The sequence below is a fragment of the Amphiura filiformis genome, unplaced genomic scaffold (genome assembly GCF_039555335.1).
Source record: "Amphiura filiformis unplaced genomic scaffold, Afil_fr2py scaffold_46, whole genome shotgun sequence".
In the NCBI taxonomy this organism is placed as follows: Eukaryota; Metazoa; Echinodermata; class Ophiuroidea; order Amphilepidida; family Amphiuridae; genus Amphiura; species Amphiura filiformis.
In genome coordinates, this window is record NW_027305510.1 from 770,324 (window position 1) to 885,000 (window position 114,677).

Consider the following 114,677-nt stretch of genomic DNA (forward strand, 5'->3'; position numbering starts at 1 on the left):
TGGCGAGTTCAAAACGCGTGGCCAGCTATGCTTTGCCCTCACTCATATTTTACAAAAGTGCGACCATTTCTGAACATCTAACCTAGCTGTAATTTTAGGTCATGTTAGAGAAACATATTTGCTAGAAGTTTTGGAGAATAAATTAAATATTGGCTGGTTATTTTTCACACGGTGATGTTAACTAGGGAAGTGTCCATTCTTCCAACATACATCATTTGTAGAGGTCACGCGTCAATGGTGAGAGCACTGTGTATTGTGTATAGGAAAACGGACAGTAACTGCAGTATGTCCTTTAATACAACGTTAAATCAAAATACTGGTAGGCCATGGGTCAAATTTCCTTGATCTTGGGTATTGCCGGATCTTGAGTCTGCAAGACTCAAGAACTGAAGCTAACTGAGACCATGAAATGAATTTCATCAGAAAGTCAGCCGATCAAGACCGGCATAGCAATCAAAAGAAAAAATACTTGTAACAATAATAAGGGCATAGGCCTAATTAGGCCTATTGGGTTGTATATGATTTTATATTGTAGGCCTATTTTGATTGATAGCCATGCCATACTGCACTCGGGACTGCACTATAATAGCTTATAATTAATAAATAATCATATTTGATAAAAGAAAAATTTGGTAGGCCCATGGGTCCCGGGATCCCGCGGGATCATGGGGATGGGGATGGGGCCCTTTTTTTCGGAACTTAAATAACACTTGAATTGAAAAGCTCAAGGGCTGATCTGGGCTTTTCCGCGTATAAATAAAATTGAAATGAAATGAAATGATTCAAATGAACGGAAATTTCATCTTCTTGAGTGTTGAAAAGTTGTAAAAATTAAAACAAATCTCTGCTCATCAGCATGTCTCTCCAGAGAAGATGAGAAAAGTCTCACTCATTTTCATTTGTTTAGGTATTTAAAACCATGGAAATAGTAGATTTACTATTTTAATACTATATATTATAGGCCTATTTCCATGTGTAAAAGCTTGTAAACAATGCCGGGAAAACGTGTAGAAAACAAACTGACTTCATGGATTGGGGTTTTCCCGGAAGTCTTTTTACGTGGGCAGTCTCTGTTACGGTACCTAAAGATCCAGCTATTTATGAACTGTTGGGCGTTTGTGTAGTATTTTGGAAGAGACTGTGATATTCAATACGCATGCGTGCCTCTGGATTTCCGGATACGAGATCGAGAAGAAAACATGACAAAATAATGCATGAAAGTGATCTCGTGATACAGTTTACTAAACATTGTTTATTTTGTAGCGCTAAAATATGTAATATTTGGTCCGAAACTCAAAACCAACTAATAAAGTAATATTTCAAGAACAGTTGTGTGTCAAAATCAGAAGTGATTCTGGTAAGTTTAACTGTTTTATTCAGTACTTTAATTGGCACATGATGATTGGTACGATCGTCACTGTAATTTGTAAAGCTGATTGTTGTGGTTATTTTATTATGATCGTGGTAATTGGCATGGATGCATGTGGGGTGGGTGGTAAGCTTAACTTCATTAAAGTTTTATTCAGATTTCCTTTGACAGCTTAACCATCGCGTATACGTGCGCGACGTCAAGCATGTGCATTGGACTTTGTAAATAATACGCGCTGGACCAGTTGTAGTTGTAGGGAATTACAGACCTGTGAGCCTTTATACATCATGTAGGTATCCTAGGTGAATTCAAATTTGCCATCAAATTGCATCGTTTTATATATCAAATTAAAGCCCTTGAGTAAACTAAGCCAAAACTGAAAACCTTTTTTTCATAGCACTTTCCGTAGCAAAGTTACATCTTGTCAAAGATTGACTTTCATCAAAAAGATTCAGCTAGCAAAATTCCCCAAAATGGCATTTCGGGGGTGTTTCTAGATCTTAGTCTCATGGCGATGGCAGCTTTTTTTAATGGAACTGCTATCAAAATCCTCTAAAATTCCATGTGCGACTTGATTATCACCATAAAAAATCATATATTTGGGTCAAGTGAAGTATAGAAAACATATTTATGTAGGTTTCCTTCACCCACCTATTCTCGAAAAAAAATTCAAATTTCTATGTAAATATGCATTGTGTTGGGGCCACGGTCTCGGCGAATTCGCTGACTAGTAAATGTGTTAACTAAGGTAGGTATGTTCATAAAATTTTGAGGTTCAATATTTTTAGCTGAAAGTTCTTTCATTTGAAAGAGAATCAAATTACCCAAACAATAAGGGGTCAATCATGTTTCTAGTGCATATACTTTTGAAGTTACAGACAAAAATAGTGTCACCAAATTGTCCAAAATTTTGTGTGTGAAATTGTGACAGCAGGCACATGTACAATGTACACTACTGTATGTGACCCCAGATGACCTCCTATTCTTTACTGTAAGAAAGCTGTTTTGGATGGTCTTGATTTACACACAAATTGCTTTTGCGCTTTAACAAGCGTCCACTTGGTGGAACATAGATTGCACTATGTGATAGCTTATGAATCCATTATTATGCCAGTACCAACATAAGTCAACATCACTTGAGGTTTTGATTGTCAAAATTAATTTTTAGTAATTTTTTCCATTGCGCCCCACAGTAAAGCCATTTTTGGACCGTACAGGCACATTCCACTTCCCTATGGACGAATAGCGCCACCTATAGTGTGCGATGTGAGCCTGACTAACTAAGGTTTGCCTAGGTTACCTACATCATGTACATCATGTCAGTTCCATGCAAAATTTTGGAGTCTATTGTCAGAGGATCTTGGAGCATGTTGAAGCCAACAAATTATTATCCAACGACCAGCACGGATTTATGAAAGGGCGATCGTGCTTAACTAATCTTCTGGAAACACTTGAAGATGTGACAAGGATGCTTGATGATGGAGGCATTGGAGGGGGAGTTGATATGATCTACCTGGACTACTCAAAAGCATTTGATTCAGTTCCACACATGAGGCTACTGGCAAAGTTACAGGCATATGGAATTCAGGGGAAGGTTCTTGCTTGGATAAGCGACTTCCTGACTGGTAGAAAGCAGAAGGTGGCGGTAGGAGATGCAGAGTCAGACTGGACAGATGTTATCAGTGGTGTACCGCAGGGGTATGCCCAGCGAGGTTAGACATGTCCACATTGCTTATTATAGAGGGCGACATTTAATTCAAAAAGTTGTGTCCACAGTAGCTCACAGTCAATGGCTTAACTGTGTAATCTCCATAGGGAAATACAAAAATTTGAAATTTGGACACCAGAAACTTGGAGACGTAGTCTAAAAAGTGCTGGTACTTTATCCTTGATACAGAAGTCAGCATGCAGTGAAAGTTAGATTTCATAAAATAAAATCGCCTTTGTGTAAAATGGATCATCGTGGTAAAAAATGATGCATTACATGCTTTTTTTGTACAGTAAGGCATTGTAAGGCATTGTCAATGATGGTCGCAGAAAAGTGCAGTTTTTTAAAAACAGACATTTGCCCATAACTTCGCTAATTTTTGACCTACGGCTACAGACATGGTTGACCCCTCATTTTTTAAGTTAAATAATCACCTTTTTAAACAAAATAATTTCCATGTGAAATATCCTACTTGAAAATTTTGTGAACATGCCTAGCGAGGTCACGTCACACTCGGTGTGACGTGCCCTGAACTCCCAATAACTTTCGTAAGCGACAGACAAATTGCAGGAAAGCGTGCCAATTTAAGCTTCCTGTAATATCTATTGCACATAACGCACGAAGTCACAAACTTACAAACTTCAATATGCACTTCAAATACTGCAGACCAGCTGTTAATTATTACCGATCCTGTAGAATAACTTACATAATCTTCAATTTCATGGAATCTCGTTGCTCAGAATTGCAAATGTCATTTTTATCTGTCAAATCCGCTGTGTATGTGCTCAGAGATTTTATGATATGCTCCATAAATCACATCTGTGAAACTGACTTTATACCACTCGCCGCTTTTAAAGATAGCAGAAAAGCGAAGCCTCCGCTACCTCGTGGCATGACGTCACACAAAATTTCCGATGGGCGCCTTTATTTATTTGTAACCCGCTTTGTGATTGGTTGCAAACACCATTCATCGCAATTGTTAGCCAATCAATGAAGGCGACGTCCTTTTACGGTATAAATTAATGTGACCCGCCAGTAAAGTACGCCTAACCTGATTGGTTTACAAAAAGTAATTGGATATTTGCTAAGCCAGTCAGCGTGCTCGATGCTTAACAACCTGGTCGAGAGGGTTTTTTTTTTTTAATAAGCGAATTCACATGGTGATCCAGCGATCGAGTATAAATTCAGCATGACTTCTGCTGTAACAGAGTGCAATAACAATACGTCGACACAATCAGTGACATTTACACAATACAATAATGAATTATTTATGACATGCATGGGCTGGATTTTACGATCGAGGTAAGGTTTTCGGCCTGTCCCTGCGTGAATATCGTGACTTTTCAGCATCAAAGATACTTGCGATGACCACTTTTTTGCGGACACTTTGATAACAGGTAACTTTTATAGGTCATAGGGTAGAAACGATAGTTTTACAATTGTACTGAAAATATACATTTTGTTATAGGCCTACATGTAAAATGTTTACAAAAATATATTGGTCCGTACGTTGTGCATGTATTCAGTTGTTCGACGTATACCGCAGGGGTCCGTCCTGGGACCAATCTTGTTCGTGATCTATATCAACGACCTGCCAGAGAATGTGGAATCAGAAGTCAAAATGTTTGCTGATGACACCAAGGTGTACAGGCATATGGTTGGTGAAGAGGACAGTGACAACATGCAGAAAGACCTAGATGCTCTTCAAACATGGTCTGATACATGGTTACTCAGATTCAATGCGACTAAGTGCAAAAGAATGCACATGGGAAGTACAAACCAAGGCACTGAATATAAGCTTGGCGATGAGGTAATACCACATGGCACAGAAGAAAAAGATCTTGGAGTGATAATTACAGAGGATGGAAAGACGAGTAAGCAGTGTGCAGCAGCAGCGAATAAGGCGATGAACAGCTTACGAGTAATAAAGCGCACCTTTAAGCACTTCGACAAGAAAAGCTTCACAATGTTATACAAAACCTACATCCGTCCTCACCTGGAGTACTCAGTCCAAGCATGGTGTCCATACCTCAAGAAAGATATCATTATGATGGAGAAAGTTCAAAGGAGAGCCACAAAACTCATCCCTAGCATTAGACATCTGAGCTACCTAGAAAGACTACAGGAGATGAAGCTGTACAGTTTGGAGCAAAGGAGATTAAGAGGAGATCTGATTGAAACATTCAAGATCATGAAAGGACCGGAAGGGATTCCTTCAACGAAGCTCTTCACCTTGAATACCCAGAGGCACAGAGGAAGAGGACACAACTACAAGTTGTATAAGTCAGCACTTAAGAAGGGCCTCAACTGCAGGAAGAATTTCTTCTCAGTCCGAGCAATTACAGAGTGGAACAACCTCCCAGAAACAGTAGTAGAAGCCAAGACAACAAACCAATTCAAGACTCAGCTTGGTAAGTTTTGGTGCAAGAGCGAAAATGGATATGGGGTCAAAAAGGCTGATGCCTAAATTATTCCCATCATACCTTAAGTGTAAGTGTAAGTAACTACAAATTTCGAACGTTTGAGGACTTGTTGAACTGCAGTTCAAGTTGTTCTTAAGTTGTAGAAGGCACTGGAAGGTGCCATAGGGTGGCTACTACTGGCTAGAGACGAGTGTTAATTATTTTCATTATAAACTGATAAATGTCGCCAAATGGTAATATTGACAATAATTAATAACCTGTTTCACCTCTCCATGAAAATGATTACAAATGTGTAATTTGCAATCATTTTTGGAGCAACGATTTCTTCGAACCAACGGCAATGTGTGTATGTGAATGCACATTAAACACATACAAACACATACACAGTACCTGTTGGAACTCCCGGTCGGAGCCGGGAGTTTCAATTATTGGAACTGGCGCTGGACGGCTTGCAGTACCGTACGCTTAATTCACTCGGTCGGACATCTGGGAACATTGTCCCCTTCATCCCCTTTGCACAAGCGCGCGCATAGCAACCAGCTCGAGAAAGGGGAACTGCACATGCGCACACTGGTTTTACAAGGCTATTTCCCCTTTGTGACGTCAGCCCGACCAAGAGAATTTGTAAAACTTGTAAATCTGAATAAACCTTTATTATATTAAAAATGCAGCAAACCTTTGACGAGCGCGACTACCGTGATGTTGCAAATTCGGCGCTAACAACGGCAACGCGTACGGCGCACAGTTCATTCATAAATTTCAACTTGGCAACAGCAGATTGCCTCAGCAGCCAATCAGTGTGTAACGCAGTAAATATGCGATGTATACTTACAATACGCGCTCGTCAAAGGTTTACTGCATTTGATTATAGGCATGAATGATCACAAAATTTTCAAGTAGGTTTTTTCACATGTGAAAAAACCTACTTGAAAATTTTGTATGGAAATTAATTTTGTTTAAAATATGTAATATTTGGTCCGAAACTCAAAACCAACTAATAAAGTAATATTTCAAGAACAGTTGTGTGTCAAATTCAGAAGTGAAAACCTGGGTGTGTGAATTACAGATTTGTGTACAAAGTATTATATAGGCCATGTGGGCAAACACTGGGTGTGTAAAGTATAACAAATTTAGATATGTAAAACACTCCCTACAAGCTGGCTGCATAAGCCTGGCTGCCCTTGTGTATAACTTTATCCAGCTTTTAACCCCTTTAGAATTTTTTACTTTTTACGGTTTCATAATGTATTTGGGTACAGCACGCCGCTAGTCCGAATCTGAAATGCACTGCACCAGTCCGACACGCCGCTAGTCTGAATCTAAAATACACTCTGCCAGTCCGACACGCCGCTAGTCCATAAAAGAAAACCACTGCGCTAGTCCGAATCTGAAAAACACTCCTTCAGTCTGACACTGTGCTAGTCCAAATCTTAAAAACACTGCGCTAGTCTGAAACTGAAAAACATTGCGCTTGTCCAAATTTGAAAAACACTGCACTAGTCCGAATCTGAATTGGGGAAACACTGCACTAGTCCGATATTCGGATTCAGATTCTGACTAGCGCCGTGTCGAAATGAAGAAGTGTTTTCCAAATTTGGACTAGCGCAGTGTATTTCGGATTTGGACTAGCGGCGTGTCAGACTGAACAAGTATTTTCAGATTCGGACTAGTGGTGTGTCGGACTGTTGCAGTGGTTTTCATTTTCGGACTAGCGCATGCTTTTTTGCGGACTAGCGCAGTGTTTTTCATTTTCGGACTGACGCACCTCAAGTATAGGGAATTTGTGTTGTCAGACTAGCGGCGTGTCGGACTAGAGGGTGTCGGACTAGCGGCGTGTCAAACTAGAGGGGTGTCTGTTGGACTAACGGTACCCTTGTGCACCCTTGAATTCTCAATATTGCTTCCTTGGGCCTTGTTGGGCTACATACAAACAAATTTGTAACATGTACTTGTTAAGGTTATTAATTATTTTAAACTGTTGTGATTTGGTAGTTCACAGCATCTTACGAATGGTAGTGAGCTTTGGCAAAAACTGCATTGCTCAATTCATAGTGAGTGTGTAGAAGAATTAAAATATCACAGATATACTTTTATAGGTGCTGCGGTTCTTGAGTTACGTTGTAAAGAGGGCTGCAAGTTTGCAAAGTATACGATTTGTAGAACTAACTTTTGCAAAACATCAAGGTGTTAATTTTCAATATTATATTGATCTAGATAATAAAAATCAATTTTTAGGTTGCTTTGACCAACAATACCTCGTCTACCCTTAACATTGCTATTAATGCTTGTTTCTCTGCATGTTGTTATTTATACAGGACACCATGAATAACATGTGCCGTTTACCAGTGCTAATATTAGGTGAGTAATTACATAGAGATCAATGTACCGTAATTAATAAAGATGCACAAAGGTCAAGACACAAGTTGGTAAGGTTTAACCCGCACACATAATAAGTATTCACCTATAGTCAGTGTCCGAAATAAGGAAAATATGGAGGTTGTCCCGAGGACAACTAAAGCATGAATTCTGCTTGTCCTCAAAATATTTTGGTTGTCCCAAAATGTAAATGTCATGTTTTTGAGTGCAAAGAATCCAAATAGTGGTTGTCCAGGGGATAAGTACATAGCTCAATATGGTTGTCCCCAGTGATTTTTGGACAAGAGGATATAAGCACTTATTTCGAACACTGCCTATAGTCTATACCTACCTCGAGTTAGCACAGGCTCTGTGCTGTTTTCTGATACCTATGATGATCCAAGATATGATACAATGCCTTCAAGTTTCCTGAAAATTATGCAATTTTGACCCATTTTTGATGCAAATTTTTATTGCAGTTTTAATTCCTCTGACGTATGGAGCAACAACAACAAGAAATCCATTTGAAGATTGGCTTCATCACAGAGGTAAATTAAGCTGTTCAATTTGATATCTACCACACATTTTCCCTTGTTTATGGGTGGTGATAATCACCATCAGTTTGCTGTGGAGCAGGTGACTACAAGCTTTTTTCAACTGCTGTAATCTTGGGCTAGGGAAGCAATTTTGTTTGGCTGCAGGAGGTGTTATACATACTGCAAGTACAGTGTGCATGCATGGTCATGGGTTTCATATTCCCTTGTGTTGGAATATAAAGGGCATTTTTTCACAAGCTCATTGTCTGTTAGAAGATGTATAAAATACAGGCATGATGAAATACCTTTTTTTCTCACTAATTTCATGCGCTTGTTCAATCTTTTCAGCAGTGCTGTATGGTGCGATCATTTTTGTCGCATTGGTGACTAGATTTTTTCTGATGTGACTAAACCTTCAATCCCTGGCGCCAATGGCGACCAACTACAGGGTGTCCCAAAACAAAGAGGCCCCTCATTGCGCCCTCTTTTTCTCCTATTTTTGAAAAGTTGATTAAATATATTTTGGTATGTAAAGAAACCTTTAATCGTTAGCTTTTATAAACCAAAACAATTATTTCAATCGGTTCACAACTTTTGAAAATATGCCCTTTTGAATAAAAGTACCCGTTTTTCACTCTGTCCACGGATAGCAAACGGAGTGGTTGGGATGGCTCATGCTGTGGAATGGCTGCACGATCACCAGACCTCACACCACTTGATTTTTTTCCTTTGTGGCAAAATCCAAGATCTTCGCAAACGTATTACTGAATGCAGTCTCAAGAATCCAGCGCACAAGGATGGTACGCAACGCAATTGATGCAATGAGGACCAGGGCTGAAACCTGTATTCGCCAAGGAGGCAACCGGGTAGAGGGCAGAGCAGCACAGTAAACTCACTTCAGAAGAACCAAAGACAAACCAAACAGCCTTTTAGGGCTACCTTTTATCCTAAAAAGAGAAATGACTTATGTTGTAAATAAAAAAAGAAAGCAAGAAACAACAAAGTAAGAAAGTAAGAAACATAATAAAACAAAAAGACATAAATAACCAAGAAAAATAAGTAATTGCAAGTAAAGCAAAAGCAGTCCCATTCGGCATCCATTTTGACACTATTAACAAAATCCATTGCCCATAACCTACAGGTAAAGCCCATTCCATAAATAAAGTTATTTTATAAAGTTCTCATTGAGGAATGTTTGATATTCATGCATGGTATGTGTACTAATTTTCAATCTTTGAAGTAGCCAAACCTTCTCCGTGGACAGAGTGAAAAACGGGTACATTTCTCTAAAAGAACATATCTTCAAAAGTGGTGAGCCAATTGATATAATTGTTTTGGTTTATTAAAGCTAACGACTCAATGTTTCTTTACATACCAAAATATATTAGATCAACTCTTCAGAAATAGGAGAAAAAGAGGGCGCAATGTGGGGCCTCTTTTTATTGGGACACCCTGTATTTAAGCTTTTAATCGCCAGCAAATAGTATATCATCGGTCAAAGGTTTTGATTGTTTTTTTAAGTACTCAAGATGGCGTCATAATCAAAAAGAACTTTGAATTTGATGAACTTTTTTGGAACAAGGAGAAGGAGGATGAAACAATAAAATCAGGAATCCAACAGCTATTGATACTATTAATGACAGCAGTACTAATGGTGTTATGTAAGGTCATGGAACTGGAAATGGAAGTAACTTGAACATAGATTTAAACCATTGTGGCAGAATGACTTCGAGCAGTTGGTGCCTCTTACTTGGGAGCAAAATTTGGGCGCCTAAATTTATAACGTTAGGAGCCATTGGCTTGTCAATCAGTTTTAGCACTGTACAGCACTGCTTTTCAGGTTTTTTCATGGATGATCATTCTTATGCCTGATATAACAAGAAATTTGAGTTGGTGGGAATATCTTGACTCTGGCAACCATTGGGGTGGTGTTGGTCAGATTGTAGATTGTTTCATTTGGAATCTGATCCATACGCTTGATGTTTTACCCGACTCTGCATCTCTGTACCAAGCTGTTGATGGATAAAAATGGTTGGATCTGGAATGGCTAAAACTGTTGGAATTCCAAAATTCCAAAATATTCCTCAAAGGGGGTGTGGTTTTCAAGTGGAATAGCTCATTGGGCTATTCTATTTGAAATCCATACATCCTCTATGGAAAACATCACTTTAAGCTCCCACACAGGGGGTGTGAATTTCAAATGGAGTTACCTAAATAGGTGACTCCATGTGGAGTCCTCACCTATGGTCATGTCTTCCATTGGGAGTTTATGGAGTAAGAATAAATAACCTATCTGTTCAATCATGATCAGGGTTTTATGAATGATCAATGTAAGGCAACAGATCCAAATTTGTTTGATCTTTGGATCGACCATCGATGCTGCTACGATACTTGTAATTAATGAACTATCAACTAATTAATCAGAATTACTGATAAATTGATCAATTACATTTTAAATAGATTCATATGTAATCACAATTAACAATAATATTGATTTCATAAATAATAAGGATCAAAATTGATTTCATAAATAATAAGGATTGACCAAGCATATATGGTCGATTGAAAGATCAAACTAATTTGTTTGTACTGCCTAAATGATCCTTTTTATGCACATTTCCATGAAATTCATCATTTCCCCAAGGACTGCAACTGGTTAGTAACACTCTTACTTCCACATCTATTTTTCTAAGTGATGCCTTTAACTAATACATACATTGTTATTTACCCCAAACAGAAATAATTGTATGTGACAGGATGAGTGATAAATGTCCGTATGGAGAAGTATGTGTAGCTTTCTATAACGGGGGAACCCGATGTGAACCCATTGCTAATCATGCTATTTACCCAAGGACTACAACTGGTTAGCAGGGGTGGAATTTCGGCGGGAGTTCGAGAGTCGACTCTCGCAGAGACTCCCGTAAAAGTCCTATTGCGAGAGTCCATGTGGACTCTCGCTGGAAATGGATCTGGAAATGATCGGCTCAGCGAACTTACGTTAAGTTCAACATGCCTTAAAACTCAAAGCCTGCAATTGCAAAATATAAAGGAAAAGTCGCCAAAGATGCTATTACATATATGGAAGTGAGAGTATGATGACACATATATTAAAAACTTAACTTTGTTAGTTTATTTGTTAGTTTGTTTGTTTGAATGCATTTTACGTAGGCCTACATATAATTACCTTTTGGACTCCCGCAAGATTGTACAACGAGAATCCATCTTGCGCGAGAATCCACTTGGACTCCTGTGGCACTTTACGAAATTCCACCCCTGGGTTAGTAACACTCTCCCTTCCACATCTATTTTTCTAAGTGATGCCTTTAACTAACACATACATTGTTATTTACCCCAAACAGAAACATGTGACACAATGGGACATGAATGTCAGTATGGAGCAGAATGTGTAGATGACTATCTCAGGGGACCCCGATGTGAATGTGACACAGGGTGTCCAATTACCCTGGACCCTATATGTGACACAGAGGGTAATACTCACATCAATCTATGCGAGCTAAGAAGCTTCAGTTGTCAACTGCAAAAGATTGTATCTATTGCATACTATGGAGAATGTAAAGGTACGTAATGATGAATCTGCGTGCTAGCCATGCGCTTTAATGGAAAAAGTTCAAGTTTTGAATTATTTTCTCAAAATATCAAGAGCTATCTTAAGAACTACTGAATCAATACTAGGCTTGTTTGTACTCATTTTCATGCATTTTTCATGCTGATTCAAAATATGGTCATGAAAATTTACATTTCTGAAATTTTTGAATTTTTAAATTTTTTTTGAAACTTGTTGTCTGCAGTCGACACCCGCGTGCAGAGAGTTAAAACCAATCAAGGGATCACAGACTCCAGGCCTCTTTTTGGCCTTTCCTGTGATTCCTTCACTCTCACTTGTATGATGATTTTTTTATGTATTCTATGTTTTTTGCTATTTGAAAAGTGAAAAATAAATAAATGAATAAATGAAAATGAATAAATAAGGCCTCAAAGAATAAAAACCTGTTCTATGGGCCCAACTGACCTAGATTTTTTGTTTCGGTTTGTGGATTTTTTTAAAGCAGTAAAAAATTAATTAAGACAGTTGTTTTTTGGCTCAAGTGGATTGAAATATTTTGGAAAAAATTCAGAAAGTTTTCAAAATGTATTTGCAAACAATTAAAAAAAAAATGTTCAGATTTTGGTCTGATTTTTAGAGTCATTTAGCCTGTAGCAGAAAACAAAATGGCAACCACCAAGCAAGTATGTAGAACAGGGTGTTTTTTTTATCACCAAAAGTACTGAAGACATGTTTCTAAAATAACATTGAGGTAAAAATTAGGTTGCCCAAGAAATAACTAGAAACTTACTCTGCATAATAAAACCATGCCTCTCAATTATTTTCAATGTGTCTTAAATGCAAGTTACCAAAATTCGGTAATAAGCAAAACGTTTAGCAGACAAACAAAAAATATATGCCTACCTGTAGCAGGTCTTCTCAACTAGTTTATTTGAAGAGCCATTTGGAAAATGGTTGTGATCATAAAGTGCCAACATGTCAAAGGAGGACTTTGCAAGGTAGCGTGTGTGCATAGCAGGTAAGGTGAAGTGGTGCTTTATCGGGGGTCCACAGGGCAGCAGGGGTAGCGCTAAAACAAAACACTCCAGAGTCCCCTGGGACCCCGGAACTTGCAGAAAATAAAAAGGTAGGGGGGTAAATAGGTAGCAGGATAAATAGTATATCTGCGGTAGTACTGGGGGTCTGCAGGGACCCCTGAACTTGCAGAAAAGTTAAAAATAGGGGGTCCGAACTGTATTTTTGGTGAGTCCGGGACCCCAGAATGCAGCCTAGCGCTACCCCTTACGGGGCAGCGCCCCAGAAGCTCCTGTATTTGAAGGTTTTTTAAAGGCCAAGATTGGGTATTTTTCACCCCTTTTTGGTTCTGGTCTAGATTTATGTGAAAAAATTATTAAAACTACCGTGTGTCACTTTGACTGACTTTGCACATGCGCCGCCAGTTGAGAGGGCCTGGTGTATAGTGTGTGAGTCAGTTTACTAATTTACTTATTCTTCTTTCCATGCATACAGAACTGACCTGTGAAGGATACTGCTATAATGGTGCCACATGTGAATATCTTTTAGGTACACCATTTTGTACTTGTACCAACGGTTACGTAGGCATCAGATGTGACACTGACTGTAAGTTATTATTGGGCTAACGTAAAACATCGTCTACAAGCATTATAGTGTTTTTGATGAAAGCTTAGTTAATACGAAGCAAGCGTAATATACCAATACAATAGGTTGGTCGTACAATAGTACTTGTTTGTATATGCTTGGATCTGTAATTTATTTGCTCAAACTTCATAATGTCACCTGGAATAATTTAGCTTTCATCAGAAGAATTCTATATGCTTGTAGATGAGGTTTTACGTTATTCCAGCTGAAATACATACACAGCTATACACCCCATATGGAAGACATAACCTTAATCTCACATACAGGGAGTGTAGATTTCAAATGGAGTTGCCCATTTAGAAAATTCACACTTCCTGTCAAAGGTCAAAAATTATGCGTCGCAGATAAATGTATTGACTTTTGTGATTCTAACATCCATCTCAATGAATTGATATACTTTTCAAGATGAATTAAATGATTTGTCAACAATATTCCCCATGTAAAATTAATTTTTTTGGTCAAAACTGGTTAAAAATTACTGAAAAATTACACTTCTGAACATTTTGATAAATGATTTGGCCATTTGAAACATCTGTCCAACAACGTGAAAATGTCATGGTGATGGCCCCTATACTGACTGTGTGGACAAAGAGGAATACATTGAAGTGGTGTGAAACAAGATTTTTGGGCATTTTTGAAATGTCACCCCTGTATTGTGGCCCTCTAACATGAGAATTTGATAACCTTTCACCAAAGTTAAATTGGATTATAAAATGTGACAAGGTCTGGTCCATGGGGGCCAAAGGCGACAAATTTGAAATTGAGATAGGCAAAAATAGGGAGTAAAAAACAATAAAATAAGAAAATACATATCACAAAACTTCAGAAAATTAGAACCAAATAATATGCTTGTGTTTTCAGTATATGATATGTTTGTAGGTAATAATTATAGTGACTCAATTTTCAAAAATACAAGGGTCAGTCAGTATGTAATCAGGCATGAGAATTTTTCTGCTTTTGCAGGATTTTGTGCTTCTTTGTTGTCAAAATTTCTGCACTTTCTTTTAATTTCAGCCTGTTTTTGGCCTTTTTAGCCACATTTCACAGGCTTTTTCAAACTTATCAGGTTTTTTGATGGATGATCATTCTCATGCCTGTGTAATGAAAGTTGACCTTTGACCCCATATATGTTCAGATGGAATTTCTTTTAAACCACAGCTGCAATTGGTGGGCCACAAGCCGTTTTTTTTTGCAATATTCCTGTGGGATTTTGTAACATTTCAGATCGATTGAGGGGGGGGGCATCAGGCCTCCAAAAACCGCGGGAACGCGGGAACGGCGTTCCCAGAAAGGTCACAGAGGTCACAGAAAAAAAATTGCCTAAGTTTTCGGCGACCTGAGCCCTGGATGTGATTATACCCGGTATCAATCATATACTATATGTACTATGACTTACGACAAAAAAAAAATGACAACATTGTTGGAAATTTGTGAGTTTTTACAGTAATACTTTGAAATTTTAAGTTGTGTTTTTTTGTGAAAAAGGATGTAAATTTTTATAGAAAACTGTTCCAAAATAAGGCTCAGATTGCACGAGAGAGCATCTAAACCCTGAGAGCTTCCAGGGCCCTTAAGCGGGCCCTGGACCCCGGCCGTTAGGACTTCGTGCTCGTGATGTCCGCTACGCGCACATAGGCCTATTTCAGTTATTTCACAGAAAATTTCCAGCACTTGTCATTAAGTTCCCAGACAGCAGAAAATTTTCTGGAGGCCTGGGGGGCATTTGCCATTCACACCCCACCCCTGTGCCCTTATGATGCTAGGCCACTGCAGTGAATCATGCAGCTAGGCTACATTTAGGCAATATACTTTATTTATATAAGTTTATAAGGCAAGAGCAAAATGTGTGTGCACTCCAGCAGGGCCGCCCACTCTGGATGCAGTGGAGCCAGGCAAGGCCAACTCAAGGTTGGCCCTGCTATGTGTAATTGGCTGTTTGTTGTAATCACCTACCTTGCAACCCATATCCAAGACCCAGTGAATTAGAATAGGCTTATTGTGCAAATAGTAAATAGCCCAGAGATACCACATCTGTATTACAGCAAATACATACATGCAAACATTATTTACTCAAGCAGATATAATGTGACCTAACACCAAATGTCCCCACTCTGGCTGCAGCCCACAGAATTAGAGAAGGAGAACCGGGACTCCATATATCACAAAGTACAATCGCGCCGTCAGCTATGGGAAGAATTAGAAAATTGGGGTTATTTGGTTCCTTGCCGACGGTGCGCGGAGATGAACAAAAACAATTCTGCGTCTCATCTGAAGCGTCTTGATACTCGCGTGCAGGTCGCACCAAGTGCGTCTCTTAAATGCGCCCTTCATCTATGTCACTAAGTGCATTCCGAGAGAAACTGAATACCCCAAGTTTTTGCTCCATGCCTGTATCAATATGGCGGGTGAGTCCCGATTCTCTGTCTTTAATTCTGTGCTGCAGCCTTCAAAATACATTGACCACCCATGTTGCAGCAAGACCACCGCACCCAGACAGTGCACCCAGAATTAAAAAGGGTAGCAGGGCAAAAGTGGAGCCACCCAGCTAGAGTGTAGCCTATTTGTGTTCCCGTACCTAAGACAAGCATACTTAATTTATTGCAGTGAATTTTGATGCATGGCCAATTCCAACTTTACCACCAATCTTTGATAATTTTGATGACCACAACTGGCAGGTGGACGTTGACAATGACAACGTAGGACCACAAGAGTTTGTAGAGGATGCAGGCACTATGTGGGTGGCAATGTCTGTAGCCATTGGTGTCATAGTGTTAGGTATGATGTTTGGTATGCTGCTTTATGTGGTGAAGCAGAGAAGAAGGAGACGTGTGGTAGTGGTACGCACAGTACAAGGTAAGCATATACTGTAATGTCTGGAGTATAAGCTGCATAGCATAGCTGTACTATGTGGGTGGGTATGTCTGTAGTCATTGGTATCATAGTGTTAGGTATGATGTTTGGTATGCTGCTTTATGTGGTGAAGCAGAGAAGAAGGAGGCGTGTGGTAGTGGTACGCACAGTACAAGGTAAGCATTATACTGTAATATCTAGTGAATGAGCTGCATGGCATAGCTGTACTATGTGGGTGGCTATGTCTGTAGCTAGGCATTGGTATTATAGTGTTAGGTATGATGTTTGGTATGCTGCTTTATGTGGTGAAGCAGAGAAGAAGGAGACATGTGGTGGTGGTACGCACAGTACAAGGTAAGCATTATACTGTAATATCTAGTGAATGAGCTGCATGGCATATAAGCTGCAGGATGTAGTTGGTTGTAGCAATTGGTATAAGTGTTCCCAGGATTATCATTTACAGAGGTTGGCCTTTTGGTGAGAAAGAAAATGATGAAAGAAAATACCACTTTTAGTTACAGGCATTTTTGGTGACAGGAATTCCAGTTGAATGAACACAGCTTTCAACAGCTGTACTCGATCCAATCGCGATCATAATATTGCGTATTTCAAACCACAACACAAACGCACGACCTTGGATACAATGCTAATGAATCAAGAGTGCGTTGCCATGGTTGGCTTCACTTCCACGTTATTCACGCACAATCGCACACGCTGGCGTACATCGCGCAATGTATGCACAAAATTGTCATGCTATTGAAGGCTGCGTTCATTCAATTGGACTTCCCACTGTAAGTATTGATTATAACCACTGGCTCCAAATCAGTAGTGAACAATATTGAGCTTCAGTACACCAGAATGTGCGAATAAGGCGGGCTGGGTCTTACCGGGCTGGTCAGCTCCCTCTACCAGGCTGAAATCAACCATATTGCCCTGGGAATCTTCTTTTTAGCTTGGTAAACACCAAATGTTGTCTTGACTTTGGGCTACTGACATCTACTCCCAATTCAAATCCAAAGATCTCATGATTTTATCCATGTTGACATATTTTTTGTTCCAGTACCGCCACAACAAAGATTACGAGGCTTCCCTGGGCTACCACGCAACCCAATCCAGTTCCTGGCGCCGCGGGTACATCAAGGTATTGCTATACCAGCCCAACATGAACGTGACGATGCACCGCTGCTCTCTGCTGAGCCAGCTCCATTGTTACCAACAGACTCTTCTACAGTGCCTTCAGTGATCACTACAGGGGCACCACCTCCCTATGCAGAAGTGGCACCTCAGGATGGCGGGCAGAGTGTGGATGAGCCGCCACCGCCATACCCAGGGCCTTGATGGTGATTGGTTGTTAGTTATTATTTAAGGGATACTTTGCCCCATGGGTACTACTGCCTTCCTTACAGTGTCTCTGATTGGTTAATTACATGATATACTCATCTGAGTAACCAATCAAAATAGAGCTCATATCTTACCAATTTAACTTAATCCTCTTCAACCCTTCTTACCATATCTCTGATTGGCTCAATACATGATATAGCCCTCTTTGTAACCAATCAAAATAGCTCTTAGATGCCAATAATTTGGCTGGTAGTGCTCATGGGGTTAGAGATTTATTATTTTTATATTCTGGAATAAATGTAATATATTTAAACAACTGCAAAATATTTGTATTTCCCCAGATGCCAAGGCTAACAAATTTCCAACAATTTCTTATGCATAATTTCTTACATAGGGAAACAAAATTTCTATTAAAATTACAAAATTACCCTTCAAATGCCAAAATGTCTTTGTAATTAGTTTCGTGGATTCCAGAGCTCTAAGCATAATACTGAATATCAGGGCAGCATCATTTTGATTGATTTCTTTGGTTTTGAACAATTATTAGTTTGCAGATCCCTTCAGCCAAAACAATGCTTTAATGTTTCTTTTGTAAATAATTAAGGTTTTTGTTTTTTTATCCTGTAAGAAAAGCATACTTTGAAAATTTGCAAAATAAACTTGTTCCATTCTGCAATATTTACTGTGTCAAAACCGACGTCTTGCATGATTTGAAAATGTGTTTTGGCTGTCATGATGGCCAAAACATATTTCCAGATCTTTGGATTTCTTTTAAACAAATACATTGGCACTTTTTGGCAGTAAAGGAATCACAAGCTATTCTGTACCCTTCATCATCATATCAACTACAGAGGGTGCTGATATTGACATTTTGACATTTATCTTAATATTAATTCAGCTTGCGATATAGGTGAACATTGTTTTTGTCAGTGTGTGTGTCAATGAAGTTCCAATCATTGCATCAATACTTCAGTCACCGAATAAGTCTTGGTGCTGCACCCAATTGTTTATGGAGTGATTTTGGGCCACAGTCATTGACAATCTGTAAAGTGTGTTGAGGCCTATGTGATTAGCACATACCACACTCTAAACCACAACTTGCGTTGTTTGGGTTTGTTTTGTATTGATGACTTCAAAGAATACAATGAATACAACTCGATCATTTGACAGCATGTCTTAAATTCTGGGTAAATCTCTTTTGTGTGTACGTAAGGTGCAGTGTCATTGTCAATCACAACTTCAGAATGATTCCACACCACCAGTGCCATCGCATCATTTTTAATGCACTCAGTGTTTCTGAATGTTTTCATCTGCAAGCCATGCATACTATTTGTGGTGCTCAGTGATTTTCTAAGGAAAATATGTGCAAATTGAACATGCAAATTCTAATATGTGACACGATCAAGGGAAATGAGTTGGATGTCGCTAATATTGATTTTGAAATATTGGCAAAGAAAGTGTTAAAATTCTTTTGTTTTGTATTGTTTTCAGTGATTGATAAATTGACGTAACTTCACAAAGAAAAGTCGATCAACATGGGGTTTTCAGTTTCTGAAAGCTCTAAATATCCTCTTTAGAAACGTGTGTACAGCTCATTTTCGACCAGGACCGACATGTGACTCATTCCCTTTGATCATGTCACATATGTATTGCAGTCATTATGTCTGGACTAATATCTAGGAACTTTATTTTGCAAATCCCCACTAGTGGTGTGCAGGGTATAATTTAGTGTCAGAATTTTGCATAGCAAAATTGTGACAAAGTTTTATTTATATAGCAATAATTATGTATACCGATGACATATGTTTGTGTGATTGCATAGCAATTTGGCTAGATTGTGTAGCAAATACGATGCGTTACCGGTTATTATGCCCTGGTGGTGTGGAAGATAATCTCGCCGATTAACTCTGCGTCGACTCGGAGCATTTCGATGGCTCTCCTGCGGCTTGCAGTTTCAAGACGCAGTACGCCGACGAATTAATATGGTGTAGCCATATCCCTGGTTGCGAAATCGCGAGCAGTTATGGGCAACAAGTTTGCAACATCTTGCCATCTTCTTGTTCTGCAGTTTGTCATTCATTATTCGAAACCTTTATATTAATGTTTATTGTAGTACCTACTTGAGTTTACTCCACGTAAGCAGTTTGCGGATCAGTCGATATAATCCGGCAAAGAATCAACGCACTCAAGGACACTAATTTGTAAGGCTATTGTCAAGTGTTATAAGTCGGTTGCGAGAAATGCAGGAGTTGGGCGATCAAGCTGATGAACGGGTGACTGAACATGGTTTTTCATCGAGCAGACACACATTTTGTTAGTGCATATCGCAACAGTATTTTATTTCTCAGCATATGTGCATCGGCGTGGGTCTGCGGCTTAGGTTCGGGCACGCCAAGAGTTAATCGGCGAGATTGAGCACCCAGGCCTAACTGTACAATTGATTTTGTAATAAAAAGATTATGTATATTTTTGATTAATAACACTTAAACATCAAAATACAACTCCTAAATGTTACCATTCCTTGTATTTCTTAGTGTTGCCAACAATGGGCTAATCCAGTTAAAATCCATATACCCAATGGGAGATATGAGCATAAAATTTCCCATAAAAGGGGTGTAGATTTCAAATGGAGCCACCCATTCAGGTAATCCAATTTGAAATTCATACTCCCTGTGTGGAAGATTAAGGTCATGTCTTCCATAGGGGGTGTATGGATTTTAACTGGAATAGCCAAATACTTATATGCTGGCTTACCGATATTCTTTCAAGTTATGTACATAGTAAAAAGCAGCTCTATTATATACTTAAGTCTAAATAAAAAAGTACTAACTTGCTAATATTATAATTTAAGGGTTGCAGAATAGTCTGCAGGTGCTTTGTTGATATACGCTTTCACAGGGTCTAGCTCTGACCAACATATTAAAGAAAAAAGCCACACCCTCCAACTATACTTATAGTGTATATTGAGTTCATATGTGAAAACTGATAATCCGCTTTTGTCAATTTGAGAATTTTAAGGTTTAAACCTGAATTCAGGTTTTTTGCTAAAATTTACACATTCTTATTATTTTTGTTCAGGCCATTTTGGGGTGTTTTTACTTTATTCCACACATTGTTTCAGGTTTTTTTGGGTCAGTTCCTGTTTTTTCTGATCTGATGCCTGATTAGAGAATACATGACATGCCAGCATGTCAGTGAAATAAAGATATAGGAAGTTAATTTTTTTTAAGGAATTCTATGAAAACTGTAAAGGGTTCAGTTTACCGTAGACATAGCTGTTGGATTTCAATTCATATCATAGTATGTAATGCCACTGAGGATGTAATATTACCGAGTTCGCTTGTTATTTTCCCTCTTGAGACAATATCCTTCCTAACGGTTGTTAAAAATAACAAATTGAGGGATTTTCTGTCAAAATGTTCCTGACCTTGTATGAAAGACAAATTTTGATGTCAAAGTCTTTGTGCATGAAAAGGATGTTTGAAAAATCACCCAGTTAAAATCCTATTCAGTGATCCGATAAAAGTGTAAAAAAAAAATTAAACGAAGTATAAATTGCCTAAAAGTGAAGGATAAGTCATTAAACTTGTCATCATGTATTTTTGAAATGAAAAATTTGGCAAAAAAGAGGAAATACATGTAGCTAATTTCTGCACTTATGTAGCAAAATTACAGATTCATGTAAAATGTCTCATTTTGTCGTTAATACACAGCTTTATATGACACTAACAAAGGTGCTAAAATTTGAATTTTCATGATTTTTGTAGCAGGAACTGTCTTGGAATTTGCAGGAGAGCATTAAAAAGCTCTTCTAGAGCCTTCAAGTAGAGCTGTTTAGAGCATTTTCAATAGAATGTAAGGAGAGAATGGTCAACTAGAGAAAGCTAAAATCACTCTCCCACATCAGATTTCAGGAGAGCAGTATAGAGCGATTGCTCTCGCTCTCCTCAAAAGGCAGTCCCTGTTGTAGTCCTCCGAATGAGCAAAACACTGAATAGGCTTGTAAGTTTTGAGGGAGGCTTGTAAGTTTTGAGAGAGGGGTGAAAGGAGGGGAAAGAAAGTGGTAACTTCCTTGGCAGAAATATATTTAGTAAGTCCCTGCCTAGTGTATAATGTTCTTTTCTCTGCAAAGCATTTTGTTCATATCCTGTAGTTGATAGCGTGTAGAATGTACAGTAGCTATAGCAATGTGACAAATTCTGCTAATATCTGACACTACATAGCTCCTTAAGGTGGTTACACCCCCTGATAAATTTTGTGACTAATTTTGCATTTTTCTCAAAAAATAACTACACACTGATAACAAAGGTTATGTATATTATAGGGGCAAGGAATCCAATTACTACACTGGAATTTCAGTGACCCAAGACAAGCGGTTCGTTATTTATGATAAGAAATAAGGTATCGCTAGAATGTATCTCATTTCCTGTCATATATACTGAACCGCTCGTCTTGAATCATTGAAATTTCAGTGAGGTATTTGGATTCCTTGCCCCAATAATATACATAACTTTTGTTACTAGTGTGCTATTTTTTTTGTGGAGAAAAATGCAAAAATAGTCACAAATTTACCACAGGGGTGTAGTACCCCCTTAAAGTTATTGGTTTAGAGCTTTCTTTCACTTATTTTACCCTGAAATACTCTGCTCTAAACAGTAATGCAGCAGTAGCATTTAAGAATAGATAAATCAAAGTGTCTATATAAGGCGACAAAATAAAAAAAACTGTTCTACAAGCCCAAAGGACCCAAATTTTGCATCTTGGGGATTTTTTTTAGCTGCAATTTAAAACAGCAGATTTTTTGCCAAAGTTGATTAATTTTGACTAATTTTGTTTTAGCTTACTAATATTTAAAAAAAAACAAATGTCCCAACTGACCGACCCTACTTGGCAAGTCCATCACCTGTTGAACAGGATTGTTTGTTTCTGTCGCCTAGGCCTAAAGCTTGACATTATAATTCAGGATTGAATTGCAGACAGTCCCATGTAATAAAAATGTACAATGTTAGAATTGTGTTGGGTTGTGCTGGATTGCGCATGACATCTCTTGGCATTGTTAGCTTCATTGGCCGGCACAATTTGCCCAGTCACTGATATTTCTTTCCCAGTCAACTTTTCTAAAGGAACCTCATAGTCAGAGGTAAAGTTCATTATTGATTGCAGGTCTTGTCAGATGCAAACATGGTGACACATCTTTCTGGCAGAACCATGGCTTGTCCTCAAATTATTTTTTTTTTCTGTTTCTTATGAGTATGTTGACTGGTTTATAAGCTGAGTGGCTGTTCCACGCATATCTTTGTTTTTTAAGCAAGATGGCATAAATGTTTTGTAAAAACATGCTTGTCTTGGAGGTATGATACAATTTTCATAATTTCAATAGAGACCATAGTTCTGAAAATTTCCTAAGTTCAAATTTTGTTTTGGAGATTTTTTTTCTGTTTTCTAATGTTTTTCAATTAAAAATCGACATTGTATTTTCTATAGACAAATATTTCAGTGAAATTTTTAAGGTCAAATTAGAGATTGTATTATTTACAGGTAAATCAGGTAATTCTTGGCCAAGTTTGAACTCTTGGAATGCTATTGGCTCTGCTGCTAGAAACATACATGCACATAGTGCGATACAGAAGAAAGCATGCATGCGCCTTACATTGCGTACACGCTTAGTATGCTACATGGACGCAACAGGTATGTTCAAACTTGGCCAAGAATTACTTCATTTACCTATAAATACCTTGCCAAAGTCTTCATATTAATTTAAGAATGAATATTTCTGGAAACTTGAACATGGAATTCCATTTTTTATTAAAATACTTAGAAAAATGGTACACAATGGTCTATACATAAAAAATATGTGGTGTTGTAGCTTCCTTTTTTTGCTGTTTATGAGTACTCATAAACTTTGGTTAAGTAGATTCAAAATTTTTTTTTTCATTATAGAAAATGGTGGTACTTAAGTTTGGCCAAACACAAGTACTTTGTCTCCAGGCCCAGGGCTCATAAATATTCCAGTTGAAATCCATACATCCCCTATGGAAGACATAATCTTAATCTCCCACTCAGGGAGTGGAAATTTCAAATGGCATAACCAATTCAGGTAACCCCATTTTAAAAACCACCCCCAGTTTTTGATATAGGTCATGACTTCTATAGGGGATGTATATATTTCAACTCTATATATATTTCAACTGGAATTGCCCAATTGGCCATCCAGCTATTCACAAAAGAAACTTATTTCCAAATTTTCAGTTGATTCCGATCTTGCGTTTGCGAGCAATGCATATTATGTGTATTACACTGCTCCATAGGCCACTGTGTGTAATTTCGTTCTGGTAATTATGATATTTTTGCTAAACAAATTTATCTTTTTTGTACATAAACATAATGTAGCCAGAGCTTTCCTGTGGTATAAAAATCTGAACTTTTTTGAGAAAAGTGGAGATGAGGCTGTGGATCACAACATGCCCCTTTAAGAGCTTCTTTAACTTGTGTTTGGTCTGAAAAAGTTTATTTATTGTTTCCTTTCTAAAAGTAGTATTTCTTTTAGTGTGGTTCTTTCATGAAAGTCATTTTGACATTAAAAGTAGCATGGAGAAATATGGCTTGTTGAATTATTGGGCTATTCCACTTGAAATCCATACACCCCCTATGGAAGACATGACCTTAATCTTCTACACAGGGATTTCAAATGTTGTACCTAGCTGAATGGGTGACTCCATTTGAAATTCATACTCACTGTGTAGTAGATTAAGGGATCTAGAATAAGCGTTTAGACAGTATTTTTTGTGGGACATGAGAGCACATCAGACATATCAATTGCATTCTGAATCTGAAGAATGTCTTTCTGATATCAAATAATTTTCATTTTTGAAAATCACGATATAATACAAATTTTATGACAAATTATTAAAACTTGATATTTTTCAAATTTTTGATATTTAACAGTCCTCAAAGTAAATTTTATAAATCTAATGATTTATACTTAAAGTGTATGTAGGTGGGATGAAAAGCCGACGATCAATTGAAAATTTTGACCTTTCGTATTGAAGATATGGATTTTTTTCCCCAAAAGACCTAATTTTTTTGGTGTTTTGGGAAAAACATCCATATCTTCAATACGAAAGGTCAAAATTTTCAATTGATCGTCGGCTTTCCATCCCACCTACATACACTTTTAAGTATAAATCATCAGATTTATAAAGTTTACTTCGAGTACTGTTAAATATCAAAAATATCAATTTTTAATCATTTGCCATAAAATGTGTATTACATTGCAAATTTCAAAAAATCAAAATTATTTGACATCAGAAGGACATTCTTCGTATTCAGAATGCAATTCGATATGTCTGATGTGCTCTAATGTCCCACAATAAATACTGTCCAAATCGTTCATACCCCACCCTGAAGGTCATATTTTCCATAAGGGGTGTATGGGTTTCAACTGGAATAGCCCATTGTAAAATATAATGAGGGGTGATGCAAGAAAGCCGTATCTGCAAATTGGGCTGTTCCACTTGAAAACTACACCCCACTGTGAAGATTTTGGAATTCCATCCAAATTCAACGGTTTAAATTATTGAAGATCCAACTATATAAAGTGCATAAGTTGTGGAAGCTTTTGGAATTCCAAGCAAATTTCTTATCAAATTGGGCTAAATTCAACTGAATTTGATCAATTTCAACAGTTTTCAGCTGGAATTTTATTTAAAACTAGCCCAGATTCCCAGCTGGATTGACCAGAAGGTGCAACTGGAATTATGATGGCGCTGAAATCTTCCACAGGGGGTGTGTGGATTTTAATTGGAATTGCCCAATAGCTGCCTTATAGAAATTTGACAATTTCTGGCAGCTATTGTGGGTAGGGTTTTTTTGCAGTTAAACCTCTCACTAAAACAACCTGCTGTATACATGTATTATTTAAAGAAAAGAACTGAAATATATTGAAGATATTTTATACATAAAATCTTGACTCAAATTGTGTGTTCTGTGTGTGAGTAGAAATGGCAGTTATTTACAAACAAAAGCAGATTCTTCACTGAATATAATTTTTTTGTGTTAGGGTTAAGAGGTATGGTTTAGTTTGTAAGTATAGGAGTTACGGAGTTGGAGTTGAACAGTAGGGTATAAGGCCTTGTGCATTGGCCTGAATGAACCGCTCTCCTACCAAATGCTCTTCAAGGCATGTTTAATAAATTAATATTTTGGGTTTAAACAGGTTCATTCTGCTCACTGCCCTATGCTGAAATACATTTTAATTGGCTATTGTTGAAATTACATGAAGCCCTCAGGTCTTTTTAATCACAGTATATTGTCTTATATCGATCGACTCTCACGAAGGTGGATCCTGAGGGGGCTAAAGGGGGTCCAGCCCCCTCTTGACAGCTAAATCATGCAAATTCAGCACACTCTTTTTTACCAATTTAGACACTTGGCCCTTCTTTTTAGAAATCCTGGATCTTCCCCTGTCTCATACTTTCAGAAACTAAAGACAAAGGTAACAATAATGAGTAATGAGGTACCGAACTGTTGAGAAAATAGTACCATGTGAATTATATAGATACAAACACCCATATACTACCAAGGCATGTACAGACCACAGATTCGTGCTGTGACACTTCTTTCGTGTGCGGTCAAGTTGATTGTAACTATTTACACTGGGTGAATTTTTCTGGATCACTTACCATGGCTATTGTCTAGTGTCTATGGACCACAATTGCCTCATCCCAATGCCATAGTTCAATAACTTCAATTTAACAATCACAGAGCAAAATTTGACCTCACGTTGCAGAGTATGAGTTTGTGTACCCAAATTTTCAAAGGTCATTCAATGAATGTGCAAATGTATTGGGGTTAAAGAACTGTGTCCTGATAGATGCACATGTTGTGGATCCTAGTGGGTGTCTATTGTCTTGTTGAAGGAATACTGGAAATACACCATATCGGCAATAGCTGCCCTATAGACATTTGACAATTATTGGATTCTATACTTGTATGCATCTAAAGATATGACACCTGGCAGCTATTACAGATATGGTGTTCTTGAACAACTTTGATTTGCTGAGATAACCTCAGTGACTGTGTGGTACAAGGGCTATTCCAGATGAAATACATACGCCCTATGGAACACATGACCTTAATCTCCCACACCTAGGGAGTAGAGATTTCAAATGGGGTTACCTGAATGGATGACTTCATTTGAAATCTACCCCCTGTGTGGGAGATTAAGGTCATGTCTTCCATAGGGTGTATGGATTCCAACTGGAATAGCCCATTTAATACTACTACTACGCCTGTTTACAGTCTGCTTTATAATTCAGTGGACTTCTTATTCTAACTATGGATATTATTGAACTATTGCTACTTGAATCAGTGACATAATTTTTTCAAAGAATAATAAAACTCATCACCAATCAAGGTAAGAGTATTTCAATATTAATATTTATCTAATAAATGTGTGTTATTTGACTTTTAACTTAGACCTACAGCTGTAAATTCCATGACCTACAACAATTTGACACACTAATACACACTGTTGGTTTCTTATACCCTTAAAAATGATGCTAGATGTTCGTTCAGAAAATGGTTTTTTTCACTGGTGTTGTGCTTATATTGCAGTTTTTAAAACGCGTTTCTTGAAAACAAAATATGAGTAAATATAAACTGATTAAACTCGCATTGTCGAAGTACAACATAAGATCATTATGTGTATTGTTTCAATCAGATTTAAAGATGCTTTTTTAATTTACTGAATAATACAAGGGGGACGTAAACTTAAACTGAACTGAACTGATGTAAGGTGTTTGTTGGGGGTTACGTGTTTGTAGATTTGTATACAAAACTTTTTTTTAAAAGTTAGTTGTATAAATTACTTGGGATTTCCCTTAAAACCCAAGATTAAGCAAATATTGTTGGTAGAGAACGTGCCTATACTATAGATAAAGCAGTGACCCATTACATTTATTGGTTAGCTACGCTCAACTTTAGAGGGTGTTTCCAAACAAAGTATATCAAAACAATTGAACGTACGTATGTAATGCTGTATAATTGTACTATTCGTTTTCGCGGTTTTCAGAGTAAATTTAATGCTATAATGGGTCAAAGTTAAGACAATTAGGACATGAACCGGGCTAATAATGATAAACAAATTAAATTGATAAAACGCCTTATTTTAAATGCACAATACACCCAAAATCGCTGAACAAGATTAATACAAGGCATGAGAATTTTCAATTTTCAGGTTTAAGCCTGAATTCAGGCTTTAGTGGGTCCAAAGTTTCCGCACTTTGTTTTAATTTCAGCCCGGTTTTGACCTTTTTAGCCTAATTGCACGCGCTTTTTCTGGCTTTTCAAACTCTTCAGGTTTTTTCGGTACGCAGCTAGCTGGAGTCTGGACAGTAGTAATTTACACTTTAATCCTCTAATATTTAATATTTCAAAGACGATCATTTCTAAAAATATTGCCCCATTGAAGCATACAAAAAAAAAAGAAGATTTATTTGCCTGAATAACTAGAGTATAAAAATTGCATTCATATAGCTTACGTGTTGTTATCATTTTGCACACTCAACGTGTAGGCACTTTATGAACGGGATAAATTTGCCCTCTTTTGCAATCTTTTGCATTTCGGGACAATCTTGAACGTCAAATTTATGTTTGTTTTAATTGCATTTCAGAACTAATCTATAATCAATAGATCAATTAATAAGCGTTTTCAAGATGCATTACGAAGACAGAAGGACGACATACCACTCATCATCGAGGGAACCCTTATGTCATACGTGGAATTGCTTTATCGGCACAACAGGTGCATTACAAGTCATCATTGGTATCGTGTCTATTATATTCGGTACTGTTGTAGTATTAGAGGAGTATGGCACGGATAAGTCACCTATCGGGATGCCCATATGGGCTGGCGCTCTGGTAAGTTGCATTAAGAACAACAAATAAACAAAACAACAACAACAACAACCAACAAATAACCCAATGAAAAAAAACCCGAACACACAAAGAAAACAACAACAAACAAACAAAAGAAGAACAACAGCAACACAATTCAGTTATCTATATTTTTGGTATACTGCTCAAGCATTTTAAATGTAAAAGTAAGCGATGGTGTACCCATAAGCGCGGGCGTCAATCCTAGGGGGCACGATATGCCCCCTCACACGCACACCCACTTTTGGGCCAAATGACCCATTTTTTATTTTTTTCTTCAGCAACTTTTTGACAATTTAAGCAAGATACTGTAGAGCAGTTTGGCAACTATATAGAAGAGTATTATTATAGTTTAAAAAAAATACAAAACCGCAGGGGCAAAAGATTTTTAAACAAAAACCCAATTGTCATATTTTGGCTCCTATACACCTTTTTCGTAATTGACCACTTCGTTGCCGTTGGCGGCGTGTCTCTGCTAACTCCAATTAGGCCGATCAAAAAACTGAAAGCGAGGCCAAAGATGTAATTACATACTCCCAATTATGCAAAGTTAATTTGCTAAGTATCTATAAGGACTATGTAGCTGAGACATGGTACTTTATGTAGTACAAGTAAAATAGAAGTATATTACGTTAAGCATTTTGCTAATTTTAATCTGCATAGTTAATTAGAGGCTATTCGAGTTCATTTGATTTTTTCAAGAAATTAACCGTATTATTTCTTTTTTATAATAAAGAGGCATTTTTTAACCTGTCATCATGTGTTTTTTGTCTTCCAGTTCCTGTTGACTGGTTTAGTAGGACTAGCAAACTTATGTATCCGAAAACGAGCAATGGTACGTATTGTAGCATTATTGTTTCTAAAACTTCTGGTTATATACCATACCGTGTCTTCCCAGCATAATAGTGTTATGATTGCAGACCAGATCTGCTCTAGTTTTTAATCCCTTGATTTTTGGTTTATGAACAAAAGAGAAACCAAAACTAAAGATTTGAAATGAGGGAATGTAGTTTTACCACTTCTTGCAATACCATTGTATATAACTCTGTCAAACAATGTAGTTTTACCACATCTTACAATACCATTGTATATAACTCTGTCAAACAATGTAGTTTTACCACTTCTTGCAATACCATTGTATATAACTCTGCCAAACAATGTAGTTTTACCACTTCTTGCAATACCATTATATATAACTCTGTCAAACAATGTAGTTTTACCACTTCTTGCAATATTATTACATATGCCAAACTATGTAGTTTTACCACTTCCTGCAATACCATTGTATATAACTCTGCCAAACAATATAGTTTTACCACTTCTTGCAATGCCATTATATCATCATCATCATCGGCTGCCCATCGAGTTCGATGAAGGCACAGTTGTCGAAGCTGATGGGTGTCTCTTTCTCCATCCTTCAAGGTACTTCTCCTTTCGCTTCCGCTCCACTGTTTTCCCAGCATCGTGGATCTTCTTCCTCCAATTGACCCGGTCACTAGCTTTCGTCTCCCATGTATCAACATCCATGTCAGCTGTCTTCAGATGACGCTTCACAACATCAATTATATATAACTCTGCCAAACAATGTAGTTTTACCACTTCTTGCAATGCCATTATATATAACTCTGCCAAACAATGTAGTTTTACCACTTCTTGCAATACCATTGTATATAACTCTGCCAAACAATGTAGTTTTACCACTTCTTGCTATACCATTATAACTCTGTCAAACAATGTAGTTTTGCCACTTCTTGCAATATTATTACATATAACTCTGCCAAACAATGTAGTTTTACCACTTCTTGCAATACCATTGTATATAACTCTGCCAAACAATGTAGTTTTATCAATACCATTATATATAACTCTGTCAAACAATGTAGTTTTACCACTTCTTGCAATATTATTACATATAACTCTGCCAAACTATGTAGTTTTACCACTTCTTGCAATACCATTGTATATAACTCTGCCAAACAATGTAGTTTTACCACTTCTTGCAATGCCATTATATATAACTCTGTCAAGCAATGTAGTTTTACCACTTCTTGCAATGCCATTATATAGAACTCTGTCAAACAATGTAGTTTTTTACAACTTCTTGCAATGCCATTATATATAACTCTGCCAAACAATGTAGTTTTACCACTTCTTGCAATGCCATTATATAACTCTGTCAAACAATGTAGTTTTACCACTTCTTGCAATGCCATTGTATATCACTCTGCCAAACAATGTAGTTTTACCACTTCTTGCAATACCATTATATATAACTCTGTCAAACAATGTAGTTTTACCACTTCTTGCAATACCGTTGTATATAACTCTGTCAAGCAATGTAGTTTTACCACTTCTTGCAATACCATTGTATATAACTCTGCCAAACAATGTAGTTTTGCCACTTCTTGCAATGCCATATATAACTCTGCCAAACAATGTCATTTTACCACTTTTTGCAATACCGTTGTATATAACTCTGTCAAGCAATGTAGTTTTACCACTTCTTGCAATACCATTGTATATAACTCTGCCAAACAATGTAGTTTTGCCACTTCTTGCAATGCCATATATAACTCTGCCAAACAATGTAGTTTTACCACTTCTTGCAATGCCATTATATATAACTCTGCCAAACAATGTCGTTTTACCACTTCTTGCAATACCGTTGTATATAACTCTGCCAAACAATGTAGTTTTACCACTTCTTGCAATTCCATTGTATATAACGCTGCCAAACAATGTAGTTTTACCACTTCTTGCAATACCATTATATATAACTCTGTCAAACAATGTAGTTTTACTACTTCTTGCAATACCATTATATATAACTCTGTCAAACAATGTAGTTTTACCACTTCTTGGAATGCCATTATATATAACTCTGCCAAACAATGTAGTTTTACTACTTCTTGCAAAGCCGTTGTATATAACTCTGCCAAACAATGTAGTTTTATTACTTCTTGCAATGCCATTATATATAACTCTGTCAAACAATGTAGTTTTACTACTTCTTGCAAAGCTGTTGTATATAACTCTGCCAAACAATGTAGTTTTACCACTTCTTGCAATGCCATTATATATAACTCTGCCAAACAATGTAGTTTTACTACTTCTTGCAAAACCGTTGTATATAACTCTGCCAAACAATGTAGTTTTATTACTTCTTGCAATGCCATTATATATAACTCTGTCAAACAATGTAGTTTTACTACTTCTTGCAAAGCCGTTGTATATAACTCTGCCAAACAATGTAGTTTTACCACTTCTTGCAATGCCATTATATATAACTCTGCCAAACAATGTAGTTTTACTACTTCTTGCAAAGCCGTTGTATATAACTCTGCCAAACAATGCAGTTTTATTACTTCTTGCAATGCCATTATATATAACTCTGTCAAACAATGTAGTTTTACTACTTCTTGCAAAGCCGTTGTATATAACTCTGCCAAACAATGTAGTTTTACCACTTCTTGCAATGCCATTATATCATCATCATCATCGGCTGCCCATCGAGTTCGATGAAGGCACAGTTGTCGAAGCTGATGGGTGTCTCTTTCTCCATCCTTCAAGGTACTTCTCATTTCGCTTCCGCTCCACTGTTTTCCCAGCATCGTGGATCTTCTTCCTCCAATTGACCCGGTCACTAGCTTTCGTCTCCCATGTATCAACATCCATGTCAGCTGTCTTCAGATGACGCTTCACAACATCAATTATATATAACTCTGCCAAACAATGTAGTTTTACCACTTCTTGCAATGCCATTATATATAACTCTGCCAGACAATGTAGTTTTACCACTTCTTGCAATACCATTGTATATAACTCTGCCAAACAATGTAGTTTTACCACTTCTTGCAATACCATTATATATAACTCTGTCAAACAATGTAGTTTTGCCACTTCTTGCAATATTATTACATATAACTCTGCCAAACAATGTCGTTTTACCACTTCTTGCAATACTGTTGTATATAACTCTGCCAAACAATGTAGTTTTACCACTTCCTGCAATGCCATTTTATATATATAACTCTGTCAAACAATGTAGTTTTACCACTTCTTGCAATGCCATTTTATATAACTCTGCCACACAATGTAGTTTTACCACTTCTTGCAATGCCATTGTATATAACTCTGCCAAACAATGTGGTTTTACCACTTCCTGCAATGCCATTGTATATATATAACTCTGTCAAACAATGTAGTTTTACCACTTCTTGCAAGCCATTGTATACAACTCTGTCAAACAATGTAGTTTTACCACTTCTTGCAATGCCATTATATATAACTCTGCCAAACAATCTAGTTTTACCACTTCTTGCAATGCCATTATATATAACTCTGTCAAACAATGTAGTTTTACAACTTCGTGCAATACCACTTGATATAACTCTGCCAAACAATGTAGTTTTACCACTTCTTGCAATACCATTGTATAATAAGTCTGCCAAACAATGTAGTTTTACCACTTCTTGCAATGCCATTATATATAACTCTGCCAAACAATGTAGTTTTACCACTTCTTGCAATGCCATTATATATAACTCTGCCAAACAATGTAGTTTTACCACTTCTTGCAATGCCATCGTATATAACTCTTCCAAACAATGTAGTTTTACCACTTCTTGCAATACCACTTGATATAACTCTGCCAAACAATGTAGTTTTACCACTTCTTGCAATGCCATTATATATAACTCTGCCAAACAATGTAGTTTTACCACTTCATGCAATGCCATTATATATAACTCTGCCAAACAATGTAGTTTTACCACTTCATGCAATGCCATTTTATATAACTCTGCCAAACAATGTAGTTTTACCACTTCTCGCATTACTAGTATTATAGTTTTACCACTTCTAGGAATACCATCGGATATAGCTCTGCCAACCGATGTGGTCTTACCACCTCATCCATTACCAATGTGTATAACTCTGGATATTACCTTAATGGTACATTATTAAACGTTGTTTTTGGACAGAAAACGAATCTATCTACTACGTTACCGTTTGTCTTTTGTTATACAGATCACGACGTACATGATAATGTGCATTCTGGCTTGCATACTAGCAGTAGTTCAGATCATATGGGAGAGCATAGCAGCGTCTTACCATCAAGATGAGTATGAAACCTGTAGCTATCCCTATGATGGAAGCTCCTGGGATTGCTTTGATGTAAGTGTACCTAGTATAATTAGGTGTAGTTCAGATCGTATGGGAGAATAGGCTATAGCAGCGTCTTACCATCAAGATGAGTATGAAACCTGTACCTATTCCTATGATGGAAGCTCGTGGGATTGCTTCGATGTAAGTGTACCTAGTATAATTAGGTGTAGTTCAGATCGTATGGGAGAATAGGCTATAGCAGCGGCTTACCATCAAGATGAGTATATGAAACCTGTACCTATCCCTATGATGGAAGCTCGTGGGATTGCTTTGATGTAAGTGTACCTAGTATAATTAGGTGTAGTTCAGATCGTATGGGAGAATAGGCTATAGCAGCGTCTTACCATCAAGATGAGTATGAAACCTGTACCTATTCCTATGATGGAAGCTCGTGGGATTGCTTCGATGTAAGTGTACCTAGTATAATTAGGTGTAGTTCAGATCGTATGGGAGAATAGGCTATAGCAGCGGCTTACCATCAAGATGAGTATATGAAACCTGTACCTATCCCTATGATAGAAGCTCGTGGGATTGCTTTGATGTAAGTGTAGGCCTACCGAGGGTGCTTTGCTTAAATGGAATGAAAGTTTTGTAGAACGATATTATAAAAGCACTGTAGGCCTACCTGATGGAAAAAGTGATATAATTAAGATAATGTAATTTTTTCTTAAGATAACAAAAATGTTTGCTTAATTGTTAATTGTGGCGCAAAAACCTCAGTACTCATATCAAGATTATTGCTTTGCAGCAGGAAGGCCTGATCTCTGTAAAAAGCTAAACTGTGATGAAAATAAATAAGCATCTTCAACATTCGAGTGAATGTTCATACGTGTTGGTAGTTAAAACAGCAATGGTTTAAACAGTCTCAATTTTTGTGTGTGTTGAATGACTGTTTAAACCTTATTTGCCATTTTCAACATCAATAACGCACTTTTTGTTAACATGGCTTTTACTTGCCGATGTTAAAGTGCCGTTTGAAATTGTGATCAGTGCAAGCAAATCGGTGATACGTGAATGATCATATATCATTATGGCTTATCTCTCTTATCATTAAGAAGTCTTGGATCCAGTTTTTGTGTCTCTTATAGTCTTTTTTATTTGTTTTAATTTTCAGTCCCATAAAGAGGATGATTAATGCTGGCCTATTGGCCTTACGACCAGTCCTTCCATAATCGTTTCGTTTAATATTTCTTTATAGCAAAGCAATATATTTTATATATATTTTGTTTTTTCTCACTCTGTTTCAGAGGCTTGCCGAATTCATGCACATAGCCGCTGCTGTGATAGCGGGTGTTGAGATCATCGTAGCTACGTGTGGTTGGATCTTTGCAATGCGTCGTAGTGGATGTGATTGTTTCCCACAACAAGAACAAGTTGTAGTGGTAAGTCTTAGTTAACCTTCTCCAAATTCACAAATTTCAGAATTCAGAATTTGCATTACCAATACCATATTTGGAATCAGCATGAAAAATGGATTCTTAATCACTTGAGAAAGTTCCTGCAATCTTATTGGTTCCAAGCCGTGTGATAATACCTTTCAGCATGTAATTCTGCCTTGTGTCTTGCATCATTTCTCGCACCGTCTGCTTTTGCACTCTTACATACGTAGCGTAGTTGTTTGAACCAATCGCAGGCGCATAGCAATAACGGGACTGATCGATTCTAAGCCATTGGTAATTCCTTGTAAAATGATTTAATTTGATAACAAATTGGTATTGATGACATTTTATGTTTGAATTGAAGTGTTTAATGCTCTGCGTGCTAGCCATGCGCTTCAACGGAAAAAGTTGAAGTTTTGAAATATTTTCTCAAAATATCAAAAGCTATCTTAAGAACTACTGAACCAATACTAGGCTTGCTTGTACTCATTTTAATGCATTTTTCATGCTGATTCCAAATATGGTCATAAAAATTTACATTTCTGAAATTTTTGAATTAAAAAAAAAAATTTGAAACATGTCGTCTGCAGTCGACACCCGCATGAAGAGAATTAAGAATGAGAACAAATGTGTTATTTTTAGCCGCTATCGTGCATAGGTCTACTTTCGTCTCTTCTTGTACCACCCCTTCCATTTCTAGTACCGCCCGGGGAGGGTCTTGCCCCAAAGCGCCCCCTAAAATATACTCGCATGATACCATTTTGGTGATTCCCGAAATCCTTTGCCAATTTGACCGAGAATACGTCATCGTTGATGCGGACGCACATCGTCACTATGACGTAATATTGGTTAAATTTACAACATTTTCGGGATAGGTTAAACAGAAAAGTGTATTTCTGCCTTGTGTCTTGCATCATTTCTCGCACCGTCTGCTTTTGCACTCTTTATTTTCTCGTCCTCAATTGATCTGGAAAAGCCATAACCGATAGGAATAGAATTACAGATAAACGTTACTTTATACGAGCGTAATGATTAAAATGACCAATTACCTGATACTTTTGTTTTGTTTGTGTGTGTGTTTGTTTTAGGTTCATCAGCGTCGTCATCGTCATCTTCATCGTCATAATCATCGGCCACCACCACCCAGGCCTGACTACTATGTTGATACCAGTAAAATCTTCATTCCATAGCAAACAAAGTCATACGGTTTAAGTTATTAGAATTATTAGAATGCATACGGTATATTAAGTTATTTTTTAACCAGAGGGTATAGAATGATAAAGGGCACATAAAATAAAAATTCGTTTCACGCCCCCACCTTTTTGGAAAAGTAAGGAGGGAGGGAGGTGGTTTTGGTTTTGATTTTTGCTATAGTTGATCAAATAGGACCTACAGCATACAGTTTGCACATAGAACTGACATTGCTAGCAGTTTTCAGCATCTGCCAGGAACACGACAAGGCTCTTTCAGGGGTTACACCCGTTAGAGTTCCACAAAAAACACTTGCAAGTGATTAATGCTGACCAATAAACTTTTTTATTAGAATTAACGTTTTACAGTTTTATGTATTAAAAACTTGAAAATAATTTGAAAATTAAAAACTTGAAAATAATTTGAAAATTCAAAAGAAGAAGAAGAAAAAGATGGACTGATGCCAGAAAATGAGGAAGGAGGTGGACGCGAAACGATTTAAAAAAAATGTGCTATAGTTATAGTTAAATCCGATATCCATGGACCCCTTATGGAAGGCAAGTCCTTACTCTTTTAACTTTGCACAGGGAGTGTGAATGTCAAATAGGGCTACCTGTATAGGTTATTCCATTTGAGATCTACACTCCCTGTGTGGGAGATTATAATGTCTTATTGGATTTCAACTGGATTAGCTGAATGTGAAGCTCAATGATTGCGTTAATGTTAAAGAAACACATAGGCTTGGGAACCGGGGGCTGGGGCCTGGGGGTCTCAGGTATAATGATCATGACCATGTCATTCACTGTATTTATATGATCACCTAAATTGAAATTATTCGTGTATTCAGTCAGCACTTTGTAATGTAATCATATGTTATATATATTCTAGTGTATTATACATGTACAAAATGCAACGATATCTTTATTTTATTTTTTTATTATAGACCCCAACTCGTCTATTTTTGACAAACTTAAAACCAAATTTATCGAAGTAAAATGCCGCTAATTTAGAGTTTAACAATAATTTCCTGATTTAAAACTAATGTGTAGGTGTATAAAATGTACATTATTTTATATAAATATCAAAGCAAGGGCATTGCGACTTAAGTTGCATGGAATTTCGCTAGGTTTAAATACGCATATTACTAAGAGAGTATGTTATAACATTGTATAATGGTGAAAGAGGGGTAAAATCATATAATTGCAAAATATGTAAATCAATTATGAAACAATTATTGCTGAAATGAGTATTAAAACTAGAAGCCGACAAATCTTTGACAGTTGTAGTGATTCTTTTTCCTAATTTGTGATGTGGAATCAGAATAAAGGACATTCCGCTCTCTATCCCATTCAATTTCTGTATTTACATAACTGGTAGCAAATCGACGACAATAACAAGTTTAATAATACTACAATGACAGGTTACTTCGGGTGGTAATATAACTTAGGGAACTTCCCTTTTGGTATATTCGTATCATGTGCATTAATTTCCGTCAAATTTTGATTTTGTTATTCTTATTCCATACTCATGATAATGCTGAAATAATATTAGTAATATCACAGAATTTCACAAACTCCTTCCAAGAATGGAGTGTCCATATTACAAACAACACCCAAAATACAATTTTAATTTTTTCCTTTTCTTGTTTACAAAAAATTAAATCACAAAATGTGTTTTATTGATTTTTCCTAAATGGGTGTTTTTACACCAAATCTGTGTTCATAGTTAGATTCCGTGACTAATTTCCTTTCCAAACATATACTTTTACATATTATATACATTTTGTGTTTGCCCAGTCTTAAGTAAAGTTGTTCATGTTCAATGTTATGACTGGTGACCCATATCACATGTCACCTCTCAAGTTTACTCATTGTACAGTAAATCGTGTTATATATATAACTGCTCATTTGTCATAATTGCAATCATTGGGGCGGACAAACGAAAATAATTATCCGTGGCAGCTTTTTTTTGACTTAGTGATATTGTCTGCCTTGAAAAAAAGCAAGTTGACCAGTGTGTTCCTTACCCTACTAGATTCAACTGTTTAAAACATATTCACAGTATTTTCTCCCTTTTTCTAATTTCGTAATTTCAAGATTCTACAGTGATCAAAGACAGTTATAGAATCATATATTTTCAGTTCATCTGACAAGCTAATAGACCCTGTCCCCCTCCCGGTGCAGGACTTCCAAAAATAATGTAGACTTTTGAAATAAAAAGTGCGCATGTGCAGCTTTGTTTTTGTAAAAACTAGACTATCCCCACCCTTAAAGTCGGGCCCCTTTTCAGACTTTTTTTATCACCAATATCACCAAAAGTGGACTTTTTGTCAATTTTCATTTTCTACCATTTTTGATTGGGGGAGGGGTTAGCAAAGAGTGGACATTTTGGACCTAATGAGCAATTTGCATTTTTATGACAAAAATTTAATCTTTTAATACTTGTTGTTTTGCGGACTTCGTAATGGCTGCCCTGTGCAAAATACACAAGGAAGTAGGTGTGCTTAATGAGCCGTGGGTAACAGGTGACATCAATAATGGCTGCCGCAACTAAGACCTGTTCTAGTGTGTCGGCTCTTATCTTTATATTTGCAGTTTTTACTCTTAACAGTAAGTATAGTTCAATTTAATTATTATTTATTGGCTCAATTTCATGTCTTCAATAAACGATTATCATAGAGATCATTGTAGAATTGCACTTTGGTATGCTACCAACATACAATATTGTGCAGTTATGATGGTTTCGGTAAATATATAGCAAAGGGGTTTTCCATGTTAAGTATGTACCTTAATATCTGGGTATTTGTGTCTAAATAATTAATTTTGTTGCGCAAAATTATGTGTTTACCACCACTTTTACAAACCTAAATGAAGAAATTGGAAAACTTTGGAATGAACAGACCTTGATAAACATTATCATTGTGCATTGGAATATTTAACACTGCGATGGGAGACCGAGGGGTTGACTTGATACTGAGAAAATGCTTGACAATAGAAAATAGCAGTGGGCAAACATGTCACATATTGATTGTGTTTTGCTTGGTCGTCAATGTTTCTTTTTAAGCTACTACATAAGCTTTGTTTCAATAAATTCGGTGGTCTACGAGCGATGACATGACAAATTGTGTAAAATGGTCCTAAAACAGATGAAAATCATGAACCATCTGGTCGGTGCTCTAAGATGGTTAATTTTCAACAATGGAACATTTGAAATGGTATTTCAATTTACAAATTTGAAATAAATATCGAATTATTTATTTGCTAATGTCAATTAAGTGAAAGAAAAACATAAAAACCTTTGCTTTTGTTCTGAATCATTGACGGTAAACATGAAAATTCGGTTGATACATGCGAACATGTCAAAAAGTGGCCCAACTCGGGTGATTAAGTAAAATAGGGCATATCGTTTGAACCTGTACAAGGAACTAAACCAAGTTAAAGCCTTCTGATTCTACTGCATCAATTTTACGCAATGCAAGCTAATTTATAATAAATGTTTTCTGGACGTTTTAGTTAATTGAGCATGGCGTTTGAGCCCAAACTAGTAAAGAAACCCAAGTAAAGGTTTTCTGTTAGCCAAGATGTTACTGATTCCACTGCATAGGCTTATAACATTGTTGCCACGATCTCTTCTATTTTTATTTATCATGTAATTTTGCTTGCATAAAGTTGCAGCAGCAGTGCCAATGCTGGGATTTTCGTCAACACAGATAACTGGAGTTGAAGGCGGCCAACTTGTACTAGATATTGTACGTATCGGTGATGTGCAATTTACCAGCAGTGTTGGTACGTATTATTGGTCGAGATATTACGATGATTTGTGGGCCGAGATATTACAATGATTAGGCAAAAACATTTAATATTTTTTGTATAATATCCAATGTAGGCTCTATAGCCTAATGCAACTTCTATTTTAAAATACTTTTTGTGCGTGTTTAGGTTCAGAAAAACGAAGCGGCGGCTATAACACGATATACTACTAGCGTAATAATAATTGTTATTAGAGAGATTGCGATGTTCCATACGCAGCACGTGGACCGTTTTTACGTACGTTAATACGGTATTAAATATTGCTAGTCTCGGTTCCAAACTGGATTGTGCTCATTCGTCACGAAGGAGAACACGGCGCCTGGAACAAAGACTATAGCTACTATAATATCTGATCTAGGTCAATAGAGGGCATAGTGATTGAAAAAATAATGGTGAGCTCAGGCTACCGAGCCTCTGCCTAATTCAAACAGCACGCTTTTGATTTTACCTAAAAACCAAGGTTAACATGCTGCTTAAACTTAATAGTATTTTTGTGCTCCCCAAATATTATAGTTGCCCAAAAACATATATTTTGGTAGATTAAGGATCATTACATCCATACATCATGACTTTACTTTCAAAATGAGACTTTATCGTCCTGAAAATTGGGCGCGTTGCATGAACTTCGACATGAGGTAAAATCAGCATATTTCAACGTAGCATTTCCGGCGGACCATAGCCCTAACCACCAAGAAATTGATGTTCCCTCCCCTCCAGGGCGTAGGCCCCCAACGTTCATATAATTTGTATTGACTTTTTTTTAAATTAATTGTGTTAAAATCATAATCATTCCAGTAAGTGCGGACTTGAAGAAGAAAATATACCGTATATCATAAATCACAATATTATCTTCATTTTACAGAAATTCAAACTGTCGAAAACACGGCTGTGGAATTCGAGGACTTTACTATTTCATCGAATCAAATCAGTTTTGCGTCAGGTTCAACTACTGGTACACAAGTAGTTGTGAGGTTATTGGATGATAACCGTCATGAGCAGAGGGAGGAGTTTACTATTCAGCTAGTTAATCCGATTGGAGCCACTATAACAAGTGGTACCGCTATGGTGACGATTAAAGATAATGATGGTATGCACCCCTCACTACGAAATAAAGGTTCTAAAAAGGTTGTAAAGTTGTCCTCTCAGGAGAACCCTTGGAGGTTCTCTAAGAACCAAAAATGGTCCCAAACCATCGAAAATGGCCCAAAATGTGACAGCAACGTTTTCGGTTCTTTAGAGAACCTTTAAGAGAACCTTTAAGGGGTTCTCCAAAATTAAAGAACCTTAGCTTTTTTAGAGGTTCAAGAGGGAGGGTTCTCCTGAGAGGACAAAAAGGTTCTATTTAGAACCTTTATTTCTTAGAGTGCATTGCTACAGTGGAAGCATTTTAATAACGCCAAATTAATTAGTGGAGAGCGTGGCAAAGTGGTTAGGGTAGTCCTACTCGACTCTGGTACATGAGGTCCCCGGTTCAATTCCTGGTATAAGACCCGCTTGCGCCATGAGGTATTGACCGATGGTGGGAAAAATCTGAGTTTAAATTTAATTTATAGCATTATATGTCTATAGATTAAACTCCGAATTCACCACTGTCCCCGTTGAACATTTAGAATTGGATAAATGCCCCCCCCCCCCCCTTGAACCATAAAGTTCTCCGTCCTTCGGAGAGGACGTTAAGCTGTCGGTCCCTTGTACAGAGAACCACACATGTACATTACATGTCCCAATTTGTCCCAGGAGTGATTGGAAATCACAATTTAGTGCTGAAATGCTAATGTAGGTAAGATGAAAATGCTGATGGAAGCGACATCGGCAGCATTTCACAAAGACCCTCAATAGAAATAAACTTCGCAGAAGTTTTCTTGTGTTGTTTAGGACCATAAGGTCTGAAAAAAAACCCAATACTTTATTGACATCAAAGGTGAACATACAGATTCTGAGATTTGACTAATTTCATGATGCACAAATTGTATCCATATCCTCGATCTAGGGATGCATAAATGAGGGGACTTTCATAATTGAAATATGCTTTTAAGCATATTTAAAAATGTTCCCGAAGTTAGGTTCCTATTTTAAAACTTTACGTCAAGATCTTGTTGTTTTCTTATTGGTTACAGAGTTATACGGTTTTGAGAAAAATGAATATGAGTTCAACGAGAAGTCTGGCGTCGGTGAAGTGTTCATTACGAGAGAAGGAGAACTGACGAAGAGTGCCAGAGGTCGTAAGTACTATATATACATCTTGCCCCTGAGAAAGACTGGCCGCTGTGATATTTAAAATGTCCTTTTCGTCAAATTTGTAAGCCCTATCCCCTTCCCACTGTCTAAAATTTAAATTTACGTCATCGTCGTCATTGTTGTCATCGTCGTCGTCATCATCATACACTCTTAAAACACACGTAGTAGTCAACTTTGCACCTTACCCTTAAATTGTTGCCCAATTTTAACCACAAAAAGGGTCAAAATTTGACCACAATTTATGGGTAAGGTGCATAGTTAACTTCTAAGTGGTCAATTTTTACCACGTTATTATTAAGTGTAAACTCTTAGAAAAACGGGTTCTTGGCTGTCCTGTATGTAAACCCCGCAAAAGAGAAAATGTTCTTGAAAAAGAAAAATGAAAATACCCCAAAATGGCATTTCCAGAACCTTTAACAGGTCTAAAGATTTCTTTCTTTCCAGAACTCTTTTCTGTTCTTTGTAAGTATTTTTAAAAGGTTCCACATACAGGAGAGCTCAAGAACCATTTAGGTTCTACGTAGAACCCGTTTTTCTAAGAGTGTAATAATGATTAATTTCTAAGCATTCATAATCATTTCAGTTTTAATTGTGGAAGATGAAACAGCGAAAGGTGGCTCAGATTTTCAATACACAAATACATTCCCAGAGTATAATTTCCAACCGCTAAGTGGGCGCGCTTCTGTGATGTTTGCCCTTATTGATGATGGTATAGCAGAAGGGACGGAGACCTTTAAACTAACCCTAACTGCACCAACAGATACTGGAACCATTGATGATGGCAGGAGATACGCAACTGTTAGAATTAGAGATGACGAATACATAAGTATGTACAGATTCCATTTTGTAGCACAAGTAAATAATAATAATTTGTCGGCATTTTATAGCACCTTTCCAACTTGTTCCAAGCACTTTACAACAATTTATTATGCTGCCACTGAAACATATACCCGAATAATTTTGTTTCTACAAGGGCACAATTGGAGTGCAGCACCTCTCAGCACTTTGATTGTAATAATCCCTTAGCAGCTTCCCATTACACCTGGGTGACGTGAGGCAAATGATGTAAAGCGCCTTGCTCAAGTGCCCAACACGATGGCACCGCCGGGGTTCGAACTCGCAATCCGCCGATTATGAGTCGGAGCCCGTCCAACTGCTCCACCGTGCATGCCCCTAATAAAGGATGGGAGACCTCTCTATAGGCAAAAAGAGAGGAAGAGAAGGAAGAGAACTCATGGCTCTTGTTTGAAAAAATATTATTGTAACTATACTATGTCATAATACAATTGTTTGACCGGCAAATTTCAGATAGACCATTACGTTTTAAATAATTACATTTCTTTTGTGATAGCACAATTTCCGACGACTGTTACCATAGTTACCACAACTGAGTCCGCAAATGCTACGATTTGTAATGGAGACGATAACAACTGCCATGGTAGGTCACGTGTCTTGAAATATGCACCTACCTATAAGTAATTACCCCCCCACACACACACACACGCCCACCCCCACATACTATGAAAGGCCATTATTCCAAAACAGTTGATTGTATGCCAAATTTGGGACATACATTCGAAGCAGAATTATTTCTGCGCATTATGACACAAAAAAGGATACATGCAATTAGAGTTGAAAAGATTTCCTTCAATGGATACTGAATACAAGGCAATATGATTTTACTGCAACCTTCAAATCTTGGGTTACGTTCATTCAAATGTATGCTGCGGCATCAATATCGGGAACATTGCAGCAAACGAGGTATAAGCAGAAATAAATTCTGCTTCGAATGCATATCCCAAATTTGGTATACGATTAACCGTTTTGGAATGATGGTAATTCCTGAAGGGGGTAATTACTTGGTAGGTGTTTACATTCTTATAATGCTTAAATACTTCAGTGTTATTTTTGGTTGAATAAACGCATCAAGATCGGTACAGTAAACTCAGTAAACAATATTTATGTTTTTAGCTGAACCATGCAGTACTTGCAGTTACCTAGTGCAATTTGACACTGGCAACTGCCACTAATACATACATCTAGATTTGCCATTTGGGTTTTTCTTCTTGTAATTTTCTTGATACTGTTGCAGAAACTCATCGTAAAGCAGAAAGTGAGAAAGTTGATACTGTCCTTCATCTCTGTTCATGGCGGAACCTCTTCCTTAAGTATTTCTATATTTTTATATAGACTCATTTAACGTTGTTTTATTTATTTTTGATAGCAGATAAGGAATCTCATGAAAGTTTGGATTTGACCACCACCATCATCATCATCGTTAGCGCTAGTGTAGCCGGTATCATCATTCTTATAGTTCTTATTGGTTGCATTTATAAGAGGCGCAAGATGAAACAAAACCACCGATCGTCATCTGCTGCTTACATCGTAAATAACAATGACTATCACCAAACGGGAGACATAGAAATCCAAGACCTAGAACTAGAGGCAAGTATGATCTTTTACTGGATCGTAGACAAATTTGATAAATCCTTTGATAATAATAAAATTAAAAAACAACGAAGGCTTCTATTTTCTGTCATGTGTTGCATACGCCTATAAGAGCAGATTTTCCTAATAAAAAATAGCGATTCTAAGCCCTAGGTAATTCCTTGTAAGATGTAGGATTTAATTTGATTAAAATTTGATATACTTTAATAATATATTTATTTTAATTGAAGTGTTTCAGAATGAGAATAAAGGTATTGTTTTTAGCCGCTGTCGTGCATCTATCATCTCATATAACACGCGACATAAATACTTTTTTGGTGTAAAGCAACTCGGCTTCGCCTTGTTGTTTTACTCAGAAATGATGTCGTCCGTATCATATGAGACGATAGATGCACGACAGCGGCTAAAAACAACACCTTTATTCTCTAACTATCAAATGGTTTGTTTTCTGTTCTTTTTCTTAAGGAGCCACCACGGCCGTCAATGTTAGTGTCAATAGAAGAGAAGTCCTTATGTGAGTTAGATCGATCTAGTATCGCATTACATGACGTCATCGGCAGAGGGGCGTTCTCTCAGGTGTATTTGGCCACTGCTTCTGGTATCGAAACAGGTCAACAGTCTGTTCAAGTGGCTGTCAAAGTTCTGAAAGGTACACCATCTATAATAAATTTCTGCTTCTTTGCGGTTCTAAATTGTTTTTGCCATTGTTATGTCGTTGTCAGCGCTCGACGAATCATAGCACAGGGCATGTTTTAGGTTTTTGAAGTTGTAGCAATCACGATGATGAAGCTGGTTTGAGGCATTTTAACCCTGGTTACAGACTTGTACCCGAGTCCAGCTTGTCCGAGTCCGAGCCGAGCCGAGTCCATTTGTATCCGAGTCCGAGCCAAGTCTGAGTCCTTTTGTGTCCGAGTCCGGACTCGAGTCCAATTCCAGGGGTGCCGAGTCCGCGCCAAGTCCGAGCCCAACAAAAATAAGACCTGAGTCCGGACTCGAGTCCGGCTCGAGTCCGGACTCGGGGTGAGAGTCCATGCCCATTGGTGGTGGTGGGGGGGTTCATTCAACTTTAATGTGACAGGTATCTACCTATTGGCATTGCTTAGTTTGGGTATAACAAAATGAAAAAGGGGTAATTGGGTACAAAATTTTGAAAGAAGGGGTCATTTGGTACAACATTTTATTTCTTATTTGAAAAATTTTCAATACAAATTTGCTGAAAAAGGTCAATTTTAAAGTTTCTGCATAATTTTATGGCATTTTGATGATAAAATTGTAGAAATGTGATGAGAAGGTCAATCACTGCATCACACCACACACCATTCTACCAAACCCCACCCAACACTGTTGACTCAACCAACCAACCGTATACACTTTCTTCAAAAGCCATGTCCATCAGGTTACTCCTGAAGGTAAAAACTACATGTATATCAGACCACCTAGTACCTGTATCAGACAGCAGGCATGTGGGGGTATTTTGTGTGTGTGTGTAGCACACTACATGTAAACTCACAGGTAACTTAATTGCGCCTAGGGACAAGGCTGTAGGTATGCCAGGTGAATTCAAATTTGCCATCAAACTGCATCATTTTATATATCAAATTAAAGCCCTTGAGTAAAGGAAGTCAAAACTGAAAACCGTTTTGTCATGGCACTTTCCGTAGCAAAGTTACATCTTATTTTGTCAAAGATTGACTTTCATCAAAAAGATTCAGCTAACAAAACAGCATTTCGGTCATAGACATACCACATACATGTAGACCTATGACTGCCCATCCCTTACCACAGCGTGAGGTGAAGCCCCGTATCCAAGGTGATATTGACGGATTGACGGGTTACTAGGCGCGAGATAATCGCGTACATTCTGGCGCTCTCGGTTGCGTGGTTACTGCGCCATTATCACCCGCGTCAAATACAACATGTTCTGTAGACGCGAACATTATATCTGCTTGCTTGCGTCCGGGTATGCGTCCTTGTTCAATTCGTTGCTAAGCAGTGTCGGCTTCACTACGCGAGTCAAGTCACTGGTCTAGGTACTAGTTTGTCTGGGATTTCGGTGGTGTTTCTAGATCTTAGTCTCATGATGATAGCAGCGATAGCAGCTTTTCTATGTGGAACTGCTATCAAAATCCCTCTAAAATTCCATGTGCGAGTGTCTCATCGCCATAAAAAATCATATATTTGGGTCAAGTGAAGTATAGACAACATATTTATGTAGGTTTCCTTGACCTACATGTTCTTTTAAATTTCTATGTAAATGTGTATTGTGTTCTAGGCTGACTAGCAGATAGGTTTGCCTGGCATACCTATAGGCTGTGTGCAGTATTACATGTAAATGAATTGCAATATATTCAAATACATTATAGAAAATTAACATCATCATCATTATAATAATAATAATACTAACAGAAATTCACCTTTATAATTCTAAACATATTTTCAAAATTGGCCCACACAAATGTCATGTGTACTCACTTCCTGAGCAGATGCAAACTAGTATAGCCCTACTGAGTGGGAGCTGAGATGTATGGTCCAGTGTGCATGTTTCTCTTTCAAGAGCTTAATGGATTGGAAAGTTCCATGAAAGAAGTCTTACATTGTAGAAATTTTTATATAGTCCAAATATTTAATAAAATTATGCATTTGATTAATTATCAATTATTACATTTTAAATGATAACAAAAATATGATTCTGCTAAGTGACAGATAAATCTAAATAATTTGGTGGATGTAGGATAATAACAGGTCACAGATTTGACAGCCCCAATTAATTTGGAAAATGGCCAAATAAGTAAAGTCAACAAATTTGAGATCTATTTTTACATTTTCAGATAATCATTTCACATTTTACATAGATTTGGACATTGGACTGGACTCGGACCGGACTCGCCTTCGAGTCCGAGTCCTTTATTGTCCGAGTCCGAGCCGAGCCGAGTCTTTTTGTGTCCGAGTCCGAGCCAAGTCCGAGTCCAACAAAAAGTGGACTCGAGTCCGGACTCGAGTCCGAGTCCGGACTCGAACGATACATCTCTGCCTGGTTATATAGGCACCGTTTGTAGCAATCTGATATTCATAATTATGCAGAAATCAGGACGATAGTTATGTTATCTCAGACATAGTTTCGAAATGCTAAATAACATTAATAAAAAGACAGTACTTTAATGCGATGGATAGAAACAAATTTCCTGATGCATGGATGTCAAATAAAAGTTGTGATAAAAATGTTGTGCGTCTTAATTTTGAGTTGCAATGAAGACGATAGATAGTTTATACTGTATACCATACACATTTGAAGCTCTCAATGTCGTTTCATGAACAATACATTACATTAACGGTGGTTTGATGGCATATAAAACTGAGTCATTTGAAAGAAAAGTTCAGCAATTATGGCGCTATTTTTCTTAAATCTTGTTTGCATATTTTCAAGGGGTAGACACTTGTAAGAGGGTAATAGAACATCAGCAAATAGACTAACAAATGACAAGAGAATTTTCAAAACTTTTTATCATGAAATGTAAGGTACCGTATAACTCATATCATTTAGCTAATTTAAATATAAAATGTATGTAAATAGCGCCCTCAGTTTCCACACAAAAGTACAATTTACAGAATAAAAATTACCACAAAAAAGGAGAAAAAGATGAATAATCTGATATAGAAACTAAAATATATGATAAAAGTTGCTGCAAAATAGATGTTGGTATTAGCTTTTGGTATTATTCAGATCTAGAATTGAAAATTATATGTTTTGTTAAAAAATCAATGAATGATCACATCAAACAACCGTGCATTTGCTTGTCGCTATACCTGCCCGTGCCATTTGTATACATGTATAATCTTTCATTATATTCAAATATCTTGTTTCAGATTTCGAAGTCAAAACGGTTGAGTTCATGAAAGAGCTGAGCTTCCTACAAGCTTTAGATCCACACCCGAATATAATCAGATTCATAGGATGCTGTACGTTGGAAGGTAAGAGCAGTAGCGTAGCCGGGGGCTATCCGTCTTGATCAGCAGGGAGGGAGCATTCGGCATGAATTGTTAAAAAGTGACTGAAAAGAATAAAATATGGGTTATTTTGCCATAATATGGGTAGACATGTCCCCTATGACCCCTAGAATCGATGCTCATAATGATCTTACCAAATTAATCAAAATCATGATCATTGATGCTATCAGTGGCTTTGGGAGATTTCAGGTTTGCTAAAAACTTTAGCAAACCTGAAAATATTTAGCAAAAAATAGGTAAAAGCGGTCATAAGTTTTGCTCGGTATAATTATGATCAGAGTTTATTTACCTGAATTATTTGGGGGCTGAAGGATTTTAGAGCCACCCTACACAAACCCAAATGGTGGGGGGAGGGGGACTAGCCCCAGTAAATACTCATAGTTGTAGCTTGTTTCTATCGTTTTATAGAGCCATTCTATTTAGTGTTTGAATACGCACCAGAAGGAAATCTACGAGAATACCTTCACTTGGTTAGACAGGAGGGAGATGACAAGGTGTTGAAACCGGCACAGCTTGTCAAATTTGCCCTGGATGTTTCGAAAGGAATGGAATTCATCTCATCCAAGAATGTAAGTTGTTCAAGATTGCGCCAGAGATAGTGTCTCTTTTTTGAACAGTCCAAATATGGGGGGAGGGGGGGTTAATATCTTTTCAGTATCATAGTTTTCCGGTCAACTCCACCTTGTCCGACTGATGAGACAAGCTTCAGTCCAGTTGGTCCGGGTATTTCTGTCCATTTTAGAGAGTTTTTTTGAGTCATGCAGTTAGGACCCTATCCTTAAACACGTAATATTATAGTAAGACGAGGGCAATGGCGCCGATCATATTCTTAATCTATGAGGCCTTTGATCATGTTGATAGCGTACCGTATCTTTTTTCACAGTGCGTTCATCGAGACTTAGCGATAAGAAATGTCTTGCTCGGGGAAGGCAAACTGTGTAAACTGAGTGATTTTGGGTTAGCAAGAGACATGGAACAATACCACCAATACTTCTCTCAATCAAGTGTAAGTAAAATATAATATTTTAGGTTAGCAAGAGACATGCAACAATACTTATCTAAATCAAGTGTAAGATAAATAAGTGATTTCGGGTTAGCAAGAGGCATGGAACAATACCACACATTTTTCTCAATCAAGTATAAGTGATTTTGGGTTAGCAAGAGACATGGAACAATACCACCAATACTTCTCTTAATCAAGTGTATATGTGACATGATCTGATCCATGGGGGGCCAAAGGAGGCATTTTTAAAAATTTAGTTACTGTAATTATTACATTATACATGTACATACAATGCGCTATCATTTACTGAAAACACCAAAGGTCTAGCTTACTTGGTTCTAAAATTATGAAGTTTTTTGATGTCTATTTTCTTATGTATTTTATTGTTTTTTGCTCCATATTTTGACCTTTATCTCAGTTTCAAATTTGCCGCCTTTGGCCCCCATGGGCCAGATCGTGTCACATATAAGTAAACTGAGTGATTTTGGGTTAGTAAGAGACATGAAACAAATTATCACCAACACTTCTCAAAATCAAGTGCAAGACTAGTAAACTGAGTGATTTTGGGTTAGCAAGAGACATGGAACAATGCCACCAATACTTCTCTAAATCAAGTGCAAGTAAACTGTGTGATTTGGGGTTAGCAATTGTAAGTAAATGTATCTTTTGAAATTGGAATTATTTTGTTTCTAGACTAAGCTCCCAGTACGATGGATGGCTCCGGAGGCGATAGAATACAATATGTTTACTATCAAGACAGATGTCTGGTCCTTTGGAATAGTTCTATGGGAACTAGTAACTATGGGTGAGTTTAGAATTTAAAATGCTACGGGAAATAATGTCCTTAAATTTGTGTACACCAGTGTTCTAACAGTGTTTAAGACATAAGGTCTGATTTCTCACAGCTTGGCTAATGGTCAGGCTTCCCAGCAAACACAAAAACGTTTTAAAAATGTTTTAAGTAAGTTATATTTTGGCTTTTGGTTTAGGTAAAAACGTTTTAATAACATTAAAATGTCGGGTTATATAAAGGCTATGATAACGTTTTAAAACGTTTTGTATGAAAACACACTACAACAATATTTTTAAATGTTTTCAAAAATATTATTGTAAACTATTTTTGCAAACATTTTGGCCAAATATTGTGTCAATACTTAAATAACATTATGTTAAAATATTTCAACCCAGTAAACACAGAAATGTTCTTGAAATGTTTTTTAATAACATTTAAATGTCGGGTTATATAAAGGTCATTAAAACGTTTTTAAAACGTGATTGAAAATATTTTGGGCAAACATTTTTCGCAAAATATTTTTTCAACCCCAAAATAACATTTTGTTTAGAATGTTTTGTATCAAGTTTTCAAGAATGTTTTTGGAATGTTATTAAAACGTTTTTATACCCCTATAATGTTATTTAAACGTTTTCTGTTTGGTTTGCTGAGCAGTAGATTATCAAAAAATGTTTTTTAAGGTTATGAAAACGTTTTATACTCATAATATACCCATTATATAACCCGACATTTAAACGTTTTCTGACAACCTTTTATAACCTTTTGCGAATGATGTCGAAAACGTTTTGTGTTGCTGGGGCTTCCTAATCCAGCAGCCTCTCACTATCAATATGGATGGATCCATTTTACTAATTTATCTTTGTAAGCACGTGTATATAGAACCAATTGGATTTCATCCTGATGGCTTAGGAAGCATGAACCAGTAGCGTAGCCAGCAGGGGGGGCAAGGGGGCAGAGTGCCCCCTGACAAAAAAATGAAAGAAAAGTGCCCTCTGACAAAAAAAATGAAAGAGAAAATCAGGAGGGCAAAGGAAAAGAAAAGGGCAAGGACCCTTTTCTAGCAAAATTCAGGGCCAAAATAGTGTAAATGCAACATTTTTCAGCGCTACGCGCGCACATTGTAACAATAAAGCCCTTTTTAAGCCGGATAATGGGCGAAAATAGTGTAAAATACCATTTTTTTCGCGCTACGCGCGCACATCATCCCAATAAGGCCCTTTTCGGGAAGCTCGAAGACATACAGTCTCTATAATGTATTGTATGATGCAACTGCAATTTTTTTCGTCTGTGCCCCCAAAATTTTATTTTGCCACCCCTGACCAAGAAAGCTGGCTACGCCCCTGGCATGAACACTATCCATGATTCGATAAACCAGCCCAAAAGACTTCATCGTGATTATAATAGCCAGAAACAATTCATACCACACCAAAAATTTATATATTTCACATTAGATGGCTCCATGTCGCGGTATTTTCATAATATAATATTCTGAAGCATCATAAATTAAGACCACAAACCTAAATGCAACACCTTAGTATTATTTATTACCTTTACACACGGTACATGCCCGATCGAATCATAGGCAGGCTAGCAAAATCAGGGTTTGTCCGTATCCATCATATGATTAGTTGTACCTTAATTAGTTATTGTTGTTGGGCAGAATGGACTCTTTCAGTTGAATTCCATACACCCTCTATATGGAAGACATGACCATAATCTTCCACACAGGGAGTATAATATAAATTGTAAATGGATTCACCCATTCAGGAAAACCCATCTGAAAGTCCCACTCCCGATGTCAACGGTTAAGGTCATGTTTTCCAAAGGCGAGTGTATGGATTTCAACTGGAACAGCCCAAATCATGACAACGTTCAGGACTTGATTTCAGGATCCACGAGAAATGACTACAGCTTAATGAATGCAATTAATGATTATACGACATTATCTCTTGTTATTATTGTACGCATTATAAACAGGTGCCCACCCATATGCTGGACTTAATGGAGTAGAGGTGAAAAAAATGCTGCAGGATGGAGAACGCCTTGAGAAACCTCGGCATTGCAGTGATGACATGTAAGGAAATGGCTGCATACGTAATACACTCTTAGATTGTAAGATGAACCAATCAGTGCAAACGTTAGAACAATGCCAGGAGCATGATATTGTTTTCATAGTTTTTCTCGTATACATTAAAAGTTTCGGTTTGGATGACATTATCTTTTTGATGCTCTTCATGGTAGCTTCAATATAAAAAGTCTCAAGTTTTGTGATGTTTTATCAAAATCGATAAGAGCTATCTTAAGAGCCACTGAACAAATACTAGGCTTCTTTGTACTCATTTTAATGCATTTTTCATGCTGATTCCAGATATGGTCATTAAAATATTCAATTCTGAAATTTTTTTGATTAAGAAAAATTCAAACTTTCGGTCGTCTGGAGTCTACACCCACGTGGAGAGGGCCAAGTTACCCTGAATTGTAGTATGAGCTGCCTCGTTTGATTATAAGGTAGCGAACATATAATATCATGGATTGATGATGAAGTCAGAATTGAGTCGGTCTTGCTGACTTTGGTGACAAAATGTCAGCCCGTTCCATGTTAGAGTATATCAGTACTTTCATCATGTTCATAGTCTTTGCTCCAATGGCCTATCTTCAAGCATGTCGAGGATGGGTCTTTTGAAACCAGTATGCGCGCATACAATGCATGCATATTGCCGGGCAAAGATCACGAACTGCCGAGTATTAAAATGAGTTAGTATGACATAGCATCTCACCTCACGTTGCTCAACATAATTAGTAATGCACATAATGATACCAAGAGTTGAGAGCAACATAATATTTTAAACTAAAGCCATTTTCAACGATTTTATTAACAGGTATCAATTTATGTTGAAATGTTGGGATGACAACCCAAAGAACAGACCAGCCTTTGATGACATATGCAAACAACTTGAAATCATGTTAGCAGATGCTAAGGTGAGAGATTATTGTAAAGAATACAGGCGGCGTAAGGGGACGCGGGAGTCAGGACCCCCAAACTTTGCATCTTTCTTTTTGCGCGCAAAATAAGTCCCGGTAAAACCGAACAGCATATTGCTCGTCCCTCGACCTCCCTTAAAATTTAATGATTCCCACCGGCACTGTAAAAGTAAAGAATATCTAGCCTATACCTATAATAAATATACCCATGAATACTATAAACGAATTAAAGACTTGAAACACCAAACTTAACAAAATATAATTGCAACTATTAAATGTTCTACATATATACATGACATAAAAATGTTGGGAACTCTTTTTCCTCAAACTTTCATTTCGATAATATTATTGGCCTCAACTCAAGAACAGCAAGACCTATGGAAATCCGATTATTGGCTTCCTTGACTTATTTCCTAATTTCCTATGAGGTCATTGTATTAATATTAAAGGTTTTTAGTTAAATGTCTAGAACTTGAAAAAAAGGCCCCTGCCATCCCACTCACCCTATAATGTTTACGCTTTTCTTAATGCACAGGGATACGTCAGAATGGGCGATTTCCACAATGAGAATTACGTATATTTGGAGCGCAAAGCATGGGCCAAGAGCACCATGGATACATTGCAAATCAACCAAAGAAAGAAGAAAGGACCACGACCGAAACCAAAGCCGAAGAACAAATCACAAGAGCAGTCCCACTAATATATTGAGGCTGAAACGCAGAAACAGACAACGAAGGAACCAGAACACTGACAGTTTGATTAAACAAACCCCAAATGTTCATAATACTTACTTTAAAAACTGCATGTGTTGTTGTAATGAAGTTCCCCCATAGTAGAATGCCGGTGATTGGGGGATACCGATGATAACCTGAAAGTGGACCTTCACTACCAAATGTCCACGTACCCATTGCTGTACCAAATGTGATGCATGATGCAGTCATGTCTACAGTAGAATTCACCACGACCTTTGCAGGACTTAAACCCATTAAAAGCTATTAAACCAAGATAACACTCATTGAAAACAGCTCAACTATGTTAAATCAAATCTTCTCTGGTTAAATCCACACTACACATGTTTCTATTAGAGGTCACGCGTCAATGGTGAGAGCACTGTGTATTGTGTATAGGAAAACGGACAGTAACTGCAGTATGGTGATCAAGTAAAATCAGTCGGAAGTTGGATATGTTGAATTTCAGATATAGCCAACTAAAGATAATAATTCCTTTTGCATATTGTTTTGGAAATATTTTACCTATTCATATTTTTTGAACTAAATGTTCAATTTCAATAGGGTTTTCTGCAAAATGTAAGTTTGCAAATGCTTCATACAATCATGTAAGAAATGAAAATTGAACAACTCCGACTTCAGACTGATTTTGTTTTGATCACACCACAAATATCTCACACGGTTCTTAAAATATTATACTGCTCACAAAAATTATACTACACACAAAAATATCCGTTCACTTAAGGGGGTACTACACTCCTGCCCAATTTTTTTGCCTATTTATGCATTTTTCTCAAAAATTATAGCGCATTGGTGACAAGTAAGATATGTATATTATAGGGGCAAGGACTACAACTACTGCGCTGGAAACTTTATTTTAGCACAGACAACAGTTGTGGAGTTACAGTCAAAAATGAGGGAAACCAATATTTGATCAATAAATCAATAACTACTTGTCTTGAGTTACTGAATTTTCAGTGCAGTAATGCTAGTCCTTGCCCCTATATTATCCATATCTTACTTGTCACCAATGCGCTATAATTTTTGAGAAAAAATGCAAAAATAGGCACAAAATTGGTCAGGGGTGTAGTACCCCCTTAAAACAAAAGCAATACAAAAGCAATATCGTAAAGACACTAAAGTTGTTTTCTTTAAACTTCCGTGGTCCGGGTTCGCGCTGGTGAATTGCGATCGCGTAGAAGTGACAAGGTCGCCTACTACGCGCCGCGCCGAAGACCAATGGGTCAGCCGGCTTGTTGTCAAGTGCATTGATCAGCCAATCAGCGTGATTGTTTATTGCTTTTGTGTTTACGCTCGTGTACGCGATAGGCACAGGCACGACCACGGAAGTTTAAAGAAAACAACTTTAAACCTTAAGTACAAAATAATGTAATCAATATAATGGATAATTTTGTCGTGCGTATTTGACACCTCACTAGACACGAAGCGACTTTATACCCTCAAGTTATACCAATTGGAATGGACAAAGAAAGCATTTCAAAAGAGAAATATTTGGGATATTTCGTCCTTAAGCTGGTACTACACCCCTTGATAAATTTGTGACTATTTTTGCATTTTTCTCAAAAAATAATAACACACTGGTAACAAAAGTTATGTATATTACAGGGGCAAGGAATCCAGTTACTACACTGGAATTTTAGTGACTCAAGACAAGCGGTACTTTATTTATTATAAGAAAAGAGGTACCGCTAGAATGTACCCCATTTCTTGACATATATAATGAACCACTTGTCTTGAATCAGAAGTTATTGGATTCTTTGCCCCTATAATATACATAACTTTTGTTACCAGTGTGTAGTTATTTTTGAGAAAATTTAAGTGTAGTACCACCTTAATGACGATTCCACTCTCTTTTGTAACGGGCTCATTGCAGCGTTACAGACCAACACTGCCTAGTTATGCGGTTTCAAGAGAAATCGTTGTCACTTTTGATATGCTCTCTTTTTTCATACTAATTTGCATAAGCATGATAAGCTAAGTTGCAGCGTGCTGAATGACGTATCCAAATAGGCAGAACAAGAATCCACATTTATATTAACTACTTCATTTGGTAATTTACTTTAAATGTCTTTAAGATATTGCTCAAGCTATTGTTTTAAGTTTACGGACACCTTTTGTGCGCATTATACAAACGAGTATTTTATTCAGCATATAAACGTTTAACATTTGATGTAGGTTTAAACAAAAGAAATGCTTTAGTATACCCAGAGTCCTAAGTATAAGGCATAACAAACACAGACTGTCTGTTTTGTGTTTATTAAGCGAGAATTGCAATACTTTTATAACATTTATCTTAACTCATGTTATCGTGCAGAAATCCAAGTAAAAAGTGAATAATCATATTTCTCTAGAGTTAATGGTATGGCTAGTTGTATTATAATATGTACATGTTAGTAGATTCATATTATTTATTAATACTTTTCAACCATAATTGTGTGTTCTGCTTGGTTTCGTTTTACTTAGTGCCCATTATCATGATTATGTTCGTGCTCTGAAATTACTGGTCACATTATTGCTATATACCAGCTGGGACATACTTTATAAATTGGTCATGAAAAGATTTTTCTATCATCTTGTTTGCATCGTCGAGCTGTTTTTGGAATGCTAGGCTTTGATGGTCTCCATCAGCTGACGTGCATTTTACTACGTCCGTCGCATCTGCGTCATGTCCGAGCTCTTTCTTCAGGGCGACTTTTGCCAATAACAAATTGGCCACGTCTCGTCGTAGGTCTTGTATTATGTCATTCTGAATAGAGGTTATGTTTGTTAAGTGGCGATTGGTTTCTTCCAATTGACGATTGGTCGCGAGAGTCTGGTTGATGATTTCGTCTTTGGCCTGGACGATGCATTTGTATTCGCCTTGGATGTTTTCGTACAAGTGCGTCTTTCTTTACAATTCTGCGACGTAAGCCTTGCTGTGGGGATCGATGGACAATAGCGTATCTTCGACAGTTTTTATTTTCTTATCGGTCGTTCTTGTCGTTCGATCCGAAAGTTTCAAATTCCTAACAATCGACTCCTTCCTAGTTGGCTCTATCGACGATTCGGTGGTGCTGGAAAGCGATCCTGGGAAGCAGGCATCGACGAATCTGGCGACTCCTCCGGCAAGACTTTCTTCCTCGATTAGCTCGTGTGGACAGTCGTTTTTGACGGTGACTTTCATCTTGGTCACTTTAGTTGGGGGTGGTATTTTGAGAGACGTACGTATTCTCAACGGCTGCCACGCTTCCGCAACTTTCCACGTACCAAGTTGGAATGACAACGTACGACCGAAATTCTTGGACGGGAAAGCCACCTTACAGTCCGTCCGACCTAACAAGATCGGCAGTTGGCATTCTTCCTCGAAGAACGTTCTCAGTTGTTCGTCGAGGTCTTCGACGGTTACGCTGTCTTGCACCGACCCGAAACTGACCGACATCACGTAAGGGAAAAGTTGCACCTTGATATAGTCGTCGGGTCCCTCACCACACAGCTTCACCGCTTCTTCTTCGTTGATCTCATCCATACCAAATGGAATAGGTACCGCCATCTGAATCTCGTACGTGTAGCTATCTGCCTTGTTCTTTGGAATGGGTACTTTCGTACGGAGATAATCAGGTACGGTCCTGGTTTTAGATTTCTTGCTCGGTCTTGTCTTCTCTGTTAAGGATATGTCCAAAGGTTTTGGATATTGGGTCAGGGCTTTCATGTCGCAGACGACGGATGAGAATTTGGCGCTGGGTTGCGACGGTAAGAACAGTTTGTCGACTCTTCCTGTCGACCTGAGGCGTTGACACGCTTGTTCGTCGCTTAAACGTTGCATCACGCTGTTTTCCAAATGAGTTTGAAGTAGAGTGCGAGCCTCCTTCGGGTTACACGCCACGGCTTTCAACGCTCCTTCCTCGCCTTCGACGAACATTAGATGCGGTATTTTGTCGAAAGACCTGCTTGTCTTCCCTTTCAACGAGCTTAAGATTTGTGGCAGGAACAGTACGTTGTAACCTTCAACCGTTACTTCTGGCTGCGGTCCGATGAGCTGTTTCGCCAATAAATCTACGTCGACTTCTTCGTCGTGCGGAATCTCATTGCTGAAAAAATTATTTATGCAATCATCGACAATCGGGCCAAGCATGTTAGCATCTATCATCTGGGCCATATTCTCAAAGTAGTACTCGTCCTGTTCCTCCAGATTATTCTCGCTGTTCAGTATGCTGTTGATATCGTACAACTCGGCCATTGTGTTCTGTTCGTTGATACTAGCCATCTCGACGGTCGATGCAAAATGAAATGACGAACACCGATGTGCCGCATTTATACTAACGAGCGTCGATGCGAATGGCTGTTTGAACGTGACGTCGTCGAAAGAAGTTATCGTAACGTCACATAATGAACATTACTCGACGACAATCGATCAGATCGCAACGCCACGTTGAACTCGTTCATTGTATGTGTGACGTCACGTTTATCTCGATATCGTGACGTCACGTTATCTCGATGTTGTGACGTCACGTTGCTCACTTTTTACCTATAAATGGCGAGCTTAGTGTTACAGTCTGACATTATCGTGTCCGTAATCGTACACTCAACATACTCGCAAGAATGGAAGATTTGCCGCATACTCCTTCACAGTTCGAGATGGAGGAACAACGAGCGAAACAGCTCCTGAATTCCTTAATGGACGACTATCTTCTCAAGGACAAAGCGATCAGCGAACGCATGATACAAGTTATGCAGGAGTCTGCGAAGGAATTCACAAGACATCACGACGTTCTTCGGGTCATACACGAGAAAGGGCTAGAGGACATCGCGTCCATTTTTGAGGTAGGCATACGTGTTTAACATTTAGGATAAGGACTATATGAAAAACAACGTCACGAAAACGTCGTCATTTTACGTGTAATTTTGACTAAACACTAATCGAATAAACATATTGAATTGCAGGAACGGAGACAAGGAAAGACAGAGAGTGGCGGAGCTTCGGCAGAGCAGTACGGTGGCAGACAGAGAAGATATCCTAAGCAGTTGTACGTCGTGGTACTGACGTGTTTGCGTAAAGATCACCGCAGGGACCAGGTGGAAACCGATTTCAAGAAACTGATGTCTTTGTTCGATAACAACAGTTACGGCATCTTGATGGTGGGAGCGACGATGTTTTACGGGTGCGTCGGATACGTCGACGAACCTCTGGCCTTACCGCTGGACGTCGTATTTCAAATGGGAAACCCCGTGGTTTGGTGTATGCACGATTTTGTCGACGAATTGAAGAGCTGCAGACGGAGATATCACAACACCCTCTATCATGTCGACCGCGATATACTAGATATTATGGTCTACAAGAACCCAAGAACAAAAATGAGCAACAGATCCTGTAACAATTTCTGCTTGAAGAACATCGTCACAGAAGAAGAAATAGAACGCAGCCGGCTCAACGACGAAATCCAACAATACTGCAAAGACGACCAGATGGAAGATTGAACGTGTCGACGGTCAGCGAAGTGAATTGTATAATATTTGTCAAATAATGATGATGAGAACTGTTACGTTACGGAGACACAAATCGATTGCCAAAGAAACTTTAGAATTGAATTAATTTAAATTGAAAATAAAACTAATATCTTTGAATGAAGTAACTGACTACGATGTTCGATGTTGATTTATTTGAGGGTCTGTTAACGCTAGCTAGAATTTAAACGTGAGTAAATCGAGCGTCGTTTTTGTTTTACATTCAAAATGGTTTATGTTTCACTAGTCCCCAAGTTGAAACAAGATGGTAATCATTTTGAACAGATGCTTGATGTTAGTTAGAAATCGTGGTTGATAAAAAGGGTTCAAAAGCAAAACAAAGTAAGAGATCAGAGAGCCTGAATTCGAGTCTCGATGGAGGACGGCAGCATTGTATCGGCTGAAATGGAATTAGGAATACTGAGGAACGACATTAACCTCTTGAAAGAGAGGCAAGCCCACTTTGAAGCCCTTCTCGCGTCTATCGATCGACGGTTACGATTGATTGCTGAAGATCTACTCGATATCGAAAGATTAACAGTTCAATTGCAGAGTGTTCTACATATGGAAACGTAAAACAGCATTTATTAATTTTGATGAGAACTTTATTAAACTAAAATAATCATCTAAACAGACACTCGTTCTTTAACTTGACCCCCGGGATCTAACAGATTGAATCACTGCCTTCATCGCCTTAACTTGCGACTTCAATCGTGAAATTTCATCATCTTCATTTAAAAACTCCTGCAGGCAACTGGAGTCGTAAAAGACATTTTCTACTTCTTTTGATTTGTCTTCCAGGTTTTGTTCCAGGACCCTAATTTTAGATTTCTGTTCAAGAAAATCTGTCCTGAGTTTGATTACCAAAGCTTCTCTTTGGGCGTTTTGGTTTTGCCATCTAGAGTTGTACTCAATTATCCTTTTCACTTGATCTAAAAGTCTTGAATTGTCTCTTTCCAGTGTTAAATTTTGTCTTTCCAGGATTCGAACTTTTTCTTCCGGCTTCAAATTATTTGACAAACGTGCTTTCTGTCGAACGACTTCCGTTAGATTCGCTTCTTGACTTGTTGCCTCGTCGTTGGATGTCATTGTGACAGAAGATAGTCGTTCTAATAAATCTTCAATCTCAATGGTTAGTGTCTCGCATGTAGCTTCTGTAGTTTCTTTATTTTTATTGAGTTGTTTCACTTTTTCAGTAAGTCTTGCAATTGTTTGATCCTTATCGTTATCTGAAGCTTTCATGCATTCATTTAGTTCAAATATTTCTTTGTTTTGTGCCCTACGCTGTTCGGTAATTTTCTGAATAATCCTTTCTAATTTGAATATCCTGTCTAACTGATTTTTTTTTGGTTCCGCGAAAGCCTCTTTCACCTCGGTTTCCAGTGCCAGTCTTAGTCTTAAGTTCTTTGATACCAACCTATACAAATACTCTTTATCGAGACCCGGCATATCATGTAATCGACTTTGAAGGTTTTCCACGGCCATATCTCTTTTCAGGCTTGCCGTCATATGCGAGAAGTTGATAACGTCGATGCATCTTGAGCTGTCACCGTCGTCACTCATCGTTGCTCAATTATATATATGCAAGCAACGATTAAATCGGTCACTATTTATCCTTTCATCGTACATTTATACGGAGGCTAAATGCCTTTGCCCACGATGTGTACTATAACCCCGTGCGAGTTCGTTAAACGGATGACAGATTTCGTCCTTCTGGATTGTCAGCCTTTTTGGTCATATAACAAAAGGCATATACTGAATGCTATCCACGTTAATTGCACAAGCGTTATTGTCCGTCGACGTATGATGTCTGGACAATTATCCTTGGCTCATTTGATACACGACGAAAAGGTAAAGCGTCGATGACCCGTCAAGAAAAACGCTTTGTCATTTACGATGAGCATGGGCTGGATGTCCAGGGTCTTCCCGAAGATCATCCTACAGTTTTGGTGTTCAAATCTGTGCATCCTGAAGGCTCGGACACGGAGGCATGGATCTTGAGAGGCGGAATCGGGGAATTTGAAAAACTTTTCCCCGATCTATGCACGAATGGCCCAACTTGTTGTTACAATAAGCGTTAAGAAAAGTTAATAAACAAATAAAATTTAAAATAAATACACCCTGTTCCTCTTAGTATTTGATTCTCCTCGACTACAAAGCAACGTCTAGGTTTTGTAACAAGCCGGAAAACACGTCCGCAATTTCTACCAACTTCAGACGAGAATCCAGTTTGGAAAAAAGTATCAGCAGGTTACCTACTGCCTGTCTCAGTTGCATGTCACGTGTATTGGCCATCGCGGATCCGTAACAGAGGTGCGATGGTCTGCAGCATCTGCAGTGATCTTTTTGGATGAAAAGTTCGCATCTTGTCGGATGATGACGAACGACGTGCCTTTCCATTCCATCACCGCCGTGGGAAAATAAATCCCTGGTTCCTAAACCATCGTACTTCCACGTTGCCACTGTTCTGTAGGTCGTTAGACGTGGGGATAACCAACATCCGCTTTGTCGAAACAACGTACATTCGTGAAATATTTCAGACATTTTCCTTACCAGAGCGCGAGCGTTGTCTTGGCTCCGTCTCGACACGGCAGCCACGTCGATGAAATCCGACTGCCAGTCGTAGTGCTCGTGTCCGAAATGATGATAGAGCTCGTGAGCGAGCTGCTCGGAATAGCTCAGGGCATCGATGTCCATCTCGATCGAATAAGATCGTGAATTGAAACGCGTGACATTTGCTTCAGGTTTGACTTCGCTATCTTCGTCATCATCTTGATAATGATTCCGAACACCATCGAGTAATTCGCGTTTCGTTCTGGTATCCAAAACGGAAGAGACAAGATAAATATTGAAAATTCGCCATACCTCTCTGTTCTTCTTAACGCCTATCATTCGCACTAATCCATCGTACATAGCGGCCGCTTTGCCGAATGTGACGTGGTTGTATCGACGGGTTTCGTCGAAAACTTTTGAATTCGGTTTCCAATCGAGTTGGAGACGAAACCTATAATCCGACGTTTTAACCCTCACAGCGTACACGACAACCGGTTTCGTTTTTCCGGATAGACCGGCGAACGTGTCACCGATGCCTCGTCCTTTTTTGGCGTATAAAAATCTTGGCAACTCGTTGCTGGTCAGCAGATCGGATTTTTTATCATCTTCGATAGGAGTACTATAATTTTTCGTAGATTGGACACGGTGGGTCTCAGTGTGCTCATCGTTAACCTCGTCGTCGTTTTTCTGAGTTTGAACGTCGACAACGGTTTTGTTTAAACGATTCGTCCGAGTCTTCGAAGAACGTCGACGGCTGCTGTTGTTGATTTTGGGTTTAGCGCAACGAAACGCGTGTCTCTTAGTAGGGGGTGACATGACTACCGTTGTGTATCGATTTTCGTGCGAACGAGAAGAGCGCTTGGCGAGTAACGTTTGGACGTACCACGACGTCAAACAGAGAATAGCGGAAGATTGTAAACTTCGCAAAGATAGAACACGACTGATTCTCAAATTTGACGACGACGTCGAGTCGACGCCAATAGATGACGACCGTGTGCAGAAAAATCGTCGACTTGTAGTTCAACGACTGCCAGTTCTTAGCGACGACGCGACCAGCTCCCAGAACGGTTCTTGCGAAAGATTTCCTTCTGCTAGAATGTCGAGCATCAAGACGACTGGACAACCTACTCCATCGCTTCGTAGAGATAACGCCTCTCTAGAGGCATGTCGTAGACGACAGTCTTACGATACATTGAGGAAATGGAACCAAATTCGAATAAAGTTGTCAAAATGTCGTCGAGTTTTCCACGAATCTCGCGACCCTTGCAGAAGCTCGTTGAGCAATAAGGTCACGGTGCTCGATTTTCTACGCCAAATCCGGACGAATCTCAACCGCTACCCGTCAGTAGCCTTGGATGACTTCGATGACTTTCGAGCTGCCTATAAAGGTACGGTATATTTTGCGAGATACTGCGGTCGACGAGGCGAACATATGATTGCGTTAGAGCGTATTTTTTACGGATTATTCGAACAAGATTTTGCGAATTAATGATCGAAATGTCAATATATCAAAGTAGCTTGAAAGCCCTAGAGAAAAACGTTTCCGTCACAGCTATGGAGAAAGACCGGGCGGTGGAATTTGACATTTCGCGGTTGAAAGAACACTTATGGATGCAGTTTGTCAAAGTGTTTTACGAATCGATAGAGTTAACTAACGGGATATTTCGCGACTTCATCGTGATAGGGGGTGGACAATTTACGGAGACGCTCGTCGTCTTCTTACGCGACGACCAAAAACTCAACGACACGATGACGTGCAGCTGGTTTCACGCATTAAATGGTCTCTCTTTCGGAAACGACCCTGAAAAACAAGCATGCGTGGACTTTTTAAAAACTCGCAACGTGGATCTGTGCCGTCAATTGCTCAATTGTAATCTGATAGATTCCAAAAGTAATTTTCTCACTTTCTGTCAACTGTAACGAATGACTTTTGTTGTACTATGTAAAACATAAATGTATTGTATTGAAAATAAACAACGAATGACCATGACGACATTTCTGTTTCTTTGTGATTTTTATTTATTCTTGCTCATCACGCTTTCACCTTCACGTCAAAGTAAACGTAATCGTCCACCGGACATAATAGTTTAACCAATGAAGTATCTGACAATTCAGATTTTTTGATCGTAAATAACCTGTCTTGGAAAAACGGAGGGCTTGCGTCGTTAACGCTCATCGATGCATTTTGCGCTTGAGTTTCGTCGACGATCACATGTTCCGAAATTTCGGCGCTTTTAGAGTTGTCGTTGATCACTTCGGAAGAGAGAGACGGCGCTTCGTTCGCCATGACGTGGGCCAAAGATTCTGTCGATGCACGTCGACAGGTACAAATCGGTTACTTTATGCGAAATAGATGTTTTGTTGCTCCTGGTAAAGAGGATTTCTTTAATACGTTCATCTTGCAAAGTTGGTACGACTCGAAGCAGATCGTGCAATGTCCATCGATCCCATTCGTACAGAACGACGGTCGTGCGTCGATGCGTCAATAATCCCATGGCGGTCAATGCATCCGACGTTGCGTGTGAGGTGATCATCTCGGCACATTTCTTTTGAACTTTGTCGAGAGCCTGTTGGTCGTTGCATAGGACCAGGCAAGATTCGGACAAGTTGTGTCGACCACGCAAAAATACGTTCCAATCGTCGATGAGAAAAAATCGATTCCACGATTTGATAGCTTTTAAGATTTTAGATAACTCAGATGCGAGCATCGGTGTTGTCAACCAGCATCTGGAGTCACTGTCACTTCCACGCTCGACTGGTTCGACGCATCGGTGTTCTTCGAGTAAACTGAGAGACGAAACGTTCGCGTCTCTTTTCAAGAATGCCAGCACGAACGCTCCCTCGTCTCTCAACTTGGTACTGGACATGTGCTTTTCGGTTTCTTTCAAATCCAAAAAATCTCTTAGAGCCTTTTTCTCTACGCCAGTGCGAGGTTTCACAACCCCGGACAACACAGATTGAAAGTTGAAAGGTCCCGATATTATGTCAATCAAATCAGGATTCCAATTCAGGTCAGAACTTTTCTTCGCGTATCGCCCCATATCTTTAGTTGGACAACGTTCAAGAATCAATCTCAACTTGTTGGTCGTCTCGGATTTCATCTGACGCAAAAGCGTTTTCGTTATACATTTTGCTCGTCGGTCGCTACTTTGGACTTGGTCTACCAACTTGCAAAATATGACAATGTGATCGATCGTGATTGTTTTTTCCCACTTCAACTCTATCGAAGCAAGTAGTTGAACATACTTGGTGACGAATTTACGAAACTCGTTGACATTCATGGGAACGTGTTTGAATAATTTCAGTCCATGTTCCAAGAATTCCACGTCGATTTTGTCAGGTATGATTATATCTTTTACGAACTTAACGTTCGATCCCGGGTCATTTTCGACGACGTAATAAACAAATGCTAAAGGACCGGGAACGTTGTCGACCACGACCGAAATGGATAGATTATCGGTGCATCGAAGCCTCGCCGCTTGACCCTCTTCGCGGTCGACAAAGTTTTCGAATCGAAAGTATCCCATGGTAAGCTATAAAAGTCCTTCCACCGTTAGGGTACCCAAACACTTGTCATCGCAGCGTGTGGAACAAGTTAAGTAAGGATGGCCGCTTGTATTCTTTATCGTTACGAAGACAGTTTCAACGAGGCTCTCAGAGCCGAACTTCTGAATAAACTAGCGTTCGACGATATACCGACGGAAGTTCTTCAAAGTATCTTATATAGCGAGGACGATGACGACGACGACTACGTGGATTTGCAGGACGAAGAAGAGTTAGTTGAGCTCATGTCGGCCAAGAATGAGAAAGGGGATGAAGAATCACGATGGTGGAATGAAAACAAAATCGAACAACTCACCGTCGATCGGTTCATGAAGTACTTTGTTCGTTCCAAACTGTTTCAACGAACCGTAAAAAGACTCTTGGATCCGGTATTTGCTCCTTCGAAGATGGAAACTCTGCAACTTGCCGATAACGGAGAAGATTTGCTGAGTTGCATCGAAGAAGGCGACGCTGCCGACCACCACGACATACTTAAACTTCGAAAGGTAGATTTGATCAAGGTCGATAAAGATGTCCCTGGTTCGAGCATATCGGCAAAATACACGGCTAGTTTTGAATTTGAGACGGGAGCCAATTCAAAACGCAAACGTTACGTCAACACGTTTTTCAACACTGGCTCTCTTTTTCTGCTGTTTGCATCTCTCGGCGAACTCGGTAATACCGGTGACACGAACAACACGACGCAAAACGACATTCGGTTAGCAGATGCCAGCTACGAAATAGGCGTGAACGGCGATCTGCTTACGTGGGGAAGCAAATTGCGTTTCTTAAAGAACGAGCTCGTGTCCGTCATCCTCGATGCCAAGTACCTGTGGAAGTGCATGGTGGCAGAACCGGATCACCCATTTTTCAAAGAATGCCATCCTGCCCGAAACGGAGGGAGTCTGCAGACCAAGCTGTTTCTAAAGCGATACGCTTATCGATTTGCGATGCGTCATTCTTGCGAGATGACCGAAAAACAGATGCTTCCCAAGATACGATATTCGAAGAACAGTGGGAAGCACTACATGAAATTCACAATGTCGGTCCTGCGAAAGATGGGCGCCAAGGAAAAACGAAAAAACTTCGACGACAAAAACAACATCACGGATTCATCACTGCGAAGCACTTTGCAGGAAGAACTTCGAATCTCATCTCAGAAGATCTACCGCTACTTCCACGTCTACCTTCACAGTCTACTGGGAAGAAAGAAACTCAATCATAACCGACGTGAGAAGTTAGGTTACGGCGATCTGATTAGATTCTGCGTGTCTGCAACGTGCTACTGCGATTCTCAAAAGAACGTGTTTACCGTGTTGCACTCGCCGCGAGGGACCGCCGAGGTGCTCCTGCACGGAATGTATCTGCGCAACGCCGAAGGAGCGGAAATGTCCAAACCAAAAGTAGATGCGCGACTTCAGCAGATTGCGTTGAAAAACATGATGAAGATCGAAGATGACGATGACGATATCGGCGAACTCTTCTCTACGACGGAAGCGCTACCTTTCACTCAGATGAAGGAGTTGAAGTACGGAGAGTCGGACGACGTGTCCGATGCAACGGAACAGGACGACGACGACGACGTCCAAGGGTCCAGTTCCAAAAAAATGCGGCGCTCGATTACCAACGAGCCGTTTCAGTACAAGTCCGTGTAAACGAAGCAAGAAAGAGATGACAAACACGTTTCCAAACATACACTTTGTTTTAATAAATAAAACGAACATGAGATAATGTAATTGCTTGAACTAAATAAAATCAATTATACCATAGTTCCGTGAAAGCGTCAAAATAGTCGTTATCGAGTTGTTCTACATCCGTTATTAAAAATTCCGATTTTGATATTTTATCGTCGTGATTTGCATCCGCGTCGAGTAACAGATCGACGAAATCTTCGAACGTGCCTGAAGATTTTTGCCATTCCTCGAGAGTGATCTCGCCGTCGCTGTTGTCGTCGATGGTGTTAAAAACTGCGAGGCTATTTCGATTATCCTGTTCATCAATGGCTCTCTTGAAAACCCTAAGCGATTTCAGCAATCTCGTGGAATTCACTCGGAGAATCTTGTCTTTACCATCGTAGGTTACGAAGGACGAGCTTCCGACATTTCGTTAGCTGTCATCAGGACGAAACCTGTCACGTACAAAATGATGGCAAAATTCATCTTGTCTTTACCGCTGCTGAAATTCTTCACGTAGGCTAAAAATCGAGGTACGTTAATATAAAGACTATTTACCTGGTTACTCGAGATGAAATCAACAAAATGTCTTCACGATTTGCAACTACGATCGATAAAGAAGAGCAGCGGCGAATAGAACACGACACGCGGGAGCAGAGAAATTGCCCAAAATGGTTCGAGCACAGACGAGGTCGAATAACGGCTTCTACTTTCGGAAAGGTCTTGAAATTTAAAAAAGAGGAGACAAAGTTAAACTTTGCGGATAGGCTCTTCGACGTCGACAACGATCGTGCGTTTCTAGCCGACGCCGTCCAGTACGGCATAGTTCACGAGAAGGAAGCCATAGATAAATACCTATCGCTCGATCGTTGTCAAAACATCACCTATTTCAAACGAGGTCTTTGGGTTCCCACCTGGAAGGATTGCGCCTGGTTAGGAGCTAGCGTCGATGGCGAGATAGTAGAAGAAAGTCCGCCGGGCATTCGTAGAAGCGGCATTGTCGAAATCAAAACGGTCTTCGATCTCGTTGCCGGTTCCATCGACGAAATTGCACGAAAGAGAAAGAGTCGATTTTATTTAACTCGACTACTCGATGGACATTTTCAACTGAAGAAGGAAAGTCATCACTTCTGCCAGATTCAGGGTCAGATGGCGATATGTCAAGTTAATTTTTGCGACTTTGTCGTCTATCATCCAAGCTCGGGAGATATATTTGTCGAACGTGTCCAATTTGACGATGAGTTTTGGAAAAATCGACTGTTTCCTAAATTGAAATTGTTTTATACGAAATACGTACTTCCTCTGACAAAGGTGTACACTTATTAGTTTTATGTATTTATGCGACCTACGAGAATAAATACTCGTTAAACAATTTTGATTAAACTATCATCTTCATAGCTTTATTTCAAATACCAAACAATATGCAAAGAATATATAGCAATATAATTTTAGTCAATATCGATTTATTTCGTTCGTGAGGTAATCAATTTGCATCTTATACTAGAGTTGAAGCTTTCGTTTTAGGTTTGACAACATCCCATTCGCAGCAGTGATCCTGTCCTTCTTCTCCGAACAGGAAATTGTCTCCCAATTCGGCTACAAAGCGTTGCATGTTCTTTTCGTTCCACTTTTCCTTGATACCCTGTTTAATTATTGCAGTCGTTGCCTCTTCTCTCAAATTCAGCAGTTCCAGTTCGTTGTTCACCTCGAGGTATTCAAGGGCACGTTTTCGCCAATCGAATTTATCGCGGGTTTTGCTAGCCATGGTGATCATTTTGTCGCTACTGCTTTTGGCACGAGTTGAAGCTACCATGTCCGACAACGCCCGGAATACCTTGCTCGCGGTGTAGATCCCCGTGTTGATACATGCTGTTTCCATCAACCCCGAACGTACTTTGAAGCCCATCGTTTTCTGCGTTGGTTTCGCAAGTTTTCCACCTTCCGATACGTCCTCCACGTCACGGCCATCGAAATACACCACAACTCCTTCAACTCTTGTATAATTTTGCTTTAGGTAATTGCAAATTTCTACCAAAGTGTCTTCGGTGAAAATGGGTCTGAATTGTCTACAATTATTCTTATTATTACAACTAAAAAAAGGCTCGGAACCCCGTCCGGCAAATCAGGCATCCTGTACACCTTCTTGGGATCAGACGTATCGGTCGTGTCCACCCAAATTTCAAAGGCATAAAATCGGTTCAGTTTGTCCTCCTCCGCGTAGACGTTGGCTTTGGCAGCTTTGTTCAACTTGCTACCGGCGTTGGGATGCAGAAATTCGACGTAAATTCTGACGTATTCATTGGCGGAAATTTCACCAGATTCCAACCACTCTCCGTGCCGTTTGATTTCAGCCAGAGCCAAATCTTTGAAATTCGAGCAGCCCTGATATTGAGAAGAACCAACGAGGAAATCGTCCACGACCCACAGCAGTTGTTGCCCGCTGTGACTGAAAACACCGTCCGAGACCCATCCGTACATATCTAAATTCTTATAGTCGAAATAAACTTGAGTTCCGTCCAATTTTTCGGTGATGTGACAATGACGGCCGTAATATAATTCTAAATTATCAGATTCGAGCAGATCCCATACGTTTTCGTCCGATGTACGTTTTCTGTACGGTGAAGAGCAACTGAATAGTTTGGTGCAGGCCATAATGACCTGAAAATATTTAGACTGGATTGACAAAGAGCTTGGTTGAATAATGAACTCGATATTTACAAACCCTCTTTTTATAGACAATGGCAGACACATCGAACGGTGTCGATTCTTAACACGAACGGCATCTTGTTTAGTTAACTTTAGTTAATCTTTATTAAAGTCAGACTTTACACATTTACCAAACAAAGCTGCGTTCTAGTAGCTTCGACGACGATGTTATATTACGAAATAACGAAGCGTGTTCATTTTGTTAAACTCTACACGAGCCCAAGTTCAACTGCCCCTGATTTAATATACGGAATGCACTCCATCAGAAAGCGATTAAAAGTTTGCATACGTTGGCTACTACCCTTTAAGAGATGACAAACGTTGTTCATCTCCTCTAGAACTGCCCTATTGTATGCGCGATCGTTATCGTAGCTAAAATCAAAAGAGGCTAGCCTTCGACGACATTCCTGGTCACCAAGATGAGTGCCTACTGGTCGTTCGTGAAAAGCGGTGTTCGTGTTCTGTATAACGCTATTGAAAGCAAAAACAAATTCTACCGATTTCTTATCTAAGTCCCCGAAGACCGTATAATCAAACGTCACGCGACCATAATTGCCGTTCTTGTACGATACGATGTGAACGGTAGGACTGACGGTATCGTATAACAAATGGAGTAAATCCTCATCGTAGTCTGGTATCTCTGCAGTGGCCATGGCTCGGTAGATTCATGTGTTCACCGACGGTGTCTGTGGGTTCTATAGTTGTCGAGTTATTCTTCAATTTGACTACAGCTCTAGACGAGACGAAGTTCAGCTGACCGAGATCTAATATGAGGAATGCATTCAATCAGAAAGCGAATGAAGGTTCGTATACGTTTGTTACGCCCCTTTAAGAGATGCAGAACATTGCTCAATTCATCTAGAATTTCCCTATTATAGGCGCGATCGTTATCTCTGCTTAAGAATAAAGCGTCAAGGAATACAGCGTGTTGGGTGATTACTGGTCGTCCCTCAAAAATGGCTTGTATGATCTGTAGAACGCTGATGAAAACTTGAGAAAAGAGAACCGGGTTCTCGTCGATGTCGTGGAATACTGTATGATCAAACGTCACGACACCGCAGTTGTGAGACGACGATACAATGTCGACGGTAACAGTGACTGTATCGTATAACCGTTGGAGTAAAAATTTATCGTAGTCTGGTACCCTTAGGGCGCCCATTATTAATCGGTGATGAAGAATGAATGACGATAAATTGGTTGAAGCGAGTACACTGCTCGGGTCGAGCATAAAATTATATAGCACCGACGTTGACGTTTAAATTGGGACCCTCACAAGCGAGTAAACAAGAACGACATCGAACACGCATTTATAATACTTATAGTAGTAAATAATTTGACACAATTGTTTTTATTGTACATGTTTAGTATTGTTTTCATCAAGATGTGAGTAGTTATCCTTTACTTTATTTTTTCAGATCATTTATCCATTTTGCTGCCTTAAAGCCATTCGAAGCCGTTCCAATTTAAATTTGCAAATTTAAACATAAATTTGGGTATAAGTAATAAATCATCGTCGAATTGACATTCATCGAATACGATGTGATCGAGCTTGCTGCAACCTAACGACAACTTCTTGATGAGTTCGTAATCCTTCATCTTCACGGACAAGGTGCGTAATGTAAGTTTGACCAGATTGGGGCACAAATGCGTCACGTTATCTAAAGCGTCGATCTCCAAACGATAGTGAAATACTACATGGTTTACTTCGGACCACGGTTGGCCAAGCTTCGCGAGTCTATACCACACTTTACACACTCGCGAGCATACCAGCTTGTCGTTGACTTCTAGAAAAGAGAAACTTGCTTTAGAACCACGATAGGTAAAAGAGTCCACGGTATAGTTGGCTCGTCGCGTCTCATTTCGGATATACTGCAACGATCGTGTCATCCATTATTTGAACGAAGCTTATTGCACAATAATAATCACCGTCGTTGGACATCCGGGGGCCAGAAAAACCACGCTGCTCATCTATCTAAAGCGATCTAAATGATTCTAGTCTTCAACGATGGTCTCTATAGCTTTCAACTTATTCTCCAACAACTTGATCCAATTTGATGTGATTTACTTTAGATTTGTTTTTTGTTTTTTTAGATCATCTATCCATCTTGCTGGCGGCGGAGGGAGGCAACTCGCTTCGGGTGAGCTTGTGTGTACCTTCGATCCAGCGTAGTGAGATTTTGGGACGACCGAACGCTTTTTTCGTCGCCTTTTTCCCCTTTCCATTACAGAGAGTTTATATATACCGTTTCCTCGATCGATTGATACTTGAAATCGTTATGTCACAATATATATGTAGAATAGTGACGTCACAGAAACCTCAAATAGCGTCTTCACGTCGATTGACTCTGAACGGGCGAGAATCGTAACGTCACGTTTGATCAAATATTTCGTGTGGCTACGACACGATTTATCGTTTACACCAATACCCGCGCGTGACGTCACGTTTTCAGCAACAGAAAGGGTATAAATAACGGAGCAGAGTACGCTGAGATTCATTATTACTTTGATAGACCACCTATATCTATCATCATGAAGACGATCAGCTTACCCACCGACGATGCTCTGCAAACTTTATTGCCTGTTAGTGAATTTGACGAATTTCTCACATTTCTTGGCGTTGTGCATCGAAATGGACAAACCGAGATAAGATGGTTCGTGCAGTCTCCGAATGAAGACGTCGGCAATTCAAAGGGACACAATTTGGTCACTCACATAGACCATTATCAACGATTTCGATGTCACAGAGAATCGGTGATTACGGCCGTTGCCGGACTGAAGAGACGTCACGTCGTGATAATAGATGGAAATCGGCATCAAAAACTGATAGTCATCCACGACGCACGTCAACTGGCTCATGAAATCGCCGATACGGAACAAGCCCGTGACTTCAAGTTGTGCTTATTTTCCGCCTTGGAGTCTTGGATGAAAAAGAACCACGGAATCTACGACAACCTGGAACTGAGACCCTTCGTTACGATGTTGCAGAATATCCTGTTCCCCTACTACGTCCACAGAAGGATGGTGAACACGTTTGGACATGATCACGCTTCGGCACCTCTTCAATCGGCCTTCAGCATCTACCATCAAGGCAGCTGGTACCCCAGGGATGACAATCAAATGCGTCAGCAACGCAATGGTCTGGGTTTAAACGAATTTTTCGTACAGTGGTGAACAGAACTTTGCAAAAGCCGTTCGACAAAGAACATATTGACTATGGACAAATCCAGATTTTGGACTTTAATGCCATTAATTATATCGCAATAATTTCATTATAGACTATTTGTGAACGATGGAGGATGAATTATAAGCCTGTTGGATATTGGCAAATCTAAATGTAGCTGCGAAATAGACGTCATAATTTTAATAAAATGTTAATAATATTATTTTACTAGTGTGTACTATGTAGTATTATTATAGTTACGATATTTTTGTTTTTTTATCTCTAGTGAAAATATATTTGTTGAAGAGAAAAGAGAAAAAAAAAAAAAAAAGCTCTCTTGATCCCGACGTGATTCGAACACGTAACCTTCTGATCTGGAGTCAGACGCGCTACCATTGCGCCACGGGGTCAGCTTGTAAATTGAGTGGAAAAGTAAAATATATATCATTGTAATTTTGGTTTTCACATTGACTTGTCGCAAAATAAATTTAACGAGGCATACTAGCACAACTATTTACGTGAGGAGCTTTATTATTCAAAATATGATCGAGTGAATTTTCAAATACATTTGCATCACGATGAGCGGCGTTGTCGTCCGAGCGATAGACAGGTCGTGGGATTTTTCACCGTTTGAACTCGTCAGATACTTTTCATATTTCACCGCGTTCGTCGACGATCTCGAAGAAGATCAAAATGAAATCGATCTACCTCATCAAGTTCACCCGGAAATATTCGACATTTTACAAACGTGCATCGTAACGAAATCTACGGAGCGAATCACCAAGTCGAATTTTCCGGCTGTGCTCGAAGCGATACCGGTTCTGATGGCGTGCGAAGGATTAGATGAAATTCTTGCGGATGCGGTCGATCGTGGAACGATCTTCTTTCTCTCGTCCAGACGGGAAATCAAAATTAGCAAGAAAGAAGGGGAATTATTCGCCGAAAGCGCTAACATCTTGTGGAAATACAATAGTTACTTTTCCAGTTTGAGATGCGCCTTTAAAAACTTATTGATATGGATATCTTCCCGTGCTGTACACACTAGATGGTTTGCTAAATTACCCTACAAGATGATCGTTGATCTATCTTCGTTCTCTCAAAGATCCGTGGGATTGGAAGGCGATCTTAGTCTCATCGTATTGCACAGGTTGGTGTCGATGCTCGACGCCGATAACGATATGGATCGAGAGAGTGATTTCACCACTTTCACCATGAGATCTTTAATGGGTATAGTTTCCTCTCTTCGAAGCGAAAGGCGCGAATTTCCTTCCGATACGTTTCGATGTTATCAAAATATCGCAACGCGATGGTCCAGTCGTTGCGGCGTCGATGGACTGGAGGTCGTCAACGTTCTGAAGAGAGCCGCAGCTGCTGTTTTTGGCGATGAAGCGGATGACGAAGAACTGCTTTTCACGGAGACGTCCATGGATTGCGGTAGAAACTTTTTGGAAGAAATGCAAAAGCATCTTCGATTTACCTGTGCAAGGAGTTTGTGCACCAAACACCTACGATGTCAAGGTACCCCAAGTCTAATTTGATATGTCACGACGACGTCCTTTGGGAATATAATTCCTACGCGAGATCGTATCGACTGCTATGCTTGCCACCTACGGACGTAATTTGCGACGGCGCGAAACAGAAGATCGCGATGGTGAAACCCAACGAACCGTTAGCTCTGACTTTTCTCAGAACCCTTCTGAAAGGGAACTATATTGCATGAACGTTTGGTGGTTAGATTTTACCGTTTTCCATACCGGATCTACGAATTACAAGTGGAGAAAAGTTGACACCGTTGAAAATACCACCGACGAAGTTGTATTTCCAAGAACCGCGCACGAGAAGTCGTCTTCGTCGACGATCTTCTTCTACAAACGAACTTGTGTAGGCAGTTCTCATTGGTGGCTTCACGCAGTAGAAACATCCAAGTCGGTCAAGTTTGACACGAATGACACGACGTGTCAAATGTGTGAAACGTTCTCCGCTGCATTGCATCCGATCACGTCGTCGGAGCTTTACGAACCAGACACCACCGAAGACACTTCTATCGCGATGTATTTCGTCGGGCGCGCATATGGTGAACCGATCGTACGCGATTACGTGGTGCATTTCGACAACATCTTAACGGGCAAGGATATCGAAGTTGCATTTTTCGACTATCCGCCTTGCCCCAAAGAGTTTGTTGACGCGAGCGGCGATCAATATGAGCATAATATTTCCGTGTTTTACGACGTACTTAATCGAGCACCGCTCCTCGTCTCGAGTACGGCGGTTCGCAAAGACGGAGTGTTTGACTTACTGATACTGAGACGTCGCCGTAGCCCTGATCAGTATTGGGAAACGATCACGGTTCCGGTTACCGTAAGTAGCGACGTTTCTAGCTCGATGACGGGTGGTCGATTCGGTGGTGAATATCAGGGAAGAGTAAGTAACAACGAACTCATTCTTTGGGATGCTTCTGTCGTACCAAAGTTCGATATTTTTCAAGGTCGTATATTGCGCGTGAATCTTTCAACCAAATCGAGCTATTGGAAGACGTGGGGTGTGAACAGACTTTCCAAGCAAAGACTGAATTTGGAGGAGATGCAGCAGTTACTGACGAGAAAGGTTCCCGTTGTTGTCGATACGTTACCCGCACCTCAGAATAGAAAACGACGAACGCGTTTGATTTACGACCAAGCATTTATTCCTAGCACTCGCGAAAGGTTTTGGGTGCCAAACGCTACGCGTGACGAAGGCGATACAAAATGCGAAATCGATAGGCTGGAAAATGTCAGGTGGGACACGGATTATCAGATTTCAGTTAACGAGAAGATGTAAATTGTCATTTCAAATCTTTATTAGCTTTGAGCATGCCGATCAAATACGGTACTAGAGCCTTTCTCGCTGTTTTTGCATCGCCGCATCTTCGACGACGGCAAATGCATCCAAGACTGCGAATTTTATTCTTGATGCGAGCAGTTACGGTGCACTTGTACAGATATTTTATCGTACCTTTTTCGTACAGACAGAAAACGGGAATTTTATTGACGACAACGCCTAAAACTTTAAAATTTAGATTGTCACGCTCGTGCGACATGTCTGCAGTCGAATTACTCATAACGAATTATTATTATCATATATATATTTCTGTATCGTTATTATACCGAGGTTTCCACCGCTACCCGAAAAAAACTTAACTTATTTAGATTTTTAAATTTTATATCGCTCTTTGGGAAATAAAATGTCTCTTCCGTAATCTGCTGCAGTATTTTCTGCTTTCTTCGACGAAGTTTGTCCTCGTAATAAAATAGAAAATGAAGGTAGTTTGCTCCTAGATAAACGCAACGTCCTTCGCTGGTTGCAAACAGAGCTTCTTCCACGTTCACGGCGTGCGACTCCATGATGTATGCGGTAATTACGACATCTGCTAAACGCTCGTTCCGATCCCCCAGAACAAGGAGTCGTTCACCCCGATTCAAACAATCTCCGATAAAGGATACGCATATTTCTATCAACGATTCCAAATCGAAGGAAACGTTCTGGTATGGCCCGACCCTCGTTACTTTAATTCCTTCTTGGCTATATCTAACATCGTCGTCGTTGTCGTCTCTTCCACTTAAATCCAAGATATGCGAGATGTGATTTTGGCAATTTGCACCACGTCGGATGCTACGTCGTACGATCCAACGAATAAGTTGAATATGATCATGCGAGCATCGTTCACGTAACGAACGGGTCGGCGTGGACCGTTGACAAAATTCAAAACTTTCATCAATCTTTTGCTCTCGTCGATAAAAATGTAATCGTTCTTGTCTCGTCTTCTCAGAGTTTCGTCGCTCAGACGTATCAGCTGTTGCAAAAAGAAATCGTTCGGTTTAACGAGACGTTTCATAGCGACGACGAGCGACGCCCGTTCCACCGATAAACGATATGTTTCGACAAAATACGCTATCAGCGCTGCCGGTGCTTGATTTACGCCCAGCAAGGAGTATATCAAAAGTTTTCCACCGCTCGATAAAGCTGTTCTGACGAACCCTGACGTTAGACGAAACAGAGATAGACAATCGCTCTTTCGGTGTTTAACATCTTTGAAAGAAACGTGGGCGAGAATAATGCCAGACGAGTTAAACTTTTCACGATTGGTATGCTTCAGATCATTGCATAGGTTCAGTGCATGGGTAACTCCCAGTTGCTTTAGTTTCCAGATATCGTTTGCAAAATCTCTCGTACCGACGATAACGTTTGGACATATAGGTTCGAAACTTGACCCCACGGTATGAGCATTCGAAGGAGTAAGAAAAGAATCGAACACTTCGTTTAATTGTAACACGCGTTTATCTAGAGCAGGCATTATTGACTCGAATGTGGGTGACAAAATCACAATATGGACTCGTTCATTTCTTTTTTCTCTTTTATTAGATCACTCGAATGTTTAATTACTGCTAATAATATCTTCTCTACGTTTAAAAGGTCACGTCTGCTGTAGGAGGAACTTGGCTCGTCCGATATTGGTTACTGTGTAGTAAGTCTCCTTTGATTCCCTTCACGTTGAGTTTTTTCACGCCCACGAAACTCTTCGGACTCTGCAATGTCCCAACAAGTCGGACGGCGAGGCAAGCTGTGTCCCTCTGATGGTTGACAGCGGAAGTCTGGAACATCTCCGTAGTCCATTTTCTAGTGTTTTCATTACCAAAACGAAGCGTGCCACCCTCGATCGCCAGTCCTGATTTCCTGGCTCCGCAATCTACTTCGTCGCATCCGCACCTTCTCTCTTTTAGATTCAAGTTTTGCAGTAACGGTTCCACGTCACGACTCGAAATCTTGCACTGATCTGGTACGCGGTAATTTTGAACGAAATAAGCGGTTACGTTGTTCTCTACGAACGAGTCTTCACACACGCCAAAGATCACTTTTATCAATCCCATGTTTTCAGTCGAGACTTGTTTGAAAGCCGGGATATTGGGAATCCAAGATCGTTGTTGAAACGGTCGTTGCCGTTGTCCGGTAGACGCATCTTCTGTACTGCACGTAACGAAACAGATGACATCTCCGTTGTTCGGAAATCGGTCTATCTGCAGCACTTGATCCATCATGATGAATAGACCCAGATCATGTCCGTCGATCGATACTTTTGCGCAAGGAAGCAATCCCGCCGAGTTGTTTTGGATGCGTTTGGAAAACAGACAGATCGAATAACATTCGACATCGTTCATGATTGTCAACTTTTTGTTCTCGATATTTTTGAGTTTGCCATCTTCTCCAACGATCCGCAGACCGAATTCAAAATGTCCGTCGCTACATAACAGCTCGGTAACGTCGCAAGAAGAGGCCATTTCGTTCACGTTTTCTCAACAGAGCTATTCGATTAAATAAATGATGTCCATACATCGCAGGCTATATAAATACTTAGGAAATGACGACGCACTCGACGAACCGAAGTTCGACACTTTCGCGAGGTTGTAAACGCGTGCGCAGGTAACATCGAAGCAGAGTTAGGGATTCTAGATGGTTTAGTTTCTTCATAATACTACAGCCGTCGCGATGACTCACAAATGCATTTTCAAAAATTAAACGACGAACGTCTTGTAGATATTCCACGTTGATCGGAGCCCAACGTCGTTGCAGCTCGTCCGACCTCGTCTCGACTCTGACTGTCAGATCGAGAAGGCCTTTTGGAAAGTTGCAAAAATCAACCTCCGTTTCGAAGTTTTGCAACGCTATGTCAAGTTTGATCAGGTTAACGTAACGATTATGCATCAACCAACCGATCGCAGCGACGTCGATGCATTTGGGTAGACGTAAGATTCGGGTAGCTTCTCCACCGAATTGAAAAAGTTTCATCTGACGACGCCACGAACAGAAGCATTTTTCATTATCGTGTCGCTCGCACTTGGAATCGTGACGACGTTTCCTAACGCCGCGTAAAAAGTTAGTCGAAGTAGTAAAGTCGAGATTGCGGCGCAAAACGTTGAGTTGAAGTAGTCGTGTCCATCGCCTGCAAACACTACGTGCGGTAATTCTATCTGTAATAGGCAAGTGCTGGAAGATAGATAAGAGAGCGACGTCCGAAATACTTTGCATCGTCTCGGATACAAACACGCTGTTGAAGAATCGACCGCTCGCTTCGACTGCCAGAGAAGGAATGACGACGCACGTTCCGAGTTTAGCTATCGCCGAACTAACTAGTTCGTCGTCGAACGTCTGTCATTGGTTGTGATACACGCGCGATCATCAGTAACTAACTCGTGATTGCGCCCTCAGGCCAACGCCTTTGAGATCACGAGTGAAGACGAAGACAATTGAACCATAAACGATCGTCAAAGTAGCGTTAAACTGTCATCAACCAGTGAATATTAATTTACGTTTTCAAAAAAGCACACCCCCCCCCCACACACACACACACTCGTCAATGAGAACATTTAACTCCATCACTCTTTGATTAACTTTCCGTTTCTTTATTGTGTTGCATAAAATCGTAAGACCGCCAAACTACCAAGAAGTGCTCCAGTGACGAGTAACGAGTTGAACGCTACTTTTTCCTTCCAGTCCTTGGCTTTGTAGTTCTCGTTAAAATCCTCCTGTTATACAATAAAAAAAAACTTTTCCGTCTGTTAAGGTAATCACGACGCAATAATGTTATCATCGACATGGTCATAGTTATTTTAGTCAAATGTTAACCTTTTTTTTTTACTTACCCAACCTCCCTGCTTTTGAATCCAATTTGTTAACCGCTCAGCTACATATTTTCCAGATATCGAAACAATGTTATCAACATACTCAGATTTGTGATGATCTTCGCAATATTTTGCCAAACGTGCTGCAAACACGTACACCATAACTATCCTTCCCCAGTTACACGGTCCTTTCTCAAATAAGCTGTTTAAGGTTTCAACGAAAGCTTCCTCGCCTCCATTTTCCGGATCAAATTTGAGACTCGTTATCAATCCGTTCAGACTGATTTCGTATCTTTTGTCGACTTCTTTTCCAACCCTTCGGAGTGTCTCGCTTCTCTGCTTGGTGGTGGTGCAGAACATTTTCCCAGATTGTAGCGAATGAAATCATCGCCGAGTACACGAGCAACATTTCCAATTTCTGTAATTGTTGTTGCATTGGTTAAGTCCACATTACCCTCGATATCGGTGTTCGTAGGACTTGGTATAGGATTGGATGACTTTTGTTGTTCCATATCGGCGGTGCAGTGATACTTCCTCTTTCCGTGGGGATGTTGGGACTTTGTTAGCTATACTGCGTGACGCTGATGTTTTTTATTACATAATATTTATACTGACACACGAATAAACAATATATTGGATTCCAGACGTCGCGATCGATATATAAATACTCGAGTACTTGATCGCATGTCCAGTTATCGTCGAACCCTAAAAATGACGTGTGGTGAAACGACGACGGATTATTTACGGGCACTTAACGAACTTCGAAAAGATGGTAGACTGCATGATGTAACGATACACGTCGACGGAAAAGTTTTCCCGGCCAACAAGATCGTCCTAGCGTCTCGCAGTTCCTTTTTCAGAAACATTTTCACGACCGGGAATTGCTGCAGCCACGTTGTGTCGCTGTTCGACTTAAATTCGAACATTTTCGAACTTTTCTGGAGTACGCTTACGCTCAAGACGTCAAGATTACTACGACGAGAGACGCCAGAGATCTACTGATTCTTGCTGACGCTCTCGGCGTACCCCATTTGATGGATGTGTGTCGTCAACACATCATCGACAACCTCTCCTATACCGATGCTATCGAGATATGGCGTTTTGGCAAAAATACGTCCATCGTCGAACTAGAGAAACGTGGGTTTGATTTGATACTGGGATATTTCCAGGATATAGTTGGCAACGCTTCGACCGAAACTCCACACCGTTTCCTAAATTTAACCATCGACGAGTTGATTAAAATTATCGAAAAGAGGACCCTGCACGTCGATAAAGAAGAAAAAGTTTTCGAAGCGGCGTGCAAATGGATAAGTCACGACGAGGAAAATAGAAACGAGTTCATGTTTCGAATTCTTTCCAACATTTACGTCAGAGCGATAGATCCGAATTACTTCGCGAGGAACGTCGAATGCAACAAGTACGTTCAAGGTGACGAAGAATGCAAATCGATAATTAATCAAACTATCCTCTTCTACAGAGAAGTTTTCTTCTTGGACTGGCCGCCAATTGCAACATGAACTATGCTATATAGATGAATAGTTTTGAATTATTTTATGTTATCGCCGATATCTCACTTAGTAAAATAAAATGAGAGAAAAAAATGTGTTTTAAAAGGGATTGCGTGTTTATTTCTTAAACTGCAGTTGTATATAAAAGACCAAGTGTCACCGAGTCCACAGTAAATACCAAAATGGCTGAACTTTGCGATTTCTTCCGTTACGACGACAGTGAGGAGTCGAAAGATAGGTATCTCGATTACCTAACATTCAGCGACTTACCCAAAGATCGTCTCGTAAAGATCCTGAATTCAGAATGTCTACGGGGGGATACCGAAACTCTGTTTTTGAGTGACCAGAAACTCGAAAACCTGCCGATTGAAGGACACCGGAAGACTTTTTAAATTTTTCGTGTCGACCGACCTGTTTGCCAACACCGTACGACCTCTTCTTGCGCCGATATTTCGATCGGACGCGCCAACACCGGAGGCGTACCCGTTGGAGAAAAATGTCGCCAAAATCTTCGAGAACATGGAAGCCAAAACTAAATTCGACAAATACAACGTCCTGAGAGTCCAGCGAATAATTCTCAAGAAGCGACAAGACGAGCAACGACCGGATCACATCAAGTCAGATCAGACAGCGCGTTACCGCGGCACCTACGAATTTCGTCAAGAGGACGGTGAACGGGGAAAGACCGTAAAGGAATTTTTCCGCACCGGTTGGGTTTTTGTGAAATTTGCCAGCTTGAGCGAATTGGGCACGTTTGAAGAAGGTCATAACTCCAAATCACGGCATCCCGTCGCGTTGAACACGGCTGGATACGTGATAGCCGTGACAGACCAGGCGCCTACATGGGGTGCCAAGTTGCGCTCCGTCAAGATGTTTTTAATCAAGATCCTTTTCGACATCACCTACATGTGGTATACTTGCGTACGTGAAAAAGATCACATTTTGTTCGAACAATGTCGATCGAGCGACGGCGGATTGGATCGTCAAAAGTTCGTCAGCGTTTTTGGGTCCTACTTTGTAGACCGTTATCACTACGACGCCGAGGGTCCGGTGCAACCAAAGATACGACGATCAGAGGCTTCCGACTCCTACTGGACCAAGTATTCATCGCCCCTAACGATCGCTCAAGACAGTGAAATAGAGGACGACCAATCCCTTAATGGAGCACTGCCGTCACGGACCACGAGTAGAGCCCTGAAAAACACCGTAGCGAGTTGAAACATCGTTTGTACCGCGCTCTGCCCGTTATACTAGACAAATATGCATCGGACATACCCATCCCCGAAACAAGTCGACGAACCATTGGCTGGGGAGATTACGTCTACTTCAAAGTTACGAGCGACTGCTATAGCGACAACGTGAAGAAGCCTTTTCGGTGTTTCACTCGATCGACATTAACTACGGTGTGCAGGTGTACAGAAGAAGCATGTTTGAAGATCTCGACTTTAATGACACGCCAGTCACCCAGGACGACAGTTTGAAGGATTTACTGGCATCAAATTTGGTGAAATATTATAAAATTGAAGGAAGCGACGGTGACTTTGAAAGCACCCTTCTGAAGACGTACAAACGAGCGGCTATCGAATCATCGCCGACAGATTCTAGTCCCCCCAAGAAAGGTGTCGTGTGGGTTTGGGAAAACGCTAAATAGCGTCGTGTAGTATTAAAGAGTTTGATCTTTCACTTAGGAAAGGAAAATAAAATGAGAGAGAAGAATTGTAATTTAAAAGAGGTTTAATTTAAACTGTAGTTATACAACTCAACAGCATAGCGTGCAATATATTTACAACATACGACACGTTAAGATATACGTTTTCATTTCCTTCGTTTTATTGTCACTGGCAATGGCGGAAAATAAATTATTCATTTCAGGCCATACAACAAGTATTGATTGGTGAACATCAAACGATATCAAACATCGTAATCGTCGCATTGTGTCTCATTCGGGCCTCCGTCGATTTCAACATCACTGGGCAATTCGGTCAAATCATCGCCATAATAGTAAGGTTGTCGTGTTTCTCTTACCTTTTAACAGGAAAAACAAGAAAAAGCGAACATTAGATCATTTAAAATGCTGAATAAAACAATTTTATATTTAATTTCCCGATGTAATGTCGTTACGTAATATTAACGTTTTGATAATTTAATTCTATGTACAACTTTACCTGTTCCTCGTGAGCTCTTAAATCGTTCTCTACCTGCGTCAGACGGTCTTTTAATCGTATATTTTCATCGTGGCATCTTTCTCTGTCCTTTCTCTCCTGTTTAAAATCTTCCACGCAGACATCAATCTGCTCTCCCAACAACAAAACCTTTTCCTCTTCTTTCTCTCGTCGGGTGTCTCTACCATTCTCCAGTTCGGCAATCCTGTCTTTCAACTGAGCAACATGATCCGTAAGGGCGGCTATCTCGTCTTCTTTTCTCAGCAACAACGATTCAAGATGCCCAGTCTTTCTTTGACGATTTTTGGATTCTTCATTCTCAACTTGAAGACTCTCAAATGCCAATTCTGAAAAAACTTTCAACTGGGCAATATGATCCGTAAGGGCGGCTATCTCGTCTTCTTTTCTCAGCAACAACGATTCAAGATGCCCCGTCTTTCTTTGACGATTTTTGGATTCTTCATCCTCAACTTGAAGACTCTCAAATCCCAATTCTGATAAGTTGGGGCGTTCCCTTTTCGCTTCAAGATCTTTGTCGAACTCTGAGATTTGGCCCTGAAGATCGGCTACTTTATCCCGCAGTTCTCGGTTGGTTTTCGTGAGCTTCAAAACGTATTCCTCTCTCTGTGCGTCGTACCGTTGCCAATGTGTGTTCATTCTAATAACTTCTTTCAGTTGATCCACCAATCTCGTGTTTTCTCTTTCAAGTTGATCTAACTGTGAGTTCGTAATTCGAAGTTGTTCCACTTGATCGATGCCACTTTCATGATTAGATTTGGACATTGTCTGAGTAACACGACCAAAGTCCACTTGTATCACTTTTGTTTTCCTGCCGGCTCTGTGTCTTTTATATACGTCGACACCCAAGCTATCCCTTCGAGCAATATATCCTCGTGCGTTCCTCGCTGACGGTGTCTTTATAGCAACACTACTTGCGTTTTTACCAACTAGCAATCGCGTTGAGAAGAAATTAAAACGAAAACAAAAAAAAATATACATTGATTTGATCAATTCTTTAATAGCTCATTAGATAATATAACTAATAGATACAAATTCTTGGAATAGCCTATAATTGCGACAAGAGGTATTCTAACTAAATGTTATATTTGTTTGTAATAGTGTTTTACCTAGTTACAATTGCGGATCACCAAACGTCTGTCATCGAATATAACGTTCAGAGTTAAACTCTAAACACTATCCGAACATGTTCAAAGTTTTGAGCGTAAATGAGAGCCAAGCAAGCTTCGTTGTTTGAAACCAGTGTCTTCCAAAATTCGTCCGTCTTGTTTAGATATATTTCAAGTCGATCGCATCTGTTTCTGACGTCGCAAAGTTGTGTTTGCATAAGCGCGTAGCCGGACAAGCATGTCGATGTAGACGGTTTGCATTCTCGTTGTTCAGGCTGACGTTCGCGAATCGACATGTTCGAAATATTCATCGTGTTGTTATCCGCGTCGTTCGTCGATTCTTGTTGAAAACTCGCTTCACCTAGAGTCGTAAGGTTACATTCGTCTTGATTCATCGGGTGTGTTTGCGAAATTACACTTGGTTTTCTGAGTTTATCCCACAACTTTTTTGCTCGACGCCTATTTCTTGCTTTTTCGTTGATCGTCTTTTGTTGTTCATCGGTCATTTGTTTTCTCCACTCTCGCATATAGAGCGTATGTTTTACTCTTCTTGCCTCTTCTTTGCATTCTCGTTGTTCAGGCTGACGTTCACGAATCGACATGTTCGAAGTATTCATCATGTTGTTATCCGCGTCGTTCGTCGATTCTGGTTGAAAACTCGCTTCACCTAGAGTCGTAAGGTTACATTCGTCTTGATTCATCGGGTGTGTTTGCGAAATTACACTTGGTTTTCTGAGTTTATATAGAGTTATAGAGCGCATGTTTTACTCTTCTTGCCTCTTCTTTGCATTCTCGTTGTTCAGGCTGACGTTCGCCAATCGACATGTTCGAGGTATTCATCACGCTGTCATCTGCGTCGTTTGTCGATTCTTGTTGAAAACTCGCTTCACCTATGGCCGTAACGTTGCATTCTTCTCGATTCATCGGACGTTTTTGCGAACTTACACTTGGTTTTCCTAGTTTATCCTCCAGCCTTTTGGCACGACGCCTGTTTCTTGATTTTTCGTTGATCGTCTGTCTTTGTTCATCCGTCATTTGTTTTCTCTTCTCTCGCTTTCGGAATGCGTCTTGTACTTTTCTCGCCTTTTTGCGTTGCTCGTCCGTTTCGTAAAAGGTACGAGGTCTTGGCATGTATCCCCTAGCTTGGTATTTTAGTTGAAGTTGCTTTTTCTTTCTCAATTTGACCTGTTCTTTTTCAATTCGTTTTTGCTCTTGCGTCATTGTTTCACGCCGCCAATCTCTGCACCGTTGCGCATTCTTGTCCCTTAGTTCTTCGAACTTCTCAGGGTCCGTTTCTTTAGTTTTTTGCCAAAAACTCTCTTTCTTCTTCTGTTTTCTAGTGACATCACTTCGACTGCCGTTCTTACGAGCAGGACTACCAATTCCTTGTTCTTTCGACTCGGACGGCTGAATTGTGTTTCTATTTGTAAGATACATGTCTTTGTTTGTTTCTTATAAAGGAATAATTTAAACTGTAAAACCGTTTTATATATATATTTATAAACAGCAGAATGTCTATCTTCGACGTCAAACCTTGGAAATTTATAACGTGAATGAATGTAACATATTATTTTGGTATTTTATTTTATGTCTTATCCTGGATGTGCTTTCTCTGAGAATCTGGTCACTTCGTGATGCGTGACGTTATAGTATTTTTTCTATTCTTTACTGTGTCGTTTTGAATGGACACCTCGTCGTCAATTTGCTCTATAGAGTTATTGCAAACGAGGTGTCCATTTCTTTGCCGTGCATATTATTTTTCTTATTCTTTTTTGTGCCGTTTTGAATGGACACCTCGTAATCAATTGCTCCATAGAGCTTTTCCAAACGAGGTGTCCATTTCTTTGCTATGTATATTATTTTTCCTATTCTTTACAATGGACACTTCGTAACCAATTGCTTTATACAATGTCTCGAAATTAATCCCCTTTAACAAATAATAAAGCGACAAACCACAACGTATATTTTCACGTGTTATATGTTTATTAAAAAATAATTTACATTTACAATTTAAGATAAAAATTTAAATCCCTTGCTTGGTCGTCAGATCATTCGCGATTTCATCTTAGGGATTTTTTTGGTGAAGATACCCACAGATAATCAATTTGATAATTTAAAGTCAGTTAATCGCCCTCGCTTTCCTTCAACCACTCGTGTCGTAAGATTTCTTCCAGCCGGGGCCTCTTTTCGGGGTCGACGGACAGCATGGATCCAACGAGATCTCGAAACGAAGTAGAAAGACCATCCGGAAAACGTAGTTCACCGCTACAGATTTCTTCTTTATTTTGGAACGGAATGTCTTCGGAAGCAATTGAGAACAGAGTGATGCCGAGCGTCCACACGGTTGCAGGTACAGCGTGATAATTGCCGTATTTGTGCCATTCTGGAGGAGCGTACACAGGAGTAGCGAGGAACTCCGTGTATTCCCCGTCTCGTAACAGCGCTCCTCCGCCGAAATCTATAAGCTTGATTGTATTGTCTTTCAAGTCTACCAACATGTTTTCTTCTTTTAAGTCTCCGTGTAGAACTTTGGCTTTGTGGCACGCCATCGTCGCTACCACCATCTGACGAAAATACACGCGACTTTCGTCTTCGCTCAGTGTGCCTTTGGCTTGTACTAGATTGAACAGGTCGATATATTTTTCCGGACGTTCCATGATGTAATAGCATGTGTGAGTGTCCTCCAGAAAATCCAACAGCTGAATGCACCCAGGGATGCCAATTACCTGACGCAGCAAGACCAACTCCATTATCCTCGCAATACTTTTTTGAACCACCTTGATCACGACCTGCGTATGGTGAGAGAGAAAAGACGGAGAAAGATATTAGAACGACTTCGTGTTGAATCAACACTCTTTGTATGTTTTTGACCGTGTGCCTATTCTCTTCTGTATTCCCCTTGTACACTCACCGGTAATCCGTCACACCGACGCTTTCCTTCCCAAACTACACCACATCCTCCGTTACATATGTGCTTACCAAACTTGTATTTCAATATAATCCCGTGCGACATTTTCGTCAAAATGTTGCGAGTGGAACGTATCGCGGTGCTTAAATAGGAAGCTCTTAGTTATTTCGTGACGTAACGTATATTTAACGTGACGTCACGCGTACTATTACAAACCCAATCGATGTGACGTAAAGCTTTGTTTTTCTTTCGCTCGAATTAACGGTGACGTCACGATTTGATATTGAGGCATCGTTGATGCGTGACGTCACAGTTCTCGTATTATTCTGTAATAAATAGAGCGTGTTTGCCCTCCGGTCATTCATTCGCCGTTTTAGCTACAGGATACATCGAAACACATCAGACATGGAGTGCATAGACGTAGATGCCCCTCCGGTTAAGAAGAGAAGAGTAGAAGTAGGCGCCTCTCCGGCGAAAAAGAGACAGTTATTAGAAGATTATCATTCCACGGTTGACTTGGATCCACTGACAGACCTGATGAGAAGCAAACCAAACTCAACGTACAAGTATATCAGGGATTTTCCGAATCACACCAGACGATCCAAAGACCGTCCAGTCGTCGGTTTGGCAACGGATACGATAACAAATGAAAAGGTGAATATTACGAAGCTCGTCGTTACACATTGAAAGACGCGAAGACTTTTTGACAAATTCAAGTAATGACGTTGGAAAATTTATTTTAACACTTTCTCTTTTTCTCGTCTCTCTTTTTTTTTTCATCCTTGCAGGTGATTCTGAAGCGACATTCCCTCGTTTGGGCTCCGATGGCGTCACCGAGCATCGAGGTCGATTGCCTGAAGCGGTTGAGGGGCATGGGATGCGTTATCGAGCTGCTGGATTACTACAAAGAGAACGACGAACTCGTGATTGTGTTGGAATACCCTTCCCGGTGCTGTACTCTTTACGAATGCCTGAAGAATCATCGTCATCTTCCGGCGGAGATGACGTGGCAATCAATCATCGCTATGATAGCGAACGCTCTGCTAGTCTGTAAAGATAAATACATAGTGTATCGCGGATTGGAACCAAAGAACGTGCTGCTCTGCGCCAACGGCGGTGAATTTTCCGTCAAACTGTTGGACTTTGAAGATTGTATCGACATTCAATCGACATTCTTCGACGTTCAGAACGGTGGACCCTGCGAGAGAAGATTCGTCTATCCGAGGATTACCGTTCGCCGGAACAGGACATCGATGAAGGGGACTACGACCAGGAGGCCGCGCAAGTGTACGCTCTAGGTCGCATATTGCACGACATGGTAACGAATGGACTCGTTAGAGACTGCTCCGCAGCCAGGATAATGTCGGCCCGCATGACAGCAACGAATCCGGAACGCAGACCGACGTTGGAAAGTGTAGTAGCCAACAAATGGTTGAACGGGGAATTCTAAAGGGTTCAATTATTTTGATCGTAATGTGAACTTTGTACATTTTTTATGTTGAAAGTCAAATAAATATATATAATACTTTGACAGCAAACTAGATTGCGCCTTTATTCTTATGACTGGTACAAATGTTTTTAAAAAAGCGACGTGTTTGTAGTAAGATACCAAGGAATCGTACAACAGAATGATGACCACCGACTTTGAAGAAGCAGCCTCCTTCGTATTGACTTGCTCGATATGTTTCGAGTATTACTCCGATCAGAACCTGCCAAAACAACTGTTCTGTCAGCACGTTTGCTGCGAAACTTGTCTCGGTAAACTGCAAACGCTGGGACCTCCAAATGCACCGATCACTTGCCCCATGCGATGCGCAGAAAACACGGTCGTTCCGCCGGGTGGTGTAGCGGATTTGAAGACCAACATTTACTTGTTAACGCTTGCCGAACAGCTTCCGAATAAGGTAGGAGGATCACCGTCGAAGGAGCCTCTCGATGAAGGCGTTCATTGTCTGCGAGGTGCGTTGAATCGATATGAATCGTCCAAGGCTGAACTCGAAGCTGAGATTCGAGAACTGGAAAATGCTGAAAGTGTTATTCGAGAAAGCACGAGCACCTCGCAGGAACGCGTACGTCGTAGCGTGCAACTTTACGTAGACGTTGTGAGAAGAGAAGAAGCAGAGTTACTCGATTTCGTCTCGTTAGAAGGCGCCAAAAAATTGCAAAAGGTTCGCGAGAAACTTGCAGAGGCCGAGAAACGTCTCGCAAAGTTCATCGATATCGAAAACGTTTCCTCGACGGTCGATAACGTTGATTCTGCCAATTATCTGGCCAGCAACACAACGGTTATACCGCTGCTACAAAAACTTAATCGAGCCACTCAAGAGCTGATAGAGGAACCGTGCCGATTTTCGACAATCGTATTCGACCCTCGCCGAATCGACAAACCTCCAAACCTTGGACGATTTGTGTCCTCCGTGCAACTGGAGCCATGCGAGGAAAAGACTTTAACGGACTTCGTATCGGCCAAACACATCCACTTGGCTCGCAAGTGCAAAGGGTTACCAGGAAGCGACGGTGCGAACGATGCGTTGTGCGTGTGCGATCATTTTCGGGGAACACTGACCGTCTTTCAGAAAATAAATGGCAATTACGAAGAAGTTAAACGTCTCGCAAACGTGTCCCACCTTCAGGATGCCATCATCAACGACGATGCGTCACTCTGGGTAGCTAAATGGTCGTCCATCGTTCGTTACGAATCATTGGCGGTGGATCGGTTTGATGTGATTCAGTCTAACGATAAGCGATTGACGGGTTACAATTGTCTGTCACGAGGCGAACACGGTGACGTGTTTGCGGGAGATTACATAGAATGCAGCGTAGGAAGATACGACAGAAGAGGTGTTCTTACAAAAGTGTACCAAACTGCCGTTAAACCTAACTTCGTTCACGTCGTCAAAAATTCCCATTTAGTATTAAGCGACTGGAAAGCGTGTAAGGTTAGCGTGATGGATCTGTCGAACGGTAAAGAAATGTTGGCGATCGACGTGACGTCGAGGGTACAAGGAATGTGTTACCATGAGAAATCCGACTGTTTGCTCGTCGCGAGCTCAGATTCAGGAAACGGCGTGATAGAACAGTATTGTTTTCAAAGTGGTACGTTCGTAGCCCGTATCGCGCAAAGACTGTTACGTCCCATGAGCATCACGATGGATTCAGACGACACGTTGATCATTGCCAATGGCAAAAATGTACAATTCATGAAAGTATTGTGATATACTCTAAATATAATTTATAATTATACATCGTGTTTACGTTGTACACATATAAATGTTACTTCGTTGACAATTTGGCAGACAGCTGTGTTGGTCAAAATGGTGCTCGTTAGATGCGAAGAAATCGTTGTCAATGATAATCAGACTTTGAAGCAATGGTTAATCGGCACCAGAGAGGTATCGATCGATAAGGTTCCTTTCGTGGATCTGGAAAGAAAGGCAATGTTGAAAATTAAAGACGAAAGTGGAAAGGAAATCTCGTTCGGGCCTTCGTCTTTATCCGCTACGACGCTGAGAAGACTTGGATGCAAAACAGTGGAAGATGCCGTCGACGTCTTCGACCTCTGTCGCGTTACTATTTCGTCCGATAAACTTGAATTGGCGTTCGATTTTGTTAATAGAAAAGATTTAGAAATCGAATTGAAGATCGACCACTTCCCGAAGGAAGTAGTCGTCGCTAAGAACGTCAGTGCCTCATCGGAAGCTATTTTTGGCTCGGCAAAAGAGGCGCTTGATGACGTGGACGAAACGGATGCAATGGATTCCGTCTACTCTCACATACCCATCAAAATAGGCAATTGCACGAAATACGTAGATTTAAGAGAAGTCGGTCGTGAATTTTGTAATGATATCGACGTACTTTGCCAACTTGATTTGGAGACGTACTATCGAAGTTTAACATTTTGGTTCGAAGGAGTTTTGCCATTTCGACGTGAAAACGACACCACCTTGTTGTTACCCGTTCCACCCACGACGAAAGTTTCGTTCAAGGAATTTCGTTTTACAGACCAAGATCTTCACGGGGGTGATGCCATCCGACCCAGCACACAGTACGGCGATTGGAAACAGGACGTCGACAATGGTTTTAATTATTGTATGGCTCACAAAGGACAACCGTTCGTTTACGATAGTTTGCAGAGGAGAATCAGACGTTTAGTTTTGTGGCAAGATCTGAAAAAAGAAGCTGTCGACAGACTTGTGCAAGAATGCGGTTGGCCCGTGCACAAAACGACGTCGTTTACGAAATCATTCGAAGCTAAATTTCGTAACACGAGATGTATGTTTTCTTACAATAAAGACAAAGGGTTTGGACGGCGACCGTTCCTGAAGTAATGGGTGGAACGATCGATCATTAAACACGGACAGATATGTACGCGCCAATAGTTTAATAATAGAAAATTGGACGAATATGTTTTTGAAGAGAGTCAACAAATGAGTCAGTAAACAAACCAATTGTGTATTTTGTGTTTTTTTTATTATTATTATTGCGGATGGCACCGTAAAACGGCGTTATGTTGTTTGACGCATCATTTAAACCCTGCAAGGTAAAACATTTTTCGGTTGACGAATGAAGCGAAGAATCTCATCTTGTTTTTAGTCGTGCTGAATCCCACTGCAGATGTTTAGTTTGTGGTCTTGACATCGCTTTTGACAGTTGGTTCCAACGAAGCGTGAATGGCACCGGCAAGTGTAAAATCCGTTTCCATGACTAGTACATGTCCCACCATTTTGACACGGGCTGGGAGAGCACGGGTTAGAACGTTGCATGGTTGAGGTTTTCAAAATAGAACGAGCGTGTGTCAGCGTTGACAAAGACAATGCTGCGAGACAGAAAGTAATAAGATAATATGAGATGCAGGAGAACTTCATAATTGATCTTTTATCGAACAGATTTGGAGAAAATGATGAATATGTAGGCCTACTTATGTGTTTCAAACAACGCTTGCGTTATCGGCATTACGACGCTATATATATAAATTATACATTTAAACTACCGACAGACTTCATTGTCTGACGATGGCGACCGTCGATGACTCCACCACGTTCGACAAGAGATTGGAGTTGATTTCTCGAGGTCAAACCGATATTCTGGGTGGCAACGATAAACTCGTACAACTTTTGAACAGCGGAAAGGAGATTTCCGTGTTGTGGGGAACGGCTACCACAGGGAGCCTCACGTGGCCTACTTCGTGCTTGCCACTAAGATCGCCGATCTCCTTCGTGCAGGATGTAGAGTTGTCGTGCTGTTTGCCGATCTTCACGCTTTTCTGGACGAGGCCGAATTAGAATGGGAAGGACGTCTTACGTATCGACTAGAGTATTACGAAAACGTCATCAAAACTCTCCTCCAACAATTTGACGCGCCGCAACAAAAACTGGAGTTCGTTCACGGAAGGGACTATCAGCTGACCGACTCCTACATTACCGACTTGTACGTACTTTCCAAATCCGTAACGCAACGTAACGCTAAAAAAGCCGGGTCCGAAGTAGTAAAGAAAAATACCAGTCCGACGTTAGCCGGACTTCTTTATCCGTGTCTTCAAGCCCTCGACGAAAAACATCTCGGCGTCGATTGCCACTTGGGAGGCGTAGATCAGACAAAAGCGTTCACGTTTGCTGAAAAATATCTTCCCAAGATAGGATGCCCAAAGAAAATCCATCTGATGACTCCGATGGTGCAGGGACTGACGGGGAAGAAGATGAGTTCTTCCGCGGAAGCGACAAAGATAAACTTGCTCGATGATCGAGCCACGGTGTTCAAAAAGATCAACGATGCCTTTTGCCACCCCGGCAACGTAGATCTAAACGGGTGCTAGGGATAGCCGAACACATCATCTTTCCGAACCTTCAGGATGGGCGTTTCGTCGTTGAGAAATCTGGCGGAGATTGCGTCACGTTCGTCGATTTTCGATCTCTAGAATCTGCGTTCAAGAATCTAGACTTGCATCCACAAGATTTGAAAACGGCAGTTTCCGTCGAACTCGATCGTCTCTTAGATCCGATCAGGAAGCGATTGGATACGCCAAAAATGCGAAACCTCGCACAATGTGCATATTCTACGGTTGTCTGAATTTCAATAAATGTATAAAAAAACAAAACGTTTTGACTACGGTTTGCTTCGTCCAATATCATCGCTCGTTGAGCACAAATATGCTATAAAAGATGGCTTATTAACCCGAACAACGTACATTCTTCCTCCTCAGTTACCATGAGCGTCATTACAGCTAGCTCGTGCGACCTTGGCTCTTTAGGGACATTAGTTCGAATGAAAACTCCGAAAGAGTCATTAACCAAGGAATGGCCTCTTCCTATCTTTATCGTGGACAAGAGCGGTAGTATGGGGCACTGGGTCAGACGACTGGTCCAGCAGATTATTCCAAATGCCCTGGAGAGAGTGGGATACCCAAAAGACGGACGAGTTCGCCTCCTCGCATTCGACGAAAGCGTTATATCTCGGACAACTACAATTAATGATCTGCGATCGACCACCGACATCAAAGCCGGCGGGAAAACGAAAATAACTGACGCTATCAGATTACTGAATACATCTTGTTTCACCGATGGACTTCACTCGTCCTTCGTCGTATACGCCATCAGCGATGGAAAAATTGACGACAAGGAAAAATTGAAAGCGTTGAGTGCGATAGATCAAGAACGTCAACGTCAACGTGACAACAGAATCCGTACCGGTTACTGCAGGTTAAAAACATCCGAATTCGACAATCCAGACACGAAAGTTTTGGCCAGTTTATCCGCGTTCAATACTTTCGGCAGTCCCGTCGGGACGACCATCGAGGTTAAGGATAGTGGTACTGAAAATGCAACGCTTGTAGAGAATACGATATTCGACGCACTTTCGCAGATTCTAGTTCCCACCGGAATCGTTCTGGAAAGTGAAAACGAAGTCCTGAGGCATATGCCCCACGGCAAACCTAAGTCCAAGCTATCTCTTCCGATCGACAGGAAGTCAATTTTTCCTGTCCAATTCCAGCGAGATCGTCAAATGCGAAACGAAGGTAGTGCGTTTGACGAACGAAGATATCTTGTCGGATTCGACCGGAGTAGAACTTCTACTACGAGACATCAATACGAGGATTAGACATCTGCGAGTCGGTGGTTCCACAAACATGCACGAAGAAGCGGATCAACTTCTTAAGTGCGTCGACGTCATCGATTCGCTATTGATGTTTAAACTTGGTCCATTTGTAAGGATGAAAGTTTTAGAACGTTTGAAATTGATGAAGCATTCCCTCTTTCGTCAATACAAGGATTCTATCCGTTGCATCAGAGAATTGGGTAACGATCGAAAAGTGAGTGATCTGAACGATAAGCAACAAGCCGCATATCTGACGGCAAAACCGATCTCCAAAAGTTTAGCCAAACGTGCCAATAAGATAGATCCTACTTTGGACTACGACGGACTTTGTCAAAAGGCCCTTCGGCGCTTGAAAATGACCGAAGAAAACATCCAAGATCTACGCTCTCCAGGGACAGCTGTCAGATCTGTTTACAATTTCGATACCTTCCAGGAGATAATCGAAGTGGCGTACAAATTGGCTCGTGATACAACCAATTATTCTGTGTACCAACTTATGCCCGTAGTAGGCGGCTTGGGTGTAGCATTTCGATCGAACCATAAAGATCCGGATCTTACCGATCCATGGCAACTTAAAGTGACGCAAGTGTACTGCGGCACTAGTTACGTTCCGAATGCGATCTTCAATCGGCCAGAGCTATCAAGAAAAATATCGTTTATCCCGGTTTCGGATCGGAAGCTATTATGACGGGCGTCGTGCCTCTTATCACGTTGGACGAAACCTCTTACAAGATCTACATGCACGAACTCAAAGAGATATCCGAGTTTCACGCCAGTCTGTCTCTTCGTGGAATATTCGCGCGAATTCCTGGCGATGTAGCGGCACGGATCGCCGGGGTCTTGGTCGCTCTCTGCAGACAAATCGGTCCCGACGGCAAAACGACGGAGCCCCAGAGAGATATTTTACGGGGATTACGCGAAACGGCGCAAGCATGGTGCGAAGATAACCCGACAAAGTATTCCTTGGTCATCGAAGCGTTGCTCAAGATTCATCCGGAAAACTGGTTATCTGGAGACGACGGTTACAACGTCACTTCCAGTCTGAAACCCTTATTTCTGTTTCTCGCGTCACCGCTGTGTGAGAAAGTACGCAACGACGTTCAGAGACGCCAGGGGGTTATGAGAGCCCTTTACACGCTTCACATCTACTGCGAATGCAAGGGACGTTACCGCAGCGATGTGAAAGGCAGATGGAGAGACATACGTAAACTTTTGGGAATCGATCTGAGGAATAACGGAGTGCCAGTCGGTGAATATTTCGACAAAGATGCCGAGTACGAATTGACATCCACCCTGGATTACTCCGAAGCTTTCGAAATATTAAACGCTCAATTCTCGTGGTGCCAGGACCCTCTGGAGTTCGCTTCCATTCTTCGATGTTTGAACGTCGACGAAACCGTCGACGTACCCGGTGCTTACGGAATCGACGATGGAAACTTGTTGAGATTGATGGCCGCGATCGACGCCCTGCGCTGCTCGACGGAAAACATGCGCGTCGACAAGAATGACCATTCCTTTAACGGACCCGATTACGAAAATCTCTCTCAATGTCGTAAACATCTGGAAGGCATTTACGAGTTGCAGTTCAGAGAAGATTACGACAAAAGACTGGAGAAAAAGAAGCTACACGAACGAGAGTGCGAGGACCAAAAGGACATCAAGAACGATGTAGATTGCACGAGTCTAGTGGAATTCGTAGACCGTCTCATTAACAGAACCGTTACCGTCGCCAAATCGAAGTATAACGATACCGCGAAATTCATCTTGCCTTTCTACAACGATCGCAGCTCTCCAAATTACCGCGAGCTGCTAAGACGCGTGCTCGAAAACAAAGATGTTCCGCTCAGACGCGAGAAGCTTTGGGTGATGATCACGGGATTTTATCCGTATCTCCCAGCTTCTCAGGTCAGGGTGTTGGCCTGGGCAAAGGGTAATTCGTCGCGGCAGGATCTGAGCAAATTGGAACGACGAAATAGGGAGTCCAGAGGTGAAACATTGGACGGTAAATTCTGGCGGTCGATTCGCAGCTTTGTCGACGACAATACGCACTCTTACAGAAAGGACCTTCCAAACCGTCACGGGCACAGCGACAGCAAGCCGTCATTCTGGTCATTGGGCTACTCGAGTGTATCGGACATGGAATGCAAGATCGGTGTCGAAGATTTCGAAAGGTACAGGAAAGAACACAAGGCATGCTGCGGTTTCTAATTGACGAAGGTATCGACATTCATCGAAACGCCGTGTTTGAAATCAAAATAATCTTATAATAATTTGATACGATTAATTTGTATTTATGAATATTATCAATACTGATACGATTAACATATTAAAGTTGAAATATACGCAAGTTTATTAAAATGAATCCTGAAAGTAACAATTTGACGTATCGTGTGATTTGTTCGAACGACGGACGTACCTTTACCTACACGGAGGAAGAATGGTCAAAGTTATGTAAAAGAATATATTACTTTGGTGCATTTCAAGAGTTTGTAACGGATGGCGGTGGATCGTCTTTCATCGACGATTCGAAAAGAAGGACGGTTCGGTTAGCCGACGTCGACTCCAACGTTTACGAACGCATCGATACCTATGGCAGGAATGGCACTTTTGCCGACACCGTTACGGCCGACATTTTCTCCGACTACTGGAAGCAATCGATTACTTTCAGATCGACGGCACGGACGAGGACCTGGCACGTGCCATCGACGAAAGGTGTGTATTTTACTCTGAGGCGAATCAAACATTACCCAATTCGTCGTCGATTGACGATCTTTACGTACAATGTACCGAAGTACTCTTTGAATCGGACCGGTTTCTGTCGTCGCAATTTACCCAAATCAAACGCTCGTTGGCCGATCTGTGTTTGTTCATCGACGGACGTCCCGATCTGTACAGACGTGTTCCAAAAGAGCTCGTCGATCACATTCTGCAATGCGACCGAAGGAAATTTGGACTCGAAAGAGACGTGTTTGCAGTAGCGTTGATTCGTTGCGAAAGTCGAGGCAGTCTCGGCGATCTGCTACGTTTGATACGAAACTTTCGAATCGACTGGCCTTCCGACGTTTCGCCTTGGATATTCGGTGATTCCACCAGAGCAAAAATATCGCGAGTGTATCGTCGATTGGTTGACGTTTGGCTTACCGATACGACAAACAGTCATTCCTTCATCAAGATGGAGAACGCTATTATGCTTCGAAACATGATGATGGGAGTGGACAACGTCGACGTCGAAGACCCGGATTTGACCGAGAATTTCAAATCCGTGTACGATTCGCTTTCGACTTTAGTTTATCGGGGCTTCATGAACAAAGATGCCCTAAAGCGTAAATTGTACGAGGACGAAACGAGAGTTTTACAACTTCCAAGATACGAGCGTTCGACGCTGTTGGTAGACGACGAATTCAGGTTGTACGAGTATCATCCGTACGTGCGACGATTCCGTCTCGTAGCCCTGCCCCCGACTCGATTCGAAACGGAGCTAAATAAGTTTCCGGACTCGTTTACCGTGGTGCCGCACAGGTCGTCGGGCGTTTGGATGATCGCTGACAGTCCGACAGCATTCACTCTCGCCGACAAAAGGAACTTGTTAAGAACGTGGCATCAGTGGCGTTTAAGAAACGATCCCTTTTGCTGGTCTGGTTCATCGACTTCAACCGAGACTTCGAACGATGGCACGATCGCAGCAACGGTGGTACTTTCGAAGAGAGAAGCGACACGTTCGAACATTACGAATGGAGACCCATCCCGCATTGCACCTTACCCGTTGATAAAACCAACGCCAACAGACGTTGGGCCGATATGAAGATGGTCGTATCGAGCGGGCACGTCGACGACGTGCCGTTGGTGTTCGTCGGATATTTTCCGGAGAATTCCAGGGAATTGAAATGGACCGGCTATTTTCTTGAACGCGGTCATATGGGAGGGTACGTCGATCTACCTAACGATCGTATCATCGACATTCGAGCCAGCCATCACAGTCCGAACGAACAATACACCCACCTGTACGTCATGCGACAAAAAAGCTTTGTGAGGGGACTGGATATAGCCATTTACCTTATTGACAAAAGCGAATGGGCCGAAAGGAGAAGATATCAGTTCGTTACGCTCAGCGTACTCCAACATGAGATGACGTTGAGGAAAGTCGTCGATCATTCTGCGGTGCCTGTAGATATGTTCCATCATCAAGGTCGCATAGCGTGCATGCCTTCCGGTCGGCCTTTTTTCATCACGCACGCACCTTCTTGGGCGTACGATCCGATCTCGGAGACCAACGTCATTTCTTTGAATTGCGCGACCTTAACGGAAGAGTATGTCTGGGATAGCTTTTCGTTACGGATTCCAGATCCCAATTCGACGATTCCACCGTACGCCTTCGGCAGTACGCTTTACTTGTACGGCGTAACGACGACCGACGAGAACGTGATCATCAGCGATGGAATGAAAAGTTTGACGTTATTAAAGGGACGTCATATTATCGTCGACGTCGAAAATCGTAAAGCGTGGTTGCAAGATTTTGTAGCGACCGATGATGGGAAGTCGTCGTTGTTCCAGAAGAAATCGGACGATGAGATAAGAAGCGCTTGGAGAAAACACAGCCCGTTCGTAACGTCCCAGCTTCCCCCCAACGCTCAATACGTAACTCATCGCTCGTTCGTGCCGAGCAGCCGAAGTGGGTTTTGGTCCGATCTCGAAGGAGATCGCAGAGATAACAGCGATCCGTACGACGTGGTTAATTGGGAAACCGTCAATCGCAGGGGTATTTTAGGTCGCGTTAAAAGAAACTGATGAAACGACACACGTAAGGTTTCAAGTACGAACTTACATGTACATGAATTATAGCAATAGATTCAAAATAAAATGACAAATAAGACAAATATCACAGTATTTAGTTCAGTCTATATTTTAATTGAATGCTCTCTTTTTTGTTTGAAGTCGCTAACTGTAAACACTTTGATGTCCAGGGTCGAAGATCAACGCTGTCGACCTCTTCTAACGACTAACTCGATCGCTCGCTGTCTTGTCTTCTGTCAAGTCAATTACAGTTGGTTCCATTTCATTACATTTTATATATTTCAAGACAACAAATGCGACCTTCGTTTTCCATCCACATATTCAGATCTAAATCCAAGTCTGAAATTTTTAATAAGTCTTCAGTTGCCGGTGATCGTTGTGTTGCTGGTATGTTCAGAGTATAATGGTGTGGTAAAGTGTAAATAATAATTGGTACCTCGACAAGACACCTTCCGTCCGAGACAAATTGTTGCATTCCCATGTACATTAAGGTTATTTTAATAGTTTCAGTCAGAGCTCCCGGTGGTATAGTTAATGATATATCATGGTCCTGGAGAAGTAATGATCCACCAGTGGGTCCAATATTTGCTGAAATCGTAGGACAATTATCTCTCCGACAAGGAACCAAATGCCTTTGAAAATCATCTATGCTTGACAATGGCCATGTAACTTGACATTTTTCACACGTAGTGAATGCCTCGATGTTTTGCGGTCCATCGTCAGTGCTGTCCATTTTCAGTATAATTGGGGTTTGACTCGGTGAAGCGGTTTAAAATATAGAATTGCTCGACTATAATAAAGCATGAGAAACAGAAAGATGAATGGCGAGTACCCTACTGGAAACGGGAACATTTATACACAATAAATTAGGTCGCATTAAAAGAAATTGATGAAACGACACATGAGTCCAAACGTTTATTTTTTAGTTACCTCCATTAGATGCAATTAACGTCACCCGTTTAAATGAGTTGCCCAACATGTTAATGTATTCATGCAGATTTACTTACTTGTACATGAATAATTACAACAGATTCAAAATAAAATGACATTTAACACAAATTACAGTATTTGGTTCAGTCAATATCAATTTAATACTCTCTTTTGTTTCAATTCCATCTCATCAAGAAAGAAAAAGGGATTATGACATTAAAGTTAAGTTTAAGATCTCAATAGGGTTCTATTTTTGTGCCTTTTCCTTCTTCATTTCAACGCAAAACGAGTCGTCTTCAAGCTTTCTCTTCCTTAATGGAAATAGTTTGTTTAATTGCTCGTATGCCTTCTCAAATTCTCTGAATTTGTCATTCATGACTCTGAAGTTCTTCTCAAGTTGGTCACATTTCTCAGTGACTGTACGCAGTTGATTTCTCAAACTGGCATTCTCTGTAGCCAAGTCTTCCTTTTCTGCTTCCGATGTTTGAACAACTTGCATTGGTACTGAAACCTCCTCTTTGAGGTCAAGATCCTTTTTCAGTTCGTCGTTTTCCGATTTTACTTCTGAACATATTTGGGCAATCTCCACTAACACAGATGTACTTTCCCCGACAGCTTTTTCCGGTGTAATGGCCAGGGGGTTGTCTCCAAACATATCTGGAAACATCGAGTCGATGAATCTAGACAAGCCTCCTGCCAAACTTGCATCGCATAGTATACTATGTTCCCGTTCTACCTTTATGATGTTGGTCACTTCGTTCACCGGATGAAGTGTTGCAAGGCAAACTGCGAATGGACTGAAGATTTCAGTCTTTGCCCACGCGTTTAGAAGGAAAGTGGTGCTACGGAGGCTTTCACCTGGAAAAGCAATGGTGCAATTTGCATCATCCACGTGAAACGGCAGCTGACATTCTTGAAGCGCCTTTGTTAGTTCCAGTCTTGGTTTCCCAATTGTTATTGGTTCATGGCTAAATTTAATTCTCATCAGATAAGGGAATAGCTTCACGTTAACCGATTCACCCGTTTCTTGGCTAATTAAGTTAATGGATTCGTGATTGTTTGCTTCATCGGGATAAGCAACCGGTATTGCCATCTGGACTTCGTACGTGAAAAATTTCAAAGGAACAGAACTTTTTTTCCTGGATTTGTCGCATTCCTTTACATATACATCAATGTGTGGTTCTGGAAGCTCGCCCAGTGCTTTCAAGTTGCACACAACCGAGGTGTACCTGTTGTTATGCTGAACTGGTGTGGCATATCTCGTCTTACGTCCGGTAGCGTCCAATCTCCGTTGTGCTTCTTCATCTGTGAGATGTCTCATTACACTGTAAAAGATAAAGAAATGTTTTATCAAACCGACTGATCTTTTTTAAAAGTTACATAGACATGATCTTCACACCTCATAAACTATTACACTCTTACCGGTCAATGGTTTAGAATTACAAGACATCATACATGTACATAATTTTTTTTATGAAGTTCAACATTACCTGTTTTCTAGAGAAAGCTGAAGCAGTTCTCGGGCTTCTTTCTGGTTACATGACACTGCAGAAAGTGATCCATCTGTACTTTTGACAAACATCAGATGAGGTATACTATTGAAACTGCGTGGTGAATTGCTTTTCAACATATTAATCATGGACTGCACATGCATGGCTCGATAGCTTTGTACTGGTAAGTTAGGAGGCAAAAGAAGAGTGTTCACCAGATCATCTATTAAATGAGGCAAAGTAGGTTCACCCGTGCTAGTTTCCTCCCAAAAAACTTCTGGAGTCGAATCGACATTGTTGTTATTTAAATTGTCAAAGTTGATGGTCCACAATTCTTCTGTTGGGTTAACCCAGGTTTTGTTGGTTTGTTCGTCCATATCGAACAACCTGATATTTTTATGAGACGTTAGATTCAGAGTCTTCTTTTAAATGTCTCTGGCAATCGAGTGGCGATGAGTTCTGGAATCATCATCTTTTATACCCCCATTGACTCCGCCCCTTCAACGTAATGCTTGCATTTGATTGGTTATGCTCGTGTGGAACGTATGACAGGGCCTCTGATTGGCCGAATGATTAACGCGTCGCGCAGATCATTCGATCGGGTGACGTTGATTACATCAGGAAACGCGTGCGCTAATGGAGGTAACTCGCGTATAAATCCAGATCAACTTGTACATGAATTATAAGCAATAGATTCAAAATAAAGTGACAAATAAGACAAATTACAGTATTTAGTTCAGTCTATATCAATTTAATGCTCTCTCTTTTGTTTGGGCATCCTGTTTCTTATGTCATGATTATTTAGAACTACATTTAATGATCACTCTCTTTTGTTTGAAATCGCAAACTGTAAGCATTTTGATGTCCAGGGTCTAAGATTATGACCTCTTCTAACGATTAACTCGATCGCTCGCTGTCTTCTGCCAAGTCAATTACAACTGGTTCTAATTCTTCTGTCAAATCGATAAGAAATACTGTGTCTCGGTGCCTTTCTCTGGTATGATCGATTACGATTGGTTCCATCTGTATCTCATCAGTCAGATCAATTCCACTATGTTGCGATTCGTTTTCTTCTGTCAGGTCGATCAGAGCTGGTTCCGTTTCGTCCGTCAAATCGATAACAAGTACTGGTACTCTTCCCGCCTTTTTGTGTCGCTCGTCCGTTACGTAGAAGGTGACACCACGTGCATCACGGGCAAGATTACCAATTCCTTGTTCATTTGACTCGGAAGGCTGCATCATGTTGCTATTTGTAAGAGAATTAATTTATAAAGAAATACTTTTTACAGTAATATCACGATACATTTTTTATGGAAATTGGCCTACCTTTTTTGTACAGTCACCTCGATCACTTACCGTGCACTCGTTTGATAATCGTCCCCACTCAACATCGGATCATACACGCTGACGGCCTCTTTGAACAATAAAAAGTAAAAATTAAACAGTAAAATCACGATACAACGCTATGAAAATGTGTCAATCGTAAAACAAGATCGCCGAATGTGTATCATCTATGCTGTTATTTCCGAGCGAGCAGGATCGTCGCAAATTCACCTTGTTTGTTCGTAGAAGTTTTGTATTGTTGTCGTAGTTTTCAAGAATCAGAATGTGAACAACTACAAATGATTGACAACTCTCTCTCTGACGCTCTCACGGGTGCCCTTAAACGGCTGGGGACGGCAGTTCTACCTTACAAATGTATTAAGAGACTACCTTGCGGACCGAAGGTGTTTCAGCTGCAGGAGCTGATTACCAGGAGGTCCTCGGAAAGTCTCAAGGCAGGGCCACTCCCGTTTAAGTTACGTCACGAATTTCGAGTTGTCAATAATTTGCAGTTGTTCACACTATGGTTCTTGAAAATAAACGACAAAAATAAACTTTACGGCAAACAAGGGAATTTGCGACGATCGTGCTCGCTCAAAGATAACGGGACTTTTGAATCCCGGCGTTGACGATACACACTGACGACTTCTTTCAATGATTTACTCGATCGCTGATCGTGAACACCTCGATGTCCAGTATCAATCAGACACACGCAAATTTACCATGTTTGTCGTAGAAGTTTTGTGTTGTTGTCGTAACGTGGTTTTCAAGCATCAGAGTGTAAACAGCTACAAATTACTAACAACTCTCTTTTGACGCTCTTTGTATCACGGGTGCCCTTAAACGGCTGGGGACGGCAGTTCTACCTTACAAATGTATTAAGAGACTACCTTGCGGACCGAAGGTGTTTCAGCTGCAGGAGCTGATTACCAGGAGGTCCTCGGAAAGTCTCAAGGCGGGGCCACTCCCGTGATATTGTGCGATATGCACATATAGAACGTCGAAACAGAGTTGTCAGTAATTTGCAGTTGTTCGCACTATGATTCTTGCCACGTTCTGAAGTTGAGAATCATTTGTGCACCTCGTTGTTGGCATATGTGGTTATTAATTTCTTTTCTTTGTAAGCGTGCTGCTTTTTGGAGTGTTCCAATTTCGCCGTCGATAAAGTACCTTGGTTTAGTATGTAATATGTCTTGTATGGTGATTTTGCTGGTGCTTAGTTGAATTGCATCGTCTAGGTATTCTATTTCTCCTTTCGTCATTCCTTCTCTTGCTTCTTCTCTCATTTTGACTCGTTCTTCACGTTTGCGTTTTGTTTCTAGACCTCTTTGTTTTTGGTTTTTACACCACGTTCCCCTGCTTGATAGCTCGCTGCTGTATGTATTTGTATAATATGTTGTCCCTTCCATCGGTTGGAGAGGAGTTACAATTGGTAGATTCCGTAATAGTTTTTCAACAGAAGAGAATCTGCGGATATAAAGTAATAGACAGTGTTATTTGCAACTGCAAAGTTCGGCACGTACATGTAGCGGCTATAGTATTTTAGTAAAAGATGTAAATTTTTATTTATATAGTTTAAATACTTTCGTTTATACCAAACACTAAATGCCAAATTTTAAATAACATAGCATACTTAACAGTTCAGAGCATCTATTTTGTACTATTACTCTAAAGGGCCTATTTTGTCATAATTTATAATTTTTATGTCTTAGTATATTTTATCTTATTACTATTAACAAGTGTGTCATTTAGTTACCTCTTTCTTTTGCTGAATTTAATCATGCCTTCACATTTCTCGTTGTAGTACATAAATTCAATGGATTTCTTATCCAAGTCTAGTTGCTCTAGGTGTGGAAAACTGATAGAAATAGAACGCTCTACGTTGGTCTACTCTCCGGTGTTGTTTGATTGATGTCGTCATGGTGATACCTGATGGTGTTATGATGATACAAATTAAGACTATGCTGGTTACAATTTCGGTCGCCTATGGGGCGACCGAATTACGAATGGGGATGAATTATACCAGAATCCCCATATGGTAAATTACTACAAAAGTACTGATATCTATTTTCATACCAGTGAATTACGGACGGGGATCAATTATACCAGAATCCCCATATGGTAAATTACTAGAAAAGTACTGGTATCTATTTTCATACCAGTGAATTACGGACGGGGATCAATTATACCAGAATCCCCATATGGTAAATTATTAGAAAAGTACTGGTATCTATTTTCATACCAGTGAATTACGGACGGGGATGAATTATACCAGAATCCCCATATGGTAAATTACTAGAAAAGTACTGGTATCTATTTTCATACCAGTGAATTACGGACGGGGATGAATTATACCAGAATCCCCATATGGTAAATTACTAAAAAGTACTGGTATCTATTTTCATACCAGTGAATTACGGACGGGGATGAATTATACCAGAATCCCCATATGGTAAATTACTAGAAAAGTACTGGTATCTATTTTCATACCAGTGAATTACGGACGGGGATGAATTATACCAGAATCCCCATATGGTAAATTACTAGAAAAGTACTGGTATCTATTTTCATACCAGTGAATTACGGACGGGGATGAATTATACCAGAATCCCCATATGGTAAATTACTAGAAAAGTACTGGTATCTATTTTCATACGAGTGAATTACGGACGAGAATGAATTATACCAGAATCCCCATATGGTAAATTACTAGAAAAGTACTGATATCTATTTTCATACCAGTGAATTACGGACGAGAATGAATTATACCAGAATCCCCATATGGTAAATTACTAGAAAAGTACTGATATCTATTTTCATACCAGTGAATTACGGACGGGGATGAATTATACCAGAATCCCCATATGGTAAATTACTAGAAAAGTACTGGTATCTATTTTCATACGAGTGAATTACGGACGGGGATGAATTATACCAGAATCCCCATATGGTAAATTACTAGAAAAGTACTGATATCTATTTTCATACCAGTGAATTACGGACGGGGATCAATTATACCAGAATCCCCATATGGTAAATTACTAGAAAAGTACTGATATCTATTTTCATACCAGTGAATTACGGACGGGGATGAATTATACCAGAATCCCCATATGGTAAATTACTAGAAAAGTACTGATATCTATTTTCATACCAGTGAATTACGGACGGCGATGAATTATACCAGAATCCCCATATGGTAAATTACTAGAAAAGTACTGATATCTATTTTCATACCAGTGAATTACGGACGGCGATGAATTATACCAGAATCCCCATATGGTAAATTACTAGAAAAGTACTGATATCTATTTTCATACCAGTGAATTACGGACGGGGATGAATTATACCAGAATCCCCATATGGTAAATTACTAGAAAAGTACTGATATCTATTTTCATACCAGTGAATTACGGACGGGGATGAATTATACCAGAATCCCCATATGGTAAATTACTAGAAAAGTAGGCCTACTGGTATCTATTTTCATACCAGCGAATTACGGACGGGGATGAATTATACCAGAATCCCCATATGGTAAATTACTAGAAAAGTAGGCCTACTGGTATCTATTTTCATACCAGCGAATTACGGACGGGGATGAATTATACCAGAATCCCCATATGGTAAATTACTAGAAAAGTAGGCCTACTGGTATCTATTTTCATACCAGCGAATTACGGACGGGGATGAATTATACCAGAATCCCCATATGGTAAATTACTAGAAAAGTAGGCCTACTGGTATCTATTTTCATACCAGCGAATTACGGACGGGGATGAATTATACCAGAATCCACATATGGTAAATTACTAGAAAAGTACTGGTATCTATTTTCATACCAGTGAATTACGGACGGGATGAATTATACCAGAATCCCCATATGGTAAATTACTAGAAAAGTACTGGTATCTATTTTCATACCAGTGAATTACGGACGGGGATGAATTATACCAGAATCCCCATATGGTAAATTACTAGAAAAGTAGGCCTACTGGTATCTATTTTCATACCAGTGAATTACGGACGGGGATGAATTATACCAGAATCCCCATATGGTAAATTACTAGAAAAGTACTGATATCTATTTTCATACCAGCGAATTACGGACGGGGATGAATTATACCAGAATCCCCATATGGTAAATTACTAGAAAAGTAGGCCTACTGGTATCTATTTTCATACCAGCGAATTACGGACGGGGATGAATTATACCAGAATCCCCATATGGTAAATTATTAGAAAAGTACTGATATCTATTTTCATACCAGTGAATTACGGACGGGGATGAATTATACCAGAATCCCCATATGGTAAATTACTAGAAAAGTAGGCCTACTGGTATCTATTTTCATACCAGCGAATTACGGACGGGGATGAATTATACCAGAATCCCCATATGGTAAATTACTAGAAAAGTAGGCCTACTGGTATCTATTTTCATACCAGTGAATTACGGACGGGGATGAATTATACCAGAATCCCCATATGGTAAATTACTAGAAAAGTAGGCCTACTGGTATCTATTTTCATACCAGCGAATTACGGACGGGGATGAATTTACCAGAATCCCCATAGTAAATTACTAGAAAAGTACTGCGTACTTGTCTATGTAAATCCCCCATGTATTACACTGGTGGTGTATGACGTGCAGTCCCTAAATTCAGTAAATTTTCATCGTCAACCGTGTAATTGAATGGGATTATTTTGAAATTTTAAAACGCTTGAAATATCACAAACAAATAGGCCTATGTTGATAAATAATATAAATACAAGCTAAAACCGTTGGGGTTCGATAATGAACCCCACAAAACTTACCGAGTATATTGAAAATGCCATACGGCCGGGCTGTTTCACGGGTTACCGGCTCGATCATGTCATCCGCCGCCTGCACAGGGATTTACATAGAGTCATAGACAAGTACGTCTATGTAAGATTCGCATCAGTCAGGCGAACTTCACGGCGCGGCGCCCAGCGCCGAAATGGTAGCGAAATTTGGTTGTGCTTGCCTTTTTTACAACTGGAAGTCGTGACGTAACGAATTCACGCACGGCTATTGGTGAAGAATATACAGTAAGTGCTTCTGAAGAACTTAAATCGATAGAACTTGCCCCTACTAGTCATGACGAAGAACTCTCACCTACTGATCTTGCTCCGCCTACATGTCCTGATAAAGAGGATCATGTTCTGGCTGTTGCAACTCCTCAAGTTGCAAACACAGTCCTGCCTGCTCCTGTAAGGAAGCCCATTCACAATGCTAATAACTCTGATGATTCATGTTCGTGTACCCAAGCCGTTCATGACGAAGAACTCTCATCTACTGATCTTGCTCCGCCTAGGCCTACATGTCCTGATAAAGAGGATCATGTTCTGGCTGTTGCAACTCCTCAAGTCCTGCCTGCTCCTGTAAGGAAGTCCATTCATAATGCTAATAACTCTGATGATTCATGTTCGTGTATCCAAGCCGTTCATGACGAAGAACTCTCATCTACTGATCTTGCTCCGCCTACATGTCCTGATAAAGAGGATCATGTTCTGGCTGTTGCTCCTCCTGCATACCCTGATAAAGAGGATCATGTTCTGGCTGTTGCAACTCCTCAAGTTGCAACTCCTCAAGTTGCAAACGTAGTCCTGCCTGCTCCTGTAAGGAAGCCCATTCATAATGCTAATAACTCTGATGATTCATGTTCGTGCATCCAAGCCGTTCGTGATTTGGAAGGTAATCTGGTAGATAAACTGTGCGGTGTAATGAAAGAGAATTACGACCTGAAAGTCCAAATATTACAAGGTAACCTTGATTTGTCAAAGCAAGAGTGTTCTCGTTTGTCCAAGGAAAACAAGGAACTGACAAAGGAGGTAGCTGCATGTCAAATCCAAATCAAGAAGCAAGACTCGGAGTCCTCATCTGGTTTCAAGGTAGGCCTTCACAAACTACGCACAGACATAGAACAGTTAATGAAAGCCAGACATCAGCAATGGGAAGTTGAAAAAACAGAAATGAAACGTTCACTTTCTTTAAGCCAACATGATCAAGAACGCTATGAGAGCATTATCATTGGAAAAGATAAACAAATTTCTGCATTACAAGAACAGCTGATCAAATCAAACGCAGAAATCATCAAAGCAAAGGATGATGCGTACGAATCCCGCCGCACCCAAACATCCGTCTGCACTAAGGATTTCATCCCAGTCGGACGGCAAGGCATCATCAACTCATCACAGTCTTCTACGTCTGTACATACAATGACATCAACTGAGCCGATAACCAAAGAAGCTCCAAGCTATGCCTCAGTTGTCTGTAGCGGTGGCAACACCTCATCAACCACACCAAGACCAAGAACATCAGTGATGAGAACACCAAGACAACTGGATTTGTCGCATCCGAAGCAGCAAGATATTAGTAGACCAAAGACCACGAGTGCTTCTACACCAACGTCACCAATGAAGATAGATAAGACACGCGGTTCATCGGCGAAACAGCATGCCACTAGTAAAATCAACCAAAATCTCCCGCATCCGCGACAATCATATCTTCCGCGCTCGCGACAATCAAATCTTCCGCGTCCGCGACGATCAAATGTCAATCACACAGTTCCCGGAGCAAACAGTGCTAACAGCACGAGATCATTTCATCGTAGACATGATCACCCGGCCTCTACTAAACCAACAGTGGTAGTAATCGGCAACTCCACCTCGCACCAGTGGAAGCCAATCGGTTGGTTCCAGACGCACAGGTGATATTGCTCAAGGCCTACACAATTGTTGAAGCAGCCGATCAACTTGAACATCTGTCATTTGCACCCGATTGCATAGTTATTCATGAGATAACAAATGACATAAAATATGCACCAAGTCCAAATGAGTGCGCCCAGTACCTTCATTCTGTAGTAGATCATTACAGTTCAAAATACCCGCAGACTAAATTCATCACATCACTTGGAATATCAAGAACTGACAACCAAGAATTAAACACCGCCACCGAGATAGTTAACGCGATCCTGAAGGGTCTCATTAATTCAACTGGGAACGATAATACTACATTCTGTGACCACGGTAACTTCTCCAGAAATGGTATCCCTCATCGTCACTTATTTGGTACTGATGGATATCACCTTTCAAATGAAGGTACAAAAATGTTCTCAAGCAACCTAAGGTGTAAGATACAAAAGGTATTAAACCTCCACTCAAGATATTGGAGTAAAACACAGATACAAGGGTAATTTAAAATTAAGATTTCATCATGTCTCTATTTTCTAGATCGTCGCTCAAAATAGGTGCATGGAACATCGACGGTCTTTTTCAAGGATCGCTAATGTTCGCACATCTAAGTTAGGTTTCAATCCAGTTCGAAGATTACTTGAAAGTTTAGATATTTTTTGCTTAACTGAGACACACTGCGAGATTTCTGACATAATTGATCTTGATGGATATCACATCGAACAAAATCATAGGCCTCGTTCATTAAAAGCCCCTCATGCTTTTGGGGGCCTTGCTGTCGGTGTCCGTCTCAGTTTAGTTAAAGGAATTAAATTCCTCAAACCTTCTCATTCAGAGTTTATGTGGTTTAAATTATGTAAGAAATTTTTTTTTTTTTTTTATGATATTTATATTTGCAACATCTACATTAGTTCTACGGGTTCACGTTATCTTCTACGTAGTGATGACATTTTCACATTAATTGAAAAAGACATCACTAATTTTTCTAAACATGGCAATTGCGTTCTAATGGGTGACTTTAACGCTAGAACTAGTGTTGAACCTGATTTTGTAGAAAATGATACTTGTAAATATTTAAACGTTCATTCCGATTATACGATCGATACACCTATCTGTAGAAGAAATTTGGATACCAAAATGATCGACACACTTGCTAAACTTCTTTTAGACATGTGTAAAGGTAGTGGTCTCCGAATTGTAAATGGTCGTAAACTCGGAGATTTATGTGGCAACTATACATGTTATAATCACTGGGGTAACCCTAGCTTAATTGATTACTTGTTATGCCATACTGATCTTTTCAACGATATTGAATATTTCAAAGTCCATGAACTGATTCCTTATTCCATCCATTGCATGATCTCATGCACCTTAAAAACAGGCTGGTGCGAGTATAAAACCATTTTTGCTAATGATGACACTTGCATACTTAATGATCCCCTGATCACTTTATCTGGTCTATTACATCAGGTAAACAATGGCGCTGGGCTTTGAAACAGCCTGATATAAAGTCAAAAATTGACCGTTTTTATTTGGAACAATCATCCAACACGGAAAACGGGACGGAAAACTCAGTTGAGAATTGTATTGATGATTTTTATGATTTACTTGAGTGTGTCGGAACTAAAGCGGGTTTAAAGAAGAAGAGTAGGCCTACTACCCGCAAAAAACGTTCCAAAAATAAGTGGTATGATCAAGATTGTAAATCTATGTATCGTAAAATCAAATCGATATCTCGCTCTATTAAACGTCAGCCACATAATCTTTTTTTAGTGCATGATTACCGTAAATTATGTAAACAATATAAGAAACTTTTGAACTCTAAAAAGACGCTTTTTAGAGATAACATTTTCGGACGCTTGACAAATTAGAAACCAATGATCCGCAGGGATTTTGGAAAGTTTATGAAGGTTTATGCACTACCAAAAGTCTTCATCCCAGAATCCTATCACACCTAAACAGTGGTGGGAACACTTTCTGACTCTCATGAATAGAAATGTTTCTCATAATGATACACTATTTGAAGATTATATAAATAATTTTGTGTCAAATTTTAATGAAAATGATGTAAATAATATTGATTCTATTATTACTAATGATGTAAATAACATTAATGCTATTATTACCATCAACGAAGTCAAAGAAGCAATCTCAACTCTAAAAAAAGGAAAGGCAGTTGGAGTTGACGGTATTTATAACGAAATGTTAAAAGAGGGTATATCAGTTCTTGCACCATCTTTAACCTGTCTTTTTAATTCAATTTTTAGGCAGGGAATTATTCCCTCTTCCTGGAGACTTAGCACAGTAACAGTACTTCACAAAAAAGGCGACAAAAATCAGCCAAAAAATTACAGAGGAATCGCTGTATCGAGTAATTTATGTAAATTATTTTGTTTAGTGTTATATAACCGTTTAAATGTCTTTTGTGATAAGGAAACTATAATTCCACATAATCAAATTGGTTTCAGAAAGGGCTCTCGAACCAGTGACCACATTTTAGTTCTCAAAACACTTATTAATAAATATATTCATCGTGCTAGTAAATCTTATTTATATGTATGTTTTATTGATTTTTCTGCCGCCTTTGATACCATCTGGCGAAATGCTCTTTTATATAAATTAAGCCAAACGGGTATTGGCGGCAACTTTTTTCAAATAATTAAGAACATGTATACATCTGTTTCTTTCGCTGTAAAATGTGACAACAAACTTACTGATGCGTTTAACACCACAGTCGGCGTGAAACAAGGCTGTGTCCTTAGCCCAATTTTCTTCAATATTTTTCTTAGCGATCTTCCAAAAATATTTGATGCTAATTGCGCTCCAGTGAGTCTTAACAACTCACCTCTCAGTTGTCTCATGTATGCTGATGATCTAATCATTTTATCTGAAAGTGCAAATGGCCTTCAACATGCCCTTGATAAATTGCACAATTATTGCAGAAAGTGGAAACTGTTAGTTAACATTGACAAATCAAATGTCATGATATTCAATAAAGGTGGTCATGTTTTGAAAGGTTGTAAATTTAATTATGGTAATTGTAACATCAACATAACTAATGAATATTGCTATTTGGGTATCATTTTTGTACCATCTGGTTCATTTACAAAAGCAATGATTAGACTTAAAGACAAAGCAATGAAAGCATATTATAAAATTAGGGATAATTTTATAAGTGACTCCTACAAATGTAGCATGAAATTATTTCAGACCCTCATCCAACCAATCCTTAGCTATGGATGTGAGGTTTGGGCACCATATTTGTTAAACAAACTGAACGACTCAAACTTTCTTACAACATGTGATAAACTTCCAAGTGAATCTATTCACATTAAGGTTTGCAAAATTATACTCGGAGTTCATAAAAATCCACTAACAATGCAGTAAGAGGCGAATTAGGTAGTTTTCCACTGCTCACAACTATGCTTTCTTTATCTGTAAAATACTGGTGGAAAATAAAAAAAAAATGTATGAATGGTAATGATTCTCTTGTAATTCAAGCACTTGTAGATAACAGAAAGTTAGTGTGTACTAATAATTTCACATGGTAGAAAGGTAAAAAAAATATATTTAGCCTTATCAATAGGATTGACATTTGGGATAAACCAAATACGATCACCGCTTCCAATTTTAATGAAATTATTGTATCTAAACTTCAAATCGTCTATAACAATCTTTGGGTTAATCATATTAATAATTTTAGTCCTAAACTCAGAACATATTGTACATTCAAAAATTCTTTCAGTACAGAAAATTATGTTATTATCGCTAAAAGATCTTCCAGGGCTGCATTCTGTAAATTAAGAATAAGCGCACATAATCTCATGATCGAAAAGGGCGTCACTTCTCTCCAAAAATTAATCCAGAGAATAGAATTTGTACACTTTGTAATTTAAATAAGGGGGAGGATGAATTTCATTTTGTAATGATATGTCCTTTCTATACCAACCCTCGCCAAGATTTATTATCTACAATACATGAAATGTATGATATAGATGGTATGGTAGACACTGACATTTTCAAACTTATAATGAGTGCAAGTGATTTTGACAGTATTACTCCAATAACCAAATTCGTCAAATCAGCTTTTGATTCACGAACGAACATGGACTTATAGATAATAACAAAGTTCCCATTTGGGCTTAGAGCAGCGACCCCTGTCATATTTTCATTCTATAGGCTCAATGTAACATGGACTTGAGCGCCACTATTAATATTGTCTATTATTATTAAGACTAATTTATATTTCTTCTATAATTGTAAATATTTGTACTTGTAACTTTAATATTGCAATTTCAATTGTAAATATTTGTATTTGTAAATATTAACTATACCAGTTTGTTTGGTGAATGTTAA

General features: G+C 39.8%; 6 protein-coding genes and 1 non-coding gene across 7 annotated transcripts; 4 read left to right on the top strand and 3 right to left on the bottom strand.

Moving 5' to 3' along the window:
• Positions 1 to 1,220: 1,220 nt before the first annotated feature.
• Positions 1,221 to 19,693, top strand: LOC140144260 (uncharacterized). The gene is made up of 7 exons (XM_072166081.1): positions 1,221 to 1,357; positions 7,816 to 7,858; positions 8,335 to 8,403; positions 11,751 to 11,969; positions 13,466 to 13,576; positions 16,220 to 16,468; positions 17,526 to 19,693. The coding sequence occupies exons 2-7, from the start codon at positions 7,822 to 7,824 to the stop codon at positions 17,801 to 17,803; spliced, it is 963 nt and encodes a 320-aa protein (XP_072022182.1). The 5' UTR covers positions 1,221 to 1,357; positions 7,816 to 7,821; the 3' UTR covers positions 17,804 to 19,693.
• A 7,398-nt stretch (positions 19,694 to 27,091) lies between these two features.
• LOC140144258 (uncharacterized) lies at positions 27,092 to 37,240 on the top strand. Its single transcript, XM_072166079.1, has 6 exons — positions 27,092 to 27,221; positions 28,480 to 28,726; positions 29,520 to 29,576; positions 33,770 to 33,916; positions 35,155 to 35,289; positions 36,375 to 37,240. The coding sequence occupies exons 2-6, from the start codon at positions 28,523 to 28,525 to the stop codon at positions 36,474 to 36,476; spliced, it is 645 nt and encodes a 214-aa protein (XP_072022180.1). The 5' UTR covers positions 27,092 to 27,221; positions 28,480 to 28,522; the 3' UTR covers positions 36,477 to 37,240.
• Positions 37,241 to 38,916: 1,676 nt separating this feature from the next.
• Positions 38,917 to 44,005, top strand: LOC140144251 (FRAS1-related extracellular matrix protein 3-like). Its single transcript, XM_072166068.1, has 6 exons — positions 38,917 to 39,086; positions 40,146 to 40,262; positions 41,149 to 41,373; positions 42,404 to 42,508; positions 43,108 to 43,350; positions 43,876 to 44,005. The coding sequence occupies exons 1-6, from the start codon at positions 39,014 to 39,016 to the stop codon at positions 44,001 to 44,003; spliced, it is 891 nt and encodes a 296-aa protein (XP_072022169.1). The 5' UTR covers positions 38,917 to 39,013; the 3' UTR covers positions 44,004 to 44,005.
• Positions 44,006 to 45,447: 1,442 nt separating this feature from the next.
• On the top strand, positions 45,448 to 54,815 carry LOC140144232 (tyrosine kinase receptor Cad96Ca-like). The gene is made up of 8 exons (XM_072166048.1): positions 45,448 to 45,621; positions 48,837 to 48,941; positions 49,386 to 49,546; positions 49,861 to 49,983; positions 50,674 to 50,785; positions 52,751 to 52,847; positions 53,653 to 53,752; positions 54,291 to 54,815. The coding sequence occupies exons 1-8, from the start codon at positions 45,456 to 45,458 to the stop codon at positions 54,453 to 54,455; spliced, it is 1,029 nt and encodes a 342-aa protein (XP_072022149.1). The 5' UTR covers positions 45,448 to 45,455; the 3' UTR covers positions 54,456 to 54,815.
• A 19,143-nt stretch (positions 54,816 to 73,958) lies between these two features.
• On the bottom strand, positions 73,959 to 74,030 carry Trnaw-cca (transfer RNA tryptophan (anticodon CCA)). The gene has a single exon. It is a non-coding gene; the product is annotated as a tRNA-Trp (tRNA).
• Positions 74,031 to 80,054: 6,024 nt separating this feature from the next.
• Positions 80,055 to 80,785, bottom strand: LOC140144244 (apoptosis regulator BAX-like). The gene is given in 3 exon segments (XM_072166061.1): positions 80,055 to 80,177; positions 80,295 to 80,614; positions 80,617 to 80,785. Coding segments are annotated over 3 exon segments (612 nt in total).
• A 6,408-nt stretch (positions 80,786 to 87,193) lies between these two features.
• LOC140144245 (serine/threonine-protein kinase pim-3-like) lies at positions 87,194 to 87,820 on the bottom strand. The gene has a single exon (XM_072166062.1). It carries the CDS (start codon positions 87,818 to 87,820, stop codon positions 87,194 to 87,196), a length of 627 nt encoding a protein of 208 aa, XP_072022163.1.
• Between the last annotated feature and the right edge of the window lie 26,857 nt (positions 87,821 to 114,677).

Bases quoted from the DNA above. Each gene is read 5' to 3' on its own strand.
- LOC140144260 (XM_072166081.1), top strand. From the start codon at position 7,822: ATGAATAACATGTGCCGTTTACCAGTGCTAATATTAG. The intron at 11,970-13,465 runs GTACGTAATGAT...CCATGCATACAG, and splicing joins ATACTATGGAGAATGTAAAG to AACTGACCTGTGAAGGATAC. The intron at 16,469-17,525 runs GTAAGCATATAC...TTTTTGTTCCAG, and splicing joins AGTGGTACGCACAGTACAAG to TACCGCCACAACAAAGATTA.
- LOC140144258 (XM_072166079.1), top strand. From the start codon at position 28,523: ATGCATTACGAAGACAGAAGGACGACATACCACTCATCATCGAGGGAA. The intron at 29,577-33,769 runs GTACGTATTGTA...TTTGTTATACAG, and splicing joins GTATCCGAAAACGAGCAATG to ATCACGACGTACATGATAAT. The intron at 33,917-35,154 runs GTAAGTGTACCT...ACTCTGTTTCAG, and splicing joins GCTCCTGGGATTGCTTTGAT to AGGCTTGCCGAATTCATGCA.
- LOC140144251 (XM_072166068.1), top strand. From the start codon at position 39,014: ATGGCTGCCGCAACTAAGACCTGTTCTAGTGTGTCGGCTCTTATCTTT. The intron at 39,087-40,145 runs GTAAGTATAGTT...GCTTGCATAAAG, and splicing joins TGCAGTTTTTACTCTTAACA to TTGCAGCAGCAGTGCCAATG. The intron at 41,374-42,403 runs GTATGCACCCCT...TATTGGTTACAG, and splicing joins GACGATTAAAGATAATGATG to AGTTATACGGTTTTGAGAAA.
- LOC140144232 (XM_072166048.1), top strand. From the start codon at position 45,456: ATGTTAGTGTCAATAGAAGAGAAGTCCTTATGTGAGTTAGATCGATCT. The intron at 49,547-49,860 runs GTAAGTTGTTCA...CTTTTTTCACAG, and splicing joins AATTCATCTCATCCAAGAAT to TGCGTTCATCGAGACTTAGC. The intron at 53,753-54,290 runs GTGAGAGATTAT...CTTAATGCACAG, and splicing joins TCATGTTAGCAGATGCTAAG to GGATACGTCAGAATGGGCGA.
- LOC140144245 (XM_072166062.1), bottom strand. From the start codon at position 87,820: ATGGAGTTGGTCTTGCTGCGTCAGGTAATTGGCATCCCTGGGTGCATT.